At 42.0% G+C, this 121,896-nt stretch overlaps 6 protein-coding genes and 2 non-coding genes across 20 annotated transcripts; 3 read left to right on the forward strand and 5 right to left on the reverse strand.

The window, feature by feature from the left end:
- Window positions 1-15,815: 15,815 nt before the first annotated feature.
- arl13b (ADP-ribosylation factor-like 13b) lies at window positions 15,816-21,867 on the reverse strand. 3 transcript variants are annotated; one of them, XM_057027807.1, is made up of 12 exons: window positions 21,287-21,867; window positions 20,568-20,710; window positions 19,882-19,952; window positions 19,537-19,786; window positions 19,113-19,218; window positions 18,771-18,973; window positions 18,583-18,697; window positions 18,426-18,490; window positions 18,214-18,316; window positions 18,013-18,133; window positions 17,713-17,820; window positions 15,816-17,128 (listed from the first exon to the last, which is right to left on the reverse strand). In XM_057027807.1, the coding sequence occupies exons 2-12, from the start codon at window positions 20,639-20,641 to the stop codon at window positions 17,052-17,054; spliced, it is 1,293 nt and encodes a 430-aa protein (XP_056883787.1). In that variant the 5' UTR covers window positions 20,642-20,710; window positions 21,287-21,867; the 3' UTR covers window positions 15,816-17,051. The 3 variants fall into 3 exon arrangements, with proteins under 3 accessions (XP_056883787.1, XP_056883786.1, XP_056883788.1); XM_057027806.1 differs by having other exon boundaries at window positions 17,713-17,823; window positions 21,287-21,866; XM_057027808.1 differs by lacking the exon at window positions 20,568-20,710 and having other exon boundaries at window positions 17,713-17,823; window positions 21,287-21,866.
- A 3,182-nt stretch (window positions 21,868-25,049) lies between these two features.
- Window positions 25,050-28,324, forward strand: LOC130522397 (gamma-glutamylaminecyclotransferase-like). 4 transcript variants are annotated; one of them, XM_057026776.1, is made up of 3 exons: window positions 25,050-25,312; window positions 25,401-25,565; window positions 25,835-28,324. In XM_057026776.1, the coding sequence occupies exons 1-3, from the start codon at window positions 25,203-25,205 to the stop codon at window positions 26,292-26,294; spliced, it is 735 nt and encodes a 244-aa protein (XP_056882756.1). In that variant the 5' UTR covers window positions 25,050-25,202; the 3' UTR covers window positions 26,295-28,324. The 4 variants fall into 4 exon arrangements, with proteins under 4 accessions (XP_056882756.1, XP_056882757.1, XP_056882758.1 ...); XM_057026777.1 differs by having other exon boundaries at window positions 25,250-25,312; window positions 25,401-25,476; XM_057026778.1 differs by lacking the exon at window positions 25,050-25,312 and having other exon boundaries at window positions 25,353-25,476.
- Window positions 28,214-62,274, reverse strand: LOC130522396 (FERM, ARHGEF and pleckstrin domain-containing protein 1-like). 2 transcript variants are annotated; one of them, XM_057026775.1, is made up of 28 exons: window positions 62,028-62,274; window positions 57,928-58,146; window positions 44,687-44,791; window positions 44,502-44,544; window positions 44,272-44,350; window positions 42,702-42,799; window positions 42,108-42,222; window positions 39,551-39,698; window positions 39,348-39,443; window positions 39,109-39,275; window positions 38,957-39,025; window positions 38,800-38,875; window positions 38,305-38,512; window positions 32,980-33,185; window positions 32,646-32,732; window positions 32,399-32,532; window positions 32,046-32,127; window positions 31,886-31,947; window positions 31,333-31,508; window positions 31,115-31,245; window positions 30,941-31,009; window positions 30,765-30,854; window positions 30,609-30,691; window positions 30,354-30,466; window positions 30,034-30,194; window positions 29,628-29,735; window positions 29,400-29,551; window positions 28,214-28,973 (listed from the first exon to the last, which is right to left on the reverse strand). In XM_057026775.1, the coding sequence occupies exons 2-28, from the start codon at window positions 58,111-58,113 to the stop codon at window positions 28,898-28,900; spliced, it is 3,120 nt and encodes a 1,039-aa protein (XP_056882755.1). In that variant the 5' UTR covers window positions 58,114-58,146; window positions 62,028-62,274; the 3' UTR covers window positions 28,214-28,897. The 2 variants fall into 2 exon arrangements, with proteins under 2 accessions (XP_056882755.1, XP_056882754.1); XM_057026774.1 differs by having other exon boundaries at window positions 32,646-32,735.
- A 232-nt stretch (window positions 62,275-62,506) lies between these two features.
- trnai-aau (transfer RNA isoleucine (anticodon AAU)) lies at window positions 62,507-62,580 on the reverse strand. The gene has a single exon. It is a non-coding gene; the product is annotated as a tRNA-Ile (tRNA).
- A 189-nt stretch (window positions 62,581-62,769) lies between these two features.
- LOC130522792 (N-chimaerin-like) lies at window positions 62,770-74,037 on the forward strand. 2 transcript variants are annotated; one of them, XM_057027513.1, is made up of 15 exons: window positions 62,770-63,005; window positions 63,129-63,223; window positions 65,032-65,070; window positions 65,167-65,222; window positions 65,806-65,837; window positions 65,927-66,040; window positions 66,968-67,094; window positions 67,419-67,580; window positions 70,106-70,183; window positions 70,675-70,759; window positions 71,132-71,305; window positions 71,522-71,599; window positions 71,685-71,822; window positions 72,038-72,143; window positions 72,248-74,037. In XM_057027513.1, the coding sequence occupies exons 2-15, from the start codon at window positions 63,205-63,207 to the stop codon at window positions 72,417-72,419; spliced, it is 1,380 nt and encodes a 459-aa protein (XP_056883493.1). In that variant the 5' UTR covers window positions 62,770-63,005; window positions 63,129-63,204; the 3' UTR covers window positions 72,420-74,037. The 2 variants fall into 2 exon arrangements, with proteins under 2 accessions (XP_056883493.1, XP_056883494.1); XM_057027514.1 differs by having other exon boundaries at window positions 62,793-62,811.
- Window positions 74,038-74,426: 389 nt separating this feature from the next.
- On the forward strand, window positions 74,427-74,499 carry trnam-cau (transfer RNA methionine (anticodon CAU)). The gene has a single exon. It is a non-coding gene; the product is annotated as a tRNA-Met (tRNA).
- Window positions 74,500-75,897: 1,398 nt separating this feature from the next.
- On the reverse strand, window positions 75,898-79,265 carry LOC130523093 (protein downstream neighbor of son homolog). 2 transcript variants are annotated; one of them, XM_057028067.1, is made up of 12 exons: window positions 78,726-79,265; window positions 78,578-78,649; window positions 78,273-78,473; window positions 78,003-78,184; window positions 77,856-77,931; window positions 77,650-77,752; window positions 77,436-77,532; window positions 77,172-77,309; window positions 76,872-77,070; window positions 76,739-76,808; window positions 76,452-76,582; window positions 75,898-76,370 (listed from the first exon to the last, which is right to left on the reverse strand). In XM_057028067.1, the coding sequence occupies exons 1-12, from the start codon at window positions 79,158-79,160 to the stop codon at window positions 76,230-76,232; spliced, it is 1,845 nt and encodes a 614-aa protein (XP_056884047.1). In that variant the 5' UTR covers window positions 79,161-79,265; the 3' UTR covers window positions 75,898-76,229. The 2 variants fall into 2 exon arrangements, with proteins under 2 accessions (XP_056884047.1, XP_056884046.1); XM_057028066.1 differs by having other exon boundaries at window positions 78,578-78,652; window positions 78,726-79,264.
- A 1,206-nt stretch (window positions 79,266-80,471) lies between these two features.
- Window positions 80,472-108,753, reverse strand: runx1 (RUNX family transcription factor 1). 5 transcript variants are annotated; one of them, XM_057027324.1, is made up of 10 exons: window positions 108,501-108,753; window positions 108,356-108,379; window positions 107,035-107,127; window positions 91,673-91,824; window positions 91,491-91,601; window positions 90,188-90,344; window positions 87,161-87,265; window positions 85,671-85,892; window positions 82,462-82,608; window positions 80,472-82,384 (listed from the first exon to the last, which is right to left on the reverse strand). In XM_057027324.1, exons 1-10 carry the CDS (start codon window positions 108,565-108,567, stop codon window positions 81,840-81,842), a joined length of 1,623 nt encoding a protein of 540 aa, XP_056883304.1. In that variant the 5' UTR covers window positions 108,568-108,753; the 3' UTR covers window positions 80,472-81,839. The 5 variants fall into 5 exon arrangements, with proteins under 5 accessions (XP_056883304.1, XP_056883303.1, XP_056883305.1 ...); XM_057027323.1 differs by having other exon boundaries at window positions 108,480-108,753; XM_057027325.1 differs by lacking the exon at window positions 108,356-108,379.
- Between the last annotated feature and the right edge of the window lie 13,143 nt (window positions 108,754-121,896).

Below are 121,896 nucleotides of genomic sequence, written 5' to 3' on the forward strand. Positions count from 1 at the left end.
ATATTGTGCATCTGAATTAAAACATGCATCATTAAATTAGATATCAGACTCTATTCTTAACCTCCTGTACACATAAAATGTATCTATTCTTGATAAACTAAATTAATTGCCCTCTCTTTCCAAGAATTAATTGCCTTTGGGTATTTCGTGTTGCAGCTCACTTTTCTTTTTAATTATTTCTACAGAAACTCATCTTTCTTACTTATTTTTGCCTATGCTTTCTTGATTTTCCTTGCCAGTCGAGGGGGTCAAGGGGAGCAACAGAGTAGAAGCTTTGCCATGAATAATCAATAAGATGCCATCTTTCACATATTAAGAAATTCAGCTTTTAAATGATTATGGTTTATGGCCTAACTATGTTTACAAGGAACTAGGGATGCAGTCCGAGGCAGAGTCCTCTGGGGTAGGAGTCAAATCATTTATATACAGGTGAAATTTAAAAGAAAGTTGAAAGATTGACTTTAAAAAATCTGAAAAATTAAATGAACGACAGCAACCAAATCCAAGTTTGTATTCATTTGTATCTGGCTCTGCATACTGTGGTATTTAAATAGATGTGATATCTCAGAAGTGTATAAACTATCATGGGAAAAACTTTTTTTTAAATCAAACTAGGAGCAACTTGAGTCCAGTTGCCAAGAGGGCATTGTTGCCAGATGCTGCTGAAGTGCAGCTTTAAAATCATTTTTGGGAAAAATTAATATGATCTAACTTTTTTCAAACACAACCTTTTGTAGAAGTATAAGAGGTTCACTCATCACTATGAATCAAGCATCACAAAATAAAATCTCACACTGTCATTGAACTCATGTACTGGCCAGGCTGTATGCCTAAAACTATCCACTGACTAAGTTCTGCGATTGCTGCTCTCCCTGGGAGCTGTATCATCTATGCAAATCCACCAGCATGGATTAGCATAACACTCCCCAAGAGTTAGTTAACAGGTTGTTAAGGAATGCATGCTGTTGAAATGCAGCAGGAGGGAGACACCCAGAAGCTGAACAACCCCAGTATGCTACTGTGGGTGTTTTCTGAGAATCACAGTGGTGTTAGCTTGTTGCTCATCCACACTTTCTCTTTGAATTCTACATCAAAAAACAAAACATTTGTTCTAAACTGATTTCTGAATGCATAGCCATGGTTGTGGCTTTTAGCTACGATGCTACAGTGGTGCTGTCAGCTTTAAATATCAGGGAGACAAATGAGCTACAATATGTACACTCACAGTAGTCAAACATCATCCTCTCCCACTGGCACTCCAACTAGTGTCCATGTCCCAGAGTGACTAATGGCTGATTGTCCCCGCACTCACCTGCATTCAGTTGTTTGATTGATGGGGCTTTACATTCGACAGATGTGGTGTGACAGATCATCCAGGCAGAGAGAAATGCCTCGGTCGCCCTGCTCTCATCAGCCACTTTCTTCTTAACTGTGACAGTAAGAAATTATTAGTGAAAGAGGCAAGAGTGGGGAAAGTACAAAGGTCTCAGATCCAGTACTTTTGTTGTCTTGACATGAACTGGTCAAAACAGAGACTGTCTGACATTTTGTGAAAATATCACAGAGAATTTATAAACCTAAAGAGGCTGGTGGCCAAGTGAATGTACCCTTTGGAAGCTCAGGGGGGGGGGACCTTTATCTGTTCAGTGCAGCCAAACAGACAGAGAAATCCAACAAAGATGGGTAAAGGTAGGAACGGAAACCAAAACCACTGGATTACGAGCACTGCAGGAGGGCAATGACATTACCAGGTGAGAGAAGTTAACTGCAGATGAAGAACAGATAAACTGGTGGGTGAAGGGAAGCTGATAGGAGAGAAAAGCCTTCTCGGACCCACTGTTGAACAGCACAGTTAATCAGAGTTGATCATTCTCATGTGCATCCTTGCTATTTAAACTTCCACCTTTGTTGTGGGAGAGTAACCAAACCATGAACTTAGTTTAAGAGAATTCAACTGGACCTCCTTTTGTCATTGTTGAAGCAGTTTAACCTTTTATCCAAGCTTCTTCAGTTCTAAATTAACTGGTGGGAATCACAACGTTATAATGTGCTGGTTTAAAGCATGCTATCCTTAGTGGTCATTGATGGCCATTTGCAAAGGGCTGTGGATTGTCTCGGTCAGCGTGTGATGTTGGCTGGGAACGATTGTGAAGTTTCTGGGGAGGAATCCCAGGAAGATTTTCCAGTTTAACAAAGATGGTTCATTTGACTCCATCTTTCTTCTCTGGCCAAAACATGAACAAAGCTGTCTTCAAATGAGTGTCCCTTATCTTTTAGGTGTAGCTGGACGGCTGAATGCTGTCCTGAGGAGCTGGCTCTATTGTGTTGAGACATACATGTCTGTATGTTACCTGTTTAGTCTCACCAATGTACATCTGTACATTCTTCACTGCGCTGGACAGCATGAGTCCCGTTACTAATGACTGTGTCTTTTGTCCTTTGGATGGGCTAGTCTCTCTCTGAGTGTGGTAGCAGGTTTAAAATGAACAGGGATGTTGCATTTGCTAGAAATCCTTCTGGGCATTTTATAACTATGGGATTCCCAGCAGTTCATCCAGAACTGGATAAGAGATGCGACGACTTCAAAAAATTAAAGTCTAGTTGAGTCAAGAGTTCTCTTTGACCTGGACGACTGATAACATTCATCGACAATCAAACCGTGTGTATCCTGCTTCTTTAACAAATAAGTTATAATGTGTTTAATGTAGTTAAAATGCTGCCAAAACTCACACACAGCTCAGGCCAGAAGTCAAAAGAAAATGCTACACACAAAATCATATTATCAGAAATATTCTGTTTAATATTATAAACTGAATATTTTGAATATTTAATATATTTAGAAAATGCTGAAAAAAAGAAACATTTAGCTCAGACATTAAAAAAAAACCCACATAAACCAATGAGGAAAATTACAGCTCTTTCTCTGTGACATCTGTACAGATTAGCAGAGTTGAAAGCGTGAGAGCGTTTAAGGGAGAGAGAGAGAAAAAGAATGAAAAAAGAGAGAAAGTCTATTCTGGGCTGGTGATACTGAAGCTAAAGTTTCTACAGGAGCAGCAGACAGAGCCATAAATCATACGTCTGCTAATGGCAGTTCCAGATGAGCCATCTCATCACATGAGACAAGTGCCTTGCTTTGTGCGCACAGGCTTCACCACAACATCTGTGCTCTCTCAAGCAACTCTGTCAGGATGTGTGTCACCCTTGTATTCATTAGGAATTGTCTACTGAGCCCTAACACTTCAATTTAGGGTACTTTAGAGCATATCTAAAGAGCTGCTTGTGACAAACAATCAAAGGAGAGGAGCTTTTACCCCGAAATATTGGCGATGTGATTGTTATATTTCTGTGTAAATGTCTTATTTTCCAGCAAATCAGAACTTTTTATTAGCTTCTTATATTATGCACAAGCCGCGTAATAACAACAAGCCGTTGAAAACTACTGATGGTTTAAACAATAACACGAAACATATCTAGATTACAGAGCTAAATGATCCACAAGAGCACAAGCCTCTTAACATTAAAATGACCTGGACCTTGTCACACAGAGGTTGAGGGTTTCCAAGTGCACTTGTGCTCAGATGAGGATAATCCAGCGGCTGATGTGACACCCCTCTCTAAACCCATAAATTAAAAGTCATACCAAATTCTCCAGCCCATGAATCCATGACACAATTTGATGTCTAACCCCCAGAAGGGGTCAGTGTGTCTTTTTGAGTGCCAGAGCCATTGAATGTTCAGCTTTTGTTCTATTTGGCAAGCGTATAATGAGACTTTGAGAGCTTGCTGGTGCTGTATGAAGATAGGGACTGAATGGAGTAGATTGTAATTACTATACCTGTCTATGCAACAATGGCTGACCACATTTGTCACCCCTCTGTCCCCTCAAAGAAGCGAGTTCTGTTGGACAGTGGCAGCACAAAAGCTGCCCTTGCACTGACTCCAAAATCTGTGTCTCACACTCTCACTCAAGCAAGCCATAAAAGGCAGATGTGCGTCTGGATTTGAGCGGTCCACATTTACAGCAGCACCGTGATGCACAGATCCTCCAGGTATACTGTATTTCAAGTACAGCGACATTTAGCACTCTGGACTTAAAATATCAAACTACTTTTATGGGTTTGTAGCACACAGCTTAGGATGGCAGAGGAATTAATCAGGGCAGGAGAATCGAAAGTGCAGGTCAGAGAATAAACTATTCAAGGCAGCACCGGGTCCTGCTGGTAATATAAAGAATGGTTTATCTTCTATTAAATGCTCTAACAATTTGAGGTTTAGATTGAATTCACAGTCTTTTAGTGCTTCTCCTCCTGTCTCAACTAAATGCTGCAAGAGATCAGCCTTCATCAATCGTCAGGACCTCTTCAAGTCGTCTGTTTGAAATGTTTTTGCTCCAGCACAAAGCATCCTGGTCACCGGCGTCACTTTTAAAGGAACTTTACTGATATTGAATCATCATGTCACTTTATGATTAAGACATACAAAAAGCAGTGGAAAGAAGCTGAGTAGGCAAAGAAACATACATTAAGGCCATCAATGAAGACCATCAAGGTGTGGCCGGCGGGAGCAGACTCCGTACGCCAGGACAGGTTTCAACACACGGAGTGGAGTATGTTTACGCCCCAGGGCAGCTGTGGCTCACACACACACACCGACATTGACAATTTCACCTCCACTGTTCTGGACCACATCACCACCACCATCGACAGCATAACCACCACGAAGCGGATCACCACATACCCCAATCAGAAGCCATGGATGAACAAGGAGGTGCGGCTCCTGCTGAAGGCGCGCAACACTGCCTTCAGATCAGGAGAAGCCCAGGCCTACAGCACAGCCAGGGCTAACCTGAGGAGGGGCATCAAAAAGGCCAAGCACACCTACAAACGCAAGATTGAGGGTCACTTTTCCAGCTCTGACCCCAGGCGTATGTGGCAAGGCATCCAGGCCATCACCGACTACAAACCCAACAACTCCAGCCCCACAGTCATGGACACCACCTTCCTGAACGAGCTTAATACCTTCTATGCTCGCTTCGAAAAGGACGACAAGGACACTGCCACTAGGACCCCTCTCCCAGCAGACCACCAACCCATCACACTATCATCTACCGCCGTCTACACAGCCCTCAGCCAGATCAACCCACGCAAGGCTGCTGGTCCTGATGGCATCCCTGGACGTGTGCTCAGGGCATGCGCAGAACAGCTCGCCGGGATTTTTACGGACATCTTCAATCTGTCCCTCGCCCACGCAGTGGTCCCGTCTTGCTTCAAGGCCACAACTATCGTCCCAGTTCCGAAGCATTCCAGACCAACCTGCCTCAATGACTACCGCCCGGTAGCACTCACCCCCATCATTATGAAGTGCTTCGAGCGACTGGTCCTGGCTCACCTGAAGGACTGCCTCCCAACCACACTCGATCCACACCAGTTTGCCTACCGCAGCAACAGGAGCATAGATGATGCAGTCTCCATAGCACTGCACTCTGTGCTCACACACCTGGACAACACGAACACTTATGCACGATTGCTGTTTGCTGACTTCAGCTCAGCTTTCAACACCGTCGTCCCCTCCAAGCTGATCACCAAACTTGGAGACCTGGGCATCAACCCCTCCCTCTGCAACTGGACTCTGGACTTCCTGACCGACAGACCACAGCATGTTAGGTCAGGTCACAGCCGCTCCACCACCATCACACTCAGCACCGGTGTGCCACAAGGCTGTGTGCTGAGCCCGTTCCTCTAGTCTCTATTCACCCACGACTGCAGACCTGTACATGGATCCAACTCCATCATCAAGTTTGCAGACGACACAACGGTGATCGGTCTCATCAGCAACAACGACGAGACAGCCTACAGAGAGGAGGTAGAGCGCCTGACCGCATGGTGCGCCAACAATAACTTGGTCCTCAACACCAGCAAGACCAAGGAGCTCATCGTGGACTTCAGGAAGGCAAGAGGAGGCACACAGGACCCCATCCACATCAACGGGATGGCCGTCGAGCGTGTCTCCAGCTTCAAGTTCCTGGGGACCCACATCTCAGAGGACCTGTCCTGGACCACAAACACTTCCAGCATCATCAAGAAGGCTCACCAGCGCCTCTTCTTCCTGAGGACACTGAGGAAGAACCAGCTATCCTCGGCTGTCCTGGTGAACTTCTATCGCTATGTGATAGAAAGCATCCTGACCAACTGTGTGTCAGTCTGGTATGGAAGCTGCACTATCGCTGAGCACAAGGCCTTGCAGAGGGTGGTGAAAACTGCCCAACGCATCACAAGGACTACACTCCCTGCCATCGGAGATGTCCAGAGGAAGCGCTGCCTGCATCGAGCACGCAGCATACTCAAGGACTCCTCCCACCCCGCCCACAGACTATTTTCCCTCCTGCCCTCTGGGAGGCGCTACAGAACCCTCAGGACTCGGACCAGTAGACTGAGGAACAGCTTCTTCCCCAGAGCGGTGTCCCTGTTGAACTCCTGCTGACCCTTACACACTCCACACCTCACTACACTACAGCAGTTTACACAACAACTCACTAGCTTAGTAACCAATGTAGCTACTGTTTAAACCTGTCCTGCGCACTCATGCACTTTATCATCTGTATACACGTAATTTATAATTTGCACATCTCCTCTATCTTATGTAAATAGCTAAATAGCTCCTTCACTTATAGTCCAAGGCATTTAATGTAAACACCATCTGTAAAATATGTTTATAGCACAACCCGGTAAACGATTGTAAAATAACCGCCATACTGTATTTATTAAGTTATTATCTTCACTTGCTGCTTCTTTTGCACTTCTGGTTAGATGCTAAACTGCATTTTGTTGCTCTGTACCTGTACATGTGCAATAACAATAAAGTTGAATCTAATCTAATCTAATCTAATTATTATGCAGTGGCTAAGAGTTGCTTTATCAGTATTTACAAGGCCCTGACAATCAGGGACAGTCTGCTGGCATGTGCAGTCAGACCCTTCAGTGCTTTTCATTTCCAGGGGTCAGATTCTATCAGCATTCCACCTGGTCCACTGATGTATTCAGATTGAAGTTCTGCATTTTTAAGACACAGTGACTGTTACTCAAATTAGATAAGTGCCATTTCAATAAGCTCTTATCACTGAATCTCACACTGACTGCAGCACTTTGCCATAAAATCCATTTATTTCCACTGTGACTCATTGTAGGATTGATTCCTTAATGCACAAGGTAAGCGTGCTTCCACGGATACCAAAGATTAGAGTAATTATTTTCTCCACCATTCATTTAAATACAGGTTTACGAAGATGAGTTGTCTATTAATCTAATAACTGGTATTTTAGAATTGAATTTGGCTCTCCAGCAGAAATATTTTCAGCTGACCTAAAATTGTTGGTTAAAACCTATTTTTTAAAATCTGTAACAGCTGGGGTTGATGCATTTGATGCATTATGCCCATCAAATATATGTTGTTTCACTTAAGCCTGAAACTATTCTGTAGATATTAAATGGATATTTAGCAGTTTAAGAGTTAAATGTATCATCAACATGGGCCAAAATAAAGTCAACTAGGTAAGTGTTTTCCAACATCCTAAGTGTTGAGGGGTGAAATTACCAGAATAAAGGGACATTCAAATCTGAATATCACCATTAGGATGAAGGTATGCGTAAACAAATGGGCTAAAAAAAACTTTCCAAAGCCTTGTGTGATAGATACGTGTCATACATGAGGATCAATAAAGGAACTGGGGGTGTCTGGCTCAAGCACGGGTTTCGAAGGGTGGGCACTTTTTAAAAATGGGCCTCAAGTCTCCTTCCCTAGTTTTTTTTGGGAAACGTCTGTGCGAACCCAGCGGGACACGCTGCCACTCCACACTGTTTTGCCCATCTTGCAAAGTTAAAAAGTGTCAAGGAAGTCAAGTTTTTTTCCCCTTCATACTCTGGCCTTCCTTCCTTTTGGGTGACAGCTGCTGACATGGCACATGTGCGTCACCTTCTTAAGCATAATCTCAGCAATGACAGCAGCGCTGACGTTGCACAGACACAGAGGACCTTCGATGAATCTTTGCTGCTCGTTGTGATTGTCGAAAAGATTTTGAAGGAAAAGCTTTTTAATAACTGAGCGGAATAATTTGAGATGAGTGAACTTCATTTTCCCTTTTTATTCACTTCACCTATTGGCAATTAACGGTTACAGATGATGACAAAGCAAAGATCAATTTTAAATTAAAGCATTTCTGCCTGTAAATCTGAATATAATCAATGCTTTATACACTAAGTAAAATTTATAGAGGCATGCATTGGATTGATTATTCACTCTCATAACTGATGCCAAATCTCAAGTGATATCTTAAGGTGGTGATTACCAAGTACCTCAGGTGCAATGATTTGACCCTACAGGCGTGTGTGTGTGTGTGTGTGTGTGTGTGTGTGTGTGTGTGTGTGTGTGTGTGTGTGTGTGTGTGTGTGTGTGTCAATGTAACAGATAACAGTAACCCAATAATTGCTCATATTCTGAAGAGTGAAATCCTACTTTCACAAGTCTTCAGTTCCGCTTTAGGAGCCTTCACATCACACCCAAATGCACTCAGGCAAGAATGACAGAAGGGGAGCAAAAGGCAATAAGTGCTTGGATGCATGAGTTTACAGGCCCTGGTTTAATGTGCACCATTCGGCAAAAGGCATCTCACTCTGTGGGTTTATTGATCGGACCCTTTCTGCCTCAGCTGCGGTGACCATCAGTGCAGCCATGCTTTGCTTTACAGTTTATGAACATTAAAGCCAGCCAGAAGTAAGCAGATGATGGACCGCAGAGGTGTTGGACAGAGATAGTGTGTCAGACAGGAATGGCCTGAGTAAATATATGACAATAGCAAGACTATGATGCCCAATGCTCTGTGATCATTTATTAAAAATCAAACACAAAGAAAAATACTTATCAGTACATGAAGACACTGACTAGACATTTCAAATCATGTTTATTGATGTAAATATATAGGTTTATTATCTGTCTTTTTGATATTAATGACAATGTCGATATAGTACACATAAATGTGGCGACGTTTAGCTTAGCCTAAAGAATGGAATAGGCTAACCTGAATCCCTGAAACACACTTTTTTTGTCTTGTTTCTCTTATCTGAACAAAATCAGAGTCATCCTGTTGTGATTTCTTAGGAATGACAACTCAAAAGATACAAGATAAGGGAGAAACAGATATGTGTATGAGGGAGAAAGGGGCCCCAGCAGGTTGCTTTATTTTGTTCAGACTGGTAGGGTTATCTTTTCTTTTACTTCCTGTTTTTGTACAGCATTAAATTATGGTAAATTAAAGTATGATAATCGGCAATGGCTGATATTATTAATTTTAGATTTACTGCACAGAAATATGGTAAATCAGTCTTTTGAATAAAAAAAGCAGTGACTTTACTTTCAGCAAAAGAGATATGAAGTTGTTTTCCCCCATAAATGATAATGTAAAGGGTCAATAATAGAGCAAACAGCCCAATGACGGACGGACGGACAGACAAGACAGACAAGACAGGCAGACAGGCAGGACGATGGATGGATGGATGGATGGATGATGGATGGATGGATGGACGGATGACGGATAGATAGATAGATAGATAGATAGATAGATAGATAGATAGATAGATAGATAGATAGATAGATAGATAGATAGATAGATAGATAGATAGATAGATAGATAGATAGATGGTCTACAGACTTGGGCTGTAGTAGATCTGTTGGTCTATATCCTCTTGACATCATACATATTTAGCTGATACACTCTTGTAATTCTGAGTTCTAAGTGGCCTATCTTAGAACAACAGCCTTGTTAATTTTATTTTCTCTCTGGTAATTATTCTGTCCATGCGTGACTGCTTTCCTTGCTCTTTTTCTTCCTCTCTCTTTGCTCAGTGACACCAGTGTCTGATCAGTCACAGTGATTCTTTTTTTTCCTTCTCATCATTTTACCCCACCCACAGACACCCTGCATGAATTATTCTGATTTCAACATTTTATATCTGGCCCTACAATTACAGACTCACAATTGGACTGTTTAGGCATAAACCCTGTGCAGATTGTCGCCCTGAATGGGTCCAAAATCAGCACAATAGGGACAACAGCTACATCTTGATTGGGACGAGTCCAGGCATTATAAATAAATGCAAGGTACTCTCACCTTTAAGCACATAACAAACCAGTCTCAGAGCAAGACAGTGAGAGCAATTTTCACAAACAGTCAGTGCACGATAGAAGGAAAGAGAAGTCTATGAGTAACAGACATGAACTAGATTTTCAAGGAAATGCCTTCAGCTGTTGCCATCTTTGATTATCTCATTGCTGGTCTCAGTGCCCATCGAAGAATCAAATATTGGAGGATTTAATAGAGCCTAACTCCCAAAATGTATTTATCTTCATTCAGCCCTTTCTTCTATTTTCTTGTTTCTATGGCTGGAAATAAATCCAATTTCTGAGACCTGAAAGTGGCTCTGTGTGTCTGAACCCGGGAAGCTGAAGATAAAAAGCATGTCTTTGAAGCATCTCATTTGATCTCTGTGCATTTACAGCCTATACTTAGGTGACGTAACAATATAAATAGCCACAGCAAAGTTAAACCTGTGAAACAATAATATAATTCTCATGTCATGCTGCTGTGGGCTGTCTTGTCATGAGAGATTAACAATCTGAAGCGTAAGAATGTCAGTGAGAGGGGAAATCCAGCTAATCTAATCAATACCTTTACAATTACAATGACTGGAGAGGACAAAACACTGTTACAGTCTGTTACAACATTTAAAAATTTGTGATTTAAATGCAGAATTATTAAATGTATGACCTTCCCAAACTCAAGCTGACAAATTCGCATTGCTCGGTGGGATGACATGTGACTGCTGCATGAGGCTACTGCAGCAAAACTATATTTAGGAACTTTAGAAGTGTACATTTCACAATTGCATTCCATTCTAGTGGTAGCAGGGGTCTGTATGTCATCCCGCAGGCTGCTGTACACTCCAGCTACTGTGTGTCTTCTCTTTGTGTCAATACAAGCCCAAATTGAGGACTGCATTTAAATTGCGACCACTGGTGGTTTTAAAGTGATGATGTCTTATCTTTATCCCAAAGCTGCCTCTGTAGTCACAGCAAAATAACGTAAAAGTGAAAGCAACACTGCTAGGCCACGACAGGACTGACACAAGAGATACACTTACCTGACAGCTCCCTGATGATTTCGTTTAGCTTGCCAATTCCCAATTGTCTACTACAACATTATTAAGGTCTGACTCTGGAAAGATCTTTCAATGGAAAACATGACTCTAATACTTGTTTCTGTGTGTGGCCCCCAAAATGCTCAAAGATGATATTTTTGCTCTGGTTTAATCACGATTCAGATTACAATGCTTAAACTGGATAGTAGTTAACCTACCTTTTTGGCATATAGCTCTTTAACAGCCCAAAAGTGTTTCCTGGTGGCTCACAGAGGTAATCTTATGAACAGGCTAAATAATATTACAAAATACATATAAATAAAATTCAACACAAGAGAAGCTGGTGAAATATACCAATAATAATTGTACATTAGACCGATGACAGCTGCTGTCATGCCATTGAAGGGACAATACATTCAGGAGTACAGAAGATTCCTGCTGACATTTCATTTGCAAGTGTTCTTTCAGGCGCAGGCACAACAATGCTAGCCCACATTATCGCTGAACAACAAATGCGTGCAAAATGTGTTTTGGTCTTGCACAGGAACTAAAATACATGCACTCATTTCCTCTCTTGCACCTGCATTGACTCATAGCTAGAGCTGATGTTCCCTGGAGCCACCCCTATGGTACCCCGTCACCATCCTGTCACTCAAATGACAATAGCTTCATCTAATTTCAGGACCCCTCCTGCAATTCCAGACTGCCTCGCTGGGCCTGGTCACACCCAGCCCAGTCTTGTTCATCCCTCTATTCACCTTTATCTTCACTGTCAATTCCCCAAATTCCACTTGTCCGTTTTTACCCCCCTTTTCCCCCATCTATTATTATTCCTGCAAGCACCTCATTATCCCTTATCTGCTTTTCTTACTCGCTCTCCGATATCTCATTGCCTTTTTAACGTAATCTCCTTCTTTTTAATTCCTCAACATCTCCTTCTGCCATTTGCCAACCTCAACATTTTTTTTTTGACCTGAATGAAACCCCACGCACTATGACCAGTACAGATTTGCTTAACAGCTCACAATTTGGAAGTGATGGATTGATTATTATCTGATTGTGTCTGGTAGATGTCGTAACAGTTTTAGTTAAGTGCTGTTCAAGTTCACATGAACTTCTTAGCCATATCATATTGTAACCTTAATTTTGGAATAGGACCAATACGAGGCAAGAGCTCCTCAAATCTCAGCTTTAGCTGTGTGTTGCTTCATCAATTTTAACTAGTTTTATTTTCACCACTGATTGCAGCAGCTGGTTGAACGAAAAACTGAGCTTCTCCTCTAATGAAAACATTCTGTTCACACCATACTGATAATAAACATCTCTCTTCTCTCTTTCGTCACAAATATGTACAGCCAAAGCTCCAAAGAGACTGAATTCAATATAAATCTAATTCCCCAATGATTTCACATTTAAGACAATTGATTATACAATGTACAATTAATTATTGTACATCACTGACAACGCCCCTTGTGTGTATTTATTTGACAGAGCTTCACAGTTAACATTCTCACTTCCCCAAAGTTTACTGAGAAAAGAAAATCCGAAGCATATTGTTCAAGCAGCTTAAGCATCAAATTAAGCATGACATTACTGGAGCTGAGTTTGTGATTCGACTTGATGTATTATTCCACATCTTTTGAGATCTTTTTTTTCTTTTGTTATGAGCAGGTATCAGTTCGATACCATTCAGAGGAGCAGCAAGTTGTTGCAGGACAGCAGGTATTATTGGAGCTGCAGTGCCCTCTGCAGGCATGAACAAACTATTTTAAAGTGCATTTTCTGTAAAGCTTTGGCAAAAAAGGAAAGTCAAATTACTGATGTTCTCTATAAACAGAAATGTTGATCATGTAATCTGAGGGGTTATTATTCGATTTATGGCAAATTGTGATGCTCATACCATTAATATTATCAGTCTCACTCATACATATAGTGGTAAAATCGATCACCTATATTGTTGATGTGTGTTTGCTTTCTTTACAAAATAAATCATAACTGTACAAAGTTAAATCAAATTCATTACGTGCAACTGTACCCATGCAGGATGACTTTCATTCCATAAGTAGCCTGTCTCACATCATTCAGAAATATATATATATATATATATATATATATTATATATATATATATATATATATACACACACATAGCAGTATATAAATATATCTTATTAAAAAGGCAGTTTTAAATTAAGATCAGATAAATAGGGTATATCTTGGTGATTTAATAGCCAGCCCTAAGCAATTGCAATATGGTTATTAAAAGGGTTAAAACAATGCCTTTCTGGGAGAAGATTATGCAAATTTCTAAATATTACAGTTTTATAAGGATACTGGGTCCAACAGGGTTCTCTACTGAATTTTCACCAATAAAACAACGGTGGTTTCTCAGTCTGTTGGGACCTGCGATGACCTGAAGACCCATCCAGGGGTGGACCCTACCCTCACCCATTGTGTACCCTCCCCGTGACCCCCGAAATTTTACAAATTATGCATTATGTTTTTGCACACAGAAATATCTGCAATCCATCACAATTTGTGACCCTACATTTGTGTCGAGATAGATGGTGATAGGATGTCAAAAGGACAGTTGTGTGTGTGTGTGTGTGTGTGTGTGTGTGTGTGTGTGTGTGTGTGTTGGGATTAACCATAGGGAAAATACAATGAGGTCACACATTCTGCCATAAACTGTGACCACTGGACTCCAAACTTCAGTGGCCTCTTCTTCTACCTCGCCCTGAGACTATCAAACGCACGCCATGGCAACATGGACGATATTTCCATGACTCTGGAGTCACAGGTTCTGCCAGGTCGCAGAACACTTACCGAAACCGTCTTGGTCTGACCTCTCATGGGCTCGGTGGAAGTCATTTTTCAGTCGCCCTCTTGATGGAATGTGTTCCGCTGGCTTACCTGGAAACTGTCCAAAAATTCGCAAATTCTTTCATGTACGAGGTGAAAACTGCACTGAAAATACCATAGGTGCTTTTGTGACTTCACTATACGTACCTGGGAGTTTCAAGTGTTCGTTAAAATGGCCAATGTAGTTGACATGTATTAATTAGTAGTAGACATCATCATTACTTTGGGCCTGGTGCCGCGTGCGCAAGCTGTATCGCGGGCTTTTTTAAATATATATATACAGTATATATATACAAATACTACGATGCGTTTACAAACATAGCGGAAAAGCTAATTTCACGATTTGTTGTTACTTTCTAAAATATGAAAATAAATATAAAAGCTGTAGCAACAAAATACTAGATCTACCCTGATACACAAGTTCAAAATTGTATTCATTATTTGTTTTTGTTTTTCTGTTTTTGAACCACTTAAGACAGTCGGGGCGGTGGGTTTGCGTATTTCACATGTTGCATTGTTTCCATAAAAGCATCAAAGCTTCATAATGCATTTAGTGGTGAATAACAGGATGTCAGCACTGGGAAATTGTATGGAAGATATTGAAATGAGTCATGAATGGCTGAACCGAGTATTCCATTCATCTTCATTCATTTTTTTATTATCAAATTTAGTGCAGTGCAATGTATGTATTGTCTGTGCCTCTAATGACACCCATCTTTTAAACTGGCATAATTTCAGAAAATAATTAAAAATTGCTAAACCTGAAATAAACCTAAATTGAGATTGGATTATTCTCATGCAGTTGAATGATTCATCTTTTTTATAGCATAAGGTCTGCAGCAACTACATTTGCATGATAGGCTGTTAAAATCTCTACACATTACAATTTAAGAAAGGGTCCAGGTTTATGCCAGAAGAGCAGTGACTGAAACAGATGCAGATTGTTGGGAGGGGAAATTACAGCGTTCAATCACAAAGTGGCTCCTGGAATGAGCTGGAGGTTAACAGATTGATTTCAAAGATTGTAAGCATTATGAGGAAGGGATTGATGGTTGTGGGCGTCTGCTGAAGGGCGCCAGTGCATCTGCCGTCCTTGTCCTGCAGGTTGCAGCTGCATTGCTTGAATTTTTTCCTCCCATATTGTGACATTACTCACATAAATGACTCCTGTTCCTGAAAGAAGAATAATGAGACAACACATTATTGCAGTGTTCCTGTTGCGAGTGACATGACCCATGAAAACAGAAAACAGATGTTTGGAGCAAAGTAAAAGGATTTCAGGAGCAGTAAACACTGCTATGAGAGCAAATTCCTGTCTGGTTTACTAAATATCACCCTTCTTCTCTTTTAAAGCCCCCAGAGATCCAGACAAATATGATATCTTTTGGCTGCCAACAACCAACCGACTTGTCAAATTCTTGTAGCTTGAATTGATCGCTGCTGTTTTGATCTTGTTTGAAAACGTTTGCCATCTCTGATGAGCTGAATCTGCTCTGTCAAAATGATATTTTATCTGTTACTACAACTATATTCAGCATAGCTGCAAAACAATTGCTCTCCTAGTATATACCAAGTCATAACTGTCTAAAATCTTAAAATTATTTACTGTAATCACATCCTTTATGACTAGAACTTACAGTAAATGAATGTAGACTAACTAATAAATGAATGATCAAGCAACTTGATTACATGCCGATACAAAAATAAAACATTTCAGAGCAACAACCTAGCACTAGGTGGTAAAGGCACAGAAATGCTGCAGGCAAAAGATTTTATAATATCTTTAATGGTAATGTAAAATTCAGACTGGGTAGAAAAATAAGTTTTCAGACAGACACAAAGCGGATGCTTTATTATAAAGTATTTGTGATATTTTGTATAAGTGTCATTTTCTGTGTCTGTGTCTCTCCTGTGTTCTGACTCGGTATCATCTTGCAGGTGTTTGTGTAGTCCCATTTCATCTACCCTCACTCAAAACTCTTCCCTAGTTCAAAAAGTTAAGTAGGGCAATGCAGTGTTTCAAGCACGATATATGTGATGCAACTGGAGCTGTTTTCAAAGGAAATGCATGTGGAATGCTGGAACAACAGTGCTGGTTCCTACAAGTGGGCAACCTTGAAGGCAGAAAGTCTGTCCACAGAAAAATATCACCCCAAAAAAGTACAGTGGAAATGGTAGAAAATGGTACGAAAAAAGTATATATATATACACACACACACACACACACATATATATATATACACATATACACACACACACATATATATATATATATATATATACACACACACACACACACATATATACACACATAACACATATATATACACACTTTTTTCGTACCATTTTCTACCATATATATACAGTATATTATTATATAGAATCAATTGCTACAACATACTTTAAAAATAATGACTTCTATGGCCATAAAAAGTGGAAATGATATAATTCAGACTGTCACATAGAGAAGAAAATGACACAATATTCAGCTATTTCAATGCAATTAGGATTTTTTTTTTCCCTTGTTGACTTAAAAAAAACCGATATGCACAGCTGGAGAAAAAAACCCAAAACCTTTCTTGTTGCAATGGTGTAAAAATATATTAATGCGTTTTTGTTTTTTTTAACTTGTGGAATTCATCCACTGCTCAGTTATAATCGAGCATACATATGTGGTCAATAAAAAATTTTAGACTGAACCTTTGTACAAAAAAAAATCCCCCCCAAAAACATTAAAAAGCTTCAATCCACAGCTGCAAAACAGAATGAGCAGTCCATTTCCAGCACCAAGCAGGTCCATTTTCCCACACTAATGCTTCAGTTTGAGGAGGCCAAACAACGGATTCTGAGTAGGACGTCATTTCCCATGGTGCTCGTTCTGGGTTTTAAGGTTGTGCTCGTCACCCCCCCAGAGTTGGTTTTGGAGGATTACACCCCACTCGCTTAGGACAGAAAGCGCAAAATGGAGCGACGTGATGGAACCCGGTCAGTAAATGAGAGGTTAGGTTATGACATCGTGAGTTTCGCCGTTTGGTTTTGGCCTGCTCACGAGAGGGGGGAGGGGCTTCTTGTAAAACTCTGTAGAAGAGAAAGGGGACAAAAGTTGTTTAATGTGAAGTTCTGAATTAAAAACATTGGGTGAATGTGACATTTAACTGTCCAACAAAAAACAGGGATGAAGGTAGATCAAGATGTTTAACACAAACAAGCCTTTGAATAATTCAAGGACAAAACCCCGATGAGCACATGAAAAGCGTTAAGACAGTGTTGAGACCAAGATGACTAGATCTACTGTAATGTCCTGAGCATAAACTACAGTAATGCCAAAGGGTCCATCAATGTCAAGGCTGTCCAAATTCTCAAACATACAGGCAAAAATTGTCTCCAATATGTTGCCACCAGATGGACATAGATATTACCACACTGAATTGAGTGTCTTTTCTCAAGTTTTGGTAGGCTAGGAAGTTTGGATTTAGCCAATCCCACCATTAAACTTTGAAAAGGTAGGGTTAAGGCAAATTTATCAAAAAAAACAGGAAAGGTTTCCTCTGCCTGCACAATCATAGGACATATTTCGGAATCTAGACATCTAATGGACTAAACCTCTCCTAAATGAATCCATAAGATAAAACAGGAGTCCAAGAAAAAAATTCCACATTGACCTGGAGGAGAACTCTCGGACATCGCCGGTCCATCACCAGTATTCAGCGGTTCCACTCGATGTTTTCTCTTCAGGAACAAGCTCCTCACGTTCTTTACATCTTGCTTGCCTGCTGTGGAAGAAACAAAGGTATTTAAATCATATGAAATCCTAAAATAAAGAGAAACAGGTCTGAAAAAAATCTCATCACCACAATTTTCATGTTATATTTGTTCTTTTTTAGAACAATCTTGTAAAAATCCTATCCAGCAGGGTAAAGAATCCATATATGAGTCAAGAGCTGTGAACATTTCCTTCTTACCTGAATGACTGTCTTCGGGAGTTTTTCTTCTGTGGGTTGCTTCGCCATCATTATCATAACTCTCCTGATCAGCATCGGTCCTTGTGCTGGAATTCTCCTGCACCGTGTCTTTGTTCATGCGCTGAAGGGGGATAATGCACAACAGTCCAGCCTCTCAAGATTTGATTAGAACATAATTAAGACCAAATTCTATATATTCACCACAGAAGTCTCAGTGCTGATTGGCTGGAAGGGGCTTTCATCATTGTGATCTTCTGGGCCATGCTTGCTTTCACACTCAGCCATTTCAAGTTCATCCTGTTGTCTAAAAATGATAAAACGCTTTCAGCATAAAGCAAAATCAGATTGCTTTGAGATGGAGATTGGATTTAATATATGAATTTGGGAACTCATAACCCTTATTCCAGCCTCACCTCTCTTTCTGTGAAAGTTGATAGGCTGTGTCCTTCATCATATTCATCTTTTCTTTGCTGTCATACTGAAAATGGAAAAAGAACAAGTGACAATTTTTCCGATCAGAGATCAGTGAAAGGTGAGTTTTCACTCTGGGTGCAACAATAACACACATACCACAGAGATAACATTGCTGATTGGCTGGAAGGGGCTCTGTATGTTCTCCTCATCGCAGTCCTCCTCTAGAATCTGCCTGCCTTCACGCTCTGCCATTTCTCGCTCTTCTCTTTCTCTGCAGAAACAATCGGGACTAATACCAGGTGTTGACTCAAGAGGTGAGTGCATAACTATCCCCTTGGGCTCACCTCTCTTCTCTTATCAGGCGTACTCTCTCTGCCCGCTCCTTTTTGTACCGCTCTTCCTGAGCCTGCTGCTCGGCCGTGTCCTTTAACACACGCTCTGCAATGATTTCGTAATCTAAATTTATTGTGTTGAGGAGCCACTTTAGGCCCTTCTTAATGGATTTGTCAGCCATTTTGCCATAGCTTCGAAGGGCAGAGCATGGCACCTGGTAGAAAGGCAGAAACAAATTTAGGGAACAATACATGCTATCATAATGGTTAATGCTACAAATGACTCAAAAAAGCTAATCAGCAACTCTTAATGCAATTCAAGTACAGGTCAAAAACAGGTGCCCAAACACTCACAATGTTACAGCGACACTTGTACTTGTTGACCAGCTGCTCCAGCGAGAGCCTCTCAGTAATGTCCGATTCATACAAAGCTTCCTGCTTGTCTTGTTTGTTGGCAAGTCTGGGAGCAAAAAAGGAGTTCAGAAAAGTCAAAAATCCACAAAAATCCACCGATTTGGCTAAACTAGGTTAATCAGGTTTTAGAAAAAACATCCAACACATTAAAGGCCAATTCAAGTTTACAGGGTGATAAGATATAGGCTATATGAGGCTATATTTATAGGAATTTATCTGCACTGATTGCTGATTACAATATGCTCCAACCCACAATGCCCTGATGACTGATTAGGAAATTATGCTGAGTAATTATCCCGGTTCCATCAATCCACAGATTTTGTATGTTCTCTGCAAAGAAGAATAAAGATTTTGAATGACTCACACTAGAACGGGCTTCCCAGAGATGCATGGGTGACCGAGGACCTCGGCTAAGGTTTCCCTTGTCTCATGGATCCTGTCTATATCGGTGGAATCCACCACAAACACCACGCCATGAGACATTGTGTAATAATTCTTCCAGATGTCTCGGATTCTTTTCCCACCACCCAAGTCAAAGATAGTCACTTGGAATTTGTCTTGTTTCATCTCGATCCTGGTAAATCCCACAGTGGGTGTCACATCCTGGGGATCTTCTACAAAAACAAACACAAATGCAGGTGTTCATATTAACAAAATATATAAACATGTCATAAATTCTTGAAAAATGTGCAAAATAATTCATGTGTACCTCCTTGAATTCCTTGTACAGTTGCACTCTTTCCTGCATTATCCAGTCCCAACATGATGAGGGTCACATTCCTGTTAAAGCAAGAAAGGCGAATAATAAAAGCATGCACAGGAGCAATATGTCAATCACACCAGCCGAGGCATATTAGCTGGCATTAGCTGCCATTAAGAACACAATCAGAAATCTGCTCAGAGGACTATGAGTCAGAAAAGGTGACACGGGTATGACTTAAATGACAGATTCAGTGGCAGGCTTTACGACTAATTTCAGATGGTTTGCCCTTTTCTCAGTTTACTAAAAAACCTCACACAATAATAAAGCTGTTTCCATTCAATATGCGAGTCATGTGGATGATAAAGCATCACAGGCAAACACACCTTGCACCTGCTGGAGAGCACTCACAGTTCTCTGTACATTTTGTTTGAACATGAATACACTTGTAAAAATAATGTTGCAGAAACGCAGACACTTTTACGCACACTGGCACAAAATAATTCTTTACTACATTCAATGCTCTTGAAAAAACTGTTGCACATCAAAAATTCTGGCAATAAATGTTGAGCAAGAAAAAGACCATAGGTGAATGTGCAGAGAAAAAGAATTCCATAAGCCCAAACTGACAATGAAAGGAGAGAAAGGCGTACATTAATATACGACTTTACTTGTTCTCATTGATGCATACTTAACTTTTACACTTGTGCCACAGTGACAACAACCACACTATCCACCTAACCGTCCTCTGCAATAAGCTGGTCTTCATCTGCACAGCCCCTCGATGTCACCACCTTTTTGTTGTGTGTTAAGCGTTATTCCTTTCTGCTCCAAAGCCCTTGGAGCAAAACAAGAGTCCCACTGATCAGACCTGGCCGTAGGATTAAGCTTGGATTTCTGGTTAAGTCCAAAAGGATCAGGTGCCTCACTGGTTATCACGTGGGTTTGACACCTACAGCTCCAATTTGTTGGTGGCGGCAGCTTAAGTTCAGTAGTGTTTGGTCTTAAAATAATTATTGCAGAAAAGGCGAAGCAGGAATCCATCCATATTTCCAAAAACCTCGTGGTTTAATGTATCACTGATTCATTTCTTGGTTGTTGTTTTTTTTGACGGACTGAGATGCAAAACGGATTTAAAACATTTCATTTCAGATGGCAATTAACGAGCAAGCTTGACAAGTGACTTTCCGAATTTACTAAATAAACAGCAGGTAAAAATGTTTGTGCAAATTCGTGTTTGCTCAAATGTTTTAGCCGTAATGACGTCTATTACCAGCCCACACTTAAACCAGTATTCATTCCTGACTACAAAATCATCATATGATGGATGAAGTGTTTCTATATTTTATAAGACTAAAGCCATCTAGAAATCATAACTGGACCAAAAGATTCGGACGTGTTTTGGTTAACGTACCTTTTGGGCTTTCGCCAGCGTCGGAACCAGCTGCAGCAGTTCGCCATGAGACTAAACATGATACATTCAGAGGCCAAGATGAAGAAAATCAAGTGGTCACCCAGCCCGGAGCCTCGGCACTTCCGAACCCTGACTTCACTCAAAAATCAGCTACATTACGAGCTAACTCATTAGCATTATTTTGCCAGCTCTGTGATGAACTGGCGAGCCGTCCAGGGAGCATCCGGTGGTCGCAGAATTAATCTGGAATTGCCTCCAGCTCCCACCGGGACCCAGCATAGAGTCGCCGGTGACAATTAAGGGATGGATAGATGGAGCAAATCCCGAGTCCCGTTACATAAAATTAGCTGTGAGCAATACACCTAGCGACAACTCTTAGTTTTATTCGCAGCTCAGCAGTCGGGTCGTAACCGCTGTCGAGGCCTGTGTTGTCCCTCACAATTTAACACCGTGCGTAAAAACCACTGTATTTAGCGGTAAGTGTTTCAATCGTGAAAGATTAGCCACTTAGCACGACCATTTGCTAACCTGTAGCTCTCTGATTTGTTTACGCCGTCTTTTCTGCTGCTAGGCTGCAGACGCGTCCACGTAATCCCGCGAGATTGTAAAGCCTCTTTTCAAGAGCGCCCCTACAGACAACAATGGGTACTACAGATGTAGTTTTTTCTTAATGTTTTATCCTCCAGGAAATGATTATACAATATGAGTAACAGAGCAGAGAATATGATTGATGTTATGCATTATAGGTTTCTGATGGTTTTCTTGTTTTCAATCATATTATTTCAAAATATTTCATGCCAAACTTAATTGGACATTGTCATTACATCAGTGAGAGAAAATGGTCATCAGCACGGGTCAAGATAAACTAGATTATCCCAGCCATCTTTGGGCAATAGGAGTGGTGGATTAAAGTAGCCAACAGGTTTTCTGTTACAGGTGATATTGTTTTTTCTTTTCACAGGTGAAAAACCTTCTGGACCAATCAGGCGCTCTTGCCCATGTGTTCACAGCAGAAATGTGAAGTTTACCATTACGGTAGGTTAGGGTTAGGGTTAGAAAGTGCATTGTAGTATGAAATTGTCATTGTTGCTGTACGAAAGTCCCGCAACCTAAGGCCTGACAGCATCCCCTGAACAGGTCAAGGTATGCGTGTCCTCCTGCAGGGGTAGGATGACCGCGCTTTGGATGCAGCTTTGGGGTGGTAATTAGTGCCCAAGGGAGACGTGTCGGAAAGCTAGGAGGGTTTGGTGGGGGATTTAGTGATCGGGAACGGCTGTTCTTTTGACTGAACTGAATGACGTGAATCAGTCCATTGAAACGATTTGTTCAAAAGATTGATTAGAAGTCCTGCCCTCCTGAGCAAGTAGTCATTAGTCGTCAGTTCATTAGTTCAGTGTGTGAGTGACGCAGGTGGCAGTTCAATACCTGACCGTGTTGTGAACGATTCGAGAGTCAACTGCAGCAGAAGAAGCATGCGAATACAAGTCCTGTTATACTTCTATCTGATCTGATCACAAACCTTTGAAAGCAATCCTCCAAAAATCCTTTACAGAGGATGATTCTGAAGCTCCAAAAGTAAAACATTCATCTTGTTCACTGCCCAAGGAAGGACATACTAAGTCTCCCAAGTCCATTGAGCACCAGGATAGCAGCCCAAAGGAAAGCATGGACTCAAAGGTACACACACACACACACACACACACACACACACACACACACACACACACACACACACACTTCAGCAGTGTGTGTTGGAGAGTAAAGAAGCAAATACAGAGGACACATAGCTCGCTGCACTCAACAGAGCCAGAAAAGACGGAGTGTCTGATGAATGGAGGAAATGTCCATCCAATATCTAGGAATACTGGACTTACAGAGATGAGATCTCTGTGGGTCATCAAAGGTGAGAAAGTCCTACTGCCTCACAGACTCAGAAAAAACATACCGGTAATCCAGCATATATACACAGGACACACGGGCATAACAAAACAAACACAGAGCACAAGACCTCCTTTCTGCCTTGGAATGAACAGATCAATGCAGAAATAGAACAGTGCAACATGTACCAAGAAGGACACAGGGCAAACAAAGATCCGTGGGATCACACACTACCATGTATCCACACTATCCATGGAGCATCCATGCTGTCTCACCTCCAACAGTGAGACAGCATGCAGACATACAGGAGCTACACCTCAACCCGAGAACGAGCCACGACTGGTGAGCCAGCCACAGCAGCAGCGGCCTGGCTGCACAGCAACATGTGTCTGCGTAACACACACACACACAACACACACTGTATGTGTCTGTTAAAAAAAAAATCTGTTAAGAAATGTTCAAGAAAATGTTGAAAGTGCTTGTGCATTGACATACTGTAATTGCTCCCACCTCCCTGTACCTGTTCCATGAACCTGTTAAATTACCGTGACCTCACCTGATGTGACCTGGTGCAAACACAACTGCTGTGTTCAGTAAATGATTACTCTTCTGTTTTTTCTTATTAAGCACGGAGATGGAACACTCAGACAGTCCCTTAAGGTACAACATCGTCTCATGCAACGTCTCCCGTACTCTCGCGAGATTAATGTGTGCGTATTCAAGAGGCAGAATAAATGTTATAAGCGAAACTAGTGTCCATAACAATTTATTATAAGATCAGCTTAGCCAGATAAAATATTACATAATCATAGAGAAATATTGCAACTTTGCGTATTAATTGCAGCTGAGCTCAACTGAACTGCGGAAGGAACAAATCAGATCACGAAGTGCTTCGACCCAGTTCAGAATACGGATGGGCGATACCACACTTTTGGGATTCGATACAATACCAATACTTTTTCTTGTATTTTCATCGATATCGATACCGTTCATTTCTTCTTGGCAATTTTTGTCAGTCAAAATATTATTACATTTAAGACAAATACAGACCATTTATATAAAATTTACTATGGTCAATTGATAACTAGGATTTCCTTATCCTTTAAACCTGCATAAAACAGTTGTTCCATGAGAAAATTAACTAGAACAATGCCTGACACCATCACACCTTTAGTGCACTTGAGATATGTCATCACACTTTACTGAAGTCTCAGATTGCTGTTCAGAAAAAGTATCATATTCACATTTTCTGCTTTAAGACGATTGCGCCTCTGGCTGATTATTTCTCCGGCCTTCGAGAAGAGTCTCTCTGCTGGAACAGATGTTGCAACTGTGCCAAGGTATTTTTTTGCAACTTTGTTCAGCAGTGGAAATGTGGTTTCATTTTTTTCCCCACCAAATCAAAGGGTCCTCGCTTGTTGGGATGACCTTTTCCTCCATGTATCTTCTCATTTCAATCCATGCATCTGTGTTTGCTGTGCGATTGCTCTGAAAAGCCACAACCCGGCTGCCAAACTCCCGCCATAATCCCTTGGATGATGAACACTCAGCAGGTGACCCTTGTGTCACAGTTGATGGAGTCGCAGCAGCCTCATGTCTGGCTGACTGTGTTTCAGCGCAGGGCAGGGCAGGCAGGGCAGGGCAGGGCAGGGCAGGGCAGGGCAGCGCAGGGCAGGGCAGGGCAGGGCAGGGCAGCGCAGGGCAGGGCTTGCATCCCCGTGATTTAATCATTTCCACATTTCTTTTTTGCAGACTCTCGTGCAGGGTCTTCTGCCGGACTGCGGGTGGCGCAGCAGCCTGTCTTTTTTCAAGCTCACTGTGGCTCTCGGGATGCGTCGTCTTCAAATGTTTGAATAAGTTACTTGTGTTGCTACTGTGCAAAACATGTTTATCACACACCTGGCACCTTGCAGTGGTTTTATCGACTGGTGAATAATAACACCACACCACGCTTCGTTTTTTTGACTGCGGTCTCAGATTTTCCTCCGGCTCTGCCTTCTGCTGACTGTGTCGGCTCGGCCGGTTGTGTTGCACGTTGATGCTTATTCGCTGTCTCCTGTCACGTGACATGGGTCAGCTCAATACGCCGCCAGGCATAGGGGTGTCGCGGCACATATTAATTTATGTAACTAATCTAAAACGGCGCAAAGTGATGCATACACCCCCAATTTTTTTTTAACTTAATATCGATAATTATAAAAGTAAATCGATGCCAAATGAGTAGCTTGTGAGTATCGATATATCGATACCACGGGATCGATCCGCCCATCCTTAGTTCAGAAGAGTCGTTCGTCAACGACGCGACACTGGAGGTAATACTTGTATGTGCCTTTATTGCGACAAAAATCATTTTGTCCATGGCTATAAACCTTTCCAGAATTGTGCTCACTGTTAAATCTGGGTACGCCTTGTCAACTACTTAAATGAAATGTTATTTTTGTACAGAATGTGAGGGATATTCATTATTAATATCACTCAAATAACCCCGCCTAATCCATGTTTATTGTGATTATAAAAAGTGATCTTTTCTGTTTACATGTCTATAGTTTTGCCTTTTAGCTGTCTTTTTGGTTTCATGTTTGACTTGTTAACTTCCTGAGTGTGTCAGTCAGTACACAAAATAAGCATAATGTCCCCTTGCTTGAGCTTTCATTTGTGTCTACCTGACAGCGCCAACATGACTCAGATCTTCGTCTACGGCACCTTGAAGAGGGGGCAGCCCAACCATTACCGCATGTTTGACACCTCCAATGGCAAGGCAGAGTTTCTCGCTACAGCCTGCACCACCCAGAAATACCCATTAGTGATTGCCACCCAACACAACATCCCTTTTCTCCTCAACATCCCTGGAAATGGTCACCGGATCCAGGGAGAGATCTACGAGGTTGATGAGCAAATGCTGAAATTCCTAGATGCCTTTGAGGGGGTTCCTACGATGTACCAGAGGACCCCGATCATGGTGGAGGTGATGGAGGTTGTGAAGGATCTGGAGGCAGGAAGCAGCAGAGAGGTGTATGTTTACAGCACACAGACGTACAAGCCAGACTGGCCTCTGCTGCCCAGCTACGGGAGCTACGACTCATTGGGGGCTCACGGGCTGGAGTACGTTGTTAGAGAAGCACGTGACTGATAAAGAAGCACGTGACTGATAAAGGAGGTGGAGAAGACCACGACAAATCCAATGTATGAAATTTGTGTAGGGCCTATTGGGCGGTCCTACTTTTGGAATTAAACAAATTTTATTCTGTCCTAAAATGAGATTGAAAAAAATGCCGTTTGAGCTGAGTTTGTCCTTGTCTTGTACAAATTTCAGCAATTTTTTTTATAAATATTTTGTCTTCGACTAGTTTGTAATTAGCATGACAGGAACAAATTTCTCTGCAGGACCTGAGAGTTTACGAAGAGCACAATCAAAAAATCATCTTCATCTTCAGAAGGTCAAAGTCCTTCCAGAATCCAGAACATCACTGCAAATTAATGGGCTTTTCTTTGCCCTTTATCAGCATTTACTGGAAAATTTCATTAAAATAAATTCATAACTTTCTGAGTTATTACAAAACCAGCTGTCACACAGTCCCCTTTGGGAAGGTGATAATCAATGCTTGAAATAATGTTTTTTTTAAATTTAAATTAACTGCCATTCCCTCGTGGCATCGCATGGAGGGTGCTGGAGCATATCCCAGCTGCATATGCCAGCTCATTGCTATGTGAACACTGGGGGGGAGGGGTTGGTACCTTGCTCAAGGGTGCCTCTGCACTTCTCTGAAGGTGTCTTGGCACGTCTCCTGCTACCAGAACACCTTCCAGAACTGAGAACCCTCGACATTGGTTAGGTCCCCAGCAGACTGGGCTTCCTGGGTATGTTACTATGCAACTGAAGACTTAAAATAGACATTTAGCAGAGTTGTTTACAATCGAAGGCAAAGAGTCAAACCCTTCCAGGAGTAATGAGGTTGTCAAGGCCTACGTCATTCTTCAGCTGCTGACGCTTGTCCCAGGTCTCCATCTTCCTCACGCTCCATTGATGCTGCAGCACCATCTCAGAGGTGTCAGCAGAGGATGCTGAACTGGCAGCAGGATGAGAAGCAGAGCAAAACAGAAGACTCTGCAGGTGGAAAGATTGAGGCAGAACCACCTAGTTGCACCTCTGCAGTTCCTGAAATCATTGTGGGTGTGTAGCTTTATCACTGGACTTTGAAGAGGATGTAACAATCTCTGTGCTACCACCTTTTGACTGGCCCTGAGGAAATGTACTGTGGTGCTTTTATCTAGTTTTTATTATCTGTACAAAACACATTTCAGTGTGGACGGCACTACATCTAACTGAATGTGACAGTTTATCTTTATTGTCATTAACATTAGACAGCGTTGCAGCTTTGCGATTATTGAACTCACAAAATTAATTTATTACCATGTAATTTACATAGTTTTGAGCTCCACAAGTAATCACAGCCCCGTTACTTGACCCTTTTCCTAAATATATTTGGTTTGGATTCAAACTGTCTGAAAGGTACAAAAATGAAGTGTCTACACTACAGCGTGGATGGTAACAGGGAGGATCTTAGCAGCCATCTTTGCTAAATGTTGTAAAGCAACACGTCATTTGATGTCATGTCACATTTCTTAGCTAGACTAATGCGCCACTCATCACAATAACACGTCCATTTCCCCTGAAAATAGCGGTTGTAGTTACACATGTTCACCACGAGATGTCAGTAAAAACTGCTATTCTAAACAAAGCTCAAATAATTCACTGACAAATGTTTTTCTCTTATTTTATGTCTTGATATGTTTGATATGTAAAGAGAATGTGAATTGTGCTTTTTCATGCATACATTTTACATAAACAATGAAATATTTAGAAAAAAACTGTCACAAAAGTGAATACCTCAACTTAAACTTCCTACCTTTTTTTGAACACATTTAAATGCTTGTTAGTTTGGGTATTTGAAATACTAATATAACATCCCTTTAACCCTCAAGATTCAGGTAAATGTGTATGTGTGTTCGCTCTGTCCCCATTTCAGATAATTAAAAAAAAATACACGCTTTAGATTTATTAATTCTTCCCAAATGAAAAAAACTTTTCTCATCTTTATTTGAAAGGGGCAACTGGGGGAATACAGTGAATAAAAGAGTTGGTGAATGGAATAAAGGAAATGTCTTTTTGTTTGAAGCGGTTTGATGACAAAAACAATTTAAAAATTACACATCTGGAACATTTCACAGTCAATGTATTGTACAAAGGTTGTCTTAATAAAAATGTTTTGATTTTTTTAAAAATCACTTTTTTTTAACCATTTAACACTTCATTACAAAAAAGATTGTCTGATGAAAAATAGTGTATTAACACGCACATAGGTTTGCACATAAATCCTGGTTTGGTTTCTCTCAACACAGTTACACAGGTATATTCTGTGTTTGCTGTGTACAAACTCGTGGTTTAAGTTGAATTCTGGATTAGTGTGGAATTAACACTTGTGGATTCTTTATAACGGGCTGTGTGAGGGACTGTTAGTCTCCGACATGAAAAATAGATTTTTTTGTAGATTTTCTAGTAGAGGACTGCCATTGGTGACACAGGTGGTGCAGAAGCAGGCAGGCAGGAACCTCTGAAGGAATCAGATAGCCAGAGGCATCAATTCTTGTTGTTCCTGTTGTCTGCGATGAGTCTTTTTCTCGTGTTGAGATGTTTACCCAGGTGAGTCTATGCAGCACTGGTAGGCAGGTTAATCAGTAGAGATCCTTCCGGGTGCTTGGTAACAAGCGGCTAGAAGAGCAGGTAGCACTGCGGATCACCTCCATCCACCTGGTGAGAAGATAACAGCAGCAGAAGTTACGCAAATGTTCCGTCACCAAAAAGAGCTTTTTATACATTGATCAAAAAGTAATTTATTTGGGCTGAAGACAGTTGTGCTGCCTTTATATTTCAGTGTATTTCAATATCCAAACAAAATTTTTAGATTATGAACAGTAAACTCATTTCCCATCGATATTTTAAAGTAAATGCATTTGTAAAGGGACCATTAACATCAAGGTTTCACCAGATTTTGGTAACAACCCAAGGAATTCACCCTTATAAAGACACCAAAACACATAAATTCAGAAATGAAATTATGTATCATAAACTGTTTACTGAAAATCATTTACTTCCTAAATGTCATTTCCCATTATTACACACAATTTAAGCACTTTGATGGTTTTATTTTCCTAAATGACTTTTTCAGCCTCCCACCTCTCAAAGGTGTACTCGCTCTCTGATCTGAAGTAGTACACGTGCGATTTGAAGTGGAGTTTGAAGACGTAATCTTTGTGGATGTTCTCCGACTCGGACGGAACAGTGACCGAGTAGCCGAGCAGAGGGAGGCTGGCCAGAGGATAGTCATCCTGTGGGCAGGGAGAGAACGCTCAGTGGTCAGGCTTCTACCAACATACCTGCCCACGTCCTGCCTGCACCGCTCACCTGGTGTGACTTATAGAAGAAGAGGCTGAAGTTGGTGAACACCACCCAGAGTTTTTGCCAGCCGTTGCTGTTCTTGAACTTTCTCAGCAGGTTTCCAGAGAGCTGGTTCTGGAAACACAAAAGGGATAAATAAAAATGCATTATAGCCTTAATAACATCACAAAATCTTCTTTTTAAAAAACAAAAAACAAAAAAAACAGCAGCATTCTGCGATGGACAACTTTTATGACATCACCATTGCATTTTTCTCATTTATCAGCATCTAAATAAGATGCTGATAAAGTTTCCACATGTTTCTACATGATTGTGTAGTATTGTGTAGTACCAACCAATAAACAGGACACAAACAGGGCTGAAAGGCCTGAAGACTACAGAGTAGAGTATTAGGAGAAGGGGTGCTTGATACCTCCACAGCAACACTGAAGTCCACCATTGACACGCTGGTGTTGCGATGCCAGCAGACGTGCACAGTGGTGTTGCCGCGGTGACCCTGCCGCTCCAGCGAGGAGCGCGAGCTGCCGAGTTCATCCTCAGACTCCAGCTCAACCCCACCGTCCTCTGACAGCTCTGAGAACCATTGGAAAGGTGCTGGTTAGCACATATAGTGATGAGTGAAGATTCCAAATTGACAAAAATGTAGAATGGAAAGTTATGGAGTAATTCAGTCAAGAATGAAGGGAATGGATGCATGGAAAAAGCTCCGTCTTCCATAGTAAATAGGCTTACTGTTTCCAGGAAGGCCGTCTGACAAAAGGTCAGTGTTTGGGCTGATGCTCTGTTCTGCCAGGTCGATGGCCATCCGGATGTCCTCCAACCAGCGCTCCATTTCTGAGGCACAGCTGGATGGAGAAAAAACCAGGACAAAACTGACTGAGATGCCGTTCCATCAGCGATGCAGCACACAACTCATTTGAATCCTCCGTTTCCTTCACAGGAGATGACGGCCCCGCAGCTCTGCCTCTGTATGTGCACGGTGCGTACCTGGCTGCCACCACCACCGACTGGCGCTGCCCATACAGGGTGAATGAATGAGGGACTCCCCACTCCTCCTCGCTTTCTCTGATCTGCGCAGGCACACACACATCACCATGAAACATTTGACCCACAGCAGTAACTACTCCGACTCTGGTCACATACCGTCAAGCCGTACAGAGGTAACTGGCCATGAACTTTGAACTGGTTGGACGGGGTCATCCCTCGGCTGGTGTACACCAAAGAATCGCTGAACTAGATGTGAAAGGGAGTCAGATTGGAACATTAGAGTTTTATATAATGGGTAGTTCTGGGTGGCTGTGTTTGCTGGAATATCATACCAGGAAGAACATTCTCTGCTGGAGACCCTTCGCGGAGAGTTTACTTAGGCAGCCCAATCGGATAAATTCCTTTTAAAAGTCAACATTAACGAATTAGCGATGCCGAAATGTAACCAAACCATAAAAGGAGAGACAAAGCCATTTTATCTTTTAAATCAAGACAAAGGGTCTAACCCTTCCAGGGATGGTGAGGTTATCAATGCCAGTCAGATCTTTCTTCAGCTCCAGAAGCTTCTGGAAGTTCTCCATCTTCATCATGGTCCCTTGGAGCTGCAGCACCATCTCAGAGATATCAGCCAGGGATGCTGAAACAAGGCAGGGAGGGAAGGATAAATCAGAGCACCAAAGAAGACCTTGAGGGTGGAGAGATGGGTAGAGAGACCAAGCTGTACCCCTGCAGTCCCTGAAGTCATCGTGGGTGGGGGGGTAGTGCTTGCAGAGCCTCTCGAGGATGAGTTTGTAGTGCAGCAGGCGGTGGAGGGGCCTGAGGAGGAACATATTGAAGGGCAGGTAGCAAACTCGCTGCTGCTCAAAGTCTCGACACAGAGCCTCCACCTTCCGGCTGGACCTGGAGAAATGAGCCGTGCTTTTAAATTGTGTTTCAAACTGTTAGGAATGCTTTTTAAAACCTGCCATTCATCATTCATGCTGATACCAAAATAGCTACACCAAATAGTAACAAATATGACAAAGGTGCCACTTTATGTCAGTGAGATCAAAATGATCCCATACTTTACAAACCCTGAAATTACTACAGAATAAATATATTGATGCATAAACGATTTGTTCATGAAATAATGTAGCAGGTGATTTAATCAAGAGAAGCTTGGATGCCAGACAGGACCCAAGTCTCAGCGTTCTTCTTTGTTTAACATTTTATCCTCAGATTTCTATTTATAGCTAGGCTAATTACATTCACATGTCGATTAACCTCTGTTCACTCACCGGGAGGCCCGTTCAAGCTCAACCAGACACTCTGAGTGCTTCTGAAGATGAATGGTTAGATGCTATGGATGCAAAACAATGAGATTACAACACAAATGCGGTAAAATAAAAATAAACACCTGAAAAAACAGAAAATGGAGAGTTAATTAGGGATGATTACCCTCAGCCCCTGGATGTTCTTGAGGAGAATGTCACCGATGCGTTGATAATCTCCTTTAATGTGCGCGTTTGATCGACCCTCCCTAAAAAAGGCGAAACATTTTGTATATGCTGTTACATATAGTCACCACTAGATGTCAGGAAAACGCTGCCATTCAGCAATTCATTCATTTAATTTTCCCCAATTTAATTTTGAGGTCATGTTCAATCTAATGATGATTAGTGATTATTACACTGGTCACACCAGTTTGATAAGTCACTGACGCAGTCTTACGAGAAGAAATGCACGTCTACGTAGTGAATCATTTGGATTTCTGCATCGTGCACATGTGAACAAGCTCCGCAGATACTGACCACTGTGCCAGTCTCTGCTCCACCTCTTTGAGGAATCCCTGGTGAAACTTGTAAACAGGATCGTAACTGCTGAAGATCAGGGTCTTAATGGCGTCAGGGAAGGCCTCGTCTTTCCCCACAAAACTATCAAAGGACTACAGAGCACAAAAGAGCACGGGCAACATCCAGAGCTCTTTTTCAGTTCGGATGAATCTGTCATAGGTTGTTCAAAGTGTTGAGACTGAAGCTATGGAAGGTTGTGACTAACCTCTGTGATGACCTGCAGGTCTTTGATGAACGTCCGCTCCGTGGTCAATAGTTCCTTGGCGATGAAGTAGGCCTTATCTGTGGGAAACTTCTGGACACAGGCACAAACACTTGACCATCCATTCACCAGAAAACCGTCCTTAAAGACGTGACACCATCAGCACAGCAAAGACTCCATGAAATCTGAGGGTTAGCTCATCTCATCGGGTGGTCTTCATTATGAGCAAACATTAAAGGCATCATGTGACTTTTATTCCATATACATATCTCATAGGTGATTTAAAGACCTCAAACGGACACCAAGTCAGGTCCCACCCCCGTGTCTTTATGCCCACCTTCCTCCTTGCCTCTTCGTCTTCGTCATTGCGGACACACCCGGCGTCAGTGAGGAGCGGGCTGGTGAGGGGTGACAGTTGCTGTCCCTCGGGACTCTGACTTTGGATGATGTCGCTGTCGGTCCCAGTCCCTCCACCTGAGCCGTTGCCATTGACAACCACGTGATGGGGGCTTTCGGCCGGAGATTCCTCCGATCCTGGACTTTCTAGAGGGGGCAGAAAGGGGACAGGGTGAGACACAGGAGAGGACAGTGGGCAGTGATGAGGAGGGATGGAGCCAATGTGGATCCTACATGTAATTAAATCAAATCTTCATGAAATTCACCGCCAGCTCGCTCAATAACTTTCTAGTTTTATCTTCAACCATGGCCATGAATTTCAATCAAAAAATGAGTCTATTTTTATTTTCTCTATCTTTAAAATATGAGTCCTTGCAGAAGAATAAAAAATAACTGGAGGTGAGGGCGTTAGTCGTTACTGTAGTAACTAATGAGGGTTAGTAAAGGAGGAACTATGGATTACACATGCAAAGACTGTCGAATATGCACATTCCAAGGAGGATTTCCTTGTTCATTTACTGATAACTCATTATAAGTTATAGCACATTAAGTAATTAGAGCTGGTTAGATATAAAAAGGTATAAGAAGGCTAGTTTAAGCATAATGAGTCTGTTGTTAGCTTTAGCTTTTCTCTTCCAATACACAGGTAAAATGAGGATAGATATCTCCCGATGGCCGATTGTAAAATAACTTTACAGGAAGACAGTCTGATTAAAGTTAATTACTTGGGGAGTAAAAACCACTACGTCTAATCACTAATGGGTTCTAGGTTGTGACTGTATATACTTGCCGAGGTGCAAACCTTCCAATGAGTCCATTGTTACACAGCAAAACTGGATCATGGGTAAAACACCATGGCAACCACTGAGTGCAGGTCTGTGATGGATTCTATAGAATACCCGCCATTAAGACAGAAAAAAAAACTACCACGACAACAGAACAAACAACCTCTAATCTACAGTTTAACTACCACAACACAGAGGTGGGGGTTGGGAGAGGGGGGGTTCACAGATCACACACGGGATTGTAGGTGGGGGCATGAGGGTCGGGGCCGCAGGACATTGAGTCTAGAGAAAATTCTGGAGGCCCTTTCCTTCAAAGATCCAAAGTTGTATTTTTTTTTATTGAAACTAGTGCACACAATCGTTTACAGTGTTAACAAGAGAAATAAATGAAGAGCAAAAACCTTAAAGAATCACCAGAAATAAAAATCCAGCAAGTTTTGTGATGAAAATAAAGAACAAAAAGAGACAAGCAAGTGCGTGTTCAGGCCTTAGTTAGTGTGTTGAAGGAAGGAAGTACATTTCCAAAGCTGTCTCTTTTAAAGGAATAGGAAGCTTGTACTTGATTGGAAGTGTTAAATACAATTTCTTCATTAATGTGAGTTATAAGAACCAATCTGAAGCTGCCCAAAAGATTTTATTCCTTTTCCTTATTCCTCCAAAAGTCAGTCGGTCAGGAGAAAGTGAGTTATGTGAACAGAATGAAGAGCAAAAGCAGAGGAGCGATGCTAAAACAGCAGCCTTAAAGTGTTCAACTACCGGTACTGTAAAATAACTGACTGAATAAATTTAGGATTTTGACATGAATAAACATATCTGTTATTAGGTGGTGTTTTGAGCCTGATTCCTTTATGCTAAGCTAAGCTTAATGACTGCTAACAGCTGAGCATTTGAATAGGAGCATTTCTCAGAATGTTGCACTAGTTTTCAAATCATTACACGAGTACACAACAAACAGTAAGGCTCTGATTAACTCCAAACCCTCAAATGGAGACACAAGAATCACAATCAGTCGATTACTGTATGTACAACAGGTTCAAATTACAAACGGCCTCAATGGAAATGATCTGCTGCAAGAGCTTTTTGGTGACAGGCAGTAAAAAGGACACCAAAGTGGACTCAACGCCAGCATTCACGTTTGTCTGTGCCCACCCCCTGACAATACACAGACTTTCTCAGGACTCAAAATTCCAAATCTATTAAAGATTTCTGTTTTTGCACTTGCGTTTGCATTTGTTTTAACTTTAACTCATGTCTGTCTGCCACCACGGCCACGTCGCTCTGGATCGGATGAGCACTGGATTGGAGTCCACCTGGTTTGCCCTTTTGTGCATAGTGAGGAAAAACAGGGAGCAAAAAGCACAAATGGTTTCTAGATAATCATTCATCGTGTGCAGCATAATTTAAAGAAGTGAAACAGGAAAGCGACACATTTAATCGATGGTTTCTGCCAGTCGATGTCTCCTAAAACTTGGAGACCGCTTCAAGCCCCACGACAGAAACACAGGAGCCAAAACCACAGCAGAGCGACAGAAAAGTTAACATGCATTCAGAGCAACAGAAAGATAATAGTGAGAAAATAGTACCTCCCCAATAACAAAAAACACACAAACATGCTAAAAGACATTTACAAAGTGAGAAACAAACATTTGCCTCGAGAGGAAGAAGCTGTTAGGGAAACAGAGCCGTTGTTTGAGTTCTGATTTGACTAAATCAAGTCAATCTATTAGATAAACCACAGAAAGCACAATGTTATTTAGATCAATATCAATAGTACAATAAATGACTATTCATGTGTGACTACTTGGGATTTAACTCAAAAAACAATCCCAAAAATTAAAGCTGAATCTAATGATGCAGCTGCTGTTTTTATGCTGCTCACCATTTGTTTCACCAGCTACCCACTAGCATAAAAATAGATCCACAATGATCCGTGTGAAAAACAACAGCTTTCCACCTTCAGGCGCCAAAAGGTGCTGTCTTTCTCGTTTTGGAGACAGTGTATCCAACTGAAGTGGGGCAACACAGGGAAGTCCGTTTCTTTTTCTGGATTCACTGAATTTTGTCAATTGCAGTGCAAATAAAAAGCATGCATTGCAGTGAGCAGTGAGTCAGCAGCAAATGACAGTGATGGGATGGAGCAGGTCGGCACACCTTCGATAAACAGCATCGAAAAGAAAGCAGAATTGGCATTAAGAGTGAATTATAATTTGTTGTTGGGTAACACGGACATGCTTAGAGACGAAGGTCAGCAGAGCCAGACTGCAGCGGATGCTCAGAGGACGGTCGGCGTGTTCCGGATTAGCAAATGGTGTGTTCAGAGTGGGGAAATCAAGCACAGGAAAGCTCAGAAAACCTCCACAGCTTCGTTGCACGAGCACATCTGCATTTTTCCACTGAGCAATATTTGAAAAATTCCATATACAAAATGTTAGCACTGTACTCTACTTCACAACTAAATCAGTAAAAAAAGTCTTCTATCCTTTAATACAAACCCACTATTAAAAATCTCAATCACAAACATTCAAATTACAGCGCAGGTTGCTCCAAAAGGGCCAATGAAAGCATCAAAAAGTGCTTGGAGGAAAAGGACAGCAGGGCATCTACAAACCCTGGAGGATCTTAAGCCTAAACACCTTCTAACACATCTACAACCCACTTCCACAAGGTTCCCTCCACTGTACCAATCCAGGAGAATCTCTTTCTCCCGGAACGCTGCCTCCAGAAAGTTACAAAGCCCAGCTAATATTAAGACAAGATACAAAGAGTCACACAAGTTTTTCAAGTCACTACAGATGTCTAAAATTCTACAGGTGCTGAGGCACAAGTCAGGCAGCAGATGCTGGTGGACCATCAAAAGTCGAAAACCAGTGTTAAATCAACATCCGTTGCTTCAACGACCCCCCCCTCAAAAGAGTATTATAAAAGAGTTATCCCCCATTCCACGTGTAAATGTACCCTTAGATTTATTTCGAAGGTTTCAGGTGTGGCGCGTTGGAAGGAGGAGTGCTCCATATTGTGGTCCCTAAATCTGTGTACCTGGCTGAGGGGTCTCCAGGACTCCAGGTGTAGTTTTTACATTTAAAATGAAATGTTTGGGCAGGGGCAATTCACTTTAAACATTTAAATTATGTCATAAATATGGAGAGTGTGTCTGAGCTACCCTACAAGGGGACTAAATATATATTATCACAATTATGAGTTAGGGATTGTTAAACATCTTTTATTCATTAATGAGGCTGTATGATTCTTCCGATGTCTCACGTCTCGCATCTTTACACTTCAACATCTGAAAACCTGACCTTCTATGACCTCCTCATTGAAGCGGTAGCATCCTCGCTCCTCCCCGTCCTCGCCACCCTCGCCCTCCTCCAGCTGGAGGCTCCCAAAGCAGAGCTTGCTCCGCAGCAGGGGCGACGCGTGAACGCCGTTGGAGTTGATCGAATTCATGGAACTGACGGCGGCGGGATTGCCAAACATGAGCGGCTGGCTGTACAGGCTGCTGCTGCCGGTGTCTGACTCCGTGTCGCTGGTGTCGGAGCCGCTGCTGGTCGAGCCGTCTATCATTTGCACCGGCTGATTTAAGTTGTGGCGGTTTCGTGCGGAGTTGTTTCCAGATTTGCCCTGGCGCCCGTACAACCGCTGCACCGTGTTGGACCGAGCCTGACCGGGAACCAGGAGGTTCCCCACGTGGTTACCATTAGTTAGGATTCTTCGCTCCATTGGGGCGGAGCCTGGCGCTTGGCCGTTCAGCCCAGAGCGTTTTAAATGAATGGGCGTGGATGTCAGCTGGCTGAGTATGAACGGATCTGTATCGGAACGGTTCCTCAGGTGATTATTGTTGTACGGTTTGGCGAAATGTGGCGGTGTGTGGTTGGAGGTGATCGGGGAGTACTTAGCGTAGTTAGAATGGGGCGGAGTTTCGGTCGGCCCAACCCCCGGACGCCTGCTTAAATAAAGCCCGCTGTCGATCCAACGCGTGTGCGGCTGACTGTTTGTCACCTCTGCGTGACTGAAAGAGTTTGTGCGTTGGTGGAAGCTGCTGATCACCGGGCTAGAGCACTGACTTCGCGTCCCTAACGGCCGCTTGTCCCGACCCTGGAATATTTCATCCAGCAGCGTGCTGTGGAGTGGCACCCGACCATGCTGGGACCCTCCGTTCGGCACAATTTCACAATCGGTAAACTCGTGACTCCCATGTTTCTGCTGCCCGACCACGCCCTGCTGCTGATGCTGCTGCATCGGCCACTGGTGATTGGTGTGGTAGAAGCCATTCACCACCCCAAACAGTTTCCCGGGTGGGCCTCCATTGCGATTGCTACCCTCCTGACTCTTATTATAAGAACTGGTCTCATCCGCATTGCTGTCATTTGCATTTCTGTGGCCCGTGTTGCCCTTTGTCACATCGCATTCGCTGTCTATATCGCTGCAATCTATATAAGGAATGGAGGAGCTGCTGCCTCTGTTTGCTCTGCAGGATGGACCTGGGTTGAGGAACTGGTGGTCCGGAGCTGGTCCACTTCCGTTCTCGCGGGGCTGGAGCGGGTCCGAGCCAGGCGCTGCTGACGTATCGTGGATGCCATTGGTGGTGGAAGCCGCCGCCGCCGCCGGCACCTCGGCGCTGTTCGGCTCAGCTGGGTGGCCCAGGTGACCCAGGTCTGGCTGGTCAGCTGCCTGGACAGAAATGGCACTCTGCAAGTTTGGGGAAAGAAGAAAATAAGAGCTTCTGTTACGTAACAGGGCTGAATAAAACACTGGTATTCCTGGAAGCAGGCAGGCCCGCGCACACATTTAGAGGCATTCACACCCCAGAGCTGCTCAAGACAGACAGAGCTTTGTGTCTGTGAACAATGCAGCTCCAGATTTAAACTCCAGAGAGAACTAATGACAATAGATACACGAGGGATGACAAAAGCACGCCGGTGCCTGACAGGAACATTAGGTGGTGATAAAGGAAACTGACTGGATAAACAGATCACCTCTTTTGGCACGTGCAATCTGATGGAAGATGAATGTGGGGACACACTGCTGCTGGATAAAATCTTGCTGTGCTTCCTAGAAATACAGAGGAGGATAGAGATGAAACCAAATAATGGGAGAGAAGAGAGAACTGTTATTCGTCCTTATGATCGTAACCTTTCGAATGGAACTTTCTTGGGCTCCGAATCCTTCATGTAATCAAAGATCTGCTTCTGAGTTCGACCGCTGCAGAAACAGACGGACGAGACAAAGATGAAACACAAAGTGCAGAAGTTTCCCAGCTTTTCCCAGCTGTGTCCTCTCCTCACCTGAAGCGGAAAGAGGATCCTCTGGTGAAGAGGATGGCCTTGGGTTTCGGTTTGGGCTCTTCAAAGAGCCTGAAGAAGGCATGGTACTCGACGCAGATCTTCCAGAAGACCTTACAGCAGTCCCTGCTGGCCATGGCGAACTCCAGCGTGTCGTGGTGGGCGTTCTGCTGTATGACATCAATGCGAAATGTCAGAGTGGGTGCAGAAAACAAGAGACAAAAGGGAATATCCCGACTTACTGCGGGCTCTGCTCTCAGCTTAATGAGGAACCTTTTGCGCTTGAAGCTGAGCTTGCGAATCTTGGACCAGTTGAAGGAGTTAATCTTGGTGTAACCCTAAGTAAAGACGCGACTTGGTAAATGCAACGCTGTTTCCATGAAGCCTCGAAGGAATTTCGCAACGTGAATCAGGTTTCATCCAGTCCAAAATTTAGAGTTCCTACCTGGAAAACCAGAACCCCAGTGTGAGCTGCAGCAAGGCTGAGCTTGGTCCCCTCCCGGTCCTTCGCAGGGTGCAGACGGATGCCATACATCTCCAAACGCCGGGCGATTTCCAGCAGGTGGTAGTCAGAGACGGCAGGAGTCTGCCCACTGTAGAAGCCATGCGACCAATCAGTCATTCGTATTTTTTATTCTCATTACACACCGACGTCAGCAGAAACAGAAAGGAGTTTTCTGTGCTTTCAAAGGTCCTCGGTGTTCACACGGATCCAAGATCACAACTGAAAACGATGCAGCGAGAACGACGGGACAGTAGCCGCCGACGTTCGACAGAGTGGTCGTGATAGACGCAGTCCTTGGCAAATATAACAAAGTCTCGCTGGTCAGAGTATTGACGCAGCAAATCCACAAATCACTGTTAACAGGCCGATGAAACCCATTCCATTTTCAAAAACCTTTCTTTCTGGAACCCAGTTTAAAAAGTTTGCAGATTCAGGCACCCCGGGCATCGTTGTCACGAAAACAAAAGGCGCAGACGCCACAAAATCTTTCCGTTTTCTTTGTATCCTGAATGGGCCCTTCAATCAGCTGGCAAAGCACGCTTGAGATGTGTGTGTGTGGGGGGGGGGTCTGCAACACAAAAAGTGTTGTTGCTAGTCAAATCTGGAAATAGCTTCCTGTTTCCTGTATGATCGGCTGAATGAGCCACTTCCTTCCTGTGCTGGCATGAAGGGGGAAGGAGAGCCAGGAATTAGTACACGGGGCTACAGTGAATAACCAGCAGGTTTGTGGTTCGTTCTTCAGCTTGTGCACGTGTGGATTTCACACATGTAGAAAACAAGGACACTTATTTGTCATGTGTCTGCAAACATCAATCAGGGCAGCACGGTGACACTGTTGAAGAGGAGAGAGCAGTGCTGTGTGAAACGTGTGATCCCGGGGGGCTGAGAGGTGAGACTTCGTGCCAAATGGCCTGTTACTGTGCAGCTTCCTCGAAAGGGGGAGGCATTAAAAGTGTGGGAGGGCAATTGGGGTCTTAAAGATAAACATCTCAGCTAGGGAGACACTTATGGGCTGGGTGTAATTATGTTAATCGGCATATTTAAATAAACAGATGCATATCTATGTCTGTCATGTCAGTCTATGTGTAAATCAAACACCTTCTCCTTCATTTTGTCCAGCAATGCTGTTTCACAAGCAAAGGATCATCTGACCGGCTATTTTGAGGTAAACAGTAGGTGAACAAAAAAATGCATCCAACTGAGCAGATTGCATTTCTACTCGCAGAGGAGAGGATATATCTCTTTTCAACATGGAAGGGCACCAGGTCACAGTAAATAATGACCCCCAGGGCAAAAATTTCACTGTCCTTCTTGGTCATTAACCCAGAGATACGATTTGACCGAGGTACCGACAGGCAAACTTCACACTCTCCTATTCACTTTCTTTGGCCTGCTTACTCGATACAAACCAAACAGTTTGGCACATTGAATCAGGAGGAAAGGCTTTGGATGCAGCCGTTCTATCTGCTTCTCTTGGTGAAGGACAGCGGTCACAGTGCAGACACCTGTCGTTAAACCTTGGTTGAGACATTCTTTAGTGGTTTCTGCTGATGTCCAATCGCAGTTGGAATACACTAATGTTTGGTTGTCATCTGTTACCATCAAGGGGCGATATGTACCAATTTTTAACTCTTCAATGGATAATCGACATACAGATGACAAACCCCATTGTACAATGTATTTCAGTAGATTGGATGGAATTGAGTCACATTTTTAAGCAGTCTTTTGTGAATTTAAAATTAAATCTGGTCTGTTTTTTTTTCATAGAGAGAACAATTAAAGTCAGCTGCAGGTGGCCACCAAATATACTGCACATCAAAAAGCCTAATGTCTGCGTGCTGTTTCTGAAGGAGCAGAACATATGCATGTCAGAATCAGAATACCTACCGAGAGGCATCAGTATGGCGATTGACCACCTGGGAAAGAGTTTTTCATGTTTCAGCTGATATTACAGCATTACTGTTACTTGTGCGGTATTTTTCTACACATTAAATCTGGAGCATCACACAGCTTCTTTTTGTCTTGCCGTCTCTTACACAATATCATCATCATCCCACCTGTACATGTCATGTGATTGTGTTTAGGGTATAAACTCATCCAAAGAGGGCACAAGGACACGTGGCACCGCATCTCAGCATGATGTGATGTCACAGGAACCGGAACAGTGTTTTAGGTTTTGCATTCATTCATATGGCCAACAATCTGCAGACTATCAGCCTTATCACTTACTCCACACAATCCCAAATCAAACTGCCTAGATATAAATCCCAAACAACCCATGCTCACACATCCTGGATCTAACCAAACAGCAGACACATACTTGATGGACATTTTCTGTCCATCAAGTAAAGCTCATGCTGGATGATGCTATGCTATAGAATCAGTCACAGGGTGTTTCACGTTACTCTAGGCTGCCTTTGTCAGTGTCCTCACTATACTGCTCCAGATGCTGCTTTACTGCTAATTGTTTGGACCGGCGTGGAAAGTTGGAACTCACACGTGCTTTCTGTGGCACTCGGTGATCTTGTCTCTGATGGCATCCTGGTCAGGCAGGTATTTATTGTGGAGGAGGTGGTGCCAGCTCTGCGTCTCATCGAAATCTCCAATCTCAGCTGATGCACGGAAAGAAGAAAGGAGGCAGAAATGTATTTGCAAATAAGGATGAGGGGCAAAATTCTAATTCATCTGATTTTCACCATTGTAATATCAGCTAATGCAGGTTTTATCCATAATAGCAATGAGTACATCTCCACCAGCTCAATAACAGTTAAAAAAACGATATTGTAACCCTAAGAATAGTTAGAATGTTTTCCACTATTGTGTTAATAGAATCAAGGACCCTATTCTTCATATGGTCAGCAAACCCTCAGCTAATGTGGTTGTCATTTAAATCTCGTGCTGACATTTCCAAAACGGGAAGTCTTTGACACGTGATTTATGGTCTTCCATGAAAAAATGCAAGAGTGCGTCATTACAATTCAGCGAAGATATGGAACTTAAAACACACACAGACAAGACACATATATCTGTCTCACCCTTTCACTATTTATTTATCAGTGCACACACAATAGCTGTGCTCATTTACACTCACACTGAATAATGTGGGAGACCATGAGGGCTGCGCTGGTGTCATTGCAGATGAGATGACCACAAGCCAGGTCATGTTTAATCTGCAGGGCAAATAGGTACCTGGAGAAAGAAAAACAGAGGGAACAATGGAGGCGTGTGGGCGGGAGGAAGAGACAGGAAGCACCAAGGTTACGAGGCTAATGCACACCTTTGTTCACGGGTAAAAGAGGCTCAATCTGCACTATCTGCTGGCATTTATACTGTAATGGAAAAACCTTGGACGCATTAATGAGTCAAGTCTCTTTTGTGTTAAATTAATGCAATGCAAGTATTTTCCATATCTTTTTGTCCAACTGTGTAAGGCTTAATTTTACAGGCAGCTCTGACTGGCTCCCATTTGCAAATAAAACCCAGACAGCAGCTTCATGTTCCACTGTCAATCCATTGGCTATTTTTTCCTCTCTGACCATCAGAGGAAACACTGATATAGAACCACTGTGGTCTCACTTCCTGTTAAATACAGGAATAAGTTCACATGACTGTGAGGATCTATTGGAAAATAGTCGTCTATTGGCGCCTCTCTTTTGGTCCATGTGGTGGTTTCAGGTTTCTGGTGGTAACTGTTTAACACCAGAGCAAACACAGGTGAAGCGGCTACCGGGGTGCTGACTGACAAACGACATTTCCAGTGACCTCAACAACAAAACCCACATCTATATATGAAGCAACAGCATCGAGATTCTCGGCTGTGTGATGTTGTGCAATGAATACTGTTACCAACAACAAAAGGCCTGAAGTTGTAACCTCACGACTGACACCCAGCACATGTATTGGCAATTAACTAAAATAAATCCCTCAATTAGGTTATAAGCGAAGCTGGGCCATGGATAATGTGGATATGGAGCTAAATAGGGGGAAGATTAAGAGATTTCATTTGCAGGGCCTGCCTTTATATAATTTTTAAACAGAATAGCAACGATCCATTCAACAGGATATAATTACTGCATTATTGCACTGACAGATTCCCTTGTTAGTATTAAATAGAACAGAAGACACCGTGGCTACATGGTGATAAAACATTTTATGATCATCGTGCTGGTGATAAATTGCATTTTTATGGAGGTATCCATTGGTAAACCACAGAGAAACCTCTAAGGAGCAGAATAATTATATCCTGTGGATAGGAATGTGAAGAATGTAAATACATGGGGTGATAATGCAAACGAAATGAAGACAATGACAATAAATCTGGAGTTTTCTCTCATGACAGTCAAAGCCAATATCAACAGCAAATCTGGCAGAAGACCATGGAATCATGGGAAAATAATTTTAAAAAACCCCCAGCTGAATCTATGCTGGTTTGCTCATGCAATGTAAAATGGTGCTGCTCTGCTGCCAGACTAAACAGAGAAGCAGATGATGCTGCTGACTGATAATTCACACCCTCTAAAGGGGGCGTGAATCTCAGGCATCGAGTCTCATCTGTCTGCGCTACCAAAATACCCATTTCCGAATTCACTTTAGACTAGAGAAAGTCGTCCGTGACAGAACACTGGTTTGTGTCTGATGTTACAAACAAGAAATGGACCTACCGAGTTAACTCCTCTGTGAACTGTGTGTGATCAGGAGGGAAGAATTTCACCACAAAACGAAGGATGGTGTTTTTTGGTCCTGAAGGCAGAAATCAACAGATAAACATCCATGTCTGATCATTCTTCCGGTCATCTCTTATCAGATTGGTGTCAAAACACACAGGTGGACATGCTTGAATTTCTTTCACAACAGATTGGAAATCTTGAGAGGGAAAGTGGGGGTGACTTACGTCTGATTTGTTTCAGTGTTGGCTTCAGCAGATCCAGCCACACCTGAAGAGGAAAGCCGACAGTCATTTATCACTGCTGGTGTCATCACACTACAGAAAATGCACAGTCTCCATGATCTTTGACTCAACCGGCAGGACAGCTGAGTTTCAAGGGTTCTCTGGTCGTACAGATGTGCCTCACTCACCGGCATTTTGTGATGGTTTGTGTACTCCAGTCCAAAATAGTCTCCCTCTGTCAGGTTCAAGTGGTCACAAACCAGGTCAAACAGCACTTTACCAGGAGATCGTGGCTAAAACGAGAGGGAAAAGAAAATGGCAGACACAGATTAGAGTAAGCTAAATAGCTCCTCAACACCATTTCAGATCAGGGTTTTGTGATTAAATTGTAGGGAGAAGTTTCAATGACAAGCAAAATGGCCCATTACGCAGAGTAAGCATGTATTTCCAAAAGAGACAGGGGATCAAACCTAAACTCAGAGGCAGTTATAGGATAATATTATACATGGAGTCTGAGGAGACTGCAGTCATCATAATATGTGGCTGCATTTCATCCTTTGACAAGCTTGCACAAGCAAAAACACAGATTATAACCTCATCAGCAAATCTGGGTGTCATGCCTCAGCTGCAGACAAAACACAGACAGTGTGATCGTGTCGGTGTACCTGTGCCATGTTCCTGCAAGAATATCAAAGTACGTCAATGGAACTCCATCTGCTATACAGTAACAGGAGTAGAAATCCGAAATTCAGGTCGTTTTGTGGATTTATGGGAATGTATTTTTGACAAGCCCCGATACTACATTTGTTTTAGTGCTTTTAGACATTTCTGCACTAATGTAGACGACTTTCTCCTTTTTCATTTAGTGGTTTGTATATTTCCTTTGCACTGATGGAGCAGAACAACACTGCATGCTTTTACTTTAATTTAGAAGGGTTTTTTCCTGGCTTAGACAGTTCCTGACTTTTAATGAAGGCAAAAGAGACAATAACCTCCTTGGCAGAGGTAAAGATGTGTTAAAGCAAACAGCCAAAATGGATTCTACCCATAAATATTGGAACAAAAGATGAAAAATGGACATCAAATGATGAAAAGAAAACAGAAAGAGAGGAATCAGACCAGCGAAGGACGAAGTCTAAGCCAAGTCTGTCACCATCTGGCTACCGTGTGTGTGTGTGTGTGTGTGTGTGTGTGCGTGTGTGTCCATCTGTTTCTGTGTGGTTGTTCTGTCTACAGAGACACACCCTCATATTCCTACATATGCACTTTCACTGGCCAGACCGGTGTATAAACAGCGACAGACGACTGACGATAGAAGTGTCAGAAACAGAGCAAAACACAACCTGGTGTGTACGATAACAACAGAGAGGTCAGCAGATTGAGTGACAAATGCCGCCCAGAGCCTGGGAGCTCTGCAGTTTGGATTAGATCCAGTTCCGAGAGGTGGTAATCTTGGTTTAAATGGAAGAGAGAGAAAGAGTATAAATAAAAGCAAAGCATAAAATAGGCTAAAGAAAATTTCCCGTGTTGTCTTATTTATCTATTTTTTTGGTTGATGTAACAAAATGTGTCTTTTCTAATTGTCCACTTCCTTCTCCTTCTTTGGCTCTTGTTTCTGTCTTGTTTTTGGCTTCCATGGAAAATACACTGGTTGAATGCAATAAAAATGGGTGCAGCAGGTCATGTTGTGTAAGATGAAATCGATTAACCTGGGGCAAGAATTCCAACTGTTTTGTGCAGAAGCAATTTCCTTTAATATGGGCAAACCTGAAAGCAAAAACAGTCTGCACATGCACAGAGGAGATATCCTGTATCACCAACTCAGGTAACACAAACCACCGGAATGCAAAGTGGAATGTGATGGTGAGAATGGTGGGGATAACTTTGAACATTAGAACCCATTAAGATAACAAAGCTGTTGCCAACACGGCAGGTCTTGGCTGGTGTATCCTGTGAGCCAGGCTACAATGGCATAATTATCCTAAATCTGGGTAATCAATCAAATGTGTCGACAGGGATCATTTAAAGAGCCTAAAAAGAGCTAAAAATGAGTAAAAGGGAACAAATGGAAAGTGCTGACAGCATGACTGTGATCCCACTGGGTCTGGTCCAGTTCAACTCTTTTGAGGACAGCAGAGCTACAATAAAACAAACAGTAGCAGACAGAATCTGGTTACTAAATGGAGTTTTAAATTTTGTTGGTCTCAGAGCTACGGGACCGTTAAAGGTGATGTAATGTGAGCTTGCTAAGTTTGACCTGTACTCAGAGGTTCCAGTGAAGAACCTGGAAGTGAGAGAAGGCTCGGAGCAAAGCAAAACACCCACTTGCATCCTGACAAAGGTGGAGAAAGTAACCAGTGAATAATGATCAGGACCTTTTTATACATAGCACGTTTCCAACCATTAAACCTCCTATTAGAATTGAAAGCAAAGGGGAGTGGCATTTGCACTCATGTCTAGAACACGATCCTGCTGATTGGCTTAAAAGGAACGCAATATTTGGCTTGTTCTTAAAGTCTGGTCTCCTGGCATTAGCTACAGCAGAAGCCATGATGACATCAAGTTATGTCCAGTATAATGTGGGATTTCGTAGTTGTTGTGTAAAGAGTGGGGAACATGAGGGGACAAATGGCAGAGCACCCTTTGGCTTGACTAGCCCGTATTACGGTACCGTAGATCCTGGATTTTGCCTCATGTGCTGATCACTCCCTCATGCACAGATACAGTAAAAGATTTTCCCATAGCAACTATGGCTGTAAAAGCAACGTGCGGAGGCCAGGGTCATGCCCTTAAAGGCAGAGTCCTATTTCACACAGCTGTCTTTTTGGGCCACACACCAACAAGACTTATTTAAGAAAATTAGAAGGCGAACCTTCTCAAGTTATTAAACTAACTCCAGACATTGGAAAGACCATGAACTAACTATGAACAAAGAGGCACCGAAAGAGACTGAGAGCCAGTCTTTACAACTAAGTAGCTTTAAAGTGAGCGAAAAACTGACACAGCAAAATAAACCTTGTTTTTCTATTTTTTTTAAAGTCTGAAATGACTTACACCTTTTATGTTGCTCCAAACTGGAACCAAAGTGATAGTTATGACCCTAAAAAAAGCCTGGCTTGGATTCGTGTGCAATTACAAAGGCTAAAATATCCAAACTGGGTAGGGTGATCATGCTATGTCCAACACTATGTCTGTTTCTGGGTTGTGATGCTGCAATAAAGCAGTCTGGAGTTCCCGTGTCAGCCCAAAAACTGTGAATGTTCCGGAAAGCTCCAAATATAGTTTAGACAAATCAGACCAAACTTAACAACAGACTTTATACAGCAGTTGTGATTCGTTATAAATAGAATTAGAACCATAATGGAAAGGTTGGCTCCCGCTTCGGGCAGCTGGCCAACATTTTACCGTTTGAGGCTCAGTGAGATTATAAGACCTGTTGTACGGCAAACAACAAAAAATATGGTTTTCATCATCCTTCAGTTCACTTTTGTTTGAGAGAAGTGTGACCTCTGAGCCAGAACAATGTTGAGCATCAGGGTTAATGAGTTCTGAGGGTTCTATCCAAAACTCCATATTCACTGATGGTCCAGTGACTTTTGACTGACACCGCATTGAAGTTCTAAAGGAATGGATCGTTCAGTCATCTGATATAATGTGTTGCACACAGAGTATAAATGTTTCCGAAAGGGTCTCCAGTGTTTCCTTAAAGAAGTGTAAAACTGGTTAACCATTACTTTTAAAAATGGTAACATAGTCTGCAGCTGTTTGGTCCCACTAGGCTTCCTTAACTAAATTATTCTCTACTTTTTTTGCTGTCCAGTTTCCAGCTGGTCCACGTGGCTCTTTGCCTATCGGGAAACACTTGAAGTCAGCCGCCATTACACTTGTTGACTCATCAGAATGTCTTCCTGCCAAAAACACGCTCAGCAGAGTCATCAGCCAGTAGAAACACACTTTTCCCCAACTGTTGCTTTGAGAGATCGAAAAGAGCAGGAACACGAAGGAATTGTTCTATTTATAAGCCCCAGAAAACATTCACAGATTTCACTTAGAATTCTCTATGGTTATCATCCTTTCCTTTCCTTCTAGAGGTGGAAATAGCGCAGGAAACCTTGCAACTATCCCCTCTCCCCTACAACACAGTCAAGTAACGTTTGCACCATCTGCCCTGGAGTGCAGAGGATTGACTTAGCTTCCCTCGGAGTCATAGACACCAATGACCTACAAAACCCATAAATGCTGCATTTGTAAAATTAGACTTGTTTTTCTCCCACAAGAAAATGGTCTTTTGACATATATGCAAACAGGAAACAGAGTTAGGGCTTTGTGAAAATTCAAATATCTGATCTTAAAACACAGTCTGGTCAGAGTAAAGAAAAGAAATGTCTCAACTCTCAACCTGGATAGAAACCAGATGGCACGGACTGATGATAAGACCTCTCCAGAGAGGGAAAAACCTGACAAAAAACACCTCAAAGCTGTTGACCGTCTTCCTTCATTCCCGTGCGATCAGGGGAATGGGGGGGGGGGGGTCATTCTAAGCCAAGCAAGGAATGTGCTGTTATGACTTGGAGACTTTTAGTACGTAGCCGTGCCATGGTGTGACAAAGTGATGTGTGAGATAAGTGTCTGAAAATTGGTTCTGGGATTACCCAAAAACGAATTCCTTCCACAACCATTTGACAGAAGCAGAAAAAGAGCAGTAAAAAATATGTAGGCACCGAAAATTAAAGCATCGTGGTAACAAACGGCTTTATCGGCACAAACACGCCATCTCCCTATGGATTAATAAGACATCAAATGTAAATTTGTTTAGAATGATCCAATATCACATTGAAACCAGCAGCTATGCTGCCTCGCATGAACTGTGCAACATCCCCCTCAAGAAAAGATCCCACTGAGCGGCAGCTGGGAGAGGCTTCCTCCCACTTCCACTGTCCTCCAATCGCATCTTTGCACTCAGATTAGGTTAACCGGTTTAACCTACTGGCAAGGCGTCAAAGCCACTTCCTTCACACTATCAGAAGTGTGCACGTGAACACTGACCACGCACACAAACAGATGGGACACACGCACGTGCAAACGCTCAGGCTTGACCAGGGCTGCCGGATAAGCTGCATGTAGCCAGAATACGAACCAGTGAGAGGAAGCTGCCTCGGGTTGATGTGCAATAATGGAAATATCTGCGTGTCAGCATGTGTGGACGCTGAGGCTCGCAGACACTTAAATAAAGCAGCAGAGAATAGCTGCTCACTGATGTGCCGTTAAAACGCAATTGGGAGAGAACGGCTAAGGCTGAGTCTATAACTGAGTGCAAATTCTGGAATCATTTTGTGCCCTAAAAGAGCTCTCCTGAGACACAAAGCCAAAATTAAATTTTACATGAAATGACAGAAGCTTTAGACCTGACGTCAGCAAGGGAAGTTGCTGGAGACAGAAGCACTATTACACACATTAGCTGGGAAGCTCCCATTAAGTCAGTCAGTTTTATAGAATATTTAATATTCAGCTCAAGAGCCAATATTTTTCCAGCTAATATTCAGCTCTTGGCATGGCTGTCTTCTTATGTGTCGTAGGATTTTTCTCACTTTCTATTTCTGTTTGTCTACATTTGACTGCAACACGCGATCCAAAAGGCCTGCAGAAAGAGCTGACTATATTAATCATTGTGTTCTTACGCTTGGTTCTGAGAATAAAAAGAGGTTTGAAGGTGGAAAAGATCATTAATCAAACCACAGCAAAGAATTTTCAGTGCAATTTTAAATGACACTTCCGTGACATTAAAGATTCAGTCAGTCGGAATCGTCTTCAAGAGAGAATATATCTCTATAGCCACCGATTTTCAAAAAAGCCTCGTAAAGCGGATTCACTCCTATTCAGGTGAACTGCTGCATTTTAACATCTCTGGAATGTTCCACACATCCTTTCTACAAGGATACAAAACCAAAGAAGTGGACATGGTGTAAAACCTTTTTTGCATGACTATTGAAGTCAGCCATTAATTTATTTACCTTTTTAGCTGCTTTCTAATGTGTTTGAATGGCATGATCTAATGGGAGCAGTAGTAATCCTCACATTGTTTGCTGCACGATACGGTGCAGTCCCTTTATGTGGGAATATGGGGGTAATTCTCTACACCTGAAGCTTTTCCTGTGTGTTACAGGTCATTTGAAACACGATGTGCACCAAAAGCACATAAATCAATGCAAACCAAAAGAAAATTACAGGATTACATCAAAGAGAATTTTCTTGAAAACCCTCAATTAGATTCTCTCTGGTGGAATGTTCCCAAAGAGATCCATGGACACAAAATGAAGATTAGCAACAATGAAAAAAGGTGGGCATAACTGAAATCTAGTTTTTCGCCCAACTCGCATTCCGCTGCCAAAGAAACAAAGGAGTGGATCCTCGGCGACGCAGCAGGGACTACACCACCAAATTCCGCTGAGGCTCCTGGAAAATCTCCAAATTGAGATGAGGACATGAGCAAACAATTCCCTCATGTGGATCCCCCCTCCCCCCAAACATACTCCCTCTCTCCCGCTCTCACGCATATAGAAACAACATCCAAAAGAAAAGAGCAATAAAGCTCTCGCTTCATGTCCAGAGTTGTGACACAGAATGGAGCAATGTTGCTTTATAGCATCAGAAAAGATTAACAAGGAGCCTGTGAAGAAAGATCCGAGCTGATTAGATCCAAATCTTCAAACTCTCCGCTTTAAGTGCTTTCATCCTCAAAATATAGTACAACACTTTGGCTCACTTCAGCTGGGACTGCATATCGACAGTAATGCAGACCAGAACAGCATTAGACATTACCGGTAGATATCTAGGCCCTTTCTACTAACAGCAGCTCCTCTGCGGCGTGTATCACCCAGAGAAAATGCAGCCCGATGCACATTATCCTCCATCATCTGGTGCAGATTTACGGCAGCAGAGACAGCTGGAGAACGCAGGCGCCACAGCGAACAAATCTGTCCAATTCACACCAAAGCTCACACAGCAAATATCTTGTTTTAGATTACTCTTTCCAGTTGAATGTTTCGGTGTTTTCACCCTTCGAGTATTGGGCAAGTCCAAAATGTTCTAGAGGATATGCAAACAGGAGGGCTGCGCACAGGCCGACACTGACAAGCAACACATTATGTCGTCAGCATCATCATTCATCTACAGCGGGGGGGGGGGGGGGGTAGCTTTGTGTAGTATCCAGGGAATCTGGTTGTCATGATAAACCTTCCAATATTTAGTGAGAGGTCCATGCCAATGCCAATTTCCCTTTCTACTTTAAACGGTAACGGTCTCAGGGTTCCAAATTTGAAATGGCTGTGTTGACATGGAAGTGACAGTAATCAGGAACCTGTCAGGTCATCAGCGACAGATTTTAGTGTGATGCGATCATTTCTGCAGCTTGCCAGGGGTCAAAACACCGGAGACAGGCAAACATGGTGCTGTAAATGCAGCCCTGATGGTTTTGAGATACGATCAATCAGGAAACGTTCTGATGTAAACTAGGTCACGTGAATGTAAAAATCTTCCTGGCTATTAGCAAATACAGCTCAAGGATAACATTACTAGCATTTATGCCCAAAGGATCTTTTTTTAACCACAACTAAAGAGGTACACTGAGATACATTCTAAGCACACTAAACAGTGCGGACAGTTTGTGTCAAAGCAAAGCCACAAAAACTGCTAATTTTTCTGCCATTTTTTTTTTCTGTGTCATGAGGGACAGTGAACCCCTCCTCACGGGGGCCCACTGTTTGGCTTGAATAGCCTCCCCGAGGACCTTATTGACTGAAATTACAAAAAAGTTCCCAGTTCTGCAGCCAAGCAGAGGACAATGTCTGTTCATTCATTGGCTGCCGGCGTGAGACGGATATGTGTCTGCATTCATCTGTCCCTATGCTGCAATCTCCATCTTCTTTCATAGCACTGAGTGTGGTGCCGCTTCTGTCCTGTCCCTCGCTGGGGCCTCGTTTGTGTCTTTTCTACCCCTGTCAGGCTTCATTTCAGTGATTGTCTCTTGTAATTGTAGTGCCATCAGCAACAGTCTTGCCTTCACTATAATAAAGTCGGTCTTGCCCCCTCATTCTCTCCTTCCTAACTTGAAGGCAGCTCCGTCTGTGGCCTTGCCTTTGAACCCAGCATGTCTAAAGGCTTCCACGTGGCTCCACGTGCACACACCCACTTTAATAACAGTGTAATAAAAATGCAGGCTTCCACTGAGACCATACTACTGCACCTTCATGTTCCAAAGTTAAATGGAGGCTGTAAGAGCTTCCTGTTAACTATGTATTTCAAGGTCTCCCCCGTCTTCATGAGCTCCCACCGGCCTCCTAATTTGTCAGGTTAAACCTTTGGGGTCAACTTTAGAGGTAAAATATGGAGAAATTGCTCAAAGGAAAGTCAATCCAACGTAAGAAGCTCTCTAACCACAGGAATGAAATAATGAATGCCAACCATTACATAATACAGCAGAGTTCCTGTTTCAGACTCTAGAAGAAAGCAAAGATGCTTCAAAACTGCTGTTTTTCATCAGTTTCCTCCGTGTATTTGTTTTGTGTGAAAACACAATGTAAACAGGATAAGCTGCTAGACTGAGGTCATTCCTCCTGAAACAATGTTGACCACTTATGCAGATTGTTTTACAGTTATGGGTGTCAACTGAGAGACGGGAACTTTGAAATTAAGTAAATATTAAAGATGAAGGTACGGATTAACAGGTAGACACTGGATTGTTGCTCAAACAGTCAGAAGTAGTCAGTAAAAAGGGATAGTTCTCACAAAACGGATCTGAAACTCCATGTCTTTAAAAAGTTACAAATGCTCTGCAAAATATGCTACTTTCGAGGGCAGGGGTTGGCAACCCAAAATGTTGAAAGAGCCACATTGGACCAAAAAAAAACCCAAAAACCAAATCTGTCTGAAGCCGCAATAAATTAAAAGCCTTAAATAAACCTTATTATGAAGGCAACACATGCTGTAAGTGTCTATATTAGCCTATTTTTAAAATGATCAGTAGGCTACAAATACACAATTAGCAATCATGATTAAATGTTTATTATCCCTGCACCACATCCTGGAGAGAGTGACGCACCACGTGGCCACTCTGCTGTTCGATGGTGCTTTAACTTTCAGTATAATGAGATCTTGAAATTAAATACTTATTATACACATTTTTACAGCATTGGAAAACAGAATGTTTGTTGTGTTTTTCCTCGTACAGAAATTATATTAAAACAAAACATATATTCACACCATCTTTTTACATTTTTATATTTTTGAAAAAGCTCCAGGGGGCCACTAGGGCGGCGCTAAAGAGGTTGCCGACCCCTGTTCTAGGGTTTTCTAACAGTCTGAGCATTCCTGGTCATGGGCTGAGGCTTCTCAGTCTGGCACGTACAAAACATGAAATGTGTTCTGGTAGCAGGGCACCTTCCGAGCACTGCCAAGGTGACCTTGAGCAAGGTACCAAACCTCCAAATGCTCAGATAGGGCCCTGCGTTGAGCTGGCGTCTCATCCAGGGTTGTACCCGGCCTTCCTGCCTTCAACCATGTGGAGCTGGGACAGATTCCAGCACCCTCCCTGTGACCCCAAAAGGGATAAAATAAAAGCATTGCAGCTAAACAGCAATCACCAATGGCATAAAAATACCGGTTTATTGGGTTTACAGTCAAACCAGTTGCCTTTTGTCAAGGTCTCATCTTCTTCACCGCTCTATCCCTTTCAGGGTCACGGAGAGGGTACACAAGGTAGGGTCCAGCACCCTCCCTGTGACCCCAAAAGGGATGTCACCAGTTCATCGCAGGGCCCTATGTGAGCAATTGTGGGTTCAGTACCTTGCTCCAGGGTGCCTCAGTGGTGTTCTGAGGGTGTTCTAGCACCTTCTACATTCTACCAGAACACCTTTAATGTTTCGTCTGCACTGAGGCTTAAACTGAGACCCCGCCCCCCATCTCAGCCCAGTTCCCAACAGACTGAGCTGCCACCAGCCTTGGGTTATTTTTTTTTAAAATGATGCTTTGTGAACCTTCATGCTAGCCATCGTGCTTCCCTTGCCACAACTACAACCGTCTTTGTTTACAGACCGTATTGGGTGCGTTTCCTCCTGATCTGATGCGACACCATTAAAAAGGCTGGTATCGGGGCCTGATGCATCGGATCCGATTTGGACAACACTGCTACTTAAACTTAGATTTTCTCATACAATTCGTGGGCACAACGTATCAAATATTTATTTGAATAAGAATCTAAGTTCCTGCCGGTTTGGCGTGCGTTCCAGTGGCCCATAAAGTCACATCATAAAACATGGTTAAAGACGACCCTTGTGAGCTCGTGAAAACATACTGTAGCAGGAGCGTATTTGTAGTAGTAGCGGCGGATTGAGCAGGGACATGGGGATTTAACACACACACACACACACACACACACACACACACACACCACACACACACACACACACACACACACACACACACACACACACACACACACACACACAGAGTTGTCCACATGATGATGATGAATATGGGCTTCCAAAGCGACTGTTGGCTCAGAAAAGAAAACTCAGATTATTTTGAGGATGAAAAATTAGGGTTTGGAGGTGGGATGACGGATAAGTACAGAGAAGAGGAGAAAGTGCGCTGAGTCATAAACATGTAGCCATGTGTCTTGGCCTCACCCTGAAATAACAGCATTTCTGACCCCTTAACCATCACCCTGGATCTGCCCACACTTTGAAGCGAGGGCTCATGAAAATTTTGGACTGAAATTAAAAATAGAGGCCTTTTCTGTTCTTATTTTTTTATTTTTTACATTTTCCGTGCCTGAAAATAGAAAACCTTTATTCTTCTCCTCTCACCTCCAGATAAAGGAATGAGTATGTGCATGCCTACACTGTAGCTGTATCTTCTGGGGAGACTGCTACACCATCAGGTTGTTGCCAACGATTTAATCTTTCTAGCCCTCATGAGCCCACCATGCACTCCCGGATCTCCCCATTTTATGTAATGATGAAAAAGCAAACACATTTGATCAGGAAACCTGCAGATTGCGAAGCTCCAATCTCATCAGCACCCACACTGATCTTATTATACACACTCTCGTACGTGCACGCGAGCTGTGCCACTGTCTCATTTTAAAGGGAAATGTTTAAAGCAACATCCGGTGAGAGTCAGCCTTCATGCAGATAACTGCTGGGTATTAAGGTCAAGTAAGTGTGCTGGAAAAGAGATGAAAGGGAAAAAGTCTCCATGAACATAAACAGTTAATTCTTCTACACTCCTGCCCCACTAGAAACAGTGCGTTTTGCTATAAAGTGTCCATAGTAACAGCATAATACACTATATATAACACAGGAATAGAGAACAACTTGCAGGACACTTCCTGCTGTGGATCATCACAAAACTGCTGAGCATGTGTAGAGTTACTGTATTTTTTATAGCGCTTTAAATTATTTTTTTGCAGCCTTGGAGTACGACTCCCCCACATACCAGACACCGAGACAAACAGAATATAGGGCGGGAAGATTTATTGGTGAGAAGAAGTTTCTCGCTGAAGTAAACGCAGCAGTTTCCACGGTTTAAACATCTAAAGTTTACATTTGTGCGTGGGTGATGCCCAGCAACAGCAAATGCTCACAAGTAGCGTGAGCGACTTAAATCAGGGCACAAAAAAGATGCGACATCACACAATTCAATGTACATTCAATTCACTTCTTGAAATTTTAAATTATTCAGCGGGCAGCGGGGGAGAATGCCCGGCACTCATGCTCTTCCATCGTGCTATTTCCACCCTGCATAAATAATGAAACTTCCAATTGCACGTGAGCGCACGTGTGTGCTGCTCACTAATGCAGTGTGCACTAAATGTTTTATAAATGCAGCAAGATTAGAAAGATCCGATCTTGGGATACTTCAAAATCTAAAAAACAAACGATTTAACCGATTATAGCATTCGTGTTTACTTATATTTTCATGTATGGTGTGATAGATGTAAGGAATAGATCAAATGAAAGAGAAGTACTTTCTCTCCTTTATTCCAAGAGTAAATACTTTTACGATCACTGAGCAAAACCAACATGTTACACTAGTGCTGTCAAAGGATTACAATTTTTAATCAAATTAATAACGAGGTGATGTGGATTCATTTTGATTAATCACAAGTAAACATCATTCCTTTTAATCTATATTAATGGCATTTCATTTTGCAGGAGCAAACAGCCTCAGGAAAGAAGGGGGGGTTTGTTGCGAGCTTGGGAGACGCACTAGTCGAAGTGCTAGCTGAATCCCTAAATAACATACACTTTGCTCTAATGTGGTATTTCAAGCTAGAAGTGCTTCAGTGGAAAGAAAAATCCTTCCTGCAGAGCGTGTATAATACTTTATGAAGGTTGACGGCTCCGTCTTAGGGGTTTTTGTACGAGAGGGCCAATGTGCCCTTTTGCTGCTGTCACTACCGGCTCAACTCCTACAGTATATACGAACTGCCTGACCTGCACTGCCAGAGGCGTTTGGTCATATTCTGCTGCAGCGGGGTTAATTGTGTTAATGCTTTAACTTTGACAACTGTAGTTATAAGAGGTGTTAAATGCTGCTCCACTTCCACAACCCCCCGGCTGAGCCTTTAAGGACTAAACCTCAGATAATGAGACAAAGTCACATCGTGCATTGAATTATGTTACTGTAAACGACCGGCTTATCTCTTGATTTACACGTTAGTCTCCACTGAATCGCACCGTTACTCTGGAAGGTGTTGTAACTGGAGGAGGATGGATTAGGTGGGCTACACTGAGAGGACGAGCGGGCCCCTTATTGAATCTCCACAAACGCTCGAAACATTTACACCAAAGGCTTTATTCCCCGTTGTCACCCTCACCCTCCTTTGTTGTTCACCAATTTAGCCTTTTTGAACATTAAAACCCCACAAAACACCAGATAGGTCACATTCACACATCCGTCCTCAGGCACTGACACACTAAGAGACGCACACATTCTCAGCATATTTTTCCCAATTACAGCTGCTCAAACTGGCAGCTCGGGATATTCTGCAGTTTGAAGACACTTGTTTGTCACAAAAACCAACCAAAATCTGATAACGCAGATGGGTGTAGAGTCGTAAAGAGGAAGTCTCTCGTGGCAGAAGGTAAATCACCCTTACTGCCACCATGGGGGGAAAGACAATTCTTAAGTATTTAAGATTACTTTAAATTAAATTTCTCATGTAATTCTGATCAACAAACAGGATTTCCAATTCTAGGAGGGCAAGCCACCTTATACTGCAAACAATATGATTTATATGCCCGTTAATGACATGTTAATGACATGTTAATGACAGTAAGAGGGAGGAGGAAGTGTGTCCTATACGGTCTATATCAGGAAGACATTTTGCACATAATTGATAAAGTCTTAAAAGGAAGATGTTACTCACTGGTATTTCGAAGACTTCCTGAGTGTCATCAAGCAACTGAACCCTCATAGGGACCTGCCGACCTGGAGGCTGGCCAGGCGGGCGCAGGCCAGGCTCTAGCGTGGACACCCCGAGGCTTTCTGGGGCTCCTAGCCTCTGTCCGGCTGTGGATGACCTCTCAGCTGGTTCCGCCATGGTGACAGACATGAGCTCTTGAGCTGCAGGCACCTGGGTTCACGTCTGGTGGAGAAGAGGAAAGTTGGGTTTCATTCCAAGTGGTTTAAGATCCTTCTGGCTACAGGCTGAAAAAGGCTTTTAGACCTTTAAGGGAGAAGAATTAAGCCTTTTCCTTAAACCATTAAGTTCACTTCAGGCAAGAAGACTGTGAAGCATCCTGATAAATTGAAGCAGCTCCTCCACACATGCACCCCCCCGAAGGCATTTAGTCAGTGCCTTTGGCCCGAGCACCCAGCAGTGTCTCACATCTTGCTAGACATGTGTAATCTGACTGCAGCATGTTGCAGGTAAGATCAACTGCATTCAAAAAAGCACAAAGCTCCTTTCAAGACCAGTTCAGACTTGAATCAAAGCCTGCCGAGTAGGTGAGATACAGTCGGAAAGCACTAAAATTGTGCCATTCCCCCCACCCCCGCAGCAGACTTGATAAACCTCAAGTTGAGACAATAAATACGCTCTGGGGCATTTGGTGACATCAGAGCTGAGGAATGTTTGAGGAGACAGCCAATTGCCTTGACCCACAGACAGGGTCGTGTCAGCACACAGGCGGTACCAGCACCTGACCAAATACCTTCGATCAAGTATGAATCTTTGGTACTTGCCGTGCTTCCATTTTCTTTCACCACTATATTTATGGTGTATCATATTTTTTACCTTTACATTTATTTTCACTAAAAAAAACAAACCTCAGTACCAGATCATGATGTCTTTTAAGCAGAACATTAAAATGATCCATCTGAGCAGCTGGACTAAAGAAAAAACACGCTGCATTCAAAACCAGTCAATTCTAAATATTTACAGAAGAGACGGGTGGTGCAGTGACTTTCCATAAACACTCTATGACAGCAAAGATCCACCTAGTCCGACGGTCTGTCCGCCATTTTCAATAAAACGTCAAAACAAAAGGGTGTAATTTGTGGCCGTTGTAAAATAGCATGCTGGTCACTTTTGCTTGACGACAGGAAGTAGAGTCTGCAGAGTCTCTGTGCACCACAAATCTGTGCTGATTCCAAACAGTTTCAACACGTCGCCGGTTTGCAGCTAACGTACGTTTGGCTTGTGATGAAGAACCTCAAGCTTTGACTTCCTGTCTGACAGGATTTGGTCAGTGAATTGCTTCCTCTGCTGCACTTGTGTACAGGTAATAGGGGGATTAAGTAGCCTAACTGAGCTGTAAGTCTCACTTGGCGTAGCTTAACATTTAAATGTACAGCGTAACGCAAAACTGAAATTGGATCCCAGCCGAGGACGCGACCCAGCAACAAAGGGACCTGACATTCAAGTTACTCATTACACCTGTGGGAATGTTGTTCTTATGATTTACTTCCTCGTCACACCACATTAAAATCTCTGATTGGTGGTTCGCTCCTGGTCCGAGACTGAAATCTGCCAAAAGCGACACTGAGCTTGAAAATAAAGCCCAAGCAGCAATAAGCAGGTGTTTTCTGCTGACCGTTGGTTTATTGCCTACACCCTTCTGTCTCAACACCCACAGATTTAATTTCAGGCAGTTGTGCGTTGCCTTCCACCACAAACACACACTTAGAGTAAGTCTAAACCATCTTGAGCAAACCTCAATCCATACTGAGGATCAATCTGGTGGCTAAACAGTGGAAATTTGGAGGCAAAGGTTTCATCATCGCCTCCATGGGAGCCAGTGGTGGTGGGGTGGAGGGGGATTATAGCATTGAGTTAGCAGCGCAAGAGAGGAATACAGAGCAAGCTGGTCGCACAGGCACAAAAGACGCCACTGTGGGAGCTTCCAACAGCAGGGCTTTAACTCACAGCAACCGAGGCCTCTCAACCAGCCTTTGAACTGGTGTTAGCTGAAAGTTTCCCAAGAGTTTGTCAGGGGGAAGCAAGCTCTGAGAATCGGATGTGAATATGTGTGTGCGTGCAGGCGGGTCGACAAAGGAGGCTTTATTTTCAGAGCTTTCAGAGGTTACAAATCTGGCATTAATCCTTCTGTTGTCCAGTCATTTTGTCTGATTTCTTTTTATTTAGGATATAAAGACAGTGCTTATGCTAAAATGGGAAGGAACCATTATATAATCTGTGCTTGAATATTCAAAGAAAGGTTGCGTAATGGGCAACATTTCCCAGCAAATAAAACTGGCCTCACAATCACCACTCTTATTCATGGATCTTCAAAGCACAGCCAGATAAAGAAGCTCAATCATATGAGTATGGGTTGATTGATGAATACCAAAAAACAGACTGGGTTTTATAAAGAAGGAGACAACTCCAGGGGACCACAACATGGACTGGACTAATTGTATTAAAATATTCTGCTGGATTCAAATACAGTCAGCTTCCTCTGTGCTAACAAATAGTACATTTAAACATGAGACGCTGGAAGATTAAATTCTAACTCTTACTCTATTAGAATCCTTCCAGCTCTAATTGAATACGAAGCTCTGGGGGGAATCATGCAAAAAATTTGGTTAATTTGAAAGACATGACTGCAAAAGACAAGAAATCTGTGTATTTATTCTGTTTGGTGGCACCAGATGGGAACACTGAAAGCTGAAAGTGACTCACTCGTAGAGCTTTTACTTCGTCCTCCCCAACTTCTAATAGAGCCTACAATACTGCAGGGGGATTTCTAACATAGATTTAATTTGTGTGAAGCAAACAATGATTCTCCAGATAAATTAAGCTGCCACATCATATGTTGAACTTAATCTCATGTTCTCCAGCCCCTAACGCTAACCTTCACATGCACCGGAGGCTGCCAGAACTGGGCACCTTAACCCTTTAATCTATAACTGTTATTGATGGAAGCTTCAGGAATAAAAGAGTGTGATAAACAATCTCCACAATGAATCTACAGGGACACATTCAGTTGTAGGCTGAGGGTCATAAAGGGAGTCCATCCATTACCTTAATACTGACTGGACTGGACTGAGCATTGCAATGACACGCGCAGTACTGGTAACCAGTATAGGTGAGAGCCAGATCAAGGCTGCAACAAAAGAGGCTTAAGGCAGCACTCTGTCTCACCATTGGGCCGTCCTTCACCTGGGGAGACTTTTGCTACAGATGTCCTGGCATTTGGGGGAGTGCTATTGACTCGAATGGCAAACACAATTACAGACGAAAACGGAGCACCTTTTGAGCAAGACGGGGCTGCACGAGGGTCCCGCTGACCCCTGTGATCTGACCTCATCCTGAAAGAGCGAGGATGAGGTCCAGGGATCAATAATGGAAAGAGGACGGCCACCTCTTGTGTGCATTCTCCAGGGGTTGTCAAGGTGTCAAGTGCTAAAAAGCAGATCTACAAGAGTACAGTTTGCAGAGCTCAAGCTGCAGGATGTAGGTTAACAGGGTAATCCTTGAGGCCAAGATGTCAGTAGGCTAAAGCAACTCGATTACGCTTAACTCCGGGGTAGTATGCGTTTGTGACTGCATATGTCTCCATGGCAAATAAAAGATTTTCTCCTGAGAAATAGTAAATCTGAAGCCAGCTGGGAGGAAATAATAGGAAAACAATAACAACACTGACAGAAATAAATCAATACACGCAAAAGCTGCAAAATGTGAACTTTGCAGCAATGTTCTTAAACATGTAGCCATTTACAGCGCTTGATATCGAGGATATCTCTGTCTACCATGAGGCTTACAGTAAAAGAAGCTCTGCTGCTCCCAAAGCTCAGCCGATTAGGGGGAAATGAACAGGCTGCAACTGAGTCGGGCTTATTTATACTTAAGATATCTGCGCTCATCAGACATCTTGTGCTACTAAAACCCTGAAGGTTTAACCTAGAAATAGATCCTACGGCGACTCTTCGGAAAGAAAAAATATTCACAACACACGGAACGCAACAAAAGGAAGGCTGTGTGTAACCTCGCTTCATATATTCCGGATAGTGCGATTTCCTCACCCCGTCTTTCTTCGGGATCCACAGATTGTCCGTCTGGAACAGCGTTGTTGCCCGCAATCTTGAACAGTGTTGCGCCGCGGACGTGACTTTATTTTCAGCAATAAGTCCTCTCTTCGAACTGCTCCCTCTCTCAGGTGGGACGTGCTAACTGTGCGGTAGCCATTGAAACAAACGTGGGAAAACCGTGCACGGAACAATAAAGAGAAGAGAAACCCGCACCGCCCCCTGCTCCACTCGGCTACACTGACGCTGCAGTGGACCGGACGGGGGAGAAAGTGAAAATTGAGCTACGTTACAGCGGCACCTGGCGGTAATGCAATGAACAGCAGCATGGCGTGAACGACAACACAATGACATTAGGAAATAAACGTGTGCAGCCTTGGTCCTAATTGCACATCTGTTGAAAATTAGATTTTTTTTCAGTGTAGCCTCCTACAAAGATTTTTTTAAAATAATTTAGAAGCAAAGAAAAAAGGGTGTGGCCCGTACGGGGATCGAACCCGCGACCTTGGCGTTATTAGCACCACGCTCTAACCAACTGAGCTAACCGGCCATGTTCATCGTACACATCTCTAGTTCAGATCTCTCCTCACGCTAATAACTATGTTATTGGTAATTTCCGAGAAGAGATAAAGGTTCGACCCATAAGTATGTGTAATGCCATTTTTATATTTAAAAAAAAAATCGAGTCAGCAAAAATCTGTTGCCATAGTTACCCTGGAGGGCTCGAGACTGCCCAGTGCCCATGTGACCAACCAAGATGGCGACCCCAATAGAATGGATCGTATGTGAATAGCTAACCACTAGATTAATAAAACACTTTTTCCTTAACCTTTGACTTTAAATGCTATCGGTGGACTTACAAAACAGCATGAGGCCGATTATTTGTTTTCGTTTCAATGGAACAATTATTTGCCATTTTCGCTTTTTATACCAATCAGCACACCAACTAAAGTAACGCTTTCCGAATTTGCTAAGGTTAGCTCTATGGGTAGTATGTGCTTCATCATTTGTTGTTTAACGTTACTCAGCAGTTTTACTTCAGCCTGTCTAGTACGCTGGGTTCTGCAAATCATTGCTCTAATATGCGTTTTCTTTCAGGGTTTGAACTGGGTGGGTCCGTATTGTGGAAAATCTAGATCTGCTGGTTAATGGTTCATCATTTCACACAATCAAGATGGCCTTAAACGTCTTTGGTAAGCAGAGAATTGTGCTCTTTAATTGGTGTCTTATTTATATTCTGTCTGGTCGATGTAATTGCGTTACTATTTACTGTTTTTATAAATCTGTTTTTCAAATGTATTATATTCAGTTCCAAGCTATTGCTATTCAAAATTGGGTCAAATGGGGCGTTTATTTCTCCGCGTCCTACCTTGAAAACAGCATTTTAAATCAGCATTTGTAATGCATACTCCTTGTAATTGACTTTACTAGTCCTGCACCAGGGAAATATTACATTAAATCAGCTAATGAGATCTATACATACATAGAAATAGTGCTCGAACTATAGAACAAAGATAACAAATATACATTGGATAAAAACATCACTAATATACAGCTGTGCCAGTGTAGCTAACATACATTTGTTTTAATATTAAGATAATATCCTTACGAAGGATGCAAATTAATATCCATATATTAAAACAATATACATGAAAACTGTTTAATAGAGTGCAAATTAGAATTCATAATGATTACAAAGTTGGCACAGTGATGCCACAAAGACTATTTTGCTGAAAAAATCAAAACCCTTTGCTTTCTCTTATTGGGTTTGTCATTTTTTTCTGTAAAAATTTAATTGGAAACTAGGTTAGGAAATTCTAACCTACACAATGTGAAAGATTGTTGGTTTCTTGTGTTCATTCATTTGTGGTGATTTTCAACATGTATTTGTTTGCTGACCCTATGGCAATGATTTTACCAAATCATTATTTTTTTAAGGCTTTGTTGAATTTGACCTACATGGTATAAGGCTAAACCTTAATATGCAACATAAATAGAAATTGCAATGAGCACTTGTGGGTCAAAAGATACTCTTGAATCAATCTTCTGAAAAACATTGACAGCTAATAAGAGGTTGCAGTGCATCAACATCATCAGTGAAAGCTCTTGCTTTTGTTTCTGTCCGTGCTCATTGCCAACACTGAGTTTTCACAGCCTGCATGTTATGTCTGGTTTCTCGTGAGTTTGTCTGTCTGTTGCCTTGAGGAGGGGGGTGACACGCTCATCCAGGGAAGGTTTGCGGTTAATTTGAAGGCAGGATATGGACAGGACAGAAGTGTTAAACAGATAAGACTTGTTGAGTGACCTCAGAATACACAGAAACAGGAAACATGCTGATAGGTTTCCTCAGGCTGAAAAGATGGAACACAGCACGTGCTTGAATGTGCAGATGTTGTGGTGGGACAGCATATGCATTGTATGTACACTCTATAGTGCATACAGCAGCAACTCCACTTAAGGAGCATCACTGATTTAGTCAATATTCACACATTTTGAGCTTATCTACATTAATCTTTGAAAGTATTTTCAGTGAAAATAATCTGTAAGGGCTGCAGAGTTGAGCCAAACTCCATCTGAGAGCCTGCAGTCACATATTGTTTGGTTACTCTAAGCCTGTAATCCTCCACAGATTCATAAATATTTCATTATTATTACTAGCCTGTCGCCAACGCCGAATAAGCGAAGAGGAAACATGCGTTAAATGTTCTAGTAGACCATAGGGCTGTTATATATCTTTTATAGACTTAATTAGTCTACCTATAAAGAAAGGTTTATAGTTGTACAAGGACCGTCAATGAAAGGTCCAGCACCCGTCAATACGTCAGGGTAATTACAGAGAAACTAAACAATATAAAGCATGTACCTATTCTATCTTACATTTAATATAACTGCATCCTGTGGAGTCCATCAACAGTAATGCAATTGTTGTATTTTCCACCTGAGGGCACTGTAGGAAAGCAAATAAAAACTCAAACCGCTGAGACTTTTTTTTTGTCCCCAGATCACGATGAATACAGGCCTCCAGTATGGAAGTCTTATTGTAAGTAATACAAAAAGATTTTGACTGAATTTCACTTTAGGATGCTCCTTCAGATGTGCTGTAGCTGATCTGTTTCTGTGTGGTTGTCTTGCCTAGTGTATCAGCTCCAACAGGAAGCACCTCACCCACGCAGACTCACCTGCACCAGTGAGGTGAGAGCACACATCCTTATTTTCAGTTGGCAGCATTTATGCTATTCTTCTATCCTTTATTCTTGAATTTCTATATTTTTGTACCTTTATTGCAAAAAAATTGATGTTCCTGTAGGTTTATTATTTTGCTGCTGAAGTCCCCCACAAAGGAGGTACAATCCCAATGTGTTTGTCAGGGAGCAAAATGGATTTGGGAGAAACAAAGGGGGACTCAGCTGGATTGCGTCTGGTGTTTATAGTAATCTCTTTTATCGGATGCCTGGATGGACGATTGTGGGGTTAAATGAACAGCTGTTTACATTGATTCATTTGGTCTGGTCAGGTAGCCAATGTTGACCCAGTTTGAATCAGCAGACTGGCAGATGGAGGGGATGTAATAACCCGCTCTCCACCCTTTCTATCGTCCTGGTATTACCAGCATCCCTGTGGTGCCTGTTGGGAATTCAGCCAATATGTGATTTAATGATGCACCAAATAAACACTGGAAGGCGACATAGTGGATCACTGGGAAATCTCTTTTGAGTAATATACTAAAAATGTTTTTTTTATTTAAGCTAACATCCGTTTATTATCTTTGCTGTAGGTTGACAACCGGCCTAAATACTATGGAAGAGAGTAAGTTGGTTTTCTGCATTTACTAAGAAATGTTTTTCATTTTTCGATTAGTTTTCATTTTCTTGTCCCCTTGCTGCCTTTTAATCCAGATACCATGGTATGATCTCAAGAGAAGAGGCTGACCAGTTGCTGAGTCAAGCTGAAGGCAGCTACCTCATCAGAGAGAGTCAGAGGCAGCCGGGTACATACACACTAGCTCTAAGGTATGCCGTGATCCACATATTTTGGTAACTTTCATGAGAAGTGCTGTGACTTGTTTTAGCTTTTGACGTGAATTGGCAGAGATCTTATAATTGTTTAACCTCCAGCACCCTCTGTGTGTATTTGATTGGCAGTTGTGTTATTGTTGAGGACGTGTATGTCATTGGATGTAAGCGTTTAAGACAGCAGTGCAGGTGTACAGTGTTTAACCTCTGCTCATCTGAGTAGCCATTGCTCCACACCCCATTCCTCCCGGCACAAGGGAGGCCTTCACTTAGTGAGGCAATGTGTCATTTTTCTGCTCACTTTTCCCACTGAGCTTCATGCACCATTTCTTCAGCACAAGTGTAATACTTTTAATGGGTGCACGGCACAGTTTGAAGTAGGTTTTGGGTCAGTTTGCTCTATTCATAGTGCCACTATTCTTGCACCTGCAGAAGTCTTTCTCCCCTGGCTATAATTGCATTCCATAAATACCCAGACCATAAAGTAGTGATTCACTCTGGTGTTGCAAAAAGAGGAAAGGGTTTTTTTTAGGTTAATGATTTTGCAGTGTGGCTTTATCTCACAGTGGTTCTGTTGTGATCCACAGAGGAGTGGGTAATGTGTTGGCCCACTTCAGGGTCTGTCCGTCATTAACAGAAATTGCCTTTCAGAACTTTACTGTTTTTGTAAATAAAGAAAGAATACACTAATGTTTTTCATTTGTTATACGCCAACATTGTTCTGCATAATGGCTCCATTTTGTCATTGAGTTAAATATGCACTTTAGCTTTAATTTTAGGATTTTCACCTTTTCAGAGTTTACTGCAGTGCTTATTGTGTTTTTATGTTCATGTCTAAACATGTAATACATAAGTATGTAATATCTAAATATGTAATATATGAGTATAAATATGAATATTCCTTTCCTGCTCTGTTGCCTCAAGATTTGGGAATCAGACGAGAAACTTTCGTCTCTATCATGATGGGAAGCACTTTGTTGGAGAGAAGAGGTTCGAGTCTATTCATGACCTGGTCACAGATGCTCTCATCACACTCTACGTTGAGACCAAGGTTTGTATTTAACTCTTATACTTTAACTTGTCTTGCATTTCATTGGCTCAATGCTAAGCTTTGCTCACAAAAAGTGCACATTAGAATGTTGGAATTCTTCAATTTTTATGACATCTAGGACCTCACCTTATTGACAATATGCCAGGCATCATTTTTGTTTTGTCACGATAAATCGGTTTCAAGGCCAAAAGAACACGTGCTACGGTTAATAGCTTCCAGATTCCTTGGATGTTTTCTTGTATTTCTTACAGTCAGACTGTAGACGCAAAGGTGTGAAAGTGGGTTATATATTTGTTTGTTGACACTAATGTTATATTCTAACAGGCTGCGGAGTACATTGCTAAGATGACGATAAACCCCATTTACGAACATGTGGGCTACACCACCCTGAACCAGGAGCCCAGTCTAAAAAAACACCTCCCACTCAGTCCGGAAACTCCAGACGGACCCATACCGGCAAAAGATGACCTTAATACAGAAGAGAGGGTGAGGACACTGTATACACTGTGTGTGTTTAAAAAGACACGAGATGACATTTAACAGGTACTGTGTATTTTAAATGAAGTGTTGTTTGGAAAGTTTTCAGAGTTCTGGGGATGAAAAAGAAATTGAGCCTTTTTTGGCCTATAGTAAAAAAAAACAACACAATTCTGAGTTGAGCTCATCATTCATCAATGTCTTTGTGCCTGTGTTTTATAGAAGGCTGAGCCTTGAATGCACTGAACAATTTTTAGCTGTCGTAGACAAAAATCAGTTGTGGCTGAAATGAGGTGACATCTTTCGTGGTGCATCCAAAATGGTGATCGCGTGTTGCACGTTGAGAATACTGTTCGCAGTGGGCCCACGTCTCGCTAACAGAGCCTTGGAAAGAAATTGCCGATAATGTAAGACGGTCATCTCTCAATACAATTGTGGCTATGGTTCCACAAGCCAAAGGACACATACTTTACATTAGTGGGAGTCACACAAAAAATAAAATCTTGTGAAGATGTGGCAGAGGAAGCCTTGTTAAACGATGAAACTCCACTAATTCAAGGTCTCGATTCTGCCTCGCATACAACTGCTCCCGGATTTGAGATTAACAAATCACATTGTCATAGCCTGCTATGAAACCTGGTGTCATACATTTTGAGATCTGCTTCTCAGGAAGACTTGCAATCAATGAAATTCTAAAATTGCTATAATCGGTCTGATGGGCGATGTGTAGGCGCCCTTGGTGTTTGAGATTAATACAAGACTGAATAGCCTCATTTGCCTTGTTAAATGTGCATGTGCTTTAATGTGTAAAACTTGTACAGAAAGTTTTATAAATGAGTTGTTCTAGTTCAAGAGAGGAAGTAACCAAATGTGCAGACTAAAGTAACCCTGTAGGTTAAAGGTGAGGAAAGTTGCTGTTGGTTCAGTCTCGAGATGGATGAAAGAGTCGAGGAATGTGGTGAAAGAGGGAGACGACGGCGGAGGAGGATGGATGATGGATGCATGAGGGAGGTGGCCTCCAGCCAAGGGCTCTGCAGTAAAATTACATAACAGCAGGTTGCCTGCAGAAGCCCAAAGCTGCCAACTGAGTAATACGCATCCAAGTTGTCTGTTTGTTAGCTTGACTTTCTTTTATCAGTTTTAGTTCTGCTGTTAGCAAATATATAATAATAGCTAAATTACTAGCACATGTATCAAACTGTAATACAGCACAGATAAAACAAACGCGTTTGTAATGGTGTTAATCCCTCCAGAACTGCCTTTTGATGCCTGACGTGGCCCGTAGAGCATAACAACCATTGCACACCATATATCTGTGTGAGTGTGTGTGTGTTTTCCATAATTGTCTGGATTTGCAGACAAAGCAGAGTGGCTGTGACATTGACACCAAAGCAGGAGGAGCTGTACCGTCTTTCAGCTGATTGATTTTCACTGGGGGATAAAAGCTGCTTCACATTCCCTGTGAACGTAGTAACAATATAGTTATATATTTTACATTTTCAAGACCTTTTAAGGTTTTACCCATGGTTATCAGTATAGCACTTTATAGAAGGGGGCAAGTTTAAGTGAACGTCTCAGGTTTTCCCAACAGGGGCAGAATTCTTTTTCTCACGTGGGATTACTGTCGCTGCAGGTTTGGTGACAAACAAGAGTCAAAGTCCTCTGATTGGCTTGTCTTTGCTGCTGCATCTGGTTAAATTCATTCGTTGCTGTGCTGTAGCTCAGCATCCGCCTCCTCTTTCTCTCTCTCTCTTTCTCTTCCCTCTGTCTCCACCTCTACCCTATGAAGGAAAGCAGATTAAGACACTCGCTCCGCCATGTGGGTTAGAGTGCTCAGCTACACTAAATCAGGACCAGTCTGCTTTTGAGCTTTTTTTGACTGAGGAACTGGAGAATATTTGATTATTTTTTTTAAGTGAAGATTTATTTGAAGTTTTATTTTCATCCTTCCATTGGGAATTATAAGCTTTCTGGCTTTGTTTGTTTATTACAGACTGGAATTGCACCATCCAGACAGCGTCAGCATAGAGACGATGTGATTGGCCTGTGTTTGTGGAACACAGATGGAATGTTAGCTTCTTAGTTTGGGATGGTGTTGTCAGCTGGAGCTTTAAATTAATTTCAGATTCTAGTTTTTCTGTTCTTTTCTGGCTTATGTCGTATTCTTTTTTGTTCTGATTAGTTTTGCGTGTTTGTAAATTGAAATCAGATATTTTCTGCTTCCTAATCGGTCTGAATTAAATTAAGACAAAACTACAGATGTAACAATGCCAAACCGAGAGTCCTACCGCATCAAGGGAGATAAAAAACGCAGAAGAGCCAAAAAGGAAACTCGTCCCAATAGCTCTTTGTTTACCACAGCTCTCGGTTTAAATGTCAGCGCTGGTTCTATTCCCTCACTGCCAGCTGCTGGCAGCATACAGGACCCCAGCACCAGTTCAAGAACCCATCTTAGCTGGGCATCAGCCCCCTCCAAACCTACCTACCCAGCTTCCAACTTCTGGCAACCAATCAGGTCTTTTGCCCTTTCGCAGCTGACATCGCTGGTGCGGAGGTCCACCCTGAGGGAGAGCGATTTGGCACCCAAATACGAGAAGGTTCACAACTTCAAGGTGAGTGAATGCTTTGCCATTTGCATTCTGTGTGTGTGTGTGTGTGTGTGTGTGTGTGTGTGTGTGTGTGTGTGTGTGTGTGGTGTGTGTGTGTGTGGTGTGTGTGTGTGTGAGAGAGAGAGAGAGATACAGGATTGCTGATTCAGCTCATGAGGATTTATTCAAATTCTCTTTTGAGTTTGGAAGTCCCAGAAGTCAAAAACACACACAAATGCACACACACATGCAGGTGAACATTCAATTTGTATGCTTCAGTTTATTAAGTCATATCCCCAAGTTGTGAGGAGCCATTCAAACATTCTGTTGTGTTCATACTGTATAATTTAGGATCTTCCGCTTTGACAGATTATCAGCGCTCTGGTATCGTGTGACCTGGTTTTTAATGAACGTTCTTACCTTTTCTAAAGTTAATTATATGTCAATACATTTTTAATTATCTGTATTTTGGTAAATTCTGTAAAAAGTAAATTTTCCCTGCATTTCTAATCCAGGTTCATACATTCAGAGGTCCACACTGGTGTGAATATTGTGCTAACTTTATGTGGGGCCTCATCGCTCAAGGAGTCAAGTGTGCAGGTAACACACAATCCCATTTATTTTCTTTCTCAAAAAAGATTATCCTCCTCCTCCTCTGTGCTCTGTGTTACCTCACATTAGGACAGGAGGCGTGTAGTTTATTACGTTGGATGTTGACTCATTTCTGGTCTATTAAAAGACCAAATCCGGTGCCAGAGAACACAGTGTCATTGTGAATTTTTCAACCTACACTTATTCTTAGTTTAAATCTCCATGCCTATACATCAAGTGCAAGGCATGCAAACCATTATCCTGCTTTTTTTATAACAATTTGACATATTATGTTACATAATAGCTGGAATTTAAAAGCAATACAACCATATAAAGTACAGTTATTTTTAATTGACCACCATAATCTGTATTTTCTTTCAGATTGTGGTCTGAATGTGCACAAACAGTGCTCCAAAGTTGTGCCCAATGACTGCCAGCCAGATCTGCGCCACGTCAAGAAGGTATACAGCTGTGACCTCACCACACTGGTCAAAGCCCACAACACCAAGAGGCCAATGGTGGTGGATATGTGCATACAGGAACTGGAGGCTAGAGGTAAGCAAAACGTGTCTGTATCTGACTCATAGTATTTATGTAACAACGGCCAAAAACAGGCTTTTATCCTTTATCATTCAGAACACCCACCAGCTGAGTGAAGCCAGCTCATAATGTCCAAGTTCAGCCATCATGTTATTGATCAGAGCCCAGAATAAGCAGCTTAAGGTGAAATTGTTGGGGAAATGATTGATATTGTCTATTAAAAATCTTCAGGTCTTCAGTCAGAAGGATTGTACAGAATCTCAGGCTTCAGTGAGCTGATTGAAGATGTCAAGCTGGCCTTTGACAGAGGTGAGAGACTGTTTGCACATAAGTCAGATTTTGCTGCTTTCTTCACTTGTTTTGGGTGGATTTTATCAGCTGTGTTTTGTCACAGATGGAGAGAAGGCTGACATTTCCACAAATGCTTACGAGGACATCAACATCATCACCGGGGCCCTCAAGCTCTATTTTAGAGAGCTGCCTATTCCTTTGATCACATATGATGCCTACCCACGCTTCATAGAGGCTGCAAGTATGTCTCCGCGCATTTCTTTACCTTATTATATAAGATGCCGCCAGTGAATGAAGGGGGCTTTGGTCGTCCTTGGCAACAATAAAGACGTGTAGCTGGCATGCATTTCCCTTACCTGTGATCGTTAACCTGGTGTTTAAGTTGTGACACATTGCAGCAGAAAGTGCTGTCCTCTTATCAGTGTTCATTTTTTTCTTCTTCTTTGTACCATGCAGAGATCACAGATGCAGAAAAACGTCTGGAGTCTCTCCACGAGGCCTTGAAGCTGCTGCCTCCAGCTCACTATGAGACACTGCGATACCTCATGGCTCATCTTAAGAGGTAAAAATGCACGATTCATGTGCACATTTGATCACGTCCAACAGACTGCAACATCTAACGACCAGCTCTCCTCTCTCATTCTCTCTGCTGTTTTGCACATCCAGGGTGATCCACTGTGAGAAAGAGAACCTCATGTCCAGCGAGAACTTGGGCATCGTGTTTGGCCCGACCCTGATGAGGGCCCCAGACCTGGATGCCATGACAGCCCTTAACGACATCCGATATCAGAGACTTGTGGTGGAATCACTCATTACTAATGAGGATGTTTTATTCTGAGGGCAGCATTAGAAGAAATATTTCTTTACCTCTTTACACATGAAGGATGCTGAGGAATACGTGTGATTTGTCTTCCTTAGATAAATAACTTTTATTTGGAAATTAACAAGCACGACACCAAGAAAATGTGTCATGCTTGCAACTAACTACAAAATGTAAACTACCTGTTTTTTAGTGAATGGAAGAACTCTACTGTATTTGTGTGAATGACTGGATAATCATTGTGGAGAGTTTGAAGGAAACACTGCTACCCTGCACGTTTTAGACATTAGTGAATTTAAGCTCACTCAGCAGATCTTACACACCCCAGAAGATATGAATTCTTTAATAATGCTCCAACCCAAGATATAATTACTGCAGCTGGATATCTGGAAGGGTAGCCCGTAATAAATGTCATTGATAAATGTCATTGTTAGAGGGGGCTGGCAGAAAGTGAAACAGTTCTTTGTCAGTCTATAGTGTACATTTCTTACAAGAATGTCTTGAAAAAGTTTGGGGGCATTTGTTTCAGCATCAGTTTCCTCCCAATAGCATTGTTATCTTTTACTAGGACGCCCAATTTGACTGCCAGCCTCAGGCTTATGTCGCTGGATCGCAAATGTAGTAGTGCTGCAAAGGTCTTTGATTTCTGCAGTCTCAAAATAATCCTTCATTCCTCATCTGAAGTGGAAGAAACACTGGGCAGCTAACTGAATGAAGGACTGCATTAATGAAGTACATTTAACTCATTCCTCAGAATGGACTTCTTGAATTTTATATCCCTCAAATTTACAGCTCATTTCACTCACAACTGGGTCACTTACCACTTTGTTTTATGCTGTATTCTATACCTTGATATATGGATTCCTGACATCTTGTGTTATTGTGGTTAAAACACTGAGTATTGCATATAGATTTCAATGGTTCAGCATTGTCTTCTCACTGTCTCCGAATGTGTTCTCTCACATCTTTTACACCCATAAAGCTGAAAGCCGAGAATCAACTCTTAAAATTAAATGTCACAGCAATGAATGGAGAGACCTGACTACCGTGCGTCTCATGATAGCTTTGTCCTGTAGGTGGCAGCAGTGAGAGTACAAACATAAGTGACTTGATACATAAATATGTGAAAGAGTGCTTTATTTTGCTTTTCTTTTGTTCGTCATTTGTATAAAATGAATATGTTAATTAAGCAGTTTTAACATGCAGTCTCTGTGCTCAAAATGATAATTGAAATTCCTATTGTCCTCATTAGGTGGAATTCAACCACTTGAAAGAAACGTCTACATGGCCAGTCATCCCAATTCACCTCAACAGACTAATAAAAACACTCAAAGCAGTATAATTGAGAGTCCTTTTACTGTAAGTCACTGAATTACAGGGCAAACGTTTACTAAACTCAGCTTACAGTATTTTGGGAATTATGCATCAATCCTATGAAATATAGTTCCTAAAGATAGCTCCAGGCATTTACCACATGTTAAACCAGCTGTGATAAAGGTGTGGTGTGTGCTGAAATAATTGAATGCCTCTGTCACACATTACTTGTAAATTTATTTCGACCCCACTTTATAATTATTCGTGAAAGCAGTTTCCAATGATCCATTTTGACTTTGAAAATAAAACGTTATTCACCAGAGTTTGATCGGGGTTGGCTCTAATTTGATTAATTTATAGAAATTCACCTTTTTCGATAGCTTTTGACTTCATTTTTCTCTCAAGATGTAATATACTTTTGTAGGAATAATGCCTTGTATTTCGTTTGTTTGCCAATTTTGTAGTATATTTTCGGGCGTTGACAGTCGTGAGAAAGTAAAACTCGACTACCGTATGTTTTATTGTTTTGGAGTGTTTTTCCATAAGGTGTTGACATGGATGTGACACTTTTCGAAGCACTTTCCTTTCCTCTATTGGACTACAACACTAATTTTGTCTATAAACAGCTTTAAAATCAAAACCCGTGCTATGATTATGCCATTGATATATGATTGTAAACATTATTTTCCATACTATTTGTGGTACACCATCGCCTCGTTGGCGCAGTAGGCAGCGCGTCAGTCTCATAATCTGAAGGTCGTGAGTTCGAGCCTCACACGGGGCAGGTTATTTTTTCGAGCTCAGTCGTTGCAGAATGGATCTCCTGAACTGGGGTTGGTTTGTAAGTTTTTGTCTCTCTAAAGGACGCTTTGGGTAGTCACATATGTAGTGTAATTGTTATACTGATACCATTAAGGAGTTTGTGTAATGATACAGCAAATATCATTAAATCTCTATGGCGCACGAGCGAAAAGCTGTATAAGCCCAGCCAGTCATATGCGCCATTCAATCTTTCAACAGCCAATCATATGCGCCATTCAATCTTTCAACAGCCAATCATATGCGCCATTCAATCTTTCAACAGCCAATCATATGCTCCATTCAATCTTTCAACAGCCAATCATATGCGCCATTCAATCTTTCGACAGCCAATCATCTGCGCGATTCAATCTTTCGACGTCCCGCCTTAAATTAAACTGCGAACTGCGGTCTCAATCTTTGGAAAAGTCAATCGATCCTCGAGTTGATTTATTATTTAAAAATCTGCCCGCTGTTTATTCCGGACATCTCCGTGGATTTTGACAAGGTACGTGCGCAAATTGCGGTCTGTTATTCGTTACGTTTTTTTTTTCATTTCACATAAAATATCACCGTAAATGCTTAATGCAATATGTCCAAGTCATGTCAGGCATTTGTAACGCTAATGTAACTTGATCATCGGGAGTTTTGCAATAAAGTTTGTGCAGTTGCTGCCCTAGCTTTAGCTGGTTGTATTTTTTTTTCTGCCGATGAAATTGCTTGTTTTCTTTGGCAGTTGTGCGCTGGAGTGCGTCGTTTCTGATTACTTGTTATGTTATAACATTATGTTATGTTATGACAGACCAAAGAAATGGCATGACCTTTACACTCAGGTGAAACGACCAACCTAAAACGACTTACATTAATCATTTCAGATAGCAGACTACATTTTTCCCTCAGGTATAGACAGAAAGGATATAATCTATCTAGATTTATAACTATTAGCAGGATAAAAATCCCTCTGAAGAACTTAACACGGTTAACTGTTACATTCAGTAGGGTGTTTAAAGTAGTCAGCTATTATGTTATGTGAAACAAGAGTAAGATTTTTTTGTTGTTACAGATAGAAAAGTGCCCTCTGCAGCTGAGTTATGTTATGTTATAACATGACAGAAAATGTCTACCAAAAAAACCTCCAGCTGGGCCTCCTCCACCTCCAGCTGGCCTCCTCCACCTCCAGCCGGGCCTCCTCTTCAGTCATCTACAGTTTTGCTTCAGCCCCAGCTTCCTTCTTCCATGTCCTCTTCACAACAGGATTGGCGCAACATGTAGTTTAATAATCTGGTAGAATCATCTCTAAATTTAAGGATGATCATCGAGTAACATGAAAAGCAGTGAACAAGTTCTCTGATCTCATCAGTAGATAATTAGAGCCTCAAAGGTCCATTGTTTAAATCATTTTATTTTGAGTAAATTAATTAATTAAAATAATTTTTTCCTCACATAATTTCCAAAATAAAACACAAATAAAACACACACAAAAAAATATTGAATTACAGATTAAAGATCGAATTTCTTCATGCCATAGAACTAGTGATTTATATTAAAAAAAAGGGAAACTATCTTAAAAAAAACAATTTTTAAAAGTCTAATTCTGAAAAATAAAATTATTTGAAAAGCAAGGGGATTAAAAAAAAGGTAATCTTTGCATCTTGTCACATCATAAAAGATTACTTATTTCCTAATTATTATGAATAAAAGATTCATTTGAAAGTATTAGTTCTTCCAGGTGTAACTGTAGTTGTTCATGCTGATGTGGGTCAGTGCTGTCTTGCCCAGACTAGAAGGTTGCTTAAACTGCTCAACAGAACCAGGATGAAGCCCACAAGATGACAAGTCCACAGAACCCGCGGTGCCCTGCAGGAACACACCAATTAGGGTGGATGGGACTTTTAAAATTCCAATACTGCTTTTATTTCATGTCTTTCAGCGTCTTACCTGGTCCTTGGTGGCGTGTGTGTTCATGACAGCCGTAGGAGCGTGTGTGTAAAGAGTAGCTGAGAAGTTCCCTTTCTGTGCAGGCCGGAGCAACGTGGTGATGTTGTGAAGGGTGGTGGGAAGGATGGGCCCTGAAGGAAGGAGGAAAAAACAGCAAATTAAAAATACCATTCCTTATTTCATGAAGTACTAACAAAGTAGCATAATAATTATATTAGTTTTTAAGAAGGTAAACCAGTATTAAATAAATTGGACAAATTCTTAGATTGGTTCCTTCGATTTGGTACCTGTGATCTCTAAACTGCTGATGTTCTGGTACGCAGAGCCAACCTGGCTCTTGACGTTGACACTGCGGGCCTAGAGAACAGAGGCTTAGACAAGTGCACGCACAAAACCACATGCTGCGCGTTGCTTCCTCACCTTCAACGTGTGCATCGTAGCGCCTCGAAAAGCAACGGGAGCCAGCAGGGTTGGGGGAAGCCCAGTCTGTGCTCCTGCCACAGCAACCAGACTCTTACAGTTGATGAGGAAATTGATGAGGGTGAAGGTGTGTGGTCCCTCCACACACACCACGGACTCGGGCTTGTGGTCCAACGACACGGCGCTGCCTTCCTTGCGACTGCACCAGCTGGTTAAGGACGTTTTAGCGTAGCCTTTGACATGACACGGCTTACTTAAGGGTGATAGGTCAGTAGCGCCTGGACGGCTGCCACGGGATACAGTTGAGCGGTGATGTTGTCCGGCCTTTTGATTTTGTCTTGGACTCCCATTGCCTTGAGCCACGACAGACTGCCATCTTCATCATCCTCACCGTTATTTCCTTGGTCGTCAGCATCATCTTCTTGCAGCTCACAACACCTACATTTTAAATGACACGTTTGTAAAAGAGCCTTACTTTGTACTTGATTAATACTTCTATTTTAAAACATTTAACTGTCCTAAATAACACACAGTACATTTAGAGAAGACCGTAAAGATACCCACTCTTCTGCTTTCTCTTTCACTTTTTCTTCTTCCTGAGGCGTCAGCAGCTCCTTGCTCCTCCTCCTCTCCTCCACTAAAGGCAGAGTGAACTCTATACCTAAAGAGGCAAAGAACTTATTGATGTATGTTTATGGAATGTTTAGATGGGTTAAAAAAAATCTGCAACTTTAATGAATATGTCCTGGAAGCATAAGGAAATTGTCTTTCAAACCACCTTCAGCCTTCATTGCTTCTCTGAGGCCCCGTGTTGTTGGGGAGATTAATGCAGAGATGCTGCCTGAGCCGGCCAAACCCGCCGCTCTGAACAACACTGTGAACTGAGAGCACAGAAGCATTGGACCAATGTTGTCCCGCGGTGTTTATATAGCTTTGCTGGCTGGTAAACCCACACTTGAACAATGAAACGACACAAACACTTACCTGATAGGAGCAGAGATAGAAGTATGGACACAGTCTGGCCTTCATCAGACTGTAGAGAGACGATAGGCTGACTGACCTGAAACACACCAGAGGAAAAATATTACATTTGAATACGCAGCTAACAATAATGAATTAGTCCAGACTCACCATTCATTCATGAGACTCTGCTGAAGTGTGGTGTCTTGTGCCCATGGGCTGCTCTTCGCACTCTTCAGCCTCCTGTCTGCATTGATTCTGGGGAAAAGGGGGATCCACGGTATGGAGGGGTGCTGCCAGTACACCAGACTCTGTTGGAAGGCGCAACGGAGCTCTGAGCAGGATTTGGGGTCCTGCAAGGGGACGGTCAGGGTTGCAAATAAACAAAGATGTTCAGGAAAGCGAAGGGACGATGAGTGTTATGCGAAAACGAAATGACACCTGTAGGCTGTGTGGCAGAGAGGTAAACTGAGCTCTGCAGTGTTGGATTAGCCCCAGAGCCTCCTCTTGAGCTTTGGGTTTTTCTGCCCAGGAAAGGGACACAGAAGAGGTGAAAAGGAGCCGAGTCTTCAGGCTCCAGTCTGCTGGATACTGTGTGCAGACCGGAGGAGCAATGGAGGCTGGAGCAATGGAGTTAGGGCTCTGGAAAGACAAACAAACAATAAATAACCCAGTCTTTAGCCAGGTGAACAGTGAAAAGGAAGCATCTGTTTGTGCACATGTTATGGCTCAAAGAAAGATGAAACCTTCAGCAATGGAATATTAACATCTTCCTCCTCTTCCTCAAAGAGAGACTCATCTTCAGAGAAACTGGGGCTCTTCTGGAGTCAAAGACGGAGCATAATTATTATTAAGGTGATGTAACAAACATGACATCCATTAGACAGCGCATACCTTGCGAGAAACATCTTTGTCTTCCCATTTTTCAGCCTTAGTCAGCCTGGAGCTCAAAGGTGAAAACGTCGGACAGTCTGTCCTTGTTGACATGTCCCCGTCCCCCTCCTTTTCGCTCGACGCCTTTATCTGGTTCAAGTCCACAGCTTCCACATTTCCGTCATCGTTGTAAATAACGAGCTTCTTTCTGGGGCTGTAAGTATTTTCTAAGCTAGCAAACGGGTTCCTGCGTTTAATTCCACCTCCTGTGCGATTGAGGGTGCTGAAAAGCGGTCCCGGGGAGAAGGGTCGGACACAAGACGGAGACGAGTCGCTTTGTCCGGGACTATCAGCTGAGTCCCGGCCGTTCGTACTTAAACGGGCTCTCTTCATTCTCATTCGCATAATTTCAGACGGCCGCTTGAAGCTGGGTGAATATCCCGCCTGGTCGGACATGGTGACGGGGAACGGGTTCCTTCAAATAAGCAGAATCCAGAAAGCAAAGGTTTAATCCGCAGGCGCGTTGTGGCGCGGCGCCTTCCGCACTTTGAAATGTTGGCGCGCAGCGCGATGACGCAATCGGTGTGTTCGTGTTGCATTCATGACTGCAGGAAAAAGCAGCGACGGCGAATATGCAATCCTAAGCAGAACAAAACATTTTTGATTGACATCGTTTCATGCAGAAAACTGCTGTTTTCTATACTTATACTTATTAATATTAAATAGATATTACTGTATGATTTTAGTTGTCCCTTTTCAAAAGTTTTTTTTCATTTTATTTTGCAATTAACCTCTTTCATCTCACGTTCATGCTACTTTATTAAACCATAACCCCTAATTTATGCCCTGATCCTGGCGTTTGGTTAATTTCTAATGCAATATATATATTTTTTAAATAACCATACATTAAACCAAACTGATTATATCTTTTATAATATGCACAGATAATTCCAAACCTATTTTTAGTGTACCCTTTTGGTTTGTGCTTTTGCAAAAATACTGTTGTCTTTTGTCAATCTTTTTGTTCTTGTTGTTTGTTTGTTTTAAAATATTCGACTGATTTCAGCGCTAATTTCTTATTCGATGTTCAGTGAAGCATTGAAATGAAGGCGATGTAAGGAAATCAATTCTGACATGAGTTATTGTCTCAAGAACACTTACTTGTTTTACAGAACTGCAGCTTAGCCCCTTAGAACCTTTATGAATTTAGATTTCCCTTGAAGAAATCATTCATAAAATCGGAAAAGTAATTCTCCAATTTAAGTTGTCGATTCAAATTTTGGCCACAAGATGGCGGTCGTTACTAAAGTTTGATTTTAAAAATATGTTGCAAAAATGTATATACATTTTAAGCTATCTTTAAAATAAGAATCTTGGATTTTTTAAATACCATGGTTAAATAAAAATAATAAATTAATGTAAAAAATCAATGAAAACTCCAAAATCCTACACAGAAGAATTAGTTTAAACAATTTAGCCTAAATCTCTGTTTGTCAGTTATGGAACCGAAACCATATTACTCTAATTATTAACTATTGTAACTATATGTAACTATTTCACTGCCAGTTATTTCCAGTAATATGATTCAACATTTAGCACTTGTGAGGAGGGACTTTTCAGTGATGCTTTATCCAAAAATACCACCCGTGGACTCCTCTCAGCCCATTAGCTATTCTTCAAATACTGTCTCTGTAATGTCTGAGTGCATCTGCACTAGGGATTCCTTCAAGTAAATAAATAACAAACAAATTCAACAATGGGACTATAGAGAATTTTCACATAAAAAATGTTTATGTAAATCAAAAACAAATGTGAGCAATCAACAGTGATGTAAATCCCATTTGACTTGTGTGTGTGTTTGGTGTGTGTGTGTGTGTGTGTGTTATCATTTACATGTACATCGACAGTGTAAATTGGTGGGGGATCAATGATCAATGTCTCTCTTACACACACTTTCTCTCTCTCTCTCACACACACATACAAAATTAAAATGTCATTGTAAGAATAAATTAAAGCCTTTGACTCTGTGAGAAGTTTGTCAATGTGTCCTTTAGAGACAAATAAATATGTAAATCTGAACAGTTAAAGACAGAGCCAGTTTCTAAAATAAGACAAAAACAATCATCTCAATATTGAATGTGAGTATAAAAATTTTATATTTCACATGTCTGTCAGAAGGGCTCCCTACCACCCACTCTGTTTGGTCTGCGTTACCCAGACATGACTTTGATCATTCTGATGGGCAGAAATGAAATAAACAAGGCCTCTGTGTCTTCAAGTCACAGAGGCCTTGGTCAATCCCTTTTTTTCCTCAAATTCACCCTGGGGTCTTCATGTTTGTTTCTCTGTCTTCATCAGACGACGACGACGATGATCACTGTTTATAAAAAGGTCCAGACAAGAATGTTCAAGTGGGAAAACCCTGGGTCAAATAGGCAATGGCAGACAGACAGTAAACACCAACAGGCCATCAACTACTCTTTTACAACATCAACAATGAGCAGACCTGTTTTTACAAAAGAAGCTGAAAGGATGAGCCCAGTGCTGCAGCATGCAGTTTGTCAGTGTAAATAATAGTAATAACAATACCCTGTGTCTCTCCGTCCTTCATTTAACAGAAGGTCGGCTTCAGAGTTCCCCACCTGCCACTCATTCTGCTTGTTTCTTACTGGCCAACACTGTTTGTCAGTAAACACATTTTTACTGGGTGCACTTGTCAAGTTCTTGGTCACCTGATGATGACTGTGTGGAATTTCGCCACAGAAAGGTGATTCTGATCTGTGACCTGTTCTACAGTTGTTGCTAAATACAGTAGGTTTTGATCATTTTTGGTAGATAAACCTTTGAAATGTGGGTGGATTTCAGTAGTTCCCTATTATTGAGTTCTGGCTTTAATTAAAAACCTCTTCTCTTCTCTTATTGTTTCACTGGGACTTTTTAAGAAACAGGTAAAGAAATTGTTGTTTTGGAGAGAATAAAAATAGTGTCTGTTTTTCACGTTCAAAATCCTCTGACACAAACCTTTACAGACACGCTTTATCCAAATAAGTTAAAATAACCAGCTCTAAAAGTCTCTTCTCGTGTTGAGTGCCATGTCTCATTTGTCAGTCGGTGTCCTCTGCCATCTTGGCAGACTCAGTAAGGTCTCCAGACGGCTTCAGCAGCCGCCATGTTGGTTGGCGAGCTACTGTGGCTCGACTCGACCTCCACACCCACTCCGTCGTTCTGATTCGGCAAAGATGGGTGCAGGAGGGGGGAGCCTGTTGAGGCGTTGGTGCACGGTGGCAGGATCCTTGGGGGGGAGCGCGAGTCCCCCCTGCCCCCTCCTCCAGCCATCATGGGGAACTGGTATGAGCCAGTGGCGGTAGAGTAGTACAGGTGATAGGCTGAGGAGGGGGACTGAAAGGGCCCGTTCTGAGCCTGGTGGGGGGTGTTTGCTGGGTACGGGGGAGGCAGATAGGTGTACCTTCCTGTCGGCGTCGTTGCCATGGCTGTTGCCATTGTGATGCCTAGGGTTCCATTAGAGACAGGGTTGTGGGAGGGGGTGTAGCTAAAAGCGGCCCCTGTGGGAGTGTAATGGACGCGTGGGTCAGAGAAGCGGGTGTCGGGCAAGGCGGAGAGGGAGGAGAAAGAACGGTCTAGGCTCATCCTGGGGTCACTGAAGGCTGCCAGATCAGGACCTGGGAGAGGTCAAAGGTTAGATGTCACAACCTCCTTATTTCACAGTGTGTGGTCAGTGTCTGTACACGCGTGTTACCTGTGAGCCGTGATGACAGGTCACCGAGTGACGATCGAGATGGTGAAAGCGGATTGGCTGTATGCATAGTGGGCGTGGCTATCTGGCCAAGGTAGGGGTACGATTGATCATATGACCAAGATGGTGAAGACTGCATCTGTCTGGAATCTATAAAAGAGAAAGAGATGGTTAAGAGCGAGTGGTTGCACTTGGAACTTTGTGAGTGTCGGCACAAACGGAAAGGAACAATACCACAGGTCCACTTCTACTGGCTGAGCTTAAAATGTTCACCCAGGCCTAAATTATAAACTGCAGTGTAGACTTTAAAGATCCTGCAATCTGAATAAAAGTTGATTTGATTAAAAGAGGTCCTGGGACCAAAACTGTTGATAGTTGATGGTGGAGAAGAAAGAGAGATGGAAGACAGGAAGTAATTAACTTAGCGTGGGGGTGGACAGATAAAGGAACGCTGTGTGATGTGTGTGTTTGAGTTCTTTCTTTCAATTCATTCTTTTCCCCATAGTGTAATAAATGGAACTGATCACCCACAGACTTGCAGACTTGTGTGTGTGTGTGTGTGTGTGTGTGTGTGTGTGTGTGTGTGTGCAGACAAATGAGGAGGCAAATTGTACACAGCAGCCAAGACGTCAATGAAAGCTTTTCAAGCGTAGCCAAGATCTCTCCCAACATCATTGGTGTGTTTGTGTGTGTGTGTGTGTGCATATGTGCGTGTGTGTGTTTGTGTGCATATTTGTGTGTGTGTGTGTGTGTGTGTGTGTGTGTGTGTGTGTGCATATGTGGTAAATCACAAGCCCTGTGCCAAGCCCTTTCCTTTCCTGGCTTCTTTCTCCCTGGCAGAGGGCGCTAATATGTTGCTGCCGCCTGCTTGGGAATGGCGCTACAGTGCAGAGCATCTCATATCATATTAGTGGTGTTGGGAGAAATGTGCTGCCACTTATAAAATGTCTTCTGCTCAATCCAAATATTTAGATTTATTGGTTGAAGTTTCTTTGTAAGAGCCACTTCTCCACCGTGCTTCGCGGGATGTTTTTAAAGAACCGAGTCAACTTATTTAGGTAGAATAACAGCTGGAGAATAAATTCTCTGGGTCAACCACCAAAGCTGCAGAAAATGATCCTCCTTTATTAGATCAAGCTCGGTTATGCCGTGCAGGCTGCAGCCTCCGCTGTGCACAGCGATGGGCGGGTTCATTGAGAGTCAACAAGTAACTGCTAACGTTATATTCATCATCACAGTTGGCATTTGTGCTGGTAATCGCCACGACTTAGTAAATCTGCCATGAGGTCAGAGACAGAAATTAGCTTCTGGGCACAAATTAACACCACAAATTTTGCCACTTTTGGCGTCATGCACATTAACCCAGAAGTGGAACAGTGCATGGCCCCGAGTTTAATGGCATGTGGGAAATTATAAAATATAAATGTTTGAATGTCGTGAACACAGCTGACTTTATTGAAGGAAACACCAGTACAAGAAACCAAAAATAAAAGTCCCCAAATATCCCTACTGATCAGGCTAAGAAGAGAAGCACATAACTACAGAGAATTGAAAGCAAGGCAAAGAAGAGGAAGAGAAAGAAAAAAGAGAGTTAGCTCCATAACGGTTTCCTGTTTTTTAAAAAAAATATTATTTTAGAATAAAAAACAGAAAGAAGGAAGAAATCGAAGCAGGGTTTTTCCTCTCAGCATATGTATAGTGTCTAAATCACTCGGTAAAGTTCCAAGTTGTTGTGGTAATAAATGTGGTAAATAATGTGATTAAAATTTCATCCACTAAACCCACAAAATCCTCACATTTAGCTTCTTTTCATGAAAAAGATATTTTAAAAAATGCTTTGGTTGGGACTCATACTACAAACAAATTAGAATTTGCATTTTCACAAATGGCAAGGGAGTTGATGGGATGTCATGTCTCTTCTGCATTAACAGAAATTGTATTTTGGTGGCTTCACGGTGTCGTTATATTAGAGCTAAAGTATTCTTTTATCTTCAATCTGCATGAGATCAGAAAGTAGACTATTTTTTAACAATTGCATTAGGATTATGTGGTCGCCTTAAACTCTCCGTGTATGTTCTAGTGGCCAACGCAGCATCATGACAACAGCTAGAAATCTAATTTCTTATTTTTTGTTCTGAAAAGTTCAGATAATTACAAAAGGTTTTGTAATTATCTGAAAGGTTTTGTTTTTTCTCAACCGTGTAACTTCCTGCCAGCTGACTCTCATTTCCTCCTTAAGGCATGGTTTGCTTCCTCACTCACACATGCAGATGCAAATGCCGGTACAAGTTCAGAAAACTCACACATGCAAGGCGGAACAGGAACAGATACCACGATGTTGAGCCACATATCGTATCCAGGGTAACCACAGCGCACACTCTTTGAGGCACTCGTAAGCAAACGCATACACACATGCAGACCGCAATGGATCTCAACGTAACCACAAGGAGGAACAATGAGATATGAGGTTTTGGAAGAACGTACCCACACACACATACACACACACACACACATGCCTTTCTTTTAAAACCTCTATAACACATTGTTATGGCTTTGGGCATGTTGGAGACTTGAATGAACCAACATTCACTTATAATCATAGATCTCCTTCCCTAGAAATGATTGCCCAATCCCATAATTACAGGTGCTGGGGCTGGATCATTTGTTGTAATGGCGTACAAGAGGGACCTGTGGGTGTTGTCATTGCACTCAAAGTAACAGAGACATGCCACATTCCCATAATGTCACCCATGCAACTGTGACTCTCTTCCAGGGAAACGATAGCTGAACTGCCTCACCTCATTAAAGCCCGAGCCAAGAGACTAATGACATCACTGCACAGTGATCCGATTTAACCCCAGTGCTCAACACCAAGTCAGATACCAAAAATACAGGGAGGACTACCACCAATGTGGTTTGGTCTGTGCTCAGGAGAAAGACAGAGTAGTTTTTATAAAATACATTTTGGAAACTAGTGCTGACGCTGAAAAGACTGCATCATTAGAGCTAAAGTGATTCATCAAGCTGTGACTTTCCTAAAAGATGTGTCATCTTCTAATGATTCCTTTATTTGGAGATTTTTTATCCAATGAAAATGCAACATGCAACATATTCTTCCTGCTAGCTTACAGGTGGTGTACGGTATGTCACTGCAAAAAATTGTTAGACAAAGTTTTTATAAAGCGTAGGTCAAACAATTCCAGTTTTCTCACCAGCTGCTAACTGTGTGTGAGGAGGGCTGGAGAAGGTGGCAGCGTTGAGCGCGGCAGATTGGCGAGAGTTTGCAGAGGCAGCTTGATGGTGGTGGTGGTGGTGGTGGTGGTGGTGAGGAGGCGTGACTCTCATAGAGCTGCGACGCAGATGTTCAAGTTCCGACAGCCTCTCAGAGAAGGCCAGAGCGCCGGGTTTGACCTCGTCCATCTTCTGACGATGACCTTGGAGACAAGTGGGAGTGATGTCACATTTAGACAATCCCTCGCGCTAACTTCCTGCCACTTGAGTCCAACATCATCTGTCAGCATGTGCACATGTAGAGGTGATGTGGCCACATGTTACTTCATGCTTAAAAACCCCGGGATTATACCCATCCCTGACGATAACGTCTCGGCATTATTAACACGCTCTGTCTGCTTTTGTACTTGGGAATCTGACGGGCGCCACGTAGGGGTCTGGCTGTGTGTGTGTGTGTGTGTGTGTGTGTGTGTGTGTGTGTGGCGCTCTGTCACACTGTCTGTGGTGTTGGACACACTTCAAAGCATTGAAAATGAGCTCCAGTTACAGGCACTTCCTCCCAATGGGGGAAGTGTGCATATGTGTATTTATACTCTGTGTGTGTGTGTCTGTGCGTGCATGTGTGTGTGTGTGTGTGTGCGTGTGTGTGTGTTACAGATGAGTGATGGTTATTCACAGCTGATGGGAGCTGGCAAGCAGCCTTCCTCTCTGTCACCTCGCTGACCATGGCACTCGTTTCGCTTCATTTTGATTCATCTTAATAATTTACCAAAAGTAGTGTATTGCTCCTTGCAAAATGCCACACACATTTGCCTCAGTCCTGTCCTTAGAAAACCCCATGTTTCACCAAAATGTGCGGTAGGGGAAGTGAGGGTTGTGTCAGGTTCTATATTGACTCACAGTTTATCTGCTAGGATTACAGGCATGTTCTCACTGGATGTCTTCTCAGGCTTTAATTCAACAATATGGCAGATGTTAAACACAACTCAATGTGATCAACTTAAAAACAGTCCAAAAACAATGGGGACTAATTTGCAACTTTATAAATAGTAAATAAACACCAGATTTTACTTGAAGCTTTTATTGATTGTATTGCACTGATGTAATGTTATTTAATGACTCTGCACAACCATACACATACAGTATGACCTCAGCTCTGCAGAGTGTGTGGTTAAAAACAGCCTGATTTTAGTGCACAGTTGGGACAATTAATGTAGAGAGGCAATAATGGAACTTTTACTCGACTCAATGTCTGGTTTAGTCATAACGATTCATGTTCTGCTAAATTTAAAACAGGTGTCAATAGTGGGATTTTTGAATCTACGCCTCTGCCTGGAGACCAGAAAAGCCCAGAGAAGAAGCTCTTGACACTTAAGCCTGGCACCTTAGACCACTCGGCCATCCTGACAGAAAGCTTCTCTGGATGATTGTTTTTATAATACTGTATATAGAAATATAAGAATCCACTCACGTCGGGGCTCTCTTGGACCGTCCACTGTGATTTTAATGGCTCTCTGGTACGTGGCCACCTGAGGAGGGCTGGTGAACACCGTGATGGTCAGAGTGAAACTCTTCCCTGGACAGAGGAAGGAAACAGAAGAGAGGTCAGTTACGCAGAGTAATAGAATGGAAGGATCAGTAGTGACCAAAAAGTGTAGTCAAAATATGAGATGTGGAAACCACTCTTTGCCTTTTTTTAAAAAAAAAAAATTATGCAGTGTATTTATTACTGAAGTTATCAGCAGATTTTTATCAAACATCCTGTAACAAAAGTATTACAGAGTGTGAAATGAGGTCCGTCTCTTATCAGTACTGTTGCTGTGGTAACTTACAGCAGTGTTAAGTGACATTATATCCAATCAGAAGCATGGATTTTATTTATAGTATCAGCTGAACCCCAGTTACATCTAAGAACAAATAAATATTTGTGCTACCAAAGGTTTGCACGATGCATTTGTAGGACAATTTGTGTATGCAAGTGTGTCAGCTTTGGAGGTAACTATCACTCAACAACATGCTTGCTGCAAACACAGAGACACATTGACACACGTGCAGACCACCGTCGGGGTTGTGTGCCAAGGCCAGAGTAGAGTTACCACATGCAGACAGTCTGATGCCACACGAATCGCAGACACTTGTGGGTGATACCGGGTGTTACCATCGCTCCCTGGAACTCCGAATGCTTGTTTTTTGCGTCACGGCTGCAGGCAGACATTTGATTTACAGTCCGTCAAGCACTGAAAAGTTTACTAAGCTATGCTGTTTTAATTATTGTGGCTGGCAATGGGCAACTTCATATCGGCTGTTTGAAATTAACTCGTCCATTTCCAAATCATGCCCCATGTTTTTCCTGCATTACAGACATAGTCATTTAAAGAGTGTCAGAACAAAACAATATAGTATTAATTGGAGTTAATGTACATTAGATTTAGGACACTTATCCGCACTGAATTGCTCAATGCGGTCAAACTAGTGGCCCAGTCATTTTGTAGTTTGCGGCGCATTTTCGAGAGGAAGCAGTTCCACTTAGTGGCCACTAGAGGGAGCTTAGAACCAAAGACCTCATCTCTTTTTCTTTCCCTTACACAAACAGCAAAAACTCTTCTTCCCAAATAGTATATTCTATATGTATTGCTGCATGTAAACAAATAAACTGGACAGCATAAACAGTTTACTGTGTGGGGAAATCTGTTTTTGTGAAGGATGTTTACACAGTAAGAGTTTACAGTAAGGCAGAGAGGGACAGGAGGAGGGCAAGAACAGCTGAGGTCTTTGTGTCTGTTGTGTCTGTCAGTCGTCTGCTGGCATCACACTCATTACAGATTACTTAAAGATGAGAGTGTGTGTGTGTTGGGATTTTTCTATGTAATCACCCCCCCATGCCTCCTTCTCCTGCTGCAGATAACAACAGACTTCACACAAGAGCTGTGTGTGCGCGTGTGTGTCAGTGCGTGCATGTGTACGTGTGTGCAGGCATGCATATCACCATGTATAGGCTTGCCAATTTGTGGTTCATCGACTTTTACGAACACAACAGCCCAATCAGACAGAATCTCTTATTTACTCAGTTGTTAACAAAGCATCTGTATCTGTGGCTGGAATAGCTAAGTTGTTTTTGTTGTGGTGTGTGTGTGTGTGTGTGTGTGTGTGTGTGTGTGTGTGTGTGTGTGTGTGTGTGTGTGTGTGTGTGTGCGCAGCATCAGATATTGAGGTGGGATAAAAGACAGTCTTGTTTAAAAGGGGAAGTATAAAACATATAGTTTGTAGTTTGGTTTGGTCATTTCTGCTTCGGACAGCTTTTTATCATGTCCTGCAAATACAGGTGCCTAATATTTGATGTTAAGGCTGCGGACCCAGTGGGGTTTAGCGGGGATGGTGCTTGTGTGCTGCTTCAGGAAGGGAGGGAGGGGCGAAATGTGATCTGGAAATTTTTCTTAGATCGCTCTGTTTTGTCTGGTACTGTAGCAGTTGCATTCTTTAAAGTCAACCCACCGATAGGAGGATTCACGTCGCAAGAGCGGTTTGGTGCGTTACCCTCTTGGTCTAGGTGGAAGAGGCCTTGGTGACAGCATAAATAGATAAGGCCTGCAGTTTACACACTTCTTACACACTTTTGAGATTGTGTTTGAGAGATTGTGAACAGTTTTCATTGCAAAATTAAGTAGGCACATTAAGTAAAGGCTCCTGTTTTGTGTTAAGAAACGTGCATTGGTTTGTATAGCTGATGTTTCGCCCGTTCAGACCCACCAAAGATATTCAAGATGGTGATCTGGGAAACCAGTATAACACTAGTGGTTGTACAAAAAGTCTGAATTGGACTTTAAGTCATGAGTTAATTAATGTGTGTTATGACAAGACCTTGGCAGAAGAGGGAAGATTCTGACTAATGATGACTAATTTGCAGAGCCAGGAGACTCTTGTAACCACCTACATAAAGAAAAATGCTCGCGTTTCGGAGAAGGCACCTGAATCTCAAAGAACCAGATGTGGCCTGCTGTTCATGAGGCATCGAGTGAAACCCATTGTGCTCTGTGCAGTGACATTTGCATAAAAACAAATTTCTAACTCCTTAGAAACTTTTGCCGCTTGAATCATAGATCCTATTAACGCGTCATGTTTTAAAAGCAGGGCTGTGGGAAAAAAAAGCAAACAGGTTTGGACGGTTTTTCTCATACTTCCATTTGGCAAAGGGGTTGCTTGCCAGTGTACACAGGTTGGTGTTTTAAATAGATAAGTCGGAACATTTGCCTGTGACTGATTTAGAATAACTGGTCTAGTGTGTCCGTTAAATAGAGAGGAAAGAGGGTGGGGTAGGGGGGTGGTGGGGGTGTACAAGCCTGATAGGTGATGAATGCTGTGTTATGAGGAAGTATGTGAATACTGTTTTTATTCATATGTACTTCCCCTAATTTGGCCACATTTGTGCCTGCTGTTTGCTCGCTACGAGAGAACTGCATTACTACATCGCAACAATCTGTACGCATTTCGTCTGCGTTACCTCTCCCGCTGCGGCCAACGAAACGCAGGTCGTTGAATCTGGCCACCTGGTTCTTGATGGCGGCCGTGGCGTTACGGAGTTCGGCTGAGTAGTTCTCATCATTTCCCGCCATGACTGTTACCAGGGTGCCATCTGGGATGTCGCCCAGGGCGACCACCTAATGACACGAAGGAGAGACGTCTTGTTGAGCTGTGTGTGAACGTCCCACTGGTGGTGGCAGTTTGGTCGGTTGTAGGCGTCAGACATGTGTCAGAGCTTTCTGACACGTGAACAGAAAACACCGGTCGCACCAACCCGCTGCAAATATAATGCTGCTATTTTTTAGGGATTCTAAATCTAGTCCAAAACTGCTGATGTTCCAATAATCTGTTCATAATCTGTTCTTATTTTCTTGACTGTGGGGTCATGGGGAGGGTGCTGGAGCCTCTCCCAGCTGCATGTGGCTGGCTGAAGGCAGGGTACGCTCCTGGAGGAGTCGCCAGCCCATCCTGGGCCCAGAACATTTAGTGGTCTCAGCAGTGCTCTGAAGGTGTCCTGCTCACCTCCCAGGTTTATTCTCTGCACCGGGCCTTGAACAGAGAACCCTCGGCTTCTCAGCCCAGCCTCCTACCACCCTATTAGGATAAAATGCTGCCTCAAATATGGCAAACACCAAAATAATAGTCAGAATACAGTATGTGGCCTGTGAACCTCAACATTAAACTGTATCTGCGTGTGTGTGTGTGTGTGTGCGTGTGTGCCCGTGCACATGCGTGTGTGCAAATGCAGGCGCTGTATCAATTATCCATTATCAGTAAAAGGCAGTGACATCCGCTCATGACGCTCCATAACCAAGCATAATGCATCAAACCCCCTCACGCACACACACGCACACAGAGACAAACACTAATGCAGAAAACTCAATAAATCAATCAGTTGTGTGTTCTGTGGCTAAAAGCTGCTTTTCCACAAATGCGTTTTTGTCTCAAAGTGCAGGAAAGCCGTCTGCATCAACCACACCATGAGGGAATTCTCCGCGATGAAAATTACCCCCCCCCCCCATCCTGCAAAAACAGTCGATGGATGAATCAAATTATTCTTCTTGTTTTATTATTTCGTGAAAATACAGTACAGCACACTATAATTTGGCAAACTTTTCTTTACCGGTGTGCGTTGTTACGCAACAGAAAGCGGAGGTCACAGCTTTGTTTTAAAGCTGTAATTAAAAAAAAAGGAACAAGGTATTTTTAAATAAAGATGATTGTGTCTAAACATCCTCTTTATGTTAATGTTTTCAGACGGATTTATGGGTAAAGTCACACACCTTAAAAGCAATGGGCAGAGTCTTGTTACACCTCCAGTGTGTGGGCAGCACAGAGCAGAGGAAGTTGGGACTGTCTGTCTTCACCAGCTCACCTGGATGATCCGAAATCACCTGCAAGAAGGTAACAGTGACGTCAGCACTTGACCTCGGCAACCTTTATTCGTTAAAGCGCGTACAACTACCTCCATCATGCTGCGGTCAGCCATGCGCAGCTTCCCCATCAGAGCGCCTCCGCCACCGGCCTCCTGGGCACCCAGGGGCAGGGCCTCGGCCATCTTCCCCCCCGAGCCGAGCGTGGTGGAGGGTGGGGTGTAACGCCGGCCAGGCGCTGGGTCTGGGAGGAAGAGATGAGGTCAAACCAGTTCCCTTCATGATGCAATAATTATCTCCAGGTTGTCACATGAGCATTTATCAAAAGAGTAAAATAACACAAATAATCCTTAGTATTTTCATGATGACACATCAGTGTTTCTCATGAGTTTGCTCCAAATATTAAGGTTTAAAAACGCAGTTTTGTTGATGTCCATAAGTATGAAAATCCCAACAGAATGAAAAAAGATGCATGAAATCAGACACGAACGCAGTCACACAGAAGAAGATGTACACACACTTATAAAATGTGATGACACACTCTGTGGTCATTTGAATGCCAGAGCTGGTAGTCATGAATCCAAAGACTGCAGCCACACTCCTCCACTCAATTCACCCCCTCTGTCTTTCTTCAGCCACGTCAAACGAATACATCATATTGCTAATGAGTGCTCAGAAGAGCTGCAAAGGTGGTGAGAAATGTGAATGAACAGAGGGCGAATCTGATAAATGAGCGGCGTCAGTGGCTCTCGCCGCTGTCAGTCGGCCAAGCCGCAATTGAAGCCACATGCCGGCGGTTTGGAGTTTGGTTTACAGATTAAAAGCCCTCCCACTGCTACCTTACTGGTGGAGGAGGCACCAAGACACTTCAAATCTGGTTCCCATGAAGTGAAACAAGGACAAATAAAAGTATACGATCAGAGCTGAAGCTGGGCAAATTTAGCATATGGTCAAATTTAGTGCTTTTTTTTGCAGAAAATAATTTATTATTTATGCTGCAATAATAAAAGTAATCCACCAGGAAGTGGGTAATTTTTTTACAACTCCAATATTAAGTAAGTTGTACATATTTAGTAAGTACATATTTATTTTAAATGCGTGGTAGAATCCACTCATGTAATGTTGAAACCGATAACATTTCCACACTTTGGTGACATTTTCCTATTGCTTTCATTCAGTAAACAAATTCTAAACCTTATAGATCAATATCTTTACTTTCATGTTTTATAGCTAATTCAAAATTGTATCTTGTACAAAGTTTAGGTGTAGAGCACAATCTTGTAGGGCACTTTTATTCCCTTTTCATGTAGCGAATGTCTCGAGGAGCGCGCTATTGGGGCGTCAAACGCGGCTTGTTTCCCTTCTTGTTCGAAGATGATTCGCACATGTTAAAGTGAATAATTAGAGTCCGGCTGTGGGTCACGATAAGCGGCTTTTACCGTATTTTGCGTCCCAGAGAAACACCATTGGTGCCTCACAGTGAGCCCCGAACTTGTCCGGTCGTGGGTTCTTAAGCGAGTAAATGACGTTTCCTTTGTTTTTGTCCACAGCTTGTCGCGATCTTTGGGAGGTTCGTTCCAATTTCAGGGTCACTGCGAAAAAGTCCGAAATGCAAAGATTCCAAAAACTGATTTCCTGCTTAGAAGCTTCTCTATCCTGGATTCACTATGCAAGGGAAAAAATCTCTCTGCGACTTTTAGAGATCTTTCTTAGTCTTCAGACGGTCCTCCGACTCATGGCTGCTGATAAATTTCAGTCACCAAACCGAGAAACTTGTGTTGAGTTCACCGCCCCAACCTCTGGTCTGTCTGCGGGTTCGACTTCCTCCCTTTCCCACCAGATGAGTGAACATCCTCGCTGTCAGCGCCAGACTTTTACCAGCAGATCTTTCGTATTTGCATCTCATTTGTGAGGGGAGCAGCTCGGCCAATAGAGATGCTCCCAGCAAACCGTCGCTTTTTGGAGATGGACCAATCAGCGCTCTGTCCGTCCGGGCGGAGGCGGGGCTTAGAGGGAACGAAATTAAACGGAGACCCAGAGAACTGTTTCTGCTTTGCTTTCACGCTACTGAAGGCGTTCAACTTTTTCAAATGTAGCTCCTATCGATCCATTACAGTAACCTTTGTTTCACTGCGTAAATATAAAAGAGTAAATCCCTTCTGGATTCGAAACCTTTGTGAGCTATAATAAAGGAAAGCAGCCAAATATAATTTAATATCGCAATTCCAACCCAATTCAAATCGCCTAAAGTTCAACTTCTTTCCTAATTGTGCAGGCGGCCCAACCAAACGGGACAGTACCGGATGTGGACAATAGGGGGCAGTAAATGATCTGAGTCTGAATGAATCAAAGTGCCAAAAGTTCACATTTTTAAAAAAGGTAATTTTGACATGGAATGATAATTTTCACGACAGAGAGCAAGTTAATATCAAGTTGAATCAAATTAAAATCAACTTAAACAACCGTAGTTTGTTTTAAAAAATATTTTTCAGGTTAATACAGGTTAAACAGTGGTTTAATGTTTCAGCAACATAAATATGTAAATATGTACTGTGAGTGGTATGTTCACTTTTAATTCAAAACATACTTATAGGAGATAAATCTCTTAAAATTAAAATTAGTTGCAAATTTTACTGTTGATGCCAGTTATTTTGTGTGTTGTTTTAATTGATGATGTATTTGTACCATTTTTCACACAATCTAATTTTTTTAAAATAGAAACTGCATTATTATTATTATTGTTGTTGTTGTTGTTGTAATAATATAGAATGAAATTAATAAGAACCATAACTGCTTTGATTATTTTGCAAACCATAAACCACAATATTTTAGGCATTTCTAAAATCTGCATACTAAAGCGAAGATGTATAATTTAAATGTATACTGGTTAAAATTTTGATATAAAATAATCATATGTCAATATACACATATATACAGTAGGGTATCAAAATATCACGTAAATATGACATTTCGTTTTAACTAATTAAAGGGAACTATTTAATGACCAAGCAAGACTTTTAGTGAGGTTTTATCTTCCTCCTTTGTGAGTCAGCCGGTTTGATTTGAGCTTAATCAACAAGCTGTCGGAAGAGTTTTAGGAAAATGCCAGTCTGCCTCTTCACCCAGGGCTCTGTTGCCAAAGGGGGGATGATAAAAAATGTAAAGGCCTTCACTCTGGTCTTGACTCCAGATGGACATGTGTGATTTGCCCTTAGAAATATCTATTTTTCACCTCTCGGTATCCCAGGCATGTTTGGCTTCCGAATTTTAGAAGCTTTAAAATAAATCACGCTGCCAAAATTCATTTAAATGCCTACTTTCAGGTCCAGATATTGTTTATGGCCAAAATGTAAGTTGTACCGAATATATTATATTATATTGAGAACTGAAGAAGCCTTCTGGATTGAAGACGAAACATCTTCAAGAGAAGAAACACAGTCCAGTTGACAGAGAAAACTACCTTGGATACCGAATATATTGCATTTCTGCTTCAATATATAAATGCACAAAATGCAGCAGAGCAGGTAGGAAGAAGAAATAAAAGAGGGTTAAATTACGCTCCGCTAGCAGTTCCCACTGACTGACCTGTAATGTGAGCAGGCCAGTGGTCTGATCCACAATCAATAGTCAGTCACAAATGCCTATCGGTGGCTGTGTCATTGGAAATCATTTAAGAACAATGACACACAGGTACAGTCCAACAGGAGAAAAGACAGAAAAGAAAAATGTTATTTCTGGACCCCTGGTGTGGTGTAGAACCTGGTGCTGTGCTTTGGGAACTTGACAGATCAGCTGTCATCCATATGAGACACTTGAGCATCAGCATTTTGTTGGTAATTCAGTATTACACTATGGAAATAGGCCAAATTTAGCATACGGTTGAAGTGCAGAAATAAGTGCGTGCCTATGTCTTATCTGTTCCAATCAATAATAGAATTCTCTGAAGAATCCCAGGAGACACCAGAAGACCCCAAACCACAAATTTAACAAAGAGCGAGGGAACTTCTAAATAAAGAAGCTCCATGTGAAAAGAAGCGCTAGCTTGTTAGCATAGCAGTCAATCTGACAAATACCCCATTAAAATAAACAACAAATGCAGTGACTCAACACTACACTGTGGAAGGCCTGCAGATACTGATGTTGCTCAATTAACATCTGATAAAAACAGTGACGAAGAGGATGATGATGATGATGATGATGATGATGATGAAGAAAGAGGTATCAAAGAAGAATTATCTTTACCAAAGAGTCCGCCGCCTGTTCGGCCTTTCCTCATCAGGTACATGGCCCAGGACAGGGGGCTGGAGCTGGAAAATGCCCCAGTGTTCATGCTTCTGTCCTGGTTGCGGAAGCAGCGACAGCTGGGTCCAAGTGTCAAGTAACAAGAGTATCAAGGGAACCCGTAATGATAAGAGATGGAAAGGGGAATTCAGAGAGAGCCCAAGTTAACGAGAAGGAAAATAATGCTTTTCTTTTTCTTTTTTTTTTGTTTCCACCCTCAAACTTTTGGTAGTCCGAAAATGTGAGTCGGCAAAAGATTCAAGAATCAGAAAGTTGTTCAGTGCAGAACTGCTCCCTTCTATCTTCACCTTCGACAACGGCTTTTATACCCCTCATTCATTCCTCCCCTCCTCATCCTCGTGTCTCACCCTTGATATTAGTAAAAACATGAAAAGTGAGGGGGAAAGCAGGAGGAGGTGGCACAGGAGCCAGTCAAGCTTAATTCATTCCCTCCTTGTCTAAAGCGTAGCCACGGGGGACGCAGCTCCACTTTGCCCTGGGGCTCTTTATAGCTACTAATTTCATTTACAGTAGTCTCTCAAATGAATTCCCCCTCCCTTCATTTCCTCTTCCTCATCATCACTCTTCTCTACTATTTTGAAAGTTTGTGTTAAAAAGTTAAGATTGCACAAATATTCCACCATTAAAAAAACAAAACAAATTTCTTTATAGTCATTCTGATGCTCTGCTAAACCCAGTTATCATGAGGTCACACACGCACACGCACGCACACACACACACACACACACACACACACACCACACACACACACACAACACACACACACACACACACACACCACACACACACACACACAGACTACTGGACAGTCGACTTCCTGTAGTTTAACCAAGTCAGTACGGCAGTTTGACTTGTGACATCACCACAAAAGTCAGTGTGTCCCTGTACACTACAGTGACACCCCTCTGAGTGTAACCTCAGACTGTGTGTGTGTGTGTGTGTGTGTGTGTGTGTGTGTGGTGTGTGTGTGTGTGTGTGTGTGTGTGTTTGCGACTGGGTTATGGTGAGCCTCAGCGGTTGTCTGGCCTGTGTATTTTGCCAGCCCAGTGAAAATTCCGTTTGTGGCGTCTCACAAAGTGACAGTGAGCTCCAGCATGAAGACAGATGAAGGACACAAGAAAAACCTGAAGTTGTACCATCTTCCACCATAGATGCCAAACTGCTTTGATTGCAACACATAACATGTCCTGTGTACAGAGAAAATTAGGCCACCTGCAATTCCACCTATCAAAAAGTAACACTTTGCAAGGGTCAGTCTCGGCTGTCTCTGCCAGCGGCTGTCTGTCCCCATTGTCTCCTGAGTAGAGGCCACCCTGAGGCCAGTGACGGTGGCATGGTCAGGATCAATATCACACACAAACGCACATCCACACACAGTGTGATTAATGGAGTGGCAGACGGACTGTCCTCGTGTTTTTACTTCTTTTTATTGCATTTAGTGACTTATTTTCTGCATGCAGACTTCCATCACGGTCCTTTGCGATAGTCTATATTTAATTAACTTAACTATTTCAAATCAGGTGAATTGAATACTTCTTAATGAAAAACTGTAAATCATCTGCAATCACTTAATCAAGATGGTATTTTGATATTGATATCCTCACAAAAGTCCTAATTTGGGTTGTTTCATTTTCATTTACTTACACTAAGCCTGTCAGGTGATTAAAACTGATATGTCACATGTTGCATGTCTAAAAAAGAAAATAGCTAGATATTCTCTAATTTATTTTGGCTTTGTGACTAATTAAAATTTGGAGTCAATTGATCAGTGAAACGAGATATATGGACATGCTGCAGTTGTCTAGACATGTCCATATTTGAGTGTCATTGAAATATGGAAATGTTGATAAATAACACCAAAAGAGACACAAGTACACAGTGTAAATGTGTTGGTTAAGACACTTCAGTAGATTTGTATCGAAGCAATCTCATCAATTGATCAGTGACGGAGGACTTAGCAATTGTCTCTCGTTAACAGAGCAGTTCAACCCCCCCCCCCCCCACACACACACACACACACGCACACACACACACATACACACACACACACACACACACACACACACACACACACACACACAGGGTACACACCTCTTCTATAATTCATGGGGTGTATTGTGCGGATGCAGTTAACTGCCGCTTAAAAGTAATTAATTGATTTTCTGACATATCAGTTAGCAGTAGCACCAGTGACACACACACACACACACACACACACACACACACACACACACACACACACACACTAGTACAAAATGCAGACTTGCACAAGGACATGAACATAGGGAGCCCTCTCATAATTATGCTCAATTATGCATCAATTAAACTCAAATAAACAACATATTTTTCTTCCTTTGTCCAAATTCCATCTTCCCCATGAAAGCATTGTTAAATTGATAGTAATATTTGCTCTGAGAACACCACTAAATTCATTTTGTGTGATTTCTTTAGACATATGAACTGGGAAGATCACTTCAAGAACAAACTGCTTCTGATTTCTCAATAGTAATAACAATAATAATAATACGAATAATAACAATAATAGTAATAATAATAGAAATTGATCTTTTCATTATATTCTTATACCGGCTCTTTTGTTGAGGCATTATGATCTTTCCTCTCTACCTCCTTTGCAGCGACCAAAATTTTGTGTCTGGAGTTTTCTCAAAAACGCTTGTTTTGTTGAATTAAGAAAAAATCTGTAGTCCTAAATAACTGAACTGAACCATGTATCTGTCATTAGGAATACACAACTAAGGTGCCACAGTTTCAGCCTACAGCCACATTGGAGACAAACATATTTGCCATGAAAACATGTGAAATCAGGGTGCCGCGGTGATGAGTTTGAGCGTGAGTTCTAGAAAAATAAGTTCCCCTCGTGTCAATTTTGCCATGAAAATGACTGCACAAGTACTTTTAATGTGCAGAAAGCAGTTTGTGTTTGAGCGCGTGTGTTCAATTATTCAGCCGGCCTCTGTGATGAGAGAAGACGGGTTTATTCTTGCTAAACGAAAAATTGATTTTCTGACACAAGAAATGAAGGACAGAGAGAGAGCGAGGAAGGAGATAGAAGCAGAGAGACAGACTGAGGGAGAGAGCGAGACAGCCTATGTATTCAATCATGCACAACGTCAAAGTTAGTTAAATGTTCATTCTTTCAACTTTGAAATAAAAAAATAATTAAATGGCAGAAAACAGAGGGGTGAGACAGCATCTCTGGCAGTGAGAGAGAGAACGAGGGGGAGACGCAGTGAGAGAGAGACATAGGGCGGAGGATAGAAGCGCCTCAGGCTGTGTTTAGTGCAGTTTGAATAGCTGAGCAGGTGCATTTGAGCAGAAACTTTTAACTCATTCGCGTGCGCACACACACACACACACACACACATACTGGAGGTCAACAAAACTCCTTTGGCCTGCTCGACATGAGCTTTTCCCACATTATCACAATGTAAAGTTATTTTCATTATGGCGACAACGTTTTCCCCTGTTCCCCTGTTTCAGTGCTGTTGGCTGAATGTTGTTGTACTGTGGTGCGATTTCCTTTTTGGATGATGAAGTCTTTAATCTACAGAAAGAGGGGGCTCTTATATTTGATCCATTTTCAACATGGCACGGGCCTCACCCCATCTTTAGAGCGTCATCACATCAGTGCTATCGTGCTCTGGTGTTGGTCAGATATACCGTAGAACCAGATGAAGGATTGCGGATACGTCACAGAATAGCAGTTTTTTCTGCTCAGCTGTTGTGTTGGGAGAGGTTGTGAGCAATGAGCAGTGCTATCTTTGTCTCCAGCTTCAATGACCAGCTGCAGCTCGGAGTACATCATCGGATCGCTCTGTGACCAAGAACCAGAAATGTCATCCCAGCTCTCTCCCTCTGATGCAAATGGTTCTGTGTTCTAGTCCCTGTTTGTGTGAGGTTCAGGTTGCGTTACATTATATGACTACCGTACTTTCATGACCATAAGGCGCAGTTTCGTTACAGATGCTTTTTCTGTATATAACACATACATAAGGCGCCCCGTCCATTTTGGAGAAAATGTAAGGGTTTTAAATGCGCTTTATGGTCGTAAAAATGTGGTATGCTGAATTTTTGGATGCTACATGAGGCCACAGGAAGCTGAAACTGGTTTGTTCCTACAGGATGGGCCTGTTGGTAGTTGAGCATCGAGATCAGATGGTTGAACACACTCGCGTCAGGAAAAATCAGGTTAAATCTTCAAATTTGTCACCAGTTCCAACCATTTCAGTGGCACTTGATAGCTGCACTGGAACCACAGATGAGCTCTGGGACCCCGAAGCATTTAGTGTTTGAAATTCAACATTGGTATTAAACAAGCTACCCATTAAATGGGTTTCTCTTTCTTAATCGGGTTTGGGCAGGTATTTATCATTTAACCTGTAGCTGTACTGTTCAGTGGCAGGATGCTCGTCATTATTAGAAACAAGCTGCAGAAACAGGAAACACTTGTCTTGATAGACAGACACAAAAATCAATGATTGTTTCCCATGGACCAGATCATTTGTGACAGTTAAAGAAGGGGACTTAGAATCAAATAATTAGCCATTCACACCCTCGGGCTTTTGTTGCTTTTTATAATGCATTTGTGTGCGTGTGTGCACGTTAGCATGCAGAGTAACTTGGACAATTCTGGGAAACACAAATGGACCATCAAAGTGGAGAGGACGTACAGAAACAGCCAATCTGGCAAAAACTCAACCACACGGGGACCCACGATGTCCCAAACGAGTCAATTAATAAATCAGAAGGCTCCATCGTTGGGCAGAATTTACAATCCTGAATAAGGAGGCGCTAATGGGCACAGGCCACGCAGACACTCGCAAAAAGACACTTTACATTCAGCTGTTAACCACAATGTGGGGACAAATGGTGATGGAGGGGAGAAAAGGGGTAAGAAGGAGTGAGGAAAGGGTGAGGCAACTCTTTGCATGACTCTTCGTTAACCACAGCACAGAAGGGACCTCGTCTTTACCTCACACGGGACAAATGTCCCACCAGACTTTACAGGATTAACTCTGCCGTCTCACACATTAGGGCTGAGAGGAACCAGTGCGGTCTGCAGCAAAAAACATGTCTTTGAAACATCGAAAAAGCTCAGGATGATCGCAGCGCTCATCGATCCACAGATGGCTGTTCTCTGTTTGCGGTTTCTTAAAACTTCGATGGAGGTCAAAGTCAATCAGAGCAAGTTGAGCAAATTGAAGATGGTAGAAGAGAGAAGGCTGACAGTGTTCTCCAAAAAACAGCACCATAAACACAGGTGTTTATTATGTATACCACTCAATAACTTTTTAATAATTCTAAAATGTATTGTAGAATTAAAAAAAAAAAAGTAAAGTAAAATAAGTAACTGGCTTATCTCTGTAACCAACAACAAACCAAGACACAACCGCTGATTTCCTTCAGTCTCTGCCTGGCGTTGGCTACAGCAGCACGAAGAGATTAGGCAATGTGGTAAGTGAGCTTCACCATTTTACATGGTTACTGGTGGTAAGCCACAAACTCCACACGACGCACAGCAAAGGAAACCACGTCACTCTTCATTTCTGAAGGGTGATTGTGATATTTTGGGTGTGTAACATCCAGAATGACTGTTCTGCTTCTCCCTTTAAGTGGATAGAGAGAGACAGAAATCTCCCCCAACGTCCACTGGGAGGTCAAACGCTTCTGAAGCAAAATTTATATTAAGGCAAACGTCGGCTGGCTAATGAACTCCATACCACAGAGTGGCAGACGTTGTCCAGATCAGGCTGATATTAAAAAAACAACAACCCCGAAACAGCACATGCAGGAGGGCAGAAGAAGAGTGATGAAAAAGAAAGGAAATGAAGGGGTCTGTATGGGAGTGTCTTGTGATTCCAGTTACTTGACAGACATTTATAAGGCCACATAACACAAAGCTTTGGATCAAATGTATATTTTGGGTATCTGAGTCAATTATATCATCAAATCATTAGCTCCTTTTCCACCAACTGTGTGTCGCTGCCACTGTGCAGCGTGTAAACTCAATGATGTGGGAATTGGATGTTGACATTTTTTTATGGGGGGAGGTGCGGAGATCAAATGGCGATGCATTGCTGTGTGATGTGTGGCCAGATCACCACATGGGAGCTACTGTGTGTGCATGTGGGTGTGTGTAGATTTTTAGTCAAGTAGGGAAAAAAGATGGTTGCAAGATGAATCCATAGAAGGAGCCGTGCTTATTCCCAGGCCTCAAAATAAGAGCCAGAGATCACAGCTGGAAAAATGACCTACATCACACACAGACGTGATCTCACACACGCGGAAAACATAAAAAGACTCAAAAAACAGGACAAAGAATGGCCCAAGAATGAGCATGCAGCACAGGATGACACACATGTTTCTGGAGTAAGTGGCTGTTCTTAAGAAAAAAAAATGAAACTCTGCTTTCCCAAAAGTGTGAGTTCCCACAGGTGCTGCATGGTTGGAAAATCCCCTTCCGAAAATAACAGACACGCTGGAGAAAAGGATTCAAATCTGTCCACATAGATATTCCTAGTGCATAACTAAGATGTGTAAATAAGAAAGCAAAGAGTCATCTTTGGAGGTTTTCTCTCAACTATGAATAGAAATCAAACAGAAAAAAATCAAATCAGAGGGGTGAGAAAGTTAAAGGGCCATTCAGCGGTGCTGCAGCTGAGAAATAGCGGTCCGACTGTAAACTAAGGGGTGGGAAGGAGTGGTTTCTGGTAAGCAACCTTAGTAATTTCTCCTAAGTCCTTCCCTTCCTTCGTTTCATCTCTCCTCTTTTCCATTTCATTCTCTGCCAGTTGTGTGCTGGCAAACTCATTCCCATCGTATTGAGAGCAAAGGAACAAATGCTGTGACTAAAAGACAAAAAGTTTATAATCACAAAGGATCAGAATTGATTGAGTATTCAGTTTGCGTGTGTTCTTGTGCGTGTGTGTGTGTGTTTCACTAACATTCACCAGGAAATGCAAACCTACTGATGCTCCAGACCCACAGACTGGTCCTTTTTTCTAGTTCCAATGATTATTTTATTTGAATGTCTAAATTCAAATTGAACAAAAGACAAGTATTTGCATTGGAAATCTGCTGTATCATGTGACATAATGAAATCCAGCAGTGGGTACATCTTTTCATGAAAATTAGACGTGCTCTCTGCTTTCTTCCTCAACAGCGAGGGTGCTTCTTGGTGTGTGAGTGTGTTGAATGCAGGGCCTTGTCTGCCTAACGGTCATTCTCTCGCACACATCCTCCTCACTTCCTACTTTGCTCACTATCTCGTCTGTCTGTTACAGCTCTCGTACACGCACAAAGCACCAACAGACATTTTGAAACAGTAACAGCCTCTGACAGGCTGCTTTTTTTAGTATTCATGAACGACGTGTTTCTTTTAAAACAAGTAGATTTAAAAAAAAAAAATTAAAAACAAATAAAAATCGGCCTTTCGGCATTTGAGAAGCTAGGGCAGCTTTTTTATGTGCATTGTTTGCTAAATTTACATTATCTATATAAATCTGTTATTTTAAGCTATATTGGTACAGAATGACATCATTTGCATTCTGTGCTTATTTTGCACATTTTTCTTTCCATATATTTACTGCCATTCCACTTTATATACATTTCCCTGTTCAGTTATTTATGAAGTTTCAGAAGGCATCTTCATGACATGTTTGTGTTTTAACATTTAAGACACAAAACAATAATGGCACCTGCAAACCTTTATCAGGCTGCATCAAGTCTCTCAATCAGCAGTCTGCAAAAAATGCCAAGGAGGGTTCCCAGAGTTTCTGCCGCCCCAGACACGAGCTCTACCAGCCTTTTTTTCCAAAGAGGCTTTGACATTGTGATAAGTTATGAACGTGAGAAACTTATACCGTTATTGTGTGAGAATACTGTGAATAAGTGCTTGTTTGAGCATGTCTGAATGTGGCGGAGAGTCAGCATCACCTCTTCTAAAATCAGCCCGAAGCAGACCTACAGAGTTTCCTCTGTTAGGCTTTGCCACCTACTGATAACACACTCTCTGTCGGTCTTTGTGACACTCATTCTCACACAAACACGGCAGGTGGAACCTCCAGATAACCAGAATCAGGCCTGGACATGCGGTCGCGATGTAGGCGAGAAAGTTGAAAAGCAGCGAGTGGCTGGCGCAAGCCAATGGGTTCGGGCTGTGGCAAGAGGTGTAAATTAGACAAAAGATTGACAGAAAAACAGCAAAACATAACCTCTGGAGCAGTTTGATATTCTGATGTGAGGAAGGGAACAATGCAAATGCAACAAATGATGATGGAAATATGCAAACGCAATTTGACTTTGGCTTTCATTTTTTAGCCAAACAACAGAGATATATGGGGCGGGAAAGGCAGAGAGGAGGAAAAAAAACAGAAAGTTGTGTACTGAGTTTCACTATTTCCATTTTAATGTGAGCATATGAAAATAGAGATTATTATTGAGGTGAAAGAATGTAATAATTCACTGAAACATCACACTAATACATGATGTGATGTCGATCCATTCAGGTACAGATGTGGGTGCCTGTCACAGCACTATCACGAGCAACATGCTGGTTTTATTGGAATTGAGTTTCTAAAATACAAAGGCCGTGATGGGAACTGTGGGATACGTCTAACATACTTAATATTGGGTACTAACATTCTATGTTGTCCTGGTTTTATTGTTTTAGGGTGAGCATTTTTATCATAGCACTACACAGCGAGTAAAATCACATGAAATAAAATTAGGAGTCCTATAATGCAATGATTCCTGTAACCTGCCACCTTGTTTTTGGTCTCACAATGGGTGTAATTTACTGGGAGCACAGTTTTTATGGCAGCTAATACCTCTGTTATTAAATGAAGGATGCAAGGTCCAGGATGATAGATAGAGGAGATTTCACTGTCGTCCGTGTGAGTTTAAAAATTTGTTGTTTTTTTTTACATGTGCCTAAACTATAGGTTTTATTCAAGAATTGTTAACCTTGTTTTATTGCAGAACTATGGATATTTTTCTGTGTCACTTATCTCTTATGAACGCAAATTATGTTGAAATTACAATTTCCCGTGCATTTTTGCAGATTACGGACAAGACAAAGTTGCTTGTTTACTCAGACATATTTAAGACTGCAGAGTCCATTATCATCACAGCATCAGTGAGGTAGAAGCGAAACAGAAGCTCAGAGAGGTGAGAGCAGAGTCTGTGAAAGGAAACGTACGCATGAGTTTGTGCACGATGACAGTGATATGAGTGTGTCTGGTAGATGTCTTCCAAAGTAGTGAGCAGATTCACAGGCAAATGCTCGAACATTTGTGCAACATTTATGTGGCGATACGATCACCATGACTGAGGAAGATCTCCAGTTAACACTACGATCATTGGACGGGCCTTAAGTGATGACATAGCTACTCGTGAACCACCAATGGCAACGCAGGAGGTGGAAGCCAATCGGAGATGACAATCATTGATTCTTGACCACTGGGTTAACCACATGTGATTTGATCATCTTATACTGGTTAAATTCTAACGTGCTGTGGTTTAACACGTGCAGGACTTGAGGAAACTCTGCAGTGGCAAAAGGTGTGCATTGGAATCACTGCGTAACCTTTGAGAAAGTTTCAGCAATGATGAGGTTAGGCTCACAAAAGCCACACAATATAACTGTGGTTACGCTGTGCCGTTTCCAGTAACTGAAGGGAAAACAACTCTGTGCATGCACATCCTGTTTGAGCAACACATGCACACACACATATGCACCAAAAACATGTAGCCAGAGGCGGGAAACACGTGAGCCGACGTCTGAAGAACTTGTTAGGCATCTGATCTCTGCAGAGACTCCAGAACACTGCAGTTTAGTCGTGTTGGACTTTGAGAAACTCGACAGCAACGATCAGTTAAAAGCATCGTATCATCGATTAATGGGAAGTCCCCAACATTTGACTAACATCAGTTGCGGTTTTAATTGGTTTCTGTGCAAGATTCTGATGAAGATTTGGGTTTTTGATTCGAGCACAAGTCCAAATATTGTTAGGGTTTAGTGTTAACACATCCTGCTCACGTTGACGTGGTTCACCATGCATCATTTATTTTAAATTAATTCAAATTGTCTTCAACAAGGAACGCATCGTATGTCTGCATATTGCTTTCAAGCAAAGCAAATGCTCAAATGCAGACGTGGACGTTAAAAGTGAGAACACAGGAGACATAGACGGAAACAGACACATATCACATTGGTTCTAAATAATATCCCCTGCACAGCCAACCTCCGTTGAAGACGTGCAAACCCAGTTTGTTTCATTTTCAGAAAAAGAGCCCCCACCCTACTTTGAACGTTTTTTGTGTTTCATTTTCGGTTATTAAGATACCCGACACAATACATATGGATGAGTCTTCAAACAGATCTTCACTTTTCCCTTTTAACCAGTCTCACTTTAAATGCACTTTGCAAACAATCAGTGCATAAAAGTTCACAAATATGCAATATTTTGTGGTTGAATGGGTGTAAAATGCAGATCCATTGATTTTCGGCCCCACTGAAAATGGGAACAGATCCCTTGTTCAGTGTGCCGCTCGCGTTATACACAATTAAACTATTAAATCCTCATAAAATGATACGTTTTCACCCATGTTTTGTTACACGAAGCAGATGCTGATGCAGCTGCTGGTCGATGCAGCAGAAAGGAATGCCGCTACATTCCTTGCTCTCCTCCCTTTGACCCATCAGGGAGGCCGGGTGCTGACAGCAGCTGCCGTGTGACCTGGACAACTGAGCGAGTCTTTCGTGTTGACACCACACCCTAATGACCATTAAACATCAAACTATGACTGACACAGCTACAAATTTATTGAAACATGGAGCTCATGGCGGGTGTGAGCTGCATCAGTGTGAATTAGATAACTCCTACAATAATTAGTGATGAAGTTACGCCCTTCTTGTTGAACACAGATAAGTAAACTTTCAAAATGCCTGTATCACTTATATCAAACCTGCCACACTTTTAGCAATGTTATTATTATTCTTTTCATTGGTGTTGAAAGAGCTTCCACAAAAAATAAGATAATCACAACTAACTTTAAACCAAACCCCCTTTTTTTTTTTACATGCAACATCAGTGTTTCATCAATACATGCACAAAGGAAATGTGCTTACCTTTTCTAAGAGCTGAGTGGCAGGACAACACAGTCTCAAATATACTGTTGGAGGCCATGAAATAAGATATTTCTTCCTGGACACCTTTTCTTTCTGTCAAACACCCAAACCAAATGAGTCAACGCATGATCGATTATAGAAGCAGCGACATCTCTAGAAGTGGGTGTGTATGATAAATACACAGTCAGTGGTGGTTGTTTTTCTGATTTCTCCTCTCAGGGTTTATAAGTTGATGAACATCATAGATATATGGAAGGTGAGTTTTTGTGGCTGATACACATTTGCTTGATCAGGAAATGAGCTCATTTCCTGCGCTTACTCTCTGTTCCAATGTCTGTTAGTTGCGTGTCTATATAAGGAATAGAACGTGAAAAATTTAATAGTCCATGTGAAATCACACTTCATTAGATTCACTTCAGAGATGACTGAAAAGGTGCTGTTTAACGGTGTGCATGCCCACATGCTGAGGCTCTGCCTTGAACCATTTTTATTTATTTAAATTTAAATGTGTGCTTGCGAACCTCCTCCTGTTTTTCACCCTCGATGATGCCATCTCTGCTCATTGGGTACTTCCTTTACCTTTTTTTTTTTTTTTTTAAAGCTTTAAACATTTGGTGGCTTTTATTGTGAAACCAACTTGTGTCACTTTGTTTGTGGTATTTTATCTGTGGCCATATAGGTTATGGTTTCACTCCTTCTCTTGATGGGTTAGATTGTAAACGAGAAGAATTATACTGCAGGAATTAATGAGTGGAACAAAGAACTGCGGTTTTGTTCTCCAGCAGTGCCGCTCTCCTGTCATCTACAGAATTGTGGTGAAATAACATACGCCCCTGCATTACACTGGTGTACAGACAGTTACCCACGTGGAGCTTTTGTTCTCCATCATCTGTGAAATGAGTGGCCACGGTGTGTGATGCCTCTAAATCCATACAGGGTGGAACTCCAGAATGGGCATATATATGTTCTTCTAACATTGTAAATCACAGGAATAAAAGGATAGGGATTTCTTCAAAAACCTGTGTTGTAAAGAGGCTAGCCAACTTATTTGTACATTTCCTTTTTTCATTTAACACCAGCAGCATTGTCTATAGAATGATCGCTGCTCCTGGCTCTTGTTTATTTTACAGTAAGCTTTTCCAGGATATCCAAATTTATATGCTGATGGTTTAACCAAATGAGTTTCATACAACTGACTGCAGATATTTCCTTCTGCGTGTACGTTTCTGTACTTTTAAAAGTACGATTCTTAGAGCGCGGCTTGCCAGAACAATAAATGTTAATATTAGAAATGCCGAGGCTGTGGTGTTTGCATTCTTACCCCGGCCAAGGAGGCGTCCTGGTCCTGGACAGAAGTGGTAAAAAAAGATCTTTGTGGTTTCTCTAGTCCACCAGTGACTCACATGCAAAATAAGCCGCAAACCCCTGATACACTTTCTACTTACTAGCGGGAGTATCCTTCTTACTTTTCAGTTGCTCAGTGCTCTTTTCTGGTTCCGCTCTTTTCTCTCCCTTCACCATATCTTCCTTCATTGCTTTTTAGGCTCTTGTTTTTGTCTGTGGTTCGCTAAATCCCTGTTGCCATTGTTTGTCTGCAGGGATGAATCTCAGTGTTCAGCATCACCAAAGAGAGGTCGTCTGCCCGAGTTTGCTTTCTTTGAATTCTGCATGGCTTTAAAAAGTGTGTGTTTTGTGTGTGTGTGTGTGTGTGTGTGTGTGTGTGTCTTTGTGTGTGTGTGTGTGTGTGTGTGTGTGTGTGTGAGAGAGAGAGAGAGAGAGAGAGAGAGAGATGGTGTTGGTTGCTTTTTTCTTGGGTGTGTAATCAAACTTACCACCTGCCCTCCTCAGCCAACAGTTAGCATCGAGGAAGTAGCTGTGGTTAGAGCAAACCAAAGAGGGGGAGAGCGTGTTGTGGTGTGTAGTTTTGAGCGACCATATGTGCTTTTGTGGTTTGTGTGTTGCTGGGGTTAGACACAGTCACCTGCACCAAGCATCAATGCAGGTCAGATTGTCAGTGTGTATGTGTGTAGAGAACTGTTGTGCATCCTTATTTGCTTATGATTCTGCCGTTGCTCTTGTGTATAGTGAAAAGCAACTTTTTTCCTTAGCAAGTCTGGTACCTGGTAATCTGCTAGCACAAATTAAAACTAATGCACCTACTTCCTGCCAGCACAACCACCCTGGTGGTAATCTCACCTCATTAATATTTACCAAAGCTCAATCCTCATTAAGTGCTGTAGAATATCTCATGACAAATATGTCAGGATGATGGTAATGAGATAAATCAAGTTTGCACTTTGGTGCTGCTCACATTAAAGCTCATTAATGGGTTTAAAGGAAATGATAGCTGTGTAAGAGATATTGCCAAGTCCATTATGAGAAAACCAGACCATCTCTCATCAATAGAGGTGTTGTAGGAAGTGTAACTCTGTGATTAAATGTTTACAGCCTGATGTGTATAACAGTACTGCAGGACAGGGCTATGTGCATTCACGGCTTGAACACCCACCTACTGACTATTTATCATCCGAGCTTTATGTTGGTGCTAGATGGAGTCCAAACACACACGCACCAACGCCCACTGCAACTTGACCCCCATCCCCACGCCTCCTCCAACCCCTACACCTGCACTGACACACTCCTGCACCTCCTTGACTCCACCTCTGACATCCTTCATACAGACACAATGCCAGCCAGGGCAGCTGCTGCTCCTCCCCTGCAGCTTCAGGTTCGCCTGTACCCTGACCTTACGTAGAACCGATGCTCTCGATCTTGTTAATCTCAGAAACCACAGTTTTTGCGTGTGAGCCGATTGGTCTTGCACAGGATCAGATATGTGTTGAACTATTTAAGGATAGAGGATGGCTGAGGACTGGGTTTGGAAAGTAGACCAGTGGATGTCCGGCTTTGTGTCCTGGGAGAACTCAGCATGAGGCTGCTCACTCACTGACACCCGCTGACCCCTCCCAGACATAACATGACCTCCAGCTGCAACTTCCTGGTTGACAGGGGGTTAGATGCTGCTGCACAGGCTTGATAATTAGATAACCGTGTGATTAAAGCAACAGCACAGAAAAAAAGATATCTCTATTTTAAAGAATTTAAGTAATGTAGCTATTAGAAATCTCATACTTTAATTTTCTCATAGTCATTCTCTCCTCTAAGCCCCAAGTAGCCCCCACTACATCAGAATCATCAATATATTGTGTGTCTATAGGTGTGTTTGAGGGGTGGGAGAGCGTATGACCTCACTGCTGTGTCTTTTTAGCTGGTTAAGCACTTTTAAAATTCAACAACAAACAAGTACAATTAGATTTAATGTCTGGATCCTGTCTAGTGAGCTTCTCTACTGAATCATGCTTGACTAAAGACCAACATGACCAGCCTTTGAGTCATAACTGCAGTCTCTTCTGTCCTCACTAAACTGTCTACTGGCTCAAGTATGATGTCTTTACCTCAGACAAGTTGGACAAATGTCAGTAATTGTTGGCAAAGACACTTTACTCTTGACAGACTCTACTTTAAATCATTCACAACATGCTGTGACTGCTGATTTTCTTAATTCCAGTGATTTGGAGGGGGGGGGGGGGGGGGGCATATAAAATTATTGGAATGTTGTTAATACCAATTACATGTTCATGTTAACACCCCATGGTTGAGAAGGATTGGTGGGAAAAAACACTGAAATGAAAGAGGAGAGGCAGAGAGAAGATGGAGGAGGGTAGATACATGTGAGAAATGCTGGAAACACACTTAGTCACCTTCCTCCCACACACACACACACACACACACACACACACACACCACACACACACACACACACACACACACACACACACACTCTAAGGTGATCGCTGACAGCCTGAACATGTCAGCCTTAACAGGCAGACACAACAGTAACACTTTGTGACTGCTTGTTATACTATACAATTATATGAGGTCCCCTGCTGCTTTAGCTGTTAATTTTTTAACTCTTCTGTTAAGTGTCCAAATGCCATTAGTACAGTTTCATTATTATATCCTGATGTATACTTTTTTCTGTATAGTTTCTTATTGGTTCTTGGAATCAGCCATTCATTTGAAAACCACCCATACAGCATATACATATAGTACAGTACATATACAGCACTCTTATATAAAGAATGCTCACCATGATGTGCATCACTGATGGAACATACAGCCTCATAATCACCTTAAACCCCTCTGTGGGTCTGACTCCAGCAGCTCTCCTGTTTTTTCCCCTCTTGTTTGTTACCAACTCACTCGACTTGCATTCATACTTTATGATGAGAACCGTGAGCCATTTTTGGTTTCAACCAACCAGGTATATACCTAATGGCCCCATTTCCCCCTTTTTGTTGGGGTGAGTGTTTAAGAAGCAAGGTTTAATTGGGTTGTCTGTAACAACACAGGGGGCCAGATTTTCTGCCAGCAGACACACACTAAATGAACATTTTTTCTTCTGCTTTACTGAGTACTGGTGAGGTCATTGTGTAGCTGTATGACTGTGTGTTCATGTTAACAGATGTCAATGATGATACATCATCCGAACATCATTGCACTATCCCTGAAGGGACTATAAGAGCCTTTTTGTTCCACATATGGGTCAAAAATAACTGTGTGTCTGTGTGTGTATGTGTGTGTGTGTGTGTGTGTGTGTGAAAGAGAGAGATTGCAGGAGGTGTTTTACTGGAAGAATTGTGCTATTGAGTCATGAAAATCTAGGCAATGGAATCTCCCACACACACACACACACACACACACACACACACACACACACACACACACACACACACACTCACAGTCTTTCTCTTGCTGAATCATACACAGCTGGTGGTGCCATTCCACAGACCTGTCATGTTTCTGTTGTCTTGTTTAGTTTATCTGTTGGACACAGACAGCTGCACATTAAAACATCTATATTTTATCTAAATATTTTCTATCTGCAACAGATTTGCAGATAGAAAATATTTAGATAAAATATAGATGTTTCCACAAGGTCAAGTCAAGTTTATTCATATGGCACTTTTCATTCTGAGTGAGTAGCACAAAGAGACATTTTTTACAATTACATCCACAATCACACACACATACACATGCACCCACCCACAGATACTCATACACACAGACCCACACATTCAGCCCCACGCATACAGTAATTTGATACGGTAAGAGTAGGTCAGATAGGTAAGAAGGCCCTCGATCATTAAGACATTTAAAAACTAATAAAAGAACTTTAAAATCAATCTGGAAGAGCACAGGGAGCCAGTGCAGCAATTGTAAAACAGGTGTAATGCGCTCCTGCACTGTGGTCCTCATCAGCAGGACATTACAATAATCTAACCAGCTGGAAATAAAAGCATGCATCAGCACCTTCATGAGAGAGAAACGGCCGGACTCTGGCTATATATCTGGTAAAAACCTATCTTAGCTATGGTTTTAATGTGTGTTATAAACCTGAGCTCGGAGTCCAAAATCACACCCAGATTTTATACAGATTGTGATGGTTTAAAATCCCAAAGGTTTGTTAAAAGCTTTTCTCCCCGGGCTTCAGGACCAATGACTAAGTCTTCTGTTTTTATCCCTATTGAGCTGTAAATAATTTGCTGCCATCCATGACTTAACATCTATGAAACAGTTAAAAAGGGCACCAATTGGGCCTGTGTCTTCAGGAGACAGTGATGTACAGTAGGGCATCGTCAGCATAGCTATAAGCTGATGCCGTGTCACCAAGAGGAAGCATATACAAAAAGAATTTGGTCTAAAACTGACCCTTGAGGAAGCTCACAAACAATCTTTAGTCTATTTAATGAAATGTGATGGTCTGCTGCATCAAAGCTGGCGTTAGGTCCAGTAGTACCACGACTGTAAGTTTATGGGTATCTACTCTGGAGATGAATGCAGAAAAAGGACAAAAGTATTGTAACACCAATTTTGAAAAAGGGTAAAATTGCCACGTGATGAATGCAATAAAAACTAAAGAAGCTAGAGATGTTATTGCACAGTGAGAAAGTCTGAAGAACTATTAACCTTGCCTCCAGCGTTCCAGACACACTGAAGCATTATGCTACCCCAGGCTAATGAGTTGATGACTGCAGCATTTACAGTATTTCTCTCTCCCTCTGTCAGTATAGAGCCAGGAGCCTGGCAAACACAGCACAGTAAATGTGATAATTGGTCCCTCGTGGTTTTCAAGAGTGTATTTTCTCTGTAAGTCTGTGCATGCATTTAAGGTTTTGTTTGTTTGTTTTCGTTTCCTTGTATGTGTTGAGTTGAAGTTCACAAAGTTAAGCTGAATTTTAGAGAGGGAGCTTGGATGAAAATCACTAAAATTCCATTCTATCTACGCATCTTCCTGTTGGTATGGCTTCTGATAATATGGAGAAAATACCAATTTATGCAGTTGTTTTTGCACTGCAGCGAAACAATGGAAATTTATAGGAACATGCAGAAACACAATCACAAATACAGAATTGTGTCAATAGACTTTGGGATTCATTGAGCAAGCTCGGAAAGAAACTGTGTCTTTGTTAAACCTGAAGATTAAATTCCCGTTTCTCCTCTTGGGAAAGTTCAGCCCTGTTGTGGTTTTCCATTTCATTCTACTTTTCTCAACTATGTTTTTACCTTTTTGAGAACGTTTGCCCTTTTCTTTTGTGAAAGTAGACCCCAAATGGTTAACAAAATGACCAGTTTCCTCTCTGCACCCTCTAAACAGCCCCTAGAGCCATGATGGATATACAGCTCACAGGGAGGGGTTGACCCACGTGACCCTCCTCTGGTAACGAGGAGGGTCACGGTGGGGGGGCTAACGGTGCTTACGATCCTCTGCTGACGACACTCCGATGATTACAGCTAATTGTGTGCTGACATTTATGACATGATTGCTAAATTTAAAGCCAGTGCTGGTTTGACAGTGTTGTGTTGTGTGTGTGTGATCCCCAGGCTGGAGGGTTGGACTGCACTCCTGCAATATGTGTGTTTGTCATTTATGACATAATGAGTGAATTTAAAAGCAACGCTTGGTTGGCACACGAGCTGTATATTGCCTTTAATAACATTACGACTTGATGTCTCAAATGAGCTAACAGTATTACGAGCCGATTATTTGACTTGGAGTAGTTAAAGCTCGTTGGACGACATCATTAATGGGTTAATGGCTCCAGTAAATGGATGCACACACTCAGACACATTTTCTGACGTTTCAGTATTATGTTGGATTTATATCATTTGTATTTGTCAATCAGTTTATCAGATACTTATAGTGTTTGAAGTAAAGTAGTGAGGGAAACACCTGTGTAGATTTAAAGAGTGGAATGGATGTGGAACACAAAACGTGATAAATAGTTTCTTGGTTTTATAGGATAAAGGTTCTCACATTTTTGGTCAGCCATTCCCAAACTACAGAGAATCACGGGCCAAATTTTAACTGTGAGAAATCTCCACAGCCCACCCAAACCGTTACATTTATAACTTTAAATATATATTTTTTCTATATATTTTTTTCAATGACAATAAAGCTTCTTAAAACAAACCTTTAATCACAAGTGTGATCACCATATAGGACTAGAATCACCCCTTTGGTACACTCAGACAAGACAAGTTGAGGCTCAACCAATCAGCACTTGTGAATCCAAGTGAAAGAAACTTACTTGGACACTTTCAATGAAACCTTTTTTTACAGATTTGTTTTGATGGTCTGTTTCACCTGAGGCTGTTTTCCTTTTGAAAATGAACAAAACAAGATGAAGAGTTCTATCAATTATGATCCCCAGTTGATGATATATAAGCTATGTTCTAATACTAATGTTCAGGGTCAACAAATAAAGTGACACCTGTTTTGAATTTAAAGCCTATTTGTTTTAAGTGACCTCTCAGAGTCCACCTACAGTACCACTAAGGCCCACCAGGGGGCTCGCACTTTTTGGAATCACTAGTTTAGGGCATCCAATGGATCATTGTCGCCCATTTTTCTTTCATTTATGCTTTTGTTGTTGTTTGTCGGTGGAATTTGGGTGCATTGGTGTGATGAATAGGGTGCGCAAGGGAGGCATATAGAAAGTATATTTATAATAGACTTGAACAGTTTCATGACTTAATTCAGCTGTAGTACACACACACACACACACACACACACACACACACACACACACACACACACACTCAAATAATAGGACACATGTTATGGTGTGCATAACGGCATAACGCATTGGTTTTCTGCATATTTGGAGTAGACACACCTCCTGCATCTGTTCTTTCAGTCTCTCTCTCTGTCTTTCTTTCTCCCTCTATCGCTCTCTTCACTCTTAATTACCAAGAAATTGTATTCACACAGGAACTTACACACACGTGCAGCAACTTGATCGTCACCACGTTAATTGCGGGCCATTTTCTGACAAAAGATCGCCACGCTGCCTTCTAGACGATAATTATGTCACAAACACACGTGCGCACACACGCACACACACATATCCACACACACACACACACACACACACACACACACACACACACACACACACACACAGAAATACAAGTGCGTGCTCACACAAACACTCTGTGTAATTATAGGAAAAGTGAACAAAGAAGAGCAGCAGGTGGCAGCGATATCATATTGTCAAACAGCTTTTGATTGGACTGGAGTTTAAACGCACTGATGGGACACAAACAGACTTGTGTAGGTTTGAGGTTGCATTTAACAGAACAGAATAATAACAATAACAGTTGGTTTTTCCACTAAACTAAGATTGGAATCAATTATCAGCCTTTCTAACAAGCAGATTAGCTGCTATATCCTGACAAGGTCTCATGAAATTTAATGAGCAACTGACTGATTCTCATTTTTAAACCTCTGCTGCTTCAATTCACTGCTAACAAAATACATTTATCTCTACAGAATCCTCCATATTACTGGAGGAACATGTTTTTTTTCTTCAGGGCATAGTCAAAAGATGGGAAGTCAAAACCAGGGAGAGTTCCCTGAAAGAACTCCTGAGATGATTCAGACAGTAAAAAAACATGGCACATTAGGACAAACATCTTTAGTTTGGTAACACACACACACACACACACACACACACACAGACACACACACACACGCAGAGTCACAGAGTTTTGTGGCTTTTTCTTTAATGTTAATAAACCTGAATCCAAACATTTAACACAGATATATTATTTTGGACAGAATGTAGGTTTCTGTCTCAGGTCCACTGTCTTTGTTGGGCTTTTGCTTTGGGTTTGAACATTTTTTTTGCAGGTTTACCCATAACAACACACATGCATACACAGACCACAGTGGTGAAAGGGCTGTTTGAGTGGATGGTGTGACTGCCAAGAGTTCTGTGGTTGGGTGGCTCACCGCAGTCTTAGACCTACCCAAACACACAAACAAGGTATAAAAATAGAGCTAAAATTAAGGAAAATGTGTGCGATGTGCAAGCCTTCTTGTGTAAAAGCTTAATGCCAATAAAACCGCCTCCAGGACCAAAGTTTCTACAATTCCCATCATACATCTCCCTCCTGTATCTCCATTTTTCATCAGCTCAGAACCACAAATGTGTGCTGAGCATCTGGTTAGTCCGGTAAATCAGGATAGAGAATAGTTTGTAGACTGAAATTACATGTGAGATTTTACAGAAAAATAAATCGCCTTAGGTCAGCCGTTTCACATTTCCTGAAGCAACTGCTGAGTCCTGGCAAGGGCTTTGCAAATTACCGGAATATCCCGGTGTTAGTACTTGTTAACATCTGCTTTTAATATTACCAGGGCTGCTACTTGGTAATTGTTGACCAACACCAACACACAACTGCATCACTCAAGCAGCATGAGCCCTTCTAATGAAGCAATCCTTGTTTATAACCTGCACATCTACAAGGCCGTGTCTCAGACAGGATTGTTAGTAGGACAGACTAATGTGTGTGTTTATCTTTATGTTGATTCATGTTGCAGATATTATCTTTGGAACGGCTGCCGTAAACTTACTGTAGTGTGGGGAGTCAGCTCAGCAGCGGGAATTTGGTTTCTAGTGACCTCTACAGGCCAAATGTGGGATAGAAACCAACTGGACAGGACGGTGTGAAATAGAATATAGATGCATGTTTTCATCTGGGTTGCGTGTTTGGTTTGATTTTAATCATAGAGGTATCCCTCTTTATTGCAGCATTTAAATTGGATTGAAGGGACATTCTTCGGCTTCAGTGTTTTTTCTTTAGTTATGCCAAGAGTGTGGTTATCTCAACAAAGGTAGAGTATCTATTATTCATTTTAAATATTTGGCCAAAAATGTGGACTACAGTGAAATGTGTAATGTGTGTAATTCCTACACTATAATATATTTTTAACTATTGCTTTTAGATGAATCATAGAAGAAAGGAACAACATTAAATTTGGTGAGTGGTCACTATATGTTCAGCCGCAGCATTGAAACATCATCAGTTGAAGGGAACTGCATGTCTGCGGTCGACCAGAGCTGCTGCAATGTCCCGTGCGTGCTCAGACTCTCAGTCAACACAGGAAGAAGGGAATAACCGAGGGTGTTTTTGCAGCGGCGGGCTATTGTGAGCAGTGACAGTTATATGATGCGAGGTGAAAGGCAAACAAATAGAAACAACAGCAAGAACAATGTATGCGTACGTTTGCATGTTTGTGTGCAGCCACAGACTGCACGTCTCCATGTCTGCTGCCCCTCAAATGAATCCTGCACTGTTTTTCTGCTATGACAGCTACTGGAACAATCAAATATATTGACCAACACACACACACACACACACACACACACACACACACACACACACACGCACACAAAGAATAGTCTTGTCATGCACTCGATGCATATTGGGCCAGGGCTCCACAGGTCTGGTATACAATATTATCTGATCAAATACTGGCTCCACTACAGGCACGTACATTCGGATATAAAGAGGAACACTTGGATATACTCATATATCTCCAACACACACACACACACACACGCACACACAAACACACACTGTGTCTGCTGGTCTAGGCCGATTGATCCCAGGTTTGGTGCCACAGAGCTTGGAAAATAATGCTGATAAGAAATACTGACATATACATATACTGACACACACACACACACACACACACACACACACACACACACACACACACACACACATACACACACACACACACACAAAATGACTCCAGAATGCTCACTATGCTGTTTTTTTGTTTTGTTTTTTGTCTGATTTAATGTTCTTGTTTTATGCTACTGAAGTGTTGTGTAATTACAGCTTAAATTAAATACATATTGTATATTAAATTGCAAATTTTGTATTAAGCTGCACTACTTATTAGGTCCATGCTGTGTGGTTCACATTGTTACAAACCATATGTTACTACAGTAATGCCACGACCCATAGTGCATATTGATCAGTCTAAAACGCTTCTTTGCTTTTACTGTATCAAGAAAGATGCAGATGACGCGCTCCGTTACGAGGGCATCGACTTTTACAGCTATTATTTTGTAATAAGTAATTGTCATCTACTTTTTTTACTTATCCTGTTAAAATTGGCATTAGAAAATGCTGAGAAAATCCTGCTGTACTGAAGTTTTCTTAATTGAATCTCCAGTGGAAAACATTGTATACACACGTTTAAAAAGTGCTATCTGACATGGGCTCTCAATTTTCCATCATTTCTTTCTTCATTCTCCTTCCAAGATTAAACCATCACTCACTCATTTATTGAAGTGTCGGGATTTGCAATAAGCCTCTGTTGAAACAGGCCATCTGGCCTGCACACCAGAGTCCAGACAATCCCAGGTTAACATTTTTTCATAAACCCACTTGGTCTGTGTTCCGCAGGTGTCTGTTCAAAAGAGTTCAGGACTCTGTGGTAGCTTTATTATTAACTTTATCTGCTCTGTCTTAACATGGGCACCATATGTTCAATTCTTCTCCACTGGCTTGCTGCAAGTCCATTTACTCTGACAGGAACCAGGTGAGCTGCAGCCTTTTGACTAGAGACAGAGGCACGGCGCGTGGCCGTCATGTTCAAACTTCTAATATCCTCTACATATTACTCTCAGACTTGGCTCAGATATGTTCTGTGTCTCACCAGAGCTGTATTAATTCCACAAAGATCTGACAAGTTAATAAGCCGAAGCAACCGGCTGCAATATTTCGGCATGCATCACTATCTGTCTTCAGATGTGACAAAAAGCAGCCTCCACACGCAGCAAAGATGGAGACGAGAGACTGATGGCATCACTTTGGCCTCCCGGGGGACTCCTGAGACCCTTTTAGGGCTTGTCTCTCTTTCTTTGTCTCTCTCTTTCTCTCTGTTTTCCCACTATCGCCCTCTTCTCTATTTTTCCCTGTTTGCTCTCCTCCCTCTCCCTGTCACACTATCAGGCGGGCCAGCCTCTGCAGTCGATACAGCCATTAGTAAATAACAGATACATAATTTATTAAATATCCTCAGATACATATTTCAGCATCAAATTACAAGACGGAGAAGAGGAGGGGGAAGCAGGGGCAGGGGACATTGTAGGTGGGGGCTACGGAGAGACGGACACAAGTTCACACTCAGACGTGTCGCTAACTCTTTCACGTGGACGTAACAGCAAAAATGGCCTTTTCATGCCAGTATACACACCTGTCAAATCTGAAATGAATGTGTCCAATTGTATTTTAAAGCACGCTTCCTCTCAAATACATACAAATGCATTTGCGTCATCACGGCTGTGACACAAAATGGTTTGCAGAAGTTGCAGTTGCACAACGAACGGCTGTACCTCACCACAACCACAAGATTAACCATAATACACACCGTCGCACACACAACAGACTTCCTACCCTCACACACACTTCCTCTGAGGCCTGCTGCCAAAAATGGGGTGTGAATGAGGAACCAGCTGCGTCTGATACAAAATAAATCACATTTCTTCTTCTTTTAGTTGATCATAATTAAACCTCTATTCTTTAACGTGGGTTTTCCTTGAAGTACACTCGCCATACACTCAAAAGATTAATTTAAAGGTAGATTTTGATTTAATTTGCTCCTGAAATAAACTTAAAGAACCCAGTGCAATTAAAAATGTATATTTGTGTGTAATTCATGCAGACATTAGATGAGTAATTAATATAAAACTGATAGACCTTGTTTGTTTTGAAAGCTTTCAATGACCCTTTTTTTCACATTTCCCCTTTTTTTTGCTTGGTTTATTTCTGTTCAGGTTTCATGTGCAGTCAAAATTGTGCATAAAATCAACTGATAGAAGACTGTTTTTTAAACGCTCATCGCAAAGCTCTTTACATCGGTCTGACTTCCACTCTACTCACAGTTTCTCTCCCACATACTAAAATGAGAGTATTTATGCATGTTTGATGCCACTTCAGATAAAAAATCTATCAAGTAATCAAGTTGTCGCTATGAAATCGTCACCCCTGCGGCGTTTTGCATATTCACCTCTGCTAACATCATTAAAAACACATCCATTGATGCCACGGCCGCCCACTCGCCCTTAATTAGTTTGGGCAAACATATCGAGCTGCCACACACACACACACACACACACACACACACACACACACACACACACACACACACACACACACACACACAGATGTCTGCATTGTAATAAAGCTGAATCAGCTGAATATACATGAAATGTTGAACCGCTGCGCTTTTTTCGGAAGCTTGCTTGCTGCATTCTGCGAGAATTTAAGGATTACTTGGCAAATCAAATGCAACACATTTAATAGTTTTTCACTTTCAAATCTACTTATTGACCTGATAATCACCTGGAACTGTGCCAATCCACACTTTTAGAATAACTAAAATTAATACTTAAGAAATTCACTGGATAGCTTCATTTTGTAAAGTAATACTACAAACGTACAACAGTGCAACCAGCTTGCAGAAAGCATGGTCTTTTTCGGTTATACCATATGCAAAGCGGTTGTAGATTAACACTCATAAATTATATCTAAGCCAGCTCATACTTTGCCTAATCATTTGATATGTGTAATCATAAAGGCTTCCCATTGTTCCAAAAGATCACTGGACTGCAGATGCTTAAAATCTAAAATACTTTGACAGACACATCATGTAGGCAACCAGCTGACATTAACCAAATCTTTTCCTTATGTACCACTAGGGGGCATAACACCGGACTGAGTGAGAACACAGGAAATAAACATGAAATAAACACTCAAAGAGCTCGATTTATGTTCAGACCATAGAGGAAATTTCCTTCAGAAAAAATAATTTTATATGGTTTTAAACACAAGAGGTTCTCTTGTGCATGAGTGTTTAAAGTCCACATGTTACATCTGACATCAGACATGTCATATTTTTCCAAAGAAATCAGGTGTAATTAATTTACACACTACTACCCACAGTATAATGGTACTTGGTGTGTGTGCACAAGACACAATATTTCAGTACATGAAACATTACACCCCTTTGATGTTTATCACTCCATCAGACCTGCTGATGTAGACGGGAAGCAAAGGGAATAAAAAGAGGCAAATTGCTTCCATTTTGTTGTATTTTCAAATACAATAAAATAGCAAGCAGCACTTTCCAACTCTAATATACATAATGCGTGAATTTCCCGAATTTGAGTGGTTTCTCGTATGTTTGCGAGTGTGTGTCCGAGAGAGTAAATGTGTAAGTGCCTTTGAAGCGCTTCACTCTGCCTCAAGCTGCTGATGGAAAACCTCTCATGTGTCGAAATGACCGCATCACTTCTCACTGCCCACACACACACACACACACACACACACACACACACACGCAGAGTCACACTCATACATTCCCTTGCGCCTTACCGCTCCACAAAGCCACAATGCATCTTGGGAACCATTATGGAAACCAGAGACCACCGCAGT

Source organism: Takifugu flavidus, chromosome 3, assembly GCF_003711565.1.
Source record: "Takifugu flavidus isolate HTHZ2018 chromosome 3, ASM371156v2, whole genome shotgun sequence".
NCBI lineage: Eukaryota > Metazoa > Chordata > Actinopteri > Tetraodontiformes > Tetraodontidae > Takifugu > Takifugu flavidus.

Excerpts from the sequence above, each read along its gene's own strand:
- arl13b (XM_057027806.1), bottom strand. The coding sequence starts at position 20,641 with ATGAAGACCAGCTTATTGCAGAGGACGGTTAGGTGGATAGTGTGGTTG. Across the intron at positions 19,219-19,536 it reads TCTGGGAAGCCCGTTCTAGT|ACTTGCCAACAAACAAGACA; the intron begins GTGAGTCATTCA and ends TTTTGCTCCCAG. Across the intron at positions 18,134-18,213 it reads TCAGCACTGAGACTTCTGTG|CGCATGAACAAAGACACGGT; the intron begins GTGAATATATAG and ends ATCCCCCTTCAG.
- LOC130522792 (XM_057027513.1), top strand. Across the intron at positions 67,581-70,105 it reads ACCTTAATACAGAAGAGAGG|CTGACATCGCTGGTGCGGAG; the intron begins GTGAGGACACTG and ends GCCCTTTCGCAG. Across the intron at positions 70,760-71,131 it reads TCAAGGAGTCAAGTGTGCAG|ATTGTGGTCTGAATGTGCAC; the intron begins GTAACACACAAT and ends ATTTTCTTTCAG.
- runx1 (XM_057027323.1), bottom strand. The coding sequence starts at position 108,567 with ATGAAGGAAGATATGGTGAAGGGAGAGAAAAGAGCGGAACCAGAAAAG. Across the intron at positions 85,893-87,160 it reads CGGTCCAAGAGAGCCCCGAC|GTCATCGTCAGAAGATGGAC; the intron begins GTGAGTGGATTC and ends CTTGTCTCCAAG. Across the intron at positions 82,385-82,461 it reads CCTGTCATCACGGCTCACAG|GTCCTGATCTGGCAGCCTTC; the intron begins GTAACACGCGTG and ends GACCTCTCCCAG.
- LOC130522397 (XM_057026776.1), top strand. The coding sequence starts at position 25,203 with ATGCTTATTCGCTGTCTCCTGTCACGTGACATGGGTCAGCTCAATACG. Across the intron at positions 25,313-25,400 it reads ACTAATCTAAAACGGCGCAA|GATATATCGATACCACGGGA; the intron begins AGTGATGCATAC and ends CTTGTGAGTATC. Across the intron at positions 25,566-25,834 it reads GTGCTCACTGTTAAATCTGG|CGCCAACATGACTCAGATCT; the intron begins GTACGCCTTGTC and ends TCTACCTGACAG.
- LOC130523093 (XM_057028066.1), bottom strand. The coding sequence starts at position 79,160 with ATGTCCGACCAGGCGGGATATTCACCCAGCTTCAAGCGGCCGTCTGAA. Across the intron at positions 78,474-78,577 it reads TTAATATTCCATTGCTGAAG|AGCCCTAACTCCATTGCTCC; the intron begins GTTTCATCTTTC and ends TTGTCTTTCCAG. Across the intron at positions 78,185-78,272 it reads CTCTGCCACACAGCCTACAG|GACCCCAAATCCTGCTCAGA; the intron begins GTGTCATTTCGT and ends GTCCCCTTGCAG.
- LOC130522396 (XM_057026774.1), bottom strand. The coding sequence starts at position 58,113 with ATGTCTGTCACCATGGCGGAACCAGCTGAGAGGTCATCCACAGCCGGA. Across the intron at positions 32,533-32,645 it reads ACCTGCAGGTCATCACAGAG|TCCTTTGATAGTTTTGTGGG; the intron begins GTTAGTCACAAC and ends TGTGCTCTGTAG. Across the intron at positions 30,855-30,940 it reads AGCAGAGAATGTTCTTCCTG|TTCAGCGATTCTTTGGTGTA; the intron begins GTATGATATTCC and ends TTTCACATCTAG.